The sequence below is a fragment of the Halichoerus grypus genome, chromosome 2, assembly GCF_964656455.1.
Source record: "Halichoerus grypus chromosome 2, mHalGry1.hap1.1, whole genome shotgun sequence".
NCBI classification, from domain to species: Eukaryota; Metazoa; Chordata; class Mammalia; order Carnivora; family Phocidae; genus Halichoerus; species Halichoerus grypus.
This window is the reverse complement of record NC_135713.1, coordinates 184,284,184-184,420,903: the sequence shown is the minus strand read 5'-3', so window position 1 is coordinate 184,420,903 and position 136,720 is coordinate 184,284,184. Positions and strand designations below refer to the sequence as shown.

At 56.7% G+C, this 136,720-nt stretch overlaps 5 protein-coding genes across 10 annotated transcripts; 2 read left to right on the top strand and 3 right to left on the bottom strand.

The window, feature by feature from the left end:
* Positions 1 to 5,945: 5,945 nt before the first annotated feature.
* Positions 5,946 to 11,160, bottom strand: DLX3 (distal-less homeobox 3). The gene is made up of 3 exons (XM_036094798.2): positions 10,637 to 11,160; positions 9,407 to 9,597; positions 5,946 to 7,810 (listed from the first exon to the last, which is right to left on the bottom strand). Exons 1-3 carry the CDS (start codon positions 10,959 to 10,961, stop codon positions 7,463 to 7,465), a joined length of 864 nt encoding a protein of 287 aa, XP_035950691.1. The 5' UTR covers positions 10,962 to 11,160; the 3' UTR covers positions 5,946 to 7,462.
* Positions 11,161 to 41,937: 30,777 nt separating this feature from the next.
* On the top strand, positions 41,938 to 74,741 carry ITGA3 (integrin subunit alpha 3). 2 transcript variants are annotated; one of them, XM_036094678.2, is made up of 31 exons: positions 41,938 to 42,132; positions 42,630 to 42,742; positions 43,174 to 43,241; positions 43,592 to 44,028; positions 44,104 to 44,169; positions 44,343 to 45,725; positions 46,156 to 46,363; positions 54,141 to 54,268; positions 54,584 to 54,663; positions 56,406 to 56,655; positions 57,932 to 58,018; positions 58,417 to 58,624; positions 59,067 to 59,263; positions 60,910 to 60,998; positions 61,126 to 61,262; positions 61,426 to 61,512; positions 62,672 to 62,739; positions 62,812 to 62,948; positions 63,579 to 63,728; positions 63,827 to 63,924; positions 64,293 to 64,440; positions 64,703 to 64,771; positions 65,610 to 65,689; positions 65,800 to 65,877; positions 66,396 to 66,498; positions 66,642 to 66,824; positions 67,024 to 67,143; positions 67,928 to 68,041; positions 68,998 to 69,096; positions 72,041 to 72,166; positions 73,448 to 74,741. In XM_036094678.2, the coding sequence occupies exons 6-31, from the start codon at positions 45,626 to 45,628 to the stop codon at positions 73,601 to 73,603; spliced, it is 3,300 nt and encodes a 1,099-aa protein (XP_035950571.2). In that variant the 5' UTR covers positions 41,938 to 42,132; positions 42,630 to 42,742; positions 43,174 to 43,241; positions 43,592 to 44,028; positions 44,104 to 44,169; positions 44,343 to 45,625; the 3' UTR covers positions 73,604 to 74,741. The 2 variants fall into 2 exon arrangements, with proteins under 2 accessions (XP_035950571.2, XP_035950577.2); XM_036094684.2 differs by adding an exon at positions 72,561 to 72,703 and having other exon boundaries at positions 41,940 to 42,132; positions 43,592 to 45,725; positions 73,448 to 73,586.
* A 4,471-nt stretch (positions 74,742 to 79,212) lies between these two features.
* Positions 79,213 to 95,564, top strand: PDK2 (pyruvate dehydrogenase kinase 2). Of its 4 annotated transcripts, XM_078065550.1 has the most exons (12): positions 79,214 to 79,329; positions 79,366 to 79,483; positions 81,363 to 81,504; positions 88,463 to 88,534; positions 88,930 to 89,114; positions 89,635 to 89,724; positions 89,930 to 90,007; positions 92,645 to 92,724; positions 92,817 to 92,915; positions 93,078 to 93,185; positions 93,782 to 93,895; positions 94,484 to 95,564. In XM_078065550.1, the coding sequence occupies exons 2-12, from the start codon at positions 79,366 to 79,368 to the stop codon at positions 94,622 to 94,624; spliced, it is 1,227 nt and encodes a 408-aa protein (XP_077921676.1). In that variant the 5' UTR covers positions 79,214 to 79,329; the 3' UTR covers positions 94,625 to 95,564. The 4 variants fall into 4 exon arrangements, with proteins under 4 accessions (XP_035950642.1, XP_077921676.1, XP_035950649.1 ...); XM_036094749.2 differs by having other exon boundaries at positions 79,213 to 79,483; XM_036094756.2 differs by having other exon boundaries at positions 79,214 to 79,483; positions 92,648 to 92,724.
* A 251-nt stretch (positions 95,565 to 95,815) lies between these two features.
* Positions 95,816 to 111,315, bottom strand: SAMD14 (sterile alpha motif domain containing 14). Of its 2 annotated transcripts, none has more exons than XM_036094728.2 (10): positions 110,909 to 111,315; positions 107,528 to 107,582; positions 102,057 to 102,223; positions 101,289 to 101,577; positions 100,424 to 100,511; positions 100,250 to 100,324; positions 99,980 to 100,139; positions 98,672 to 98,791; positions 98,432 to 98,587; positions 95,816 to 97,559 (listed from the first exon to the last, which is right to left on the bottom strand). In XM_036094728.2, exons 1-10 carry the CDS (start codon positions 110,915 to 110,917, stop codon positions 97,404 to 97,406), a joined length of 1,275 nt encoding a protein of 424 aa, XP_035950621.1. In that variant the 5' UTR covers positions 110,918 to 111,315; the 3' UTR covers positions 95,816 to 97,403. The 2 variants fall into 2 exon arrangements, with proteins under 2 accessions (XP_035950621.1, XP_035950623.1); XM_036094730.2 differs by lacking the exon at positions 110,909 to 111,315 and adding an exon at positions 108,316 to 108,628.
* Positions 111,316 to 114,731: 3,416 nt separating this feature from the next.
* On the bottom strand, positions 114,732 to 130,824 carry PPP1R9B (protein phosphatase 1 regulatory subunit 9B). Its single transcript, XM_036094712.2, has 10 exons — positions 129,006 to 130,824; positions 124,966 to 125,098; positions 123,627 to 123,747; positions 121,702 to 121,806; positions 120,516 to 120,651; positions 119,774 to 119,926; positions 119,627 to 119,680; positions 116,975 to 117,204; positions 116,536 to 116,632; positions 114,732 to 116,335 (listed from the first exon to the last, which is right to left on the bottom strand). The coding sequence occupies exons 1-10, from the start codon at positions 130,377 to 130,379 to the stop codon at positions 116,282 to 116,284; spliced, it is 2,457 nt and encodes an 818-aa protein (XP_035950605.2). The 5' UTR covers positions 130,380 to 130,824; the 3' UTR covers positions 114,732 to 116,281.
* Between the last annotated feature and the right edge of the window lie 5,896 nt (positions 130,825 to 136,720).

The following is a 136,720-nucleotide window of genomic DNA, read 5'->3' as shown; positions in this document are numbered from 1 at the left end:
GTGCATACATGTGCCTGTTTGGACGTGTGTGTCCTAGTTTACGGAATGACAATCCTGGTGTCTCTAGGGTCACAGGGCAGGTCTGAGAACAAGGGGAAAGGTCAAGCCTGGCCCCCCACACTCCTTCTCTCCATTTCACTCTTGGAGGCCACGGGGTGGTAAGAAGCCCACAGACCAGGGATTCAGAAGGCTGGACTCTGTTTCAAGTTCACTGGGAGACTTTAGGGGAAGCTACTCAACCTCTCTGAGCCTCAATGATCTCACCGTGAAATGGAATAAAAAGTACACTAACTTTTCCATGCAGTTGAGAAGATCAAATGAGACAATGCCCGTGAAAACTCCCGGCAAATGGTTGGTGCACAGGAGATACTCAGCATCTTCCTTGCCCAGATCTTGGGAGGATCTGAGTCTGTGCTTGGAAGCAATTTTCTCTTGCTTTCCTTCCTTACCAGCCAGCCTCCTACTCCCTCTGGCCTCTTGTTTTCCTCAGCTTCCTCCCTACCCTCCCTTAGCCAAGGGTATGTCTCTTTCCCCCCACCTCCCCCATGGGTGATTCTTGAGCTGGGGCAGACCTGCCTGGCCCCAGGGGTGGGTGTGGGACAGTGCCACACGCGTCGCATGACGTGGCCAGGTCTCAGGGCACAGGGAAAGGCACACTGTTGCCTTTTGCCAGGTTCAAGGTGAACTTCCCCAGAGTGGGAGGACACCCCCTCCCCCATACCAGCTAATCTTCCAGGGTGTGGAGTTTCCATGCCCTGCTTACTCAGCAGACATCTCCAATCCTGCTCCAATTTGCCCCAGGAGACAACCAAGAAGTTTGAGCCTCTGGGCTCTGCCCCCCCCCACCCCTGTCAGCCCCCTCCCCAGGTCTGCCTCCTCCTAGGGTGCTTATCCTGGCTGCCTTGCGCCCCTAAGCCCCTCTTCTCTCAGACTGCCAACCTTGGGCAGACCAGCCCCCGGACTCCACACTCTTCCCAAGTGCTTCCAGGGCCTCCGAACTTTTCAGGACTCCAAGGGGCCCAACAGGCCAATTCCATACTCCCCCCCACCCCCACCCCCAGCAGGAGCTTCCAAAATTCACCAGCCAGTGGACTGGACCCATCGCAGCCCCTGGGAGGTGGTTGCTCAGATCATTAGTTCTGACCCACTTGTTGTCCAGAGAACATTCTTGGTTCTGCAGTCTGGAGGCCAGGGTTTCAGAGCCCACTTAGTAGTGCCTGTCCAGCTGTGGCCGGCTTATGGGCAGGGGAGCCCCCACGGGCACTCTGTAGCACTGCCCCGCATTTTGCTGTGTGACCTTGGGCAAGTCACATGGTCTCTCTGGGGCTGCTTCCCAACAATTTGAGGAGATGATGTGCGGGGGGGTGGGGGGGTGTACAATCCCCATCAGCTCCTGCGCTGGCTGGGGAGCAGCAGTTGGGTGTTGGGCTTCCCCCTTATTGAACCCCCAGGAGCTGAAAGACGGGGACAGGTATCATTCCCCCTTAGGCTCACCCTCATCTGCTGGGAGCAGGAACCATAGCCGAGAGGGTTTGTGTGAGGCCCCCCCCAAATGCTCACTGGGCATCCTGCCTGTGCTGGGCATCGGAGGGGGGGTGCGTCCCGTTCCGGGGAACATGCCCAAGTCCCTGCCCTCGCCCCCCCGGGCCCTCCCCCGCTTCAGATCCTCTCCCAGCTCTGCCCCCAGGGACCTTGGTATAAAGACATCCGCTTGTCCTCCAGCCCAGGGTGGACAAAATATTTACGGTGTCCATGCCGGCGAGATGCACAGATGCCTCCACAGAACTGGGAACTGGGGCCTGGGAAGTCACCCTGTCGGTCCTGACAAAGGAGAAAGGCGGGGTGCCAGGGGCCCAGGCTGGGTGTCAGAAAAGGTTAGCCCAAGGAGCTGACTCCAGGGCTTCTGTGGAAGGGGCCTGGGCCTCTACGAAGAGCTGGAGGCTGGCCTTCTGGACCCCCTGGCCTCAGCCTTCTCCACCAGCCCTCACCTGCCCCCTCTGCCCCAAGCCCCCCCACCCCCCACCCAGGGTCCCCCAGTCAGCGCTGCCTCCCCTTCCCTTGGGGCTGTAGGAAACTCATCTCCAAGCACTTTCTGGCTGCTAAGTCTCCCAGTCTCAGGCTGCTGGGTGGCTGGTAAACAGCTTATTAAGGTGATTAACGCTGCAATTAAAGCTGGAAAAACAGAGGCCAGGGTGCTGGCAGCAGGCGCCCCCTTCTCTTCCCCGCTCCGTTCTCCTCCCCTCTCTGTTCTCCCCTCTGCCTCCCCTCCCCTCCTCTTCCATCCCCTCCGAGGCTGCAACTCATTCAGCCTGCCTTTGCCAACCCTCACCTAGGGGCTAGGAGGTTGCACACTAGGGGTCCTATCTCAGCTGTTCAGAACCCCCTTCCGCACTGAGGTCTGGGGGCTCCCCTAGACTGGGGAGCAAGTGGTAGTGATGGTGTGTTGCCGAGGTGAATGGTGTAAGCAGGCTGAACGGGCGTGAGAGCTCTAGGATCCCTGCCCAGGACCCCGTGAAGGGAGGGGCGTCGGGGATAGGGATAGAGAAGGGCCAGGGGTGTCTCCTCTCCGAAGGGGGGGCAAGGAGCTTCCTTTCCCCAAGTTCACGGTGTCAGGGCCGCTACCAGCACATCCGAGGGGCTGGGAACTGCCAGACCCTGCCCTTCTCTGAGCCCAGCATCCGGAGAAGGGCTTAGGGACTTTCTGGATCCCGACCGCCCCTTCCTTCAGCAGCCCTCTCCCCAGCCTGGAGCTCTCCCCTGAGCCTTCTTCCTCTCCACCCTGAGTCCTGGAAGGGGAGTTCTTCCATTCTTCCATAGCTGCTGCTCCAAGGAGTATGTTTCCAGGCCTCAGCTCTGCCTATCAGGCTGTCATCCTTCTTTCAGGGCATAATTCAAATGCTACCTCTTCCATGGAGCCTTGGAAGGACTCCTTCCCACCCACGGCCCTGCCCTTTCCCTGACAGCCCCTCCGGTCCTCCCGGACCATGTCAGGTCTGCCCTGCTGGGGGCCTCTCCACGGCTGGCCCCGCTTCCGGCCCGGAGCACCTGGTACAGGTGTGTGCCTCCCTTCCCCAGACTCCGGGCATCCGTTTACCAGCTCCTGGAACTGGCAATAAATACTGGCTGATTTACTCCTCTGGGGAGCGCACTGACTCCTCTTGAGATGGCTGGATCAAGGGTAGCCAGCGGCTCCGGTCTGAATTGGGGGCAGGAAGCAAGGTGGGGACTCAGCCCCTTCTCCCCACCCCCATCACCATCCTCACCATCCACCCTCGTCAACAGCAACTCCCATTACCTGAGCAGTGCTCCCCATGTGCTGGGTACCTTGTTTGTTAAGCCTTTTACTCACATTATCCTATTTAATCCTCTCAACAACCCTACTAGGCAGGTAGCATTATCCCCACATTACAGATGGGGAAACTGAGGCTTAGGAGGTTAAAGTGACTTGTCCAAGATCACCCAGCCTGTGAAGTGGTGGAGGCAGGATTCAGTTCAGGTCAGCTGACTCCAGCACCACATTCCTGACCACAGCATTAAGCTTTTCCTCGGACCAGCCCCTCCCCCCCTCCACTTCTCCTCCAGGGAAGAGCCTGGGGAGGAGGGCTGGCGGGCTGGGGTGGGTGGAGTGGCGGCGGCGGCGGCGGCAGGCTCCAGCTCCCTGACGCTCTGCCCTGGGGCGCCTTAGTAAACTGAGCGGCAGAAAAGCCCATTAAGAGCACCCAGTCTCCAGACAGACCCGGGTGCAAATCCCAGCATCGCCACATACTAGTTATGTGACCTTGACAGAGACTGAACCTCTCTGAGCCTCAACTTCCCCATCTGAAGAATGGGTACCCTATCACCCACCTCCCCGCCAAATGCCTGGCACAGAGTTGGGAGGGTCCCATGCCAAATGCCTGGCACAGAGTAGGACTGTAGCGATCGTCAGCTGTTCCTGAGGTTTGGAGAACAGTGACCCCAGGGCAGACTGGGGTTCCCTATGCAGCGCCCCCCGCCCCACCGCTTCCCCCAAGCTTGTCACGAGGCAAGCACCTGGCAAAAGATGGGCTCAGCGGCCCCACCCTGGCACCCTGCCAGGTCCCCCACCCAAGCCCTTTCTCTGCGCCCCCTGCCCAGGGCCAGTGAGGAGGGCGAGCTGAGTGGCCCCCTGAGGTGAGGAGAGGAGGAAGGGGAGCTCAGGGGTGGGGCTGACCCCCCGCAGGAGGTCACCGGGGCAGTTAATCCAGCCTGACAGAGCAGGGATGAGCAGGGAGGAATTAGGGAGCTTACAACAGCCTTTCATCCCGCAGCAGCCCGCCCGCCAGCCTGCCTGCCCAGCCTCCTCCTTCCTTCCTCTCTCTTTCTGCCCTTTTTTTTCCCTCTCCCTCCCTTTGCTGGCAGCCCAGCCCTAATAAAATGCAGTGTCTCCAGCAAGTCTGCCCGGCTGCCGCCTCGCTGCTCCTGCCTGCACGCAGCCCTCAAACCAAACTGCTCAGCGCAGCCCCGCCTGGCAGCTACCACTTAACCCTTTGCCAGCCCGGCTGGCGTCCGTGGGCGGAAGGCCCTCCTCCCTTCCGCCTCCCTCAGGCCTGGGGGAGGGAAGGCCGGCCTCCTGAGAGGGGGAGAGGGGTGCAGGGGGGCTGGGCGGGGACTCCCTGCCCTTCTGGAGCCCAGCCCGGGGAACCCCCAGGCCAGGTGCCCGGGACTGCGGTCTACCCAGGTCCTCGGGTGAGCCTGAGAGACCCTTCCTTCTGACTTCTCATTTGTATTGGCCTTGGTGCCTGGCAATAGCCCCAGAGGCCAACAGGGTGGGGCTCGCTGTCCCCATTTGACAGATGAGGAAACTGAGGGCCTCACAGGGAGGTTTCAGGCTGAGCTGGGTCACCTCGGCTGCTGGGTGGTGTTGCTGATTCTCAATCCAAGACTTTTTCCAGTACGGGGAGCTGCCTCGGGCTTGTTGTGTGCGCGGGTGCGTACCTGTGCATAACTCTGGGGTGATGTGACGGATGTGTGTTTGTGCACCTGTGTGTTGGGGGTCTCAGGTGTGTGTGTGTGCGTGTGTGTGTGTCTGGCTCAAGTGGGAGTCCATGTAGGTGTGAAGAGGGAGAGATGTCGCCCTGTGTCTCAGTACGTGTGTATATGGGAGAAAGGTAGCTCACAAGCGTGTGCATGCATTCACACTGTCTCCCAGCTGCACCAACATGTGTCACTCACACCCCTCCCTTCATTCTAGTACCTCCAGCTCCCTGGCTTCAGTCTTGGAGGTGAGCAGCTAGAAGGGGAGAGGTGGCAGCAATGCTGGCCCAGGCGGTGGGCCGCAGGGCGGGCCGGGGGCGGGGGGCAGTAGCAAGAGGGCTCGGAGTCAGGGCTGAGCCTGAGAAGGGAAACACAGAACCCCCTCCGTCTGTTTGCTTCCCTCGTCCCGCTTGTTTCCCCAGCATGGGCTGGGGTCCCTGCCAGCTGGGGGGGCAGTGGTGTTCCCCCTGCCTGAGGCCCCACCCTCACCCCAAGCTGGAAGGGACAGACCAGAGAGTGAGGGACTGGGGAGTGCCTGGGTGTGGAGGCTGGGGGTTTACACGCGTGTGCAAGCATGTCTGCGTGTGAGCCCAAGATCAAAGAGCAGCCCTGAGGTGACCTGGCGGCGGCGGCAGGCAGCTGCCTGGCAGGGAACGCCAAGCCGCCAAGCAGAGTGGAGTCAAGGAGGCCACGGCTGGGAGCCTCCCACCCACCCAGACCTGCCCAAGTCGGGGGCAGCCACAGGGTCAGGAGCACCTGCCACCAGGGGCCAGGCCCAGCCCAGCCCTGGAGCCCAGAGTCCCAGCAGTGGATCCTCAGGGCTCTGAGTCCCCCACGAGCCCCTGGAGGCTCAGAGGCCTCTCTGCGTCCAGCACCTTCCCCAACTCCCAGGCCCTCCCCAAGAGCTGTCTGCCTCCAGCCTCCAGCCTCCAGTTCAAAGAGCTCAGTGGTTATTTTCTTCTTTTTTATTAACGTTATATATAAAGATGGATCCAGTAAGAAAGCAGAAATGAGAAGGCTGGGAGGAGTCGGCTTCGTTCCTGCCCCCCTCGGGTGCGACTCTGAGATCTACCTCGTCTCTCCTTGCTCCCGCACATCCCACCAAACCCAAACCCAGCCGGAGCCCACATCCCTGTTTCTCTCTGCTCACAACGCACAGGCAGGTACATCCAGGAGGAAAGGGCCACATAAATAGGAAACCACAGTAGGGAGGAGGCTGCTTCTCTCTGTTGCTCTTTAAAAAAAAAATACATACTATATATATAGCTAGTCTTCCACCTCCCCTTTTCTTCAATGTTTGACCACATCAGGGTGGAGGAAGGTTAGCTCTGGGGGGAATCTGGGCCAAGGAGGGGCGGCGCTACCAGCCCTCCAGACAGCCACCCCCTCGCCCCTAAAGGCACTAAAGGCAAGGAGCTGTCGCCCTCCCCTCTCCCCGTGCACCTCACTCGCCATTCTCCATCTGCGGGAGCAATCTGTTTCCAAAGTCACCGGAAAGGGGATGTTTTGGGGTTTGTCTTGCCTGGCACGTTTCCTTGGAGATTTGGGGTTTGGCACCCAAACTGCCAACTTACTGGAGGAGAGGAAGAGGTGGGTGGGGGTGGGGCAGAGCAGAGGTGCCCATGCAGGGGAGACTGGTCCTATCTGGTAACAATGCCCTTTGTTTTCCTAGTTTTCAACAGCTTTTAAAACCAAAGTTGTGCAAAGTCCTGTACACGAAAGAAGAAATGGGTCCTTAGGAAAGACACCTGAGACCCACCGGCCCTCTCCCATCAGAGGGGGAGAGAGGAGAGAGATGGCTCCTTGAGTTCTTCCCTCTAAAGCCACAGATATTAAACGATTCCCTCACTTGGCGGGGGGGGGGGGGGGTTCTTTGGTTTAACCCTCAAATCTGAAATGAGGGCTAGAAGTGCGGGCTGGGGGCTGCCTGACGTCCCCACCCTGAGTCCTGGTCACGATGTCCAATGTCTTTTTGGCAGAGGGGATGCTCAGGAAGTGGGGAGCCACAGGTGGCTTAGGAGGGACCAGGCCTGACCTGGCATCCATGGTGGCTGGTGCCCCGGCCCAGGCCTGACTTGCAAATGCTTCGCAGTCTCCCTGGTCCCCAAGGTCTCCAGTCTGCGGAGCGAGCACTAAGTTTTAGAAGCTGGAAGGCGATGGGCCATTGAAAGCCAATCCAGGCTCCTGGAGCAGGAGGGGAACGGCTGTCCCAGCTGGAGTGGAGTGCCCCAACATCTGGAGGGAGACCCCAGTGCCTAGGCAGGGGGAGGGAGGTTCAGGGGACATCCTTGGTCCATGCAAATTTCATCTGGAAGCTCTTGGGTCCCTGGAGGAAGGGGCAAGGGAAGGGGGAAAGAGGTGCCTTGTCCCCCCTGTGCTCCTCGATGATTCCTGAGTGTCGGCTAGGACGGAGACGCCTTCTGCCTGGTCCCGGGTCCTTCGTGGGAGGCTCAGGCCAGGTGGGGGCTCAGTACACAGCCCCAGGGTTGGGCGGGGGCCCGGGAGAGGCGTGATGCAGGGCGGCCGGCTGAGGCGGCTGCTGCTGTAAGTGGGGTCCACTCAGGTTCTGTGCGTGGTACCAGGAGTTGGTGGGGTCGTCCAGATAGCTCGGGGAGGCGCTGTACGGGAGCGGCGGGGGCAGCTGACTTCGGGCAGGGGCCGGAGTGGAGTGGGAGGAGGTGTCCCAGAGGGCGGGGGACGGCGGTGAGTTGCAGGCCATGGAATCACTGTTGTTGGGGCTATGCTCCAGGGGCACCTCCCCGTTCTTGTAGAGCTTCTTGAATTTGGAGCGGCGGTTCTGGAACCAAATCTTCACCTGCGTGGGAGGGCGTGCAGCAAAGGGGGAGTGAGTTAGCCTCTCAGGATGCTTAGTGAAAACCCCAAGGAGACCCAGCCTAGAGAAGACAAGTCCAGCACCCCACGTTACACACAAGACCCAGGCAAAACCCAGGTGTCTGACCCAGGGCCAGCATCTTTCTTCTATCTGGGATAGAACGCAGTGAGGAACATTCCACTGCCTGGGTCCAAAGTCCGCTCTGCCGCTTGCTAAGCGTGTGACCTTGGGCAAGTTACTTAACCTCTCTGGTTCTTGCCTTCCCCATCTGCAAAATGGGGATGCTGACAGCCCCTACTTCATAGGGTCATCATGAGGCTCAAATAAGCTTGGACGGATAAAGAACTTAAGGTCACCTGGTATATAGTAAGCACTCAATAAAAGACAGCCCATGAGGTGGGGGATGGGCAGTTCGTGGCATTTTGTTCACATTAGAAACTCATAAGCAGAGGCGCATAGATCCACAGAGACAAACACACACCCACATAAGCATCTCCATGTGCAGGAATGTGCCCACTCACAGCATCACACTCAGACACCAGATTATGAAGATACACACACGCACAGAGGCACCCAGGTAAATGCCCCATGAACGTGAGCACCCGTGAGCGCTCTGGAGCTGGCTCCTGGGGGTGACCTGGGGACTCAGGAGCAGGTGAGCCATGATTCCCCAAATTTCCCTTGGGGTATCTCCCCCTCCCCCTGCTGCTCCCCACCCCATGACTGGTACAAACAATGAATCAGCTCCTCACTGGGTGACCCAGATTCCCAGCGGACCGGGCCCCACGCAGCAACCCAGGCCCGCCTGTCAACACCTGTAGGGAGCCAGGCGTCCACCAGCCACTCCTCCCCTGAGCAGGGACAGGCTGCTGGGGGCTCTAGGAACTGGCTGGGGGGAGGGGTGGAGCTCACCTTTGAGTTCCTCTCCCCCTTTGTTGGGGAATCTCCCTTCCTGGCCTGGGGCAGAGGAAGGGGTGAAGCATTCGGGCGCTGAGCATGAATGTGGAGTTTTGGTAGAAGTGTACATTTTTGTACACGAGCTCACCAGTGTGCACAGCCACGTACACGTGTCCCTCCATCTATAAACACAATGACCTTTGAAAGGTCACTCTCCTTATGCGACCATTCCCACATGTACACGAACCCATTAGCATGTGTGCAAATATACACGCACACACACGTGTATGTACACACGCGCCTGGCCTAGTGGCGGGGGAGAGCGATGTGGACTCCTGTTAAGTGAGGGACAAGCGCTGCGGAGAAGCGCAGGAGCTAGGGAGTCTGGAGTAAGGGGAGGATACCTCTCCTTGTGGCAGACACACACAGTTGCACAGGTTCACAAATATGCACGCCTGTACACGTTTTAATGCAGAAACTTCCGACAGCAGTTGAGACTTGGCATGGGGGAGGGGTGGCCTTCCCTCTACAGGCAAAGGGTTTCTAGGGCCTGCAGGGGCTTTCGAAGGTGAGCCAGGTTCGGCGGCGCCTGGGGAGCCCCCGGGTCCCGCGCGCCGCCCCCCCCCCCCCCGCCCCGCTCTCGCCCCGAGCCCCAGCGGCCGTCGCCGGCCCCGCACTGACCTGTGTCTGCGTGAGGCCCAGCTGCGCGGCCAGCTCAGCGCGCTCGGGCAGCGCCAGATACTGGGCCTTCTGGAAGCGGCGCTGCAGGGCGGCCAGCTGGTAGCTGGAGTAGATGGTGCGCGGCTTTCGGACCTTCTTGGGCTTCCCGTTCACCATGCGCACCTCGGCTTCCGGCTCCTCCTTCACGGATACTGCGGGCAACGCACCGGGCCGGGGGTGGGGGGGGGGGCGGCTCAGCCTGGGCCTGCGCCCCCTGCGCCCTCCGGGGCCCCGCGGGCCGCCCCAGCCTCCCGGCCGCCCGGCTGCGCGCTCCGCCGCCCGCGACCGAGCCGGACGGGGACCCGGACCCGGCGGCCGCCCACGACGCGTCCCCCCCACCCCCCGCCCCAGCCCGCAGCTCGGCGCCCGGCCCCCAGAGCGCCGTCCCCGGCGCCCGCCACCCGGGCGAGGACCGCCGAGGCTTCGCTCCGACGCCTTCCCGGCTCGCCTCCCAGCCTCGCGGCTCCCCGCCACCCGCCTGCAGGCCGCCCCCTTCTCGCCCCACCTTGCCCTCGGTCACCTCTCTCGCTCTTTCCCTCCGTTCTCCCTTCCTTCTTCTTTTTTTTAAACTTTTTTTATTTTGGAATCGTTTTAGATTCTCAGAAAAGTTGCAAGCATAGTACAGACTCCCCCTTCCTTCCTTCCTTTCTCCTTCCTTCTCTTTTTTTCTTGGCCTTTCCTCTGTTCCTTTCTCTCACTTTGTCTCCCCACATTTCTCTTTTGCTCTTTCTCCACCTTTCTCTTTTTTTCACTTTTCCACTTCTCAGTCTCTGCTTTCCCGGTGTGTGTGCGTGTCTGTCTGTGTATCTGTGTGTCTGTCTTTCTCCATGTCCCCCTTACCATTCCCCCCTCTCCCCGACCCATATCCAAAGGGTTCCTGGAGCTTCCAGTCCCCGCTGCCTAACCCCAAGCCCCTGCCACCTGATGTGCCCGCGAAAGCACCTCGATTCGGAGGTCCCCTCACACCCCTCTTCTCCTTCCTCCCCTAGCTGGCCCCATCTTCACCGAGACCTGGGGCGCACAGCGAAGGGACTGAAAGGTCATCTGTCCCCTCTCGGGCTCAGCTAGCCCACCCTGTCTAACTTTAGACAGCACCTTCTTTTTTTTTTTTTTTTTGCCCTCGACGCTTCCCTAGATTTGGGCTTCAATTCCCCGCCTTTCTCTCCCTAGGGGAACCCTCCAAGCTCTCACCTGGATCCTGGGCGGGCAGCGGCTGCTCCCGGTACGCCCCGTACTGCCGGTAGGAGGCTCCGTAGGTATATTCCGACTTGGGCGAGTAAGCGCCCGTGCCCGCAAGCCCGTTGAGATTGAACTGGTGGTGGTAGGTGTAGGGGTTCACGGTCTGGCCGTAGGGCTGGCCCGAGTAGTAGTCGTGCTGGGGAGCGCTGTAGTAGCCCAGATCGGTGACCGAAGACTCGGGCAGGGTGGGCGAGTCCTTGGAGCCCGCATGGCAGCCCAGCGAGCTGGAGATGTCGGTGAGGATGCTGCTGAGCTTGCGATCGAAGGAGCCACTCATCCTGGCGGGCGCCGCGCGTCCCGGGGCTGGCCTGGGCCGCCGAGCCGAAGCGGGCAGGAGCGCGGAGGAGGCGCAGGAGACGAGGCGGGGGCGTGCGTCCGGAGGCCGAGGGGAGGGCCCGCAGGGTCTCGGGGGAGGGGAGGCCGAGGGGCGCCTAGACCATCGCCGGCCTCTCGTCGCGTCCCAAGCCACAGTCAAATGCCGCCAGCTCCGCCCGGCCAGCCGGTTATAGACTCAATAGTGGAGTCGCGGAGGGAGGCTCCAGCGCTCTGATTGGCTGCAAGTCTTGCCTTCGAGGCAAAACATGCTCTTGCGCTCTTTCGTTCTCTCTCTCTTTCTCTTCTCTCTCCCCCCAATCTTTGTTGTTACCCAAAACACACACACACACACACACACACACACACACACACACCCCTCGTTACTCCTCCTGTGGCTCCCACCACCAGTTCAGATAACCCCCCAGTGTCTCTGAAGGAAGGAGTGGGGGGAGGGTTCTCTGCCCGGCCGCCAGGATTTGTCAGTCAGTCTGTCTCCCTGGCTGCGGCTGGGAGGTGGGCTCAGGTGCGATGGGGAAGCAGGGGAATTTGCCCATTGGGTGTTTGTGAAGGGAGGTGGTCCAAGGTGGTGTGTGTGTGCATACACTATGCAAATGACAGGCAGACAAATGTGCCCAGAGTGGGAAGGACCCAGGGCTTGTGAAAATATTTTAATTTCTTTTACAATCAGAAGAAAAGGGAAAGACATTTGATTGAAGAAAATGTTTGGTTATATGATATTGATATTATTTACTGCAATGCAGTCATAAAATGTAATCTTGAATGTCTTTACAGAGAAAGGGGCCCATCAGGACAAAGTGCCTTGGGACTGTGAAAGTCAGAAGGGGGCCAAGAGGGTCCTGTTGGAGAGGCGGGGGGGTGGGGGGCAGCTGTGTGTGGATTTAGGGGCTTATGGAGATGGTGGAGGAGCATAACCTGTCCCGTGATGCAGGTTCAGAGATTGCCCAGGCTTGCTGGAGGGAGCAGGGGACCTGGGGTCCCCATGAGGCTGGGTGGGACACAGCCTGGCTCTCTGTGTGCCTCAGTAAGTTTGGGGGCAGACTCTGTGCATTGGGGACAACACTGGGGGAATGCGGGCATTTTTAGAGATCAGGTATATGGGGCGGGTGTACTTGGGGTGTGTGGTGTAAGGGTTTCACGTGGTCCACAGTGTACAGAGATGGACAAAAGTGCAGGAGTGTGTGTGTGTGTGTGTGCGCGCGCGGGGGCACGGGCATGGGCGCATAAGCAGTGTGAGTGGAGGGCCATGGGAGGGGGTGTCTGTGTGTGAATGGGTAGTTGTATGCAGATGTGTATAAAACTCTTAGCACCTTCCCAGTCTCCAGGAGCTGGGAACCATGATGCTCCATTGAGTCCTGTCCCTCCGAGAAGGCCCTGAAGAAGCTCCCCTTCCTGCGGACTGGCGCCTTCTAAGTCCTATCTGGCCTGCAAAGTCATCCAAGTTGTTCTGAACGCCTACAGCATTTCTCCATTCCACCCCAGTTCTGCTCTCCGCCTTCCTTTTGGGGGAGGGGGAGCTCCTCTAAATCTCAGTCCCTGGCCACGTAAGACCTTCACACAGGGCAGCCCTGTCAATTCTCCCGTCCCCTTCGGCTGCCTGGCAGGGCTAAGGCGACCCAGGACACGCAGTGCCAGCGCGCCACCTTGTGGCCATTTCTGGGCTCTGCAGCCTCCCCAAGTCTCGCCAAGCCCGGGGGAGGGGTTTCCCGCGTAAGACTCCTCCGCCAGGCAGAGAAGTGTGCAGGGGGTTCTGTGACTCTTTCCCAAGTTAGACTCCGCAGGCAGGCTGCCAGGGGCTCCCAGGGCTTTGGGAGCTGCAGTTGGCGGAGGCAGAGGGTCCCGGTCCCCGGGCCGAGGGGCAGGAGTGGCCGCCAGGTCTGAGCGGCTCCGGGGAGGCCGCAGCGTGGGAAAGGTGGGGGCGGGGGCCGGGCGAGGGGAGCGCTATCTGTCTGTCTATCTCCGCGTCCCCCCAGCGCCTATCGCCCGCCGCTCTGAGCCCGTGGCGGGGCGAGTTGCCACCTGCTCGGGATGCCCTCTGTTCTGTTGCCAAGAGGGCGCCTAGAAAGCCCTAGGCGTTGGGGGCAGCGAGGGCACTGGCCCGGCCGGCTCCCCTCCCAGGATGGGAGCGGGGGAGGCCGGCAGGGCCTGCTTAGGAGCCCCCAGCTCCCCACGGAGAAGGAACAGCATATGGCAAGCCCCCTTCTCCGGGGTTCATTCATTCATTCACCACGGAGGCAAGGAGGGCCAGGTGATTCAGAAATGGCAGGGAGTCAATCTACCTTCCTCATGAGGTCCTCGCAGAAGCCTCACTCCTTTCTCTCCTTGCCCCCGCCCCAACCTGCAGCTCCTGAGTTCAGTGACTGAGCACTGGACTGGGAGTCCGGAATCCTGGAATCCTGAAAAGGTGTGTTGGTGGCGCACTACATTACCATCGTTTCTGTGCTCCATTCTGCTCTGAACGTCTGAAAGAAGTGCACAAAACTGCACACTGAAGACTTAAGTGAGCAATTCAACAATTGTTGGGTAATGTGAGGTTAGCATCTGGTCCTCCATTGCACTCGGTGCTCCAAGACTCCGGGGACTGTATCTTGCACTTCACTACTACCTTCCAGGTACCTTAGAGCAGGTCCCGACACACACAACCTCAGTCTTCAACAGATGCTTGTTGAATGAATAACTGAGACTCTCTAGTCCTGGAGAGGGACTGAATCATCTTGGCTGAGTGTGCTTGCAGAATGACAGAAAGGGGAGGCATGGAGCCGGCACCGCATTAAGCGACCGCCTTCCAGGGTGGAAGCAGCAGTAGCTTCCCGGATGGGGCCGTGTGTGGCCTCAAAGGGGCCCATCAGGCCAGCAGGACTGGAGCCACCCGCTGTGGCATGGGCACTCGGTGGCGAGGTTGCCGGAAGATGGGGGACCAGTGCCACCTCCTGCGCCTCATCTGGGCCAGCAAGATGAGCAGGTGCCAGCCAGGCCAGAGTCCCGCCCCTGGTGGAAGGATGCTGCGGGGAGTCTGTTAGGGGCCTCTGGGAGGCTGGCAGGACAGAGGAGCAGGGCTGGCCAATGCCCAGGTCCAAGTCCATCGTCCACCCTCTCCCTGGGCATGGGAAAAGGTAGACTGTTGAAGCAAGCTGTTTCCTGGAACCCAAGTATCATGCTCTCTGGGCATGGCCACGGCCAACTGGGCTCACAGAGAGCCAGGTGCAAGGGGAGGAACTCAGGAAGAAGGTTGGAGGCAGAGGGTGAGCGGACCAGCCCTCACTCTCTCTCTCTTTTGCCTGGGGAGCTGACGCCATCTAGTGGTCGGTATTAGGAGGCCAGAGTCCCGCTCCACTGGGGAGAGACCGTGGAAGGCAGCTCCAAGCAAAGCCCCCACCATCATACCCAGAAGGAATATTCTCTTCACTGATTTTAGGAGCCCTATCAGCACTAAATATCCACTTTTCATCATCACATTGCCTTACTCGGCAGCTGCCACCTCCCCCCTCCCACCCATCCTCGTCCAGCCAGTGGCTCCTTCTCTTAGGTTTGTCATTTGTAAATTAAAAAGTGGACTATTATGGGGCGCCTGGGTGGCTCAGTTGGTTGAGGGTCCGACTCCTGATTTCAGCTCAGGTCATGATTCTGGGGTCTTGAGATCGAACCCCATGTCCAGCTCCAAACTCACGGGGAGTCGGCTTCCTCTCTCCTTCTCCCTCTGCCCTTCCCCCTGCCCCTGCACTCTCTCTCTCTCTCTCAAATAGATAAATAAATAAATCTTTTTCAAAAAGTGGATGGTTAGATGGCCTCTGAGGTCCCTTCAAACTCTGATTCTAAATTCTCGGACTCTTGTCACTCAAGGGGAAACTCGCCTTTACCTTCTCACCAACTCCCCTGGACATATACCCCAGACCTCCAGCCCTCGGCAAACTGGATGTCTCCTGGAGTCCTTCATCCATCCAATAAATCCCTCCTGAGCCTCTACCATACTTGGTGCTGGGGATGGAGTGATGAACAAGACAGACACAATGCCCTTTCCATGGAGCCCAAGGTCCAGCAGGGGGCGTGGACACAAAAGCAGCCAGCTTCACTGTCATGTGACATGTACCGCGACAGGTGTGGCATACTCTGCTGTGACATGGTGACATGGAGACAGGAGGATATCTGGACTGAGACCTGAAGGATGTGTGAGATTCAGCCAGAAAGAGCAATGATAAGGGGAAGGAGGGAGTTCTGGAAAAAGTCTTTGCAAAGGCTCATGGGACTGCCTGGGACACAGCATTGGGGGATGGATGGCTAAAGGTAAAGCTGGAGTGGAGCCGGAGACCCAGAGTACAGAGCCCTTTGAACCCCAGAGCAGAAGAATGGGCTTTATCTAGCGGCTACAGGGAACCACTGGAAGATTTTAATCAGGGGAGAGACATGATTGGATGTTGGTTCTAGAAGGGTCCTTCTGGCTGCTGTGTGGGGATGAATCAGAGGGGACAAGATTAGAAGCTGGGGGAACAGCCAGGAGGCTACCGAAGGAGTCCAAGCAAGAGGGCAATTGGGTCCAGGGTAAGGAGGAGGTGGTGAGGTGGGGAGAAGCAGATGGGTTTGAGAGACAGCGAGGAGGCGGAGCAGTAGTGTTTGGGAATGGACAGGAGCTGCGTGCCCAGGAGAGGGGACAGTGGGGAATAGCCCCCGTGCTTCTGACTTGGGCAACTAAAGTTGAGACCATTCTCAGAGAGAGAGGGGGGCTGTTTGATGAGCAAGAGGATGCCCTTGTTTTGTTTTGCTTTTTAAAGCTTTTATGCAGAAAAGTGCACCCGTCATAAATAACGAATTTGTGCAAACCAAACACAGCTGCGTAACTGGCAGCCAGGGCAGGAAGCAACAGTGCCAGCACCAGAAGCCCCTCAGGCTCCCTTCCAGTTATGACCCCCAAAGGTAAAGTCCCAGCTCCTGGTACTGCAGGTCAGGTTTGCAAGATTTTTGACTTTCGAAATAAATGGAAGTATACAGCATATACTCTTTTATGTCTGACTTCTTTTGTTGACCATTATGTTTGTGTGAGTTTGATATTATTGTATATATTTGTAGATCATTCATCTTCATTGTTGTATGCAGGCTCCCATCATGTGAATATACCACCATTTATTTATCTGTTCTACTCTTGGTGAGCATTCCTGTTTGGGGTTATCATGAGCAGCGCTCTGAGCATTCTTTTGACACACATATGTACATACTGCAGTTGAGTACCTAAGAGTGGACTTGTGGGCCACAGGATGTATGTTCAGCTTTAGAAGATACTGCTGGGGGGCGCCTGGGTGGCTCAGTTAAGGGTCTGCCTTCAGCTCAGGTCATGATCCTAGGGTCCTGGGATCAAGTCACGCATTGGGCTCCTTGTTGAGCAGGGAGTCTGCCTCTCCCTCTCCTCCCGGCTTGCTATCTCTGTTTCTCTCTCAAATAAATAAATAACATCTTTTTTAAAAAAAATTTAAAAAAAAGAAGAAGATACTGCTGGGGCCCCTGGGTGGCTCAGTCAGTTGGGTGTCCAACTCTTTATTTCAGCTCAGGTCGTGATCTCAGGTTTCAGGGTCGAGCCCCACGTTAGGGTCTGTGCTCAGCGCAGAGTCTGCTTGAGATTCCTTCTCTCCCTCTCTCCTGTCCTTCCCCTGGCTTGCGCTCGTGCCCTCTCTCTTTCTCTGAAATAAATAAATAAAATCTTAAAAACAAAAAAAGAAGATACTGCTAAATCCTTCTCCCAAGTGGTTAGGCGCTTCGCTCAGTTCTGACCACGTGGAGTCTGACAGTGTTGCCGGAGTTGTCCAGCAGACAGTTGGCTCCATGGGTCTGAAAAATCAATAAAGAGTCTGGGGTGGGAGATGCAAATTGGGGGTTTGGGGCATCTTGTGGTAAGTGAGGCCACAGGCATGGATGCGATGGTTCTGGAGGGGAGGGAGAGAAGAGAGCCAAGGAGGGTTTTAGGGCAACACCTGTGCGAGAGTGGCCAGATTGGTGCGAGGCGGTACAGAGGGAAGTGGCCCTGAGTGTGTGTGTGGGTGGTGGTGGTGGTGGTGGTGGTGGTGGTGGTGAGAGTTTCAAGGAGGAGGGAGTGGTCAGCAAGGTCAAATCCGGCTGCGGACGTGCGCTTCAGGCAGGATGAGGACTGAGACGTGCCCTTTGGATGACATTTCAAGGGGGCAGTCAGTGATGCCAGGAAGAGCGGGTTCGTGGAGGGGAAGCGGGAAGGCTGTTTACAATTAGCTGAAGGGCAAGTAGGAGGGCAAGTAGGAAATGGAGAGAACAAGTGCAGGCAACTCTGTCGTGAAGCTTGGCCATGAAAGGCAGGAGGGAGTGGAAAGCGCGGTAGCTGGAGGGTATTTGGCATATTGGGAGGTGTGTGTGTGTGTGTGTGTGTGTGTGTGTGTGTCTGTTTTAAATGGAAGCAAGCTTGTTTAGATGTCATTTACAGCAACCAGTAGAGAGGGGTTAATCAAGAGATCCATTCCTGAATAGGTGGGAGGGGAAGGATCTGGAGCCCCACCCAAGGGGTTAGACTCACAGCAGATTCTCCCTCCCATTGAGTCAAGAGGGAGCAATGATAAAGCGATGATAAAGGCTGGCTTTCAGGAGCACTCACTGTGTGACAGGTACTGTTCAAGCATTCTACACCTGAGTTGATTTACTGCCCCACCACTCTATGAGGTGAGCACTCTCATTTCTACATTTTGACAGAGCGGGAAACTGAGGCACAGAGAGGCTAAGTAAGTGATGCATTCAAGATTTGAACCCAGGCAGTCTGATTTTTAACCCCTATAGGATGCAGGTACGTTTGCAGGTTTTGAGTCAGAAGTAAATGAAAAAAAATGTTTTTAAGTAATCTCTACACCCAATGTGGGACTCAAACAATCCCAAGATCAAGAGTCAGATGCTCTACTGAGCCAGCCAAGCACCCCTCAGAAGATAATTTGATTGCATTGGGTACAGGACACATGGGTGTTTGCTATGTCATTCTCTGTACCTTTCTGGATATTTGAAACATTTCAGAGTAAAAAGAATGGTTCGAGGTATTTGGGGGTTCCTGTATGGGTATGTATGCAAGGTAGGTGTGAAGTTAACAGCTGAGGAGAGGGGAGGTCATGGGACCAGAGGCTTAAAGAAAGTGCAGAAAGGTGAGCAAGTCTGAAGTGTAGCATTTGCCATGGGACCAGGAAAAGGACTGATTAGGGACATAGAAGAACAGCCCTCTCTGTGGTGGGAGACTCTGAGGTTGTAGTGACCCAGGGTGCATGGTGGGAGTCATCCTAGGTGGTGGGCTGCTCTCCAATGGGGCTCCGTGGCTGGCTGTGAAAAGACAGTTGGGTTGACCAGGATGGAGGTTTGTTGGACAGGCAAGGGAGAAGCAGACATTAGAGAAGTGGTTGCCCAAGTGGTTTCTAAGGGAGTCCAAGTTGAGAAAAGAAGGAAGTGAAGAATGGGGTGATTTGTGGAGAAGTGGAAGAAAGGTCCAAGCTGGAAGTCCCCATGTGATCAGAGGGAGGCAGCAAGGGCATGATGGAGGGAGTACTCTTGGGTTCAAAGAGCAGGAGGTTGGAATTTATTCAAACTGCAGAAACAAAAGAAGAAGAGAAAATCTTGAATGAAGCCAAGGGGAAAATACCACCTTATTTATAGAAGAACAAATATATGAATTATAGGGGCACCTGTTGGTGGAGCATGCAACTCTTGATCTCAAGGTCATGAGTTCAGGCCCTATGTTGGGTGTAGAGCTTACTTAAAAAAATAAATGACATTTTAAAAAAGTTAAAAAATATATATACGAATTATATTGGATGTCTCAGAAACCACGCAAGCAAAAAGAGAGTGGAGTGACATCTTTAGTGTTGAAAGAAAAAAAAACTCATAGCATTCTGTATCTAGTGAAAATATCCTTCAAAAGTGAACATAAATAAATATTTTCTCAGTCAAACAACAACTGAGGGAATTTCTTGCCAGCAGACCTGCTTTGGAAGAAATGTTAAAAGAAGTTCTTCAGGGAGAAGGAAAATGGTAAAAGTAAAAACAGCAGTTCTATGTAAAGAAAGGAAGAGCATAAGAAAAGGAATAAATGAAGATAAAATAAAGTATTTTATTTTTCTTATTCTTAGTTTATCTAAGAGAAACATGTATAATAATAGCAATAATGTATTGGGTAATTACAGCTTATGGATAAGTGAAATGAATTACAGCAAAGTTATAAGGGACAGGAGGGAGAAATACAGAATATTCTGTTATAAGGTACCTGTACTGGCCACGAAGCAGGAGAGTATCATTTGAAAATGGACTTGGATCAGGTTAAGTGTATATCACAAACTCTAGGGCAACAACTAAAAAGATTTTTAAAAGAAGTATAATTGGTATTTTAGAGAGGAGAGAAAATGGAATAATACAGAATGCTCAACTAAAGCCAGAGAATGTAGAAAAAGAGGGGACAGATTTCAAGTGCAATAAATAGAAAATAGCCACCAATATGGCAGATATTAATCCAACTATATCAATAATCATTTAAATGTGAATGATATAAATACATCTATTAAAAGACAGAGACTGACAGAGTGAATGAAAAACAAAACAAAACCCAACCATGTGTTGTTTATGAGAAACCCACTTAAAAATAAAGATACAGTTGATTAAACATACAAGAATCAAGAAAGATATACCATGCTAACAATAATCAAAAGAAAGCTGGAGTAGCTATATTAGTTTCAGACTAAGCAAACTTCAGAACAAGGAAAATAATCAGGGGTAAAGAGGGGCATTATATTATGATAAAGGGGTTAATCCTCCAAGAAGACCTAACAATCTTTGATGTATATCACCTAAGAGAAGTGTCAAAATATGCGAGGCAAAAAAATAATTGAATGACAAGAAGAAAAAGACAAGGGCACCTGGGTGGCTCAGTTGTTAATCATCTGCCTTCTGCTCAGGTCATGATCCCAGGGTCCTGGGATTGAGCCCCACATCGGGCTCCCCGCTCAGCGGGAATCCAGCTTCTCCCTCTCCCTGTGTATGTTCTCTCTCTCGCTATGTCTCTCTCTGTCAAATAAATAAATAAAATCTTTAAAAAAAAGAAGAAGAAGAAAAAGACAAATTGCTATTATAGGTAGAGACTTCAACACACCTTCATTAGTGATTGAGTTTGAATTATGAACGGGGTTGAATAACAGCAAAGAGGCCAGTGTGGTTGGAGAGAGAGTGAGCGAGAGTGCCAGAAGATGAAGGCAGAGAGGTGATGTGACAGGGATGGAGGGATTTGGTAGGGTCTCACAAATGTGGTAAGGACTTTGATTTTTACTCTAAGTGAGATGAGGTGCCATTGCAGAATTGTGAGCAGAGGAGTGACATAGTCTGACTTTTTTTTTTTTTAATTGGAATGTGTCTCAGTGTGGATTCAAATTTATCCTACTTGGAATTCTTTGAGATTCTTGGATGTGTGGATTCATGTATTTCATCAAATTTGGGCCATTTTTGGCCATTGTTTGTTCAAATATTCTTTCTGTCCCCCTTCTCCATCTGGGACTTCCATAATGAATATGTTAGTATATTGATGGTGTCCCACAGTTCTCCTAGACTCTGTACTGTTTTCTTATTCTTTTTTCTTTCTGTCCATCAGGCTGGATGATTTCAATTGACTTTCTTTCCATCACCAACTCTTCTCCTTGTTCAAATCTACTGTTGAATCCCTCTAGGGAATTTTTCATTTCAGGTATTGTACTTTTAAGCTCCAGAATTTCTATTTGGTTTCATTTTGTAATTTCTATCTCTTCACCGATATTCTCTATTTTTTCAGACACCATTCTCTTTGTTTCCTTTTGTTATTTGTCCATGCTTTTCTTTAGCTCTTTGGGCATATTTTAAAAACAGTCAAGGTCTTTGTCTAGTAAGGCCCATGTCTTTGTTTGTTTTTGTTTTCAGTAAGCCCAATGCCTGTGCTTCCTTCCTGTTAGTTTTTTTTCCTGTGAATGGACCATATTTCATTTCTTTATAGGTCTTGTAATTTTGTTGTTGGAACTAGGTACTCTGATTTTATAATGTGGTACCTCTGGAAATCAGATTTCTCTTTCTTTCCAGGATTTGTTGTTGTTTTTTGCTGTGGGACGCAGTCATCCATTTGTTTAGGGACTTTTCCAAACTCTTTTTCCAAGGACTATATTCCTTGTCATGTGTGATCAATGAAGTGTCGACTCTGATATTTTGGCAAATGCCATTCAGTGTATAAACTTCTTACCAAAAAATAGGAAAGATCTCACCTGCGATATGTCCTGCACATCCTTTGCACAATGCTGTTAAAAGGGGAAATGATGTACTTACTTGCAATACTGAGGCTTTCATAACATTTTTATTTTTTATTATTTTTTAAAGATTTATTTATTTACTTATTTGACACACACACACACACACACACACACACACACACACACACAGCACAAGCAGGCAGAGTAGCAGGCAGAGGGAGAGGGAGAAGCAGGCTCCCCACTGAGCAGAGAGCCAGACATGGGGCTTGGTCCCAGGACCCTGGGATCATGACCTGAGCCAAAGGCAGACACTTAACCAACTGAGCCACCCAGGCGCCCCCATTCCAAACATTTTTAGTCATGTTTCAGTTTCTTCAAAATGTGCAGAAGCACTTAGTGAGATTACTGACCTTATACACATAGAAGGAGATCGTCCTTAGACACATGCTTACAAGATGATTATCAGTACTGCTGTCCATGGCAGAGATGTTAGAACGTCAGCCTGTAAAGTCATTTTTAAAGGGTGAGAGAAGAGGAATGCCCTTCTCTAATTTGGAAGCATATGAAAGGCAAAAATGAAGAAAGGAGAGGCACCTAGGTGGCTCAGTTGTTTAAGCGTTTGACTTTGGCTCAGGTCATGATCTCAGGGTCCCGGGATCAGATCCGGAGCTGGCTGCACACTCAGCGAGGAGTCTGCTTCTCTCTCTCCCTCTGCCCACATCTTTCTCTCTCTCTCTCTCAAATAAATAAATAAAATCTTTAAAAAAATGAAAGGGATCACAGTAAAATGAAAATGTATATGCTATTTCTCCAAAATTGATGATCTTTGGAGAGGCCATAAGGAGCCTACAGAAGGATGAACTGACTGCATTTGAGTTGTTCAATATCATGTGTACGTTGTGACAAAAACTCATACATGAAAAAAAAGACTCATATTTAGGAAATAAGACTGCTTCAGCAAAACAAAAACAAACAAAAACAACAACAAAAGCCCTAAGACTTTCTTAATTTTTTTAATAAGAACTGTAACTTATTTGAAATCTGCATTAGTCTGGATTCTCCAGAGAACAGAACCAACATGATATCTGTCTGTCTTTCTCTCTCTCTCTCTCTATCATCTATCATCTAACTGTTATAAGGAATTGGCTCAAGTAGTTATGGCAGATGGAGTCTCAAGATCTGCAGTTAGCAAGCTGAAGATCAACGAGAGCTTGAGGGTTCAGCCTGAGTTCTAAGGCCAGAGACCCAGGAGCACGGGATGATGTAGGTTCCAGTGTGAAGGCAGGTAAAGACTGGTGTCCCAACATGAAGATAGTCAGAAGAGAGAGCCTCTTCTCTCTTCCTCAGCCTTTTATTCTATGCAGGACTTCAACAGATTGGATGCAGGGACCCTCCCTCCACTGCCCCCCTCCGCAAGCCACCACACCAGAATAATGTTTAACCAAACACCTGGGCACCCCATGACCCGATTCAGCTGACATAAAATTAACCATCATACAATCCAACTCGGATTTCACAGTTCAGATCACCTCTGTGGGTTTTTTAAAAAGATTTATTTATTTATTTGAGAGAGAGAGAGCACACAAGAGAGAGAGGGAGAGAGAGTGGGGAAGGACAGAGGGAAAGAATCTCAAGCAGACTCCCCACTGATTGTGAGCCCCACGGGGGCTCAATCTCACAATCCTGAGATCATGACGTGAACCCAAATCAAGTCAGACGCTTAACTGACTGACCCACCCAAGTGCCCCCACATCACCTCTGTGTTGTTGTTTTTTTAAAGATTTTATTTATTTGACAGAGACACAGCGAGAGAGGGAACACAAGCAGGGGGAGTGGGAGAGGGAGAAGCAGGTTTCCCGCTGAGCAAGGAGCCCAAGGCGGGGCTCGATCCCAGGACCCTGGGATCATGACCTGAAAGGAAGGCAGACACTTAATGACTGAGCCACCCAGGCACCCCTCACCTCTGTGTTTTAAAACCATTTTCCCTAAGAAAGAAGTCAACCTTCTAAAGACATCTGAGTATTTAAAAATGATGGACGTTTTAGACATGGCTAGTCTGTATGATAAATTCATAGACACAAAGGACCAGTTGTTAAACAGCTGGTCTACCAAAACAAGCCTGTAGATACAAAGTAGATGGAAATTTTTGAGGAGCCATAATGGATCCCACAAGTCTAAAAATCTGCTGTTACAAGTAAGTAAAATCCTAAGTATTCCATGCTCACGTCTTTTTGTTGAGGGCGGACTTAATTGGAAATTATCACACTGGACAGACATAAGGAATCAATATGATGTGGGCTTGATAAGCGCAGGGCTGTGGGTCCAAGTGAATTTTACATTTGACTATGTGAAGTTTCAGCACTACATAAAAGAAAAGGAGGCCCTCCTAAATAAAGGCTGCAGGAAGTTCAGAGAAGTATTATTGGAATAGAAAACTGAGAGTCACATTATTCTACGATGTCATGGGTCAGACAGAAACATGCCATTGTTTTATTATTATTATTATTAAGTATGAGCAAGATCTGCTTAATTTGTCCTATTACATTTATGTTCTCATTTTTAAAGTCTTACACTTATGTATCTTAAGAATATGCAATCAGCGGTGCCTGGCTGGCTCAGTTGGAAGAGCATGCAACTCTTGATCTCAGCGTTGTGAGTTCGAGGCCCACATTGGGCGTAGAGATTACTTAAATAAATGAATAAACCTAAATTTTTAAAAAAAGAATGCATAATCATATAGCCCACAGAATTTAAATGCCCAGCAAAGAGTTCTAAAGAGTTCAAATAATTTTTCTATATCAGGTAAAAAGAGATGTCCTAAAAATATTGTTGTATTTTTCTCACACATATTATTTAATTGGTCCTATTCTCATTTGGCACTAATTGCCTCTTTTAACTAGTCCTATTATCTCATTTAAATAACAGCATTTATGGACCAGGAAAGAAAATAATAAGAGAATAACATAATTTCAAATAAATAACTATTTTCATACTTTTATGTTAAAGTCATAAAACATGCTTAGATCATATATTATCAAGTTTTCATTTTTTTTTTTCTGGTATGGCTGCATCCCTCTAAAAAGATTGGTCCTCTAAAAAGCTAGTCACTATGGCTGAGGGACTTCACTGCCTTCTGGAAGCCTGGAGCTTCACAGAGCTCAAATGAGATCTACTCCTCTCTCCATCTGCTTTCTGTGTGACTCCAGTCCTAGCCAGGAAAGCGCTTCCTCAGACACAGTCCTGGAATTGGGTCTCAGTGGATGCCCTGAGTTCACACGCCTGTCTCTGAACCACTTACCATGTAGTGACAGAGCCTGGGTTATCAGCTCTCCCCAGAGCCGGAGGGAACCTGGAGGGAGCCCGCTCCCTCAAAGACAACTTGAGGGTGGAGAAGAGGCAAAGGGAAAGGGAAACCCGGGACTCTTCCCAGAAGAGGGGATAGATGCTGTGCAGGCAAATGCATACTTAGCCATCCATTACTCTGTCAGTGGCCAGCCAAAGTGCTTTCTGCTAAATCGCTTTGGACCAGCTCCCTGGAGCCAAACAAACATGCATCCATTTTATCACTTATCATATTATATTGAGATGATCTGTCACTGTGTCTTTCTTACTGATTAGACAGCGAGTTTCTCAAGGACAGGGGCCATGTCTGATTCCTGCTCTGTCCCCTGCACCTTGCACTCAGCCAGGCACATCATGGACGCCCTGGGATCCCATTCTTGCCTCTGTTCTCAGCCCTCAGTTCACTTGTTCCTTGCACAATCTCTTCCGCTTCTATGGCTTTCGACGACAGCTCCCGCACAGGTCTTCCCCTTGGGTCCAGAGCTGGGTTTCCTACCGCCTTCTGGACGCTCTAACTTGGACATCCCACGGGCAGCTCAAACTACGTCGGAAATGGAACCTCCCATCTTTATCCCCTAAACATTAACATTCTCCTCCTCCACTGCTGCCTTTCTCAGGGACCATTGGTCACTCAATTTATTTTGCTCTCACCTGCCACCATCAGTTTACCCCCACGTGTTGTTTTTGGTTTTGTTTTTGTTTTAAGAGAATTTATTTATTTATTGACACAGAGAGAGAGAACACAAGCAGGGGGAGGGCAGGCAGAGGGAGAAGCAGGCTCCCCACTGAGCAGGGAGCCCGATGCGGGGCTCGATCCCAGGACCCCGGGATCATGACCTGAGCCAAAGGCAGACGCTTAACCAACTGAGCCACCCAGGACTCTCTCCCCCCACCCCCACCCAACACATGTGTTTTTGATCCTGTCTCCCAGATACCTCTGGATGTCCCCGCTTGCCTCGTCCCACTGCCCGGCCTCAGCACCCCTCCCCCGATGGTACAGTAGGCATCCTGCTCCAGGCCTCCCTCAACCTGTCCCTCAGTGCTTCCTGTCACCTGTCGCCTTCACCTTCCGGCCACAGCAGCAGCACCTGCAGGCTCTGGCCCAGCTGCTCTGCTCATTCTCTGCGGCTCCAGCCCTGCCAAGGGCCTTTCTTGGTGTCTGCCTTCTTCTTCAGGTGGCTGACTCCTTCTTGTCCTGGGAGATGGATCAGCTTATCTCCAAGAAGAAGCCCTCTACGAGGGCTCAACCCCCAGCCGAGAGCCCTGTGCTTTGCTCTTCCCTGCCTTCTATCCCCGCTGTTCATTCAGTCCTTTCAGTGGTGCGTTTGATTGCGTGGCCCCTGTTGGATTTGACAGCAATTTGACTTCCTGTGGTAAAGCCTCTGCTTAGGCAGGTGGTCTCTCTACTTGCCAGTTTCTCCCTGTGGAATGTGAGCGCCAAGGGGGCAGGTGCCGTGTCCCTTATCTCCGCTACTCTAGCCAGAGCTTATCCCGGGGCTGGCGTGTAGCAGGTGCTTATCAGTTGTTCGATGAGAGAATCAGCAGAACAGCTACCACAGAGGTGGGCAAACTTTGGGAAGGGCCAGGTAGAGGGTATTTTAGCCTTTGGAGGCAGCGTGTTCCCCATTACAACAAGAAAGCGGCCACAGACAATATGCAAACAACACTGACCTTGCAGTCTGAGTGAGGGGAGGGGAGCCCTCTGATTCTTTCCCTGCCTTGAAGACAGGAGGGAAAGGAGGAAACCATGAAGGTCAGACCATAAGTAGGATTTTCTCAGGAGCAAAGGTTAGGGAGGAATCCCTTTCCTTGGAGGTTTTATTCATTTTTTTTTTTTAAGGATTTTATTTATTCATTTGAGAGAGAGAGAGGTGGGGGGGAGCAGAGGGAGAGGGAGAAGTAGGCTCCTCGCTGAGCAGGGACGCCGATGTGGGGCTTGATTCCAGGACCCCCAGATCATGACCTGAGCCGACTGAGCCACCCAGGTGGCCGGGAGGTTTTTAAAAATAAGAGAAAACTGCCCAAGTATGCTGAAAAACAAGGTGGTGTGGCCTGGAGGCAGGAGGAGGTGCAGGGAAATTGCTATAATCCAGGGCTCTGCCCTGGGGCCAGGGCGCCGTGCCCTGACCATGGGCTGCAGTTAGCACAATCGCCACCAGGTGGCAGGCCTGCCCATTTCTAAATGCTGAGGACTCTGGCTGCTGGGAACTCAAATTGGTTGATAGGTTTATTTATCCATCATTTATTCATTCAAGATTTGTATTCCCCAAGCACTTTGGACTCCTCATACGTGCCAGCAGGCATTGCGCTAAGTGTGGGGAAGAAGCAAAAGGCCAAGACTAAGTCTGTTTTCTGGGCACCTGCATAGCTCCTCCCTACCTAGCAGCAAGTCAAATGCCCAGACGAGGGTCCATAGTGGTGGCTGGTGTCCGTGGGGCAGGCCTGCTGCTTGGGTCTGTTCCCACCGAAGCCTCGTGGAGTGGTGCCCCTTGTCCTCCGTTCTCATCCAGTGAGAGCCAACGGGCAGCAGGCCCTGAGCAAGGTTTGGATTGTTTCCCATCCCAATCTCAGGTTGCCCACAGCGGGTCTCAGGTGCAGCCGCACACTGGTCCCTGGGGCTGAGGTTTCCTCCATTTCTGTTCTTCTTCCAACGAGGCCCAACCTCAAACCACCAGTTCCTCCTCTCCCCTGTCCCTCCCTTCCCTTTGCTCTGTTCCCAGCAACTTCTCTGGAGTGTCCATGCAGAGAGCAGGAAGTGGGCACCTGGAGCAGGCCCAAGGCCTGGGGGTCTTGGGGTCGCTGTACCCTTTCTGCAAGAGGGAGGCCCCACAGATCCACAGAAAGGCAGGGTGGGCAGGGGTAAGCTTGGAGGCTAAGAGCACACCTGAGAGTAACTGCCCTGAATTGAATTAGAGGCCCCCTGCCCCAGATTCAGTGAGGATCGCAGGAACCTCAGGCTGCTCCTTACGCACTGGGACTCCAGACCCAGCAGGGATGGGGTGGCACCTACCGGGGTCGCTTTTTGGACAGGGCCCCCAGATGGCTTCCTCGGCCATCAGCCATGGAGCCCAATCCTCTGGAAGAGTGCCAGCCACTGTTCCGCCTTATTTCCTTCTCCCCTCTCCTCTTGCCCCGGCTTCCCTGGCAACTGGGTACCCCCTCCCTCAGCCCAGGCCCCGTGCCTTCTGACTCACTGTGCAGCTCAGCTGGAAAGCATCTGGCCATGCCCATGGCCCTGGCATCTGGCCTGTTGGCCCTGAATGAGAGGCACCCCTTCTTCAGACCTTCCACCAAGTGCCTCCATGAAGATTATGTCTATTGAAAACTTCCCCACCCCATCCACAAGAAGAAAACCCCCTCTGATAAGTGGGGGTGTCAAAGCACCCCCACATCCAGTACCCTGTGCCAGGTGGAGCAGCAATCTTATCAGCTCATCGCATTCCGAACATTCCTCGTGGGCGGGGCGGGGGGGGGGGGGCTGGCCAGAAGAGGAGAATGCCGCTTGACTTCAACATCCCAGGTCTCGGGATACTCCAGTTTCTTCCCTCCACCTCCCAGCCCCCACCCAGTGCTCGGGTGCCTCCCAGCCCCTTGCATCTTGGTCTCTGTGTCTAGCTCCTCATCCTCTTCTGGTCTGTTCTGTTCTTCCTTTTCCTCCATTTTCTCTTCCCTCTCTCAGCCCTGTCATCCCAGGAATTTATAGTAGAAAGTGGGGGGACCAGGCTGGGGTTCTCTGCAGGGCCTTTGTCCCTGTTGTAGGCACTCAAGAACTCAGGGTTTGGTCTGGCCCCAGCTCGACATCGCTTCCCAGGACTTGCCCTCTCTGATCATGGGCTCATCCTACCCCTTGAGTGCTGGGGTTCTGGGGTCTGAGTCTTTGATCTCTAAGGTCTGCTCAGAGTGATGGCCCAGGTCTGCCCTGGAGAGAGTTCCTCAAAGCCTCCCTCCAAACTGCACAGGACAGAAGTGAGGGTCAGTTCCTCCATTGTCTCCCACCTCTACCCAGCCCAGGCCCCCTCCCTCTCTTGCTGCCTGCCCACCTACTTTACATAGCATCTGTGGGTATGGTCCAATACTTGGACAAAGTTGTTCTATTCCTAAAACACATGCACATCCTTCTACCTTCTGGCCATCTCCCAACTCCTGACCAGAGTGGTGGTTGAAGGGGGGGCTGGAATCTAACAACCTTGAGTTCTAATTTCTGGGTCTGCCACCAACTTACTGCCTGATCTGAAGCTAGTCACTACCCTACTCTGAGCTGTAGTTACCTGAGAAATAACAGGAGTGGACTGGTCATCTCATGTTCCAGAGCCAAAGGGGAGTACCCAGAGACCTAGACTAGACTGAAGTTTTTTGTTTTTTGTTTTTTAAAGATTTTATTTATTTATTTGACAGAGAGAGACACAGTGAGAGAGGGAACACAAGCAAGGGGAGTGGGAGAAGGAGAAGCAGGCCTCCCGCAGAGCAGGGAGCCCGATGCGGGGCTCGATCCCAGGACCCTGGGATCATGACCTGAGCCGAAGGCAGACGCTTAACGACTGAGCCACCCAGGCGCCCCGTGTTTTTTTTTTTTTTTAAGATTTTATTTATTTATTTGACAGAGAGAGAGAGAGTGAGAGCAGGAACACAAGCAGGGAGAGTGGGAGTGGGAGAAGCAGGCTTCCTGCTGAGCAGGGAACCCAATGTGGGGCTCGATCCCAGGACCCTGGGATCATGACCTGAGCCAAAGGCAGACGCTTAATGACTGAGCCACCCAGGTGCCCCTAAAATATCAAATTCTTATTGAGAAGTAAATCTAACCAGAAAAGTAAAATATCACTCAATACACAGAAAACCATAAAACATCATTGAGAAATACTGTAAAATATCTATATTAACACAGGGGTATACTGTGTTCATGGATTGGAAAACTCAATGTTGTAGAGGTATTAATTCTTCACAAATAAATCTATAGATTTAATGCAATCTCAATCAAAATCCTAGCAGAAATGTTTGTGTGTTTGTATCAACAAGTTGATCCTAAAATTTATATGGAAATACAAAAGACCAAGAATAGCCAAGACACGCTTTTTTTTTAGAGAGGGGAGGGAGAGAGAATCTTAAGCAGCCTCCATGCCCAGTGTGGAGCCCGACACAAGGCTTGATCTCACAACCCTGAGATCATGACCTGAGCTGAAATCAAGAGTTGGGTGCTTAACCAACTGAGCCATCCAGGTGCCCCAAGACACTCTTGAAGAAGAGAAAAGTTGGAGGATTACTAGCACCAGATATTAAGACAATGTGGTATTAGTGTAAGGATAGACCAGTAGAACAAAATAGAGAGCCCTGAAACAGATCCACACAAAAATGGCAACTTGATTTTTGACACAGATATTGTTGCTTCACTATATGGAGAAAAGCATGGTCTTCTCAATAAATGGTGCTGGGTTGATTGGATATTCATATGGAAAAAAAGGTATCTTGAGCCTTACTTCACATCATAACAGAAATAAATTTTAGATAGAATACAGATCTAAATATAAAAAGGTAAAACAACTAGAAGAAAACATTAAAATATCTTCATAAGTTTGGGGCAGGCAAAGTTTTCTTGTAGGACACAAAAATCACTAACCATAATGGAAAAAACTTGATAAGTTATTCTCCATTAAAATGAAGAAATTCTGTTTATCAAAAGTACCATTAAGAAAGTGAAAAGGAAAGCTACAGAGTTGGAGAAGATATTTACAACACATAGGGACTGTATCCAGAATATATAAAGAACTCTTACAGATCAATAAAAGTAAGATGGACAACCCAATGGAAAATGGGTGAAAGACTTGAACAGGCACTTTTCAAATGGCCTGTGAACATAAGGGAAGGTGCTAGATATCTTGTCACTAGGAAAATGCAAAAGCCACAATGAGCTAAAATGAAAAGACCAGTGAAATATATGGCAGGGATATGAAGTATATAACACTTTCATACCTGGCCGAGGGAGCGTAAGTTGGCAGAACCACTTTGGAAAATTTTATGACAGCATCAATTAAAGCTGAACACATTCAGCCCCTATGGTCTAGCATTTCCACCTCTGGGCATGTGTCCAACATGAAAAGCATACACTATGTTCCAAAAGATACACACAGGGATGTTCACCACAGCACTATTGCGAGCAGCCTCGAACTAAAACACCCAGATGTCCACCAGCAGTAGACTAGATCCATAATGGGTGGTCTATTCATATGGTGGCATACTATACAATGTGAAGGAACAAACTAGAACTGGAAGAAACAATGCAGATGAATCTTGGGCAGCATGGGTGGGAGGAGACAGAGACAGACACCGCAGAAGACAAAGAACCAACAAGATCACAGGATGATGGGCAGCCAGGGTGAGATGGAGCATGGCCGTGGGAGGAGAGGCAGCTGGGTGCTTGGACGGGTGTCTGGTAGTCAGTGGTGGGTGGGAACGTACCCCCAACCCCTCAGGAATGACGCCCTCCCTCACTGCCCGGTGAGCAGTATTTAGGGAGGGATTAAAGAGGGAGGGCCTGACTGATGCAGAACCAACAGCCCACGGGAGAGGGGCAGAGAAGACACAGAACATCTGGCGATCGGTGGAAATCAGAGGGAGAGGGAACACACAGGCCCCTCAGGGTGAGGGCTGAAACTTAAAACCCCAGCACGGATTTTCACATGGGAGGCGCAGACTGAGTCTGGAAGTCTAGAGAGCTCTCGAACCTGGGCGACTGACCCTGGAGTTTCATGTGAAGTGAGCAGGGGAGATTGGATGTGGCATAGGGCCATCCGCTCCTCGAACTTCCCCTTAGCCCCTTCCTGCACTGGTGCAGAGCTGCAGAAGGTCAGCCCCTCTCAGTCGGACATGACACAGACATGTGCAGAATGTCAGTGGCCAAAGGCCAAGATGGCAGATGGGTAGGCACAGGGTAGGTGCTTACCAGCACTTTCTGAGTCAGCCTGAGAGGGGTCAGCTCCACCTGGAAGACATCCTGAGGGAGGGAGCCCTGGAGCTTGGGAGAGGCCAGAGCACCTTCCAGATGTTGGGGAGAAAGGGTAGAGAGACAAGGGGACCTGAGTGTTGGGAAGGAGTGCCCACACCTGCTGTGACAGCCACATTTCCCACCAAACACCCCAAGTCTAGGGCGGACCTACTCTTGCTGCCCTGGCTAGGAACCCCCAAGAAGTGTGAAAGTACAGGCCTACTCCCCTGACCAGTCCCAGCCAGGGAAGCCTGGGTCTGGGGAAGGAGAGGCCATGGTGAGGCAGAGGGCCTGTCGTTTACCGGTGCCCTGGACCCCATGGGACCTGAGTCTCTCAGGACCGCAGGCTGACAGTCCCTCCCAGCACTGACCATGAACAGATGGGGGCTCCTCCGGGGGCAGGTGGGCAACTCCTCCCATTGTTTTCAGGGGTGTTTGTGGGGAAAGGGTGGCCTTGCAGGAAAGGGGAGCAGGTGTTTACCTGGTCAGGAGAGACTTGGCTGAAGTTCAGATTTAGCTACTTAAAGCACACCATGAGGGAGAGAGATGCTGTTTGTTCCTGTGCGGCTGCCCCAAACCTCCCAGGCATGGGTGGGGACATGCAGACACAGAGAAGGCCGAGGGTCTGGCCCTCAACACTTCCGAAGAATCCACAACTGCTTTTCCTGGCCTAGCCCCGCTCCTCCCCCCAAGCCCTTTAGGTGGGCGGCACCTGGGTTCCTGTCCCAGCCTGTCTGTGCAGAGATGGAGATGAGAGATGAGGACTGGGGGGACAGAGACACGGAGGGAGCTGGGACAAGAGGGCAGAAGTAGGGTGACAGAGCCGAAGGAGGGGGCGAGGGAGAAGGCTCCAGAAGGGCCCTGGGAGTGGAGCAGCACTCCCCTTCATCCTGGCCCGGAGGTGGGGAGCTGCACAGGTCCAGCCCCTGTCCACTGCCCACAACCTGGGTCTTCACTTTCCTGGCGCCTGCCCCGCCCTTGCAGGTGGTTCTAGGTATGTGTCCAGGGGCCGTTGTGGGTGATGGGACCGTACTCTGGGAGGGGGCTGCCTGTCAGCCCAGGGCTGTGCCCCCCACTCCGGTCAAGCTCCATGATTATCTTTTCCCGTCAGCTCTGCCTCGAGGGACAGCCTCCCACCCGGGATGGAAGGCAGGCAGCCACTTATCTGACCCAGCCTGGCCCTGGGGGAGCCCCCGCTCTTGGGGGCCTGGATAATGTGAACCAGGGAGACCAGAGAGATTGCTCCCACCCCCATCCTGGGAGCCTGGGAGGCCCCCTTCCTGCCCCCAGTTTCCCAGTCTCTCCTCTGAGAGCAGGCCTGAGGCTTCTGGGCGGCAGCCAGATTCCTGCCGGGAGGGTGGGCTGTGGGAGGGATCTGGGGCCAGTAGCTACTGTTCTTCTATGTGTCCCATCCCCCATGTGGGGTGAGCCAGGCTCCTGCCTCCTCCGGCTTCCCCTCCCTGTGTCCAGAGTCTGCTTGCCCGCGTGAGACAAGAGTAATGGATGCAGCCAGGGCCTGACCCATGAGCCTTGGCTCTGGGCCCAGCACTAGGAACACTGTCCGTAAATATTTGGGGAGTGAATGGTGCCCGCCCCTCCGCACACAGCCGACTCTTTCCTGCAGCCACAGAAGGCTCGCGGGAACAGGAGGCCGTGGTGGGCATCCCCCTGCCCCCGAGCTGGGATCAGCATCAAGGATCAGCTGGGCCCTCAACCAGGTCTGGCTACAGACAGGAACACGCTCTTCCTCTCTACCCACAGTGGCATCTCATCAGCCGTCCCCCCGCCTCTAGGCTGGACAGGGTCTGCTCCAGCTGGGAGACCCAAGCCTTCTCTCTCGGGTACAGAATCCTTTGCTGATGGGCGTTCTTTCTGAAATCTAGCTGCTGCCCTTCTGGGAGCCCTCGAGTTGGTATTGGGATGGAAATGAACCGTCTGGTCTTTGGAAAATAAACTATGGTCCTCACTCTGCTCTACTGTGCCCCTTTCTGGAGAGCTATCTGCCTGTTGTCACCCTGGCTGGAAGGGTTGATCCCTGGGCAGATGCCCTGAAACTCCTTGGGGGTCCCCTTCCCTGCCCCACCAGGAGCCTGGAGGGGAACACACAGGGGGATCTTTCCACTTTCCTAGGGTGTCAGATTCAGACAACGAACGAGGATGTCTTTTGGAGGACATCTCTGGACAGCTCCCACACCAGCCAGCTGAGAGTTTACCTGCTGCAGGGGGATGGCTGAAGTAGTCTCAGGGTGCTCCCTGCCTACACTCCTGGGGATCCAGGAGTGGCTGTGGATGCAGGGCTGCACTGGGCTGGGCTGTGGGACGGGAACGCTGGGGTCAGGGCTGGGAAGAAGGCAGCTGCGTGCGCTTTTCCAACGTCGCTCCCTTGTCTAGAGCTCGGTATCTAACCTCATGTCATGAGACTGCCTTGGCCCATTGTCTCATTGTGTAAAATCAGGCAAGTTATTGCAAAGCTTTAGAGCTCAGTTTCCTCATCTGTAAAATGGGGATAATAAGAGTACCTGCTTCATAGGATTGCTTTAAGGAGCAGATGAGGGGCACTTAGCATGGGATAGAGTATACACTAAGTACACAATAAATGTTAACCATTATGACTGAGGTTTTCAAGACTTAAAAGCCAAGTTCCCCAAGTTCTCTCAGCCCTGAGCTCTGGGTGTGCTTCTCATGGCCTGGGGGAGGGGGGCTATGCAGGAATTAAGGTACTCTGGGACCGGACAGGCTCCTGCTCCAACTTGGCTCTGATCAGGTCAACCTGCTTCTACCCGCTATTACCCCCCACCACCCTGGCTCTCTAGGTCTCCAGATCTGGTGCCTTCCCCCAACCTCCTCCAGCCTTGCCAGGCTGGTGCCCATCCCACTTCCAGGAAAAGGGACATAAACACAGTCAGGATGAATGAGAGCTCCCAGCATCCTCTCCGGAAGCACCACGATGGTGGGGAGCTCCTGTCTGGGTCAGGGAGGGTCTGGGAATTCCTAGGGCTTGGGTGGGGGAACCCAGGGAGGAGGGAAGCACCCTTTCCAGGAGCCAAAGAGAGATGAGGCGGGATGGTCCCCCCCCAACACACACACAAACAACAAAGGTCATGTTCAGACCCCTGCCACCTGCCTGCACATTCAGCGGGTGTGAAGTGGGGTTGCACTGTGGTTTTGATTTGCCTTTCCCTGATGACTAATAATGTTGAACATCTTCCTAAGTGTTTATTGGCCATTTGTGTATCTTCTTTGGAGAAAAGTGTATTCAGATGCTTTTAAACCACCTTTCTGTCACCAAGTCGCTAGGCTGTCCTTCCTCCTTCCATTCTTCCCTGTTCTCCCTTGGAGCCCAGCTTTAGCCAGACCCTCCCCCACTGCGTGAACATTCAATGGCTCCCCATTGCTTGTGGTCAAACTTGCCAAACTGTGTTCTGTGAAATGTGTTTTGGAAAAAGCAAAGAGAAGTTCCTCTGAAAATGGTTCCATGGTAAACTATGGTCATCATCTTGGGAAATGCTGCAAACTCAAACACACTCCAAGTTTGCCAACGTGTGTCGGCTCGAAGCATTCCCCAAGCAAAAACCCCCCTCCCGGAGCCAGGACTTCCTAAATGAACATGATGATAGCTTCACACCCTGCCTTGTATTTTCTTTTTTACAGCGCTATTGAGATACAATTCACGTGTCATACAACTCGCTCAAAGCATACAATTCAGTGGTTTTGAGTATATTCGCAGTCATGCAACCCTCACTGCAATCAATTTTGGAACATCTTCATCATCCCAAAAAGAAACCCCATACATGTCCTTTAGCCATCATCCCCAACTTGCTCCCCCATTCCTCCCCCTGGGCCCTAGGCAACTACTAATGTGTTTTGTGTCTCCCTATTTGCCCATTCTGGACATTTCATATAAATGGAATCATACTATATACAGCCTTTCACGACTGGCTTCTTTCACTCAGCAAAATGTCTCCAAGTTTCGACCATACTGTAATGTGTATCAGCACTTCATTCCTCTTTATGGTCAAATAACAGTCCGGTGTGTGGACGTGATACATTTTGCTTGTCCATTCATCAGTTGATGGACATTCGGGTGAGTTTTACTTCGGGGCTATTATGAGCAATGCTGCTATGAACATCCGGGTACAAGCTTTCGTGGAGACGTATGTGTTCGTTTCTCTTGGATGTACACCAGGGAGGGGAATTGCTGGACCAAGAGGTCACTCAATATTTAACTCTTTGAAGAAATGCCAGACTGTGTTTTGAAGCAATTACATCATTTAACATCCCCACCAATTGTGCACAACAGCTCCGAGTTCTTGGCGGACCGACACTTAATCTGATTTTTTGGTTCTAGCCATCCTCGTGAGCGTGAAGTGGTATCTCATTGTGGCTTTCACTTGCATTTCCCTAATGACTAGCATCTTCTTCTAGGCTTGTTGGCTGTCTCTCTGCCTTGTTTGGAGAAATATCTATTCAGATCTTTTGCCCATTTTTCAGCTGAATTACTCGTCTGTTTATTATTGAGTTGTAAGAGTTCCTTATATATTCTAGATACCAATCTCTTATCAGATACGTGATTTAGAACTATTTTATTCCATCTTATGGGTTATCTTTTTGCTTTCATGAAGGTGTCCTTTGAAGCACTTTGAAGTTTTAAAGTGTGAAGCGCAGTGTCTTAGTCCATTCGGAGATGCTGTGGCAAAATACCACAGACTGGAAGATTCTAAACAACAGACATTTGCAGCTCACAATTCTGGAGGCTGGAAGTAGAAGATCAGGGCATGAGCACGGTGGGGTGAGGCCTTCTTGCAGGTGCAGATTTCTCCCTGTATCCTCACATGAGGCTAGGGATCATCTTCAATATTGGCACTAATCCCAATCTTGAAGCTCTGCTCTCTCAACCTTATCACCTCCCAAAGGCTCCACCTCCTAATACCTCCACGTTGGGGATTAGTATCTTAACATATGAATGTCAAGGCGGGGGGGGGGGGGGGGGGGGGGATGGACGCAAACATTCATACCGTGGCATTTGGTTTCCTTCTATTTTCTTTTGTTGCTTGTGCTTTTGGTGTCGCATTTGAGAATCCATTGCCAAATCCAAGATCATAAAGATTTACCCCTGTGTTTTCTCCTAAGAGTTTTATAGGTGTAGCTCTTGCATTTAGATCTTTGATCCATTTTGAGTTAATTTTTGTCTGTGATCTGAAGTAGGGGTCCAGCATTGTTCTTTTGCCTGTGGACATCTAGTCCTCTCCATCATTCCCCCTTGTATATATATATTTTTAAAGATTTTATTTATTTATTTGAGAGAGAGTGGGAGCTAGAGAGAGAGAGCACACACAAAGGGAGAGGGAGAAGCTAACTCCCCGCCGAGCATGGAGCCCCACATGAGGCTCAATCCCAGGACCCTGAGATCATGACCTGAGCTGAAGGTAGACGCTTAACCGACTGAGCCACCCAGGCTCCCCGTTCCCCGCCCCCCCCCCATGTATGTATACATATAAATACTGGATGTATTTATAAAACATCCAATAGCAGCTCATGGAACTCTGGCGGAGCACTAGTTGGGAAATGCCAATCTACAAGATCAGATCCAAGTTTCTTAGCCTAACCAAAGCCCTTCACCCTCTGCGCCCAACTTACTTCTTTCCACCTTGTCTGGACTGGCCTCTTGTGGCTCCTTAGACTCCTACTGGGTTTTCCTACCTCTGTATCTAAGGACACACTGTTCTGATGCTTCCCCCGCCAAACCCCAGCCCTGCACACACACACACACACCACCCATCTTTGCCTGCTGAAATTCACTCATCTCTAAGAAATAATAATAGCTAACATTTATTGGGCACTTGCTACGTATCATTTTCCTAAGCAATTTATTTGCATTATCTCATTTAATTTTTACACTAATCCCGTGAAGTATATACTCCTATTATCTCCCTCTTATAGATGAGGAAGTTGAAGTTCAAGATGAGTAAGGAACTTGCCCGAGGTTACTCAGTCAGCAGGTGATGGAGGGAGAATTTGAATCCAGGCCATCTTGCTCTTAACAAATCACCACCCTCCCACAACCTTTGCTATTATTGCCACTCTGCCCACCACTTCATTAGTACCAAAATATATTTACTGAGCTCTACTATGTATTTCGCTGAAATAACAAATTAGTGAGTGAGTAGAAGAATTAATAGAACTGCATTGTCAGAGCTGGAAGGGACCCAAGCTGTGATGGGCATTCCAGGATAACAACCTGAGCTGATGGATAGGGAGGTTCTGAGACTCGTCCAGGGTCACAAGGTGGGGGGCAGAAACCGTGTCAGGACCAAGTCTCTTCACCTCCAGCCTGGCAGTTTTGACACCACGCTCGCCACCCGCCGTCCCTCCTTTCAACACACATCTATCTAGTGCCTTCTCTGCGCCCCGCCCCAGTCTGAGCTCCATCCAAGGCAAACAGGACAAGACCCCTAGAATCCTGCTCTGTCTCTCCTCCTGGGACAGTGGGGGCTTAGGTCTGGTAGGGCTCCTCCTGGGCTTCAAGACCCTCCTGGCCATCCCTGGGCTCCAGCCCAGCTTTCTCTGTTCTCTTGCAGAGAGCACCGGGAATGGGAGGCGGCAGTTGGCCAGGGGCACAGGGCGGGCCGGGAGGAAGGACCCGGGTCCGGTTGACTTCCTGGCACCCTTGTTTGCCGCGTGCCCCTGGCTTCTGGTGGCTGTTTCCGCCCCGCCCACCACCTCCCTGGATGCGTGGGCAGCTGGCCCAAGCCTGGAATCCTCCCACCATTCTCTGTTTGGGCTGCCTCTCCGCTGGGCCCTCCCCTCAGAGCCCCCAGATCCGGATTAGAATCCTGCTCCCCTCACCAGCGCTGTGACTTTGGGCCTGTCACTTTGCCAGTCTGGGCCTTTGTTTTCTTCTGGAAAGGGGGACAATAGGACTGACCCCACAGGCTTGTCATGAAGAATAAAGGTCGTAATCTACATAAAGGGCTTGGCCCAGTGAGACTCCCAATAGAAACGACTATCCCTTTTCTCAGGCCAGTTCTCCCCATTTTCCTCCTCCAGGAAGTCTTCCAGGATGCCCACTCTCCACTGTCTCCCCACCCCTGTGTTGGAGTCCCACTCTGAGCCCCGGGGAAGGCCAACCAGGCTCCTCTGTGATGGGGGTGTTGGGATGGGTTTCCCCAGGTACTGATAACCCCCGCTAGCTCTTAGGGTTCCACTTCCTGGACGTAGAAATGTCCGTGCCCCACATGAATGGAGTCAAAGGGAACCCACAAGGAGCACGATGAGTTGTTTGATGGACCAGAGAAGAGTCAATGATGCATATCATTGACTTCCACCCCAAGCAGAGCATGTAGTAGTAGCTATTGGCAGGGTGGTGAGAGAGAGAGGGTCTGAGCTTGCTTTTCTTGGGAGTCAGGACTGTTGGGAGATAGACAACTACTGTCACCCCCACCACCATCTCAATAAAAAATAACATTTATTGACCTATGTACTATGTGGCAGGCACTGTGCAATTCTCATTTACTCTCCACACTGACTCTACGGTTAGCATGCTATTCACTCCAGTGTGCAGATAGAGAGACTGAGTCACAGAGAGCTTAAGCAACTTTGCCCAAGCTAATAAGTGACATACGGCCCAACGTGACAAGCGCTCTATCTGAGGGAAAAACAGGGTTATCCTGGAGCAGAAAGCATCTGTGGAGGCCTAGGGAGCTGGAAAGACGGTGGACCTCAATTCTCAATTGGCTTTGACGGAAGGGGAGCTGTCAATGGGCAGGAAGATGTTGGGGTGTTGCTTGCAGGTGGAAGGAACACCCTAGGCACAGCCTTTTCTTGAGAAAGGGGTGAGCAGGATTTGGAGATGAAGATCTCCCCCGCCCCCTCAGGCTGGGGCCATGGGGAAACGATGGGAGCGTGGAGTGTGAGGACCAAAGGAAGGTAAGCAGGCGGTCATGGAGGAACTCAAGCCTCAGGCTGAGCTGAGCAGCTGAGTTTTTTAGGCTTGGTTCTGTAAGTTGTCCAAGGTTGTTTTTTGTTTTTTGGGTTTTTTTTAAGATTTTGTTTATTTATTTGAGAGATAGAGCGCACGAGCATGAGCTAGGTGGGGAGCAGAAGGAGAAGCAGACTCCCCGCTGAGCAGGGAGCCCAACTTGGGGCTTGATCCCAGGACTTGAGCCAAAAGCAGACACTTAACTGACTGAGCCATCCAGGCGCCCCCAAGGTTGGTTTTGAATAGGGTCAGGGTAGGAGGGCCTCTGCAGCCAGATAATGATTGTCTAAGGGAAGAGGGGGAAGGGCACAGTGTGTGGCCCCATGCCAGGTGCTCCCCAGGTATGATCTCAGTCAATCTCCCAGCTGTCCCAGGGTTGGGCATGATCATCACCTCTTTGCAAAGAAATTGAGGCTCAGAGGTGACCAAAAGTGAGTTAGAGGCTGATGTGCGTTAGGGTAGCGGATCCCACGGCCTGGCGAGTGTAGGGATACAGTGTACTGAAGCTTAAGGCTGTCTATGGGAGCAGAGAGTAGGGCAGGCATGGAATGAATGAAGTGGGGGCCTCTGGGGTTGTAACCGAAGTCACCAAGGGAGCGAGAACAATAAGAGAGCTAGATGGAAGAAAGGACAGAGCTGGGGGACCTGGAGTCCCGGGTGCAGGTGGTACGTGGCCTGTGGCCATCGGGGCCCGGGGGACCATCTCAGGGGAGCTTGCTGTGGCCCCAGCCTGACTGCAAGGGGCCAGGCTGCCATGGCCCGGTTGACATCCAGGCTGAGGCTAATGCTTCTGGGGAAAGGCCCCTAAGAACTTCTCTCCGCTGATAGGTTCGGATGCACCAATTTGGGGTCCATCCTGGGCTCTGGCCTCCTTGTCTCTCTCCACCCCTGTCCTGGGGCCTCTGGCAGATGGCCGGGCGGACTTGCACCTCCACTTAGGAGTCCCTAGAGGTCCCGCAGACGCACGAGCCATCCCTGCCACTGACCTCTCCCCGCGTCCATCCCCTGCACGCACCAGCCACCAGCTCACCCAAATCTCTCTCAAGTCCATGTCTATCTCTGCAATAGGGCAGGGCCTCATGCTTTCTCAGGTCCCTCCCTGCATCAGCCCCAGATGGGTCTTTCGAATCCACAAAGGCTCTCAGCTCATGGTCAGGGGGAACCCATCCGTTCCCTTCAGTTCCAAGGCCAGCAAGGTGAAGCCTTTGCTGAGCGTGTCCCTTCCAGCCTCTGTGCTTGTGATCACTGCCCAGCTGCCCGGCCCACAGCACGTCATTAGGCCTGGGCCCTTCTGGGCATCGGCTTGTCCTCCCCCATGCTGTACCGCTGGGTTCCATCTGGCTCTGCAGTCGAGCCTCCCAGCTACCGTTGGGAGGGCTGCCCAGAGCAGTTCTGCCACTGAGGGAGTGGCCTTGTCATCCCTCAAGCGACTCTTCTCTTCAGAGGAGCCCAGGACAAGGTGGCGAAGGGCACCTCCAGAGGGAAAAGGCCAGGACTCTGGGCACTGTTTTGCAGGAAAGTGAAATCCCTCCCTCATTACCCCATCACGCTAACAGTTAACCAGGGAGGGCAGCGCCAGGGGCCTGTCTGGAACCCCTGTCCACCCCTCCCACCCCCATGAAGTCATTCTTTGTCCCAGCTCTGGCTTTTTCCCTCCCTCCCCCTACCTTCATGCTGCCTGAATCATTTATCCCCCGGGGCCCTGGTTTCTGTGGGCGATGCCGTAACATCCTGTCCCGTCCCTGCCAGGGAGCCCACGTGCTACCCCGCCAGGTACAGCTCCCCGCCTTTTAATAGGAACCTTCAGGAGACAAGGCCTTAGGCCACAGAAAGGTTGCCTAATGGTGAGAATTTCTGTGATCCTGGCAGGAAAGGAGAGGGCCCTTAATGAAGAGCGGAATTTCTACTACCTCCCAGATCAAACTCCAGGGTGCCCTACCTCGCACATCAGACTGGGGGGGGGCGGTGCTGAGAGCAGGGCTTGTGCCCTCCCCCTGCCGCACCCCTCCTCCCCACCCCTGCTGCCCTGTAGTCTGCTCCTTAGCTCACTGCAGGCAGATTGCAAATCAGGGGTAGCTGGCTTCACTGTCCCACTGTAGTGGTCCACGCAGGGGTGAGGTCCACAGTCAGGCCCCAGGGCGGTGGGGTGCTGGGAGGAGGAGCAAGGCCAGGGAGGAGGCTCCAACCTGTTACTCAGGGACCAGCTGGGTCCGGAGTGGGTGGGGAGGAGGAAGTGAGTCAGTGGGCACAGCGATTCATGCCTCAGAACTCCGACTTTCCTTTTCAACCCACTGAGCCAAGACATTTGTCCCAACAGGATCTAGGCTTGGGGAGGGGACAGGGGCAAGAGGATATTTATGAGACAGAGTTGGCCTCCCACTCACCTCTCCTGGGTTCTCTGTTTTAGGGCCATGAAGTGTATGTGGCCAATTGAATTCGGCTGGACATGCAGTGGCTGGAGACCTCCTGTGTCTGAGGGACTGTCATGGCCGCTGGAAACTCGGGTGTTGTCAACAGTGAGCACAAGTACCACGTCGTGAGCAACTTCTTGGCCCCAGTTCTGCTATTTTCCCACAAACCTGTGAGTCTGGTCTCTATAATCACACTGCAAGCCCAGACTAGAAGTCATTGGATGGGCTGGAAGATTCGAGAGTGACTGCAGGTCACCCCCACCGCCCCCCCCCATTGCCCCACAAGCACTAGCCCTAAAATGCAATGTGGTGCAGGCTTAGGCTGTTTACATTTGAGAGCTCTCCGAATGTGGGGTCAGGATGAAAGCTCGGCCTCCCGCAAAGATGCCCTGCTTCATCTTTGACACCCCTGAGGGTTCTCAGCTCTGGGCCAGTACATAGTAGGGTGTCAGTGAATGGTGGAAGCTGACAGATTCTGAGCCAGGGACGGGGCGCCTGCCTGAACGTATCTAGGTCACAGGAGAAAGGAAATCTGATAAACCCATTCATGCTTCATTGCTCCTCCCTCCCTCCTCAGTAATTTGCATTTTCAACTCAGATCAGAGATAGAGACCTGAGTCTTAATTCAATAGCCAAGATTTGGTTCACTTAGTTCAACAAATCTTAGGAGCCTTGGAATACACAGGATGCCGGCTGGGAAATAAGAAGACATCTCCTCCAGCCCTTTCATTGCACAGATGGGGAAATCGAGGCTTGGAAGAGTAAAGTAACTTGCCCAAGGTGAGAGGGCTGAAGAGAGCCCGCGCTCAACCCACAAGGCGCCTCAATTCTGCTCCATCTCTCTCTCCTCCAGCTGCCCACGCACAACCTGTCTGCGCTCCGACCTTCCCGTGAGGAGTGAGTTAGCAAGTGGTGTGGTCTGGGGCTCTGAGAGAGGGAGATGGAGGGGAGTCCCCCAGAGGAAGGCTAATGCAAACCTAGCAAGTGCTGAATAAACCAAGGCACCTTTATAGAATTTTGACGTTGTCATTGTGGTGACTGAGAAAACTTCACCCCAAACCAGGCCCCAGTAACTCTTCTGCTTTCTTCTCTCCTGAGGCTCCGTCCTGCTAGTCCTTCCCTTCTCCCTCGTCCATATACTCCTCCTCCAAGAAGCCTCCCTGCCTCCACAGCAGAACGCATAGTTGACTTGTTTTCACCGTCCCTCGCAGAAGCAGACAGACCCCACCCAAGATTTTGCTTGATGTCAAGACTGATGACGCCACACACAGGCCAAGAGGTATTAAAAAGTTTATTATTTACATAATTGAGGTCTCTGGGGAGAGCAGGGCTGGCCTGTTGAGCAAGGTCTGAAATGGCCTGAAAAAGCAAGGAGATGAGATGGCCTTATTGTGGTCAGGGACTGAGATCAAGGTGAGCATTTGTGCGGGAAAGAGGTTTGAATCCCCCATGGTCACCAAAGAAGGGAACATGGCCCCCAGGCTTTGTTATCAGCTTGTCCAGCTGTGGGGCAAAGGGGGAGAGGTGGGGCTTACAAGCTGCCAGCTGTCAAACATCAAAAAAAGGACTCTGATTCCTTTTCACATGTGTTATTCATGTGCCCTTGTTTCTCCCTGTCTGCTTTTCCAGGTGGGGCCCTTCTCCACGGAGAAGAGTTGATATGACAAAGTCAACTGAGGGATGAGATCAGGCTGTGGATGATATGTCACTGGAACCAGGGGACTTCAGACCATCATCATGAACTTGAAGTTTCTCTTTCTGCATCTCTCCAGCTCAGAGACCCTTCCAGTGTCCACATCTCCCTCCATCCCCACGCCGTCTCCCCCAGATCTCTCTGACACTCCCCCACATTCCTTCGCTCGAGCCCTCCCCCGCGCTCAGGCACCCTGCTCCCACTCCCACATTCCCTCAGGATACTCCCCTGGAGTGGAAAAACCATCCCTCATCCCTTTCCTGCTCCCAGCCCTAGGATCGGACATACTGGTCATTCCTGTTTGGGATGGCCAAAGAGATAATGCCTGGCATAGAGCCCATCTGTCATCACAGGATTCTCAAAGCTGTTTCAGGTGGGACTCCTTGCCCACACAGAGCATCCACCCTGGCCCCTGCCCTCCTGGCCCCAGCTGTCTCCTCTTCTCCAGGAATAAGGTGGAGGACCCAGCAGCCAGCCCAAAGGAGAACAGGGTAACTGGTCAACTTCCATACAGGTCAGCTTTCTGTTCCTTGCCCTCAGATGTCTCCTAACACTGCAGGCCATGGGCCACAAGGAAGACCACGGGGAGGAGGCTGGGTGGCTCTGGGAGTCCCAGCTTGGGAAGAAATGCTATCCTAAGGGCAGACAGGGATGAGCACCACAGAGAATGCTGTTGCTTTTGTTCAGATGCATCTGGCTGTCTGACCAACATCTGCCTGGGACTCGTCTCTTACAGACGCAGCTGTGGTGAGTAGCTTCCAGTCCTAGCTCTGCCCCTCTGCAAGCTGTCTGACCTTGGACATCCAGGTTTCCTCCTAAGTCAAATGAGGATGATAATCCTAACCTCACAGGGAGGATAGGAGGATGAAATAAGAGTCTGCACGTGAAATGATTCATTAACTATAACGTCCAAGTCCCCTTCACAACATAGTTGTTTTTTATTATTATAAACTTTCAGAGACAGGGACTCTAAATCAAACTGCAAGAGAGTGAGGGCTGAAGGCTGAATTTCTGGGCCAAAAGAAGAAAGTTCCTTCAGCCTGGAGAAAAGAATGTTCAGGGGAAGTGGGTCTTTGCGCTGCACTATGAGAAATCCGAGTTCGATTCAAGAAAGTACATAGTGACCTCTTGAAGTTCCCTTTCAGTTAGGTTCTTCTGAGGATGGCGGGACCTTTGGGCCCCACCCACCTACCTCCACCTGGCTCCACCCACTACACACCTATGGAGGCTGGCGTCCCCGCCCAGTCTCCAAACACTCAGGCTGAGCCTGGGTAGGAGGAGGAGAAGACCTTTGGGAATCCGTGGGGCTGGGCCCTGAAGGCAGGAGTGTATGAGATACGGGTGCAGTGTGGGCCCAGCTCCCTGGCCACACAGTGCATTCTAAGGAGAAGGGACTCGTTTCCACTCCGAAGGGTTTATAAGGGATACCAGAAGGCGGAGCCCTTCGGGGGAAGCGCTGTCTTGTTGCTTATCACAGTTAGCAATGCTTGGTTAGTACCACTGAATAAATAAATATTTGTCTGGCTTTGCGGAGGGACCATATCCAGCCCGGATCAGGGTGGGTGGGGGTGGGTGGGCAAGAGAAACACATCTCGACAAGGACCGCGAAGGGCCTGGGTGCGAGGAAGAACGCCCAGAGACCGCCAACCGCCTCTCGGGGATTCCCAGCGCTGCCGAGGCGAAGCCGGCTTTCCACCCAGAGGCGCGCGGACGCCGCTTCCCAGATGCGCCAACGCCGGGGCTCTCCAGCGGGCCCGCAGAGGTGGCCGCGCCTGCAACGGCCTTTCCAGCCGCAGTAGCAGCCGGAGCAAAGCAGCCGGACTAATCCCACCCCCGGCCCCGCCCGTCCAATCCATCTTGCTCGGGAGGTGACGCTTCCTGGGAGAAGCAAGGGGCGGAGAGGGGAAATCCAAGCTTTTGGGGGCTCCCGGCAGGTGTTTGGGGGAGAGGGCGGAGCCTGCTTAGGGAGGATGAGGGAGGGGCCGTGCTGCCCCTTTAAGAGGCGGTGGCGGAGCCAGGACCTTTTCTCTTTCCCCGGAAGGAAAGCGGAGCCCCGGCTGGGCGCGCAAGGTAGGGAGGTGCGGACTTGGGCGTGGGGAGGCGGGGCGCGCGCGGAGGGGACCGCTTCCTCCCGTCTTCCTTGCGGTCGACCGGTCTGCGTTCCCAGATCCGCCGCCGAGCCGGGATCGAAGGCTACAGTGCGGCCGAGGGGGCGCGGCCGGGACGAGCTGGGGGCAGGGTGCCCGGGGCGGGGGGCGGTGACCCGCCGGCCGGGCGGGCGGGAGAGTAGACCCGCGAACCTCGGAGAGGAATCTGAGAGCGCAGACCCTGAGCCGACGTGAAACTCACCGGGGCTGGGGGCCAGAAACTTCTCAGCGCTGCCGGGCTCAGCGACGCAGCCCGCCCGAGCGTTCTCCGGTGGCGCGGGGAGCAGGTGAACCGGTCCTCACTCCCGGCTCCACGCCCTCACGCGCTCTCGCCCCGGCCCCCGCCCCCGCAGCCATGGGCCCGGGCCCCCGCCGCGCCGCCTGCGTCCCGCGCCCGATGCTCTGCGCGTTCGCCTTGATGGTGGCCGCCGGCGGCCGCGTCGCCTCCGCCTTCAACCTGGACACCCGATTCCTGGTGGTGAAGGAGGCCAGGAACCCGGGCAGCCTCTTCGGCTACTCGGTCGCCCTCCACCGGCAGACGGAGCGGCAGCAGCGCTACCTGTAAGTGAGGCTGGCGGGGGGTGGGGGGGCGGAGGGGGGCGGGGGGTGGAGAGAGTGTGTGTGCAGGTTGCGGGTCCATCCAGAGCCGAGTCGCAGCCTGGCTTCCAGGCCCGCGGGCCGCGGGGCTGTAGTGAACGGGGATTAAGGGGGCGGGGGGTAGGTGGGCAGCCCTTCCCTGCCCAGGTGTGGCGGGAAGTGGAGGCATTGGGTGTGGGATGGGGTCAGCAATCACTGGCAAGTGCTGACCCGGCCAGAACCTGTCTAAACTCAGCCCCTCAGCCCTTTAAACCTCCCTTGAAAGTAGAAGTGGGATCCCCGTTTCCTGAGCCTCCTCCCACTCTGTTGAGGGAGTAACTAATGTACAAATACTTCTCTCCAGGGCTGGGACCTGGGGAAAGCTGCAAGGTAAACACCCAGTGGATCCCTCTTCCCGATTTCCTGGGAAGAACCTGTGGGCATATGTGTTTAAGCCCGCCCGGGCCTTTGCACCTCGCGTTTAGTCAGCCGGCCCTGCCAGCCACGCCCTCTGCAGAGCCAGACTGGAGGGCCTTCGCCGCTGCTTGGTGCTCGGTGCTTGGCGGTTGCAGGGTGAGGTGATGCATGAGTCTGGCCATTTGGAACTGTCCAGGAGCTCCCTCTGACCCCTTGAGGATGGGGAAGTAGAGGGAGCTGTCCCAACTCCTGCTTGGTCTCCTGCCCCCCACCCCACCCCCAGCAGGGACGCCCTGCCACCAGACATCTTCCCTGCATTCCACAGATTCATGTTGAATCTTCAACCCTGAGTGTGTTTGTTTTGGTTTGAAGAGGGGAATGGTGTTTTTCTCTTCTGTTCCCCTTCCCTGACAGCTGTAAGGAGAAGGAGGGGAAGAGCTACCCATAGGGGAGAGGAGCGAAGGAGATTGCATCCAGCTGTCCATGTTTCCTCCCGCCCCTCCCTCCCCGCTGCCACCGACATACTCCTGCCTAGAGGGGCAAGTCTAGGTTTCAGAAGTTTCTCTGCCCCGGGCTCAGGTGCTCAGGTTGGCAGCTGGGGTGGGGGACGCTATCCCAGGAGGGAAGGAGTTAGGACAGGTCAGGCAGGTCCCACCTACCTCTTTGGGCCAGGGGACCTCCCAGACATCTACCCCTACCTGGTGTCTAACTCCGCTGAGCAAGAGGATGTGGTCTGATACCGATAAAACTCATGAACCGTGGAGAGTGTGTATTAGGGTGTATTGAAACTTTTCCCAGCTCTGCCTGGGGCCTGCAGAAACTTGAGGAATCTTGGAATGTCCAAAGTCCAAACTCTGCCCCAGCCTTGGCCTCTGCCCTGCTGGCCCAGCCCCTGCGCAATCTACCTACCTACTTGGCCTCGGTCTACGTTCTGCAGAGGCTAAAGCCACCACACCCTTCCCAGCGCAGCGCCCACAGCTGCCGCCTGCCCTCGGCCAGCCCTTCATCCTTCGGAGACCCTAAAAGTGACCATCAGCACAAGTTTCTATACTGGTGCTCTTTCTGCCCCAGCCCAGAAAAAGCTTTTTAGAATTTCTTTTTTTTTTTTTTTTAAAGATTTTATTTATTTATTCATGAGAGACAGAGAGAGAGAGAGAGAGACAGAGGCAGAGGGAGAAGCAGGCTCCCCGCGGAGCAGGGAGCCCGATGTGGGACTCGATCCCAGCACCCTGGGATCACGACCTGAGCCGAAGGCAGACGCTTAACCGACTGAGCCACCCAGGCGTCCCTAGAATTTCTTTTTTTTTTTCAAGATTTTATTTACTTATTTGAGAGAGAGAGAGAACCAGTGCACACGAGCAGGGGGAGGGGCAGAGGGAGAAGCAGACTCCCCGCTGAGCAGAGAGCCCGACGTGGGGCTCGATCCCAAGACCCCGGGATCATGACCTGAGCCAAAGGCAGACGCTTAACTGACTGAGCCACCCGGGCGCCCCAGATTTTTTAGACTTTCAATACTGAATCTGCATGACATGAGGGAACGCAGTGTAAAAAGAAGATCAGGAAAGCGAGAGTAAATAACGAAAAGCTGGAATAGATAATGGACTCTGTAAACCCCACCCCCCACCCCCCTACCCGCTATGTGACCTTGAGCAAGATATTTCCCTTCTCTGGGCCACTTTTCTCCAAAGAGGGGTTGGACCTGGATCTATATCCTCCTTCCTGCCTCTGTTGGCCTCTCAGAGGGCAACCTGGCACTGGGGAGGGAGAAGAGGCGCCAGAATCCCCCTGCCAGTTTCCAGTCTTGGATCTGTCACTAATATCTGAGTCTTAATGTCTCCACGGGGCGGGGCGTGGGGACAACATGCCTTCTTCATGAGCTGCCAGTGGGGCTCCAGTGTGTGTAAGCCGCTCTGCACGTGCCTGCGTCTCAGGGGAGCAGGTTAGGGCTCTCGTGCCAAAGCCAGGCCCGTATTACCCACGGGCCTCACCCAGAATGGCTGAGCAGAGGGGCTCTACTTTTCTTCCTGGGCGGCTAGAGATGGCATTACCCCTGCTAAGAGCCCAGAAGGTTCTAAAACTCATGAACCGTGGAGAGGCAGGTAGTTCTAGATAGAGTTCTGGGCCATTCTCTCCGGTATCCTGTCTTTCCCTCGGGGTGGTTCTCTATCTTGGCTCATGTCCTCCTCTCACTGAATTCTGCCCCTTGGCCCTTTGGGAGGGCCAGCTGGGCCAGCTGGGCTAAGCTGCAGCCAGCTGTACGGCCAGATGTGAACAGCTGCCTGAGTGCACAGCTTAGGGGATCCAACAAGTCAGGGCTTATTTTCTGTTAGCCTACAAGCCCTTTTGGAAAAGAGGAGAGGTTTCCCGATCCTGAACAAACTCTTAGCCTGGGGTTCCTAGAAGGTCTGCAGGAGATGCGGGGGGGGGGTCCTGCAAATACGTGAAAATCATGCGTCTGGGAGCACGGGGAGGGGAAGAGCATGGCGTTCGTCCTATTCTCAAAGAAGGCCTTATTCTAGAAATGGTTAAAAACCCAGGTGTGGGCCCTCTTCGTTCCCCATCGTCTTTATCTCTGGACCAGAGTTAGGGAACTCCCACAACATCAGAGTTCACCCCAACCCAGGCCCCGGCTTCCCAGTCGCCAGAAGTGAGGGGTGAGGAGCAGGGCCAAGGACCAAGGTGCTTTGGGCTTCTGGGTGAGATGCATGACAAGCCCCGGGGAAGCAGAGGGATTATTCCTCTGGGAGCTGGTCCCTGCCCCCCAGCCCTCAGCACCTGCCCTGTCGCTCCCTCCTGGGAATCCAGTTGTCCTGGTCTGGCCTGACCTTGTGGGCTATGGAAGATACCTCTGGGGCTCTCTCTCTCCCCTTTGCCCTTGTGTGGAATTGAGGGTGTCTGCAGAGCCTGGGGTGGGGGTGGGGGTGGCTCCTGGCCGATGAGGTCATATCTGAGGTAGGTAGGAATGGGGCTTACCTGATCTGAGGTAGGTAGGAACGGGGCTTACCTGCCGTTCTCTCCTAAAACATGTTTCCCTGGGCAGGGCAGGCACCTGGCAGCCTCTTTCTCGTGCTGGGGAAATGGGCAGAACAGCTGTGGCTGGAGGCAGAAGGCCTGCACGCAGAGCGCCCTGTTCCTCTGGCTCTCTCCAGTGACCAGCCCAGGCCAAGGAGCTTTAAATTGGGCAGGAGGCAGGGGAAGCCTGATCTTGTAGAAAAAGAAGTGGAAGGGGGTTGGCCAGAGCTGAACAAAGGAGGAAGAAGATGTCTGTTGCAGCACGAGGGATGGAGGGTAGATGACACAGAGAACACCCCAAGGGATCAAATATGGAAAAGATACTAAGGAGCCAGCAAGAGGGAGAAGAAATGAGAAAAACAGCCTTGTTTGGGGCCAAGGCCTCTTTCTCCAGTCCTCTCTCATTCTCTTGCTTCCTCCAGCCTGTTGCTCTGGTTCTAGGGCTGAGTCACCAGAGGGGAGAGGGGGCTGGGTGGGCAGCGTCAGGGCGACGTAGGGGGAGGACGGAGAGGCCTGCGAGTCCGCTACCACGGGAGCGGGAGCCTCTGGGGAGATGGCTAATTCGGGCAGCAGGATGGGCACAGAGCTGGGATCCAGCATCTGAGAGCTGCTCCTCCCGCACCCCTGGTCTCAGAGCTGAAGCGGCGCCCGGCGCCACCGGCCTCCCAGCCTGAGGTGGCAGGGGACCCTGAGGAGTGAGGCATGGGGGCCTGTGGTCTGAGTGCTGGCCCCTGTTACCCTCCAGGTTAACTGGAAGCTTCCCAGGCGCCTCCCTGAATCTTACAGGCAGTATCTCTGAGCATCACCCCACCCCATTGCCCCCCAGGGAGCCTCCTTCTCTTTGGGGTGAGCCAACCTGGTGCCTTGAATGCTCCTGGGCCCCATTCCCCAGCCTCCTCTGATTCTGCTGTTTTCGGCTTGGCTGTTACATTAGCTTTGATCACCTCCCCCCCCCCCCCGCCCCGCCCCAGGAAGAGTGATGGAACGGGGGTGAGGAAGTGCTTTTATGGAACCTGGAGTTCAAGGGCTCCCCAGAGGCCAGGAGGGGCTGTCTGGCTGGAGCCAAAGATGAGGCCAAGGAGCTGTTGGAAAGCCCTTGAGAGGTCATTTCATCCATTCCCCTAGCTCCTGGAGGGGCCCAGGCCGGCTCCAGGAGAGGGAAACTCAGATCTCCTTTCTTCTGTGCTCCAAGAACTGGGCAAAGCATCTTGCTAGCCTCCCTTCTGACTGCTGCCTGGAGGTTGGACTCACTGGTGGTCTGGGAGGGGTCAGCTTTTGGACTCACTGACCTGGACCGGCCCCAACAGCAGGCAGCAGAGATGCTCATTTGCATGCTATTTTACATTTCATTTCTGTGCCAGGAAGGCCTCTCCCACACCTGGCTGTGGCTTGAGGGAGCTGGACCTGACCCTCTGCACATGCCTTCCCCCATCCAACTCCCAGTCCTCTGGCTGGAGACCCATTGGATCCCGGGATGGGAGCCAGAGGGCCTTAAAGGGCCTCTGAGCAGGCCAAGTAGGAGCTAAAAATACCCCAGGGGGGGTTGGAGGGGGGCTCCCTGTGGAATCTCTGGGGAGGGAGGGGCCTGGGATGTGGGGCTGGAATTGGGGCACCCGCCCTGCCCCACCGCCCATCAGTGGGCACAAGGCTAGGGCAGGGTGAGGGCTGAGCGGGTATAGATGGTAAAGGGATTGATTGCAATCCCAAATGCCACCCATGCCCGGCTTTGCCTGCTCGGTACCCCAGGAGGCTGAGAGGAGGGGTCCCTTAGCCCACTCCCTCTGAGATGAGCAAAGCTGGGAGGTCATGGCCACCCTGCTCCCCAGCCACCTCATGCCCCCCCAACTTGGTCAGGGCTGCAGCTGGGGGACAGCAACACTTCTACTGCATGTCACACCCTGGAACGCAGCCTGGGCTGCCCAGGGACGCCTTGCCCCCTGAGGCCTGGAGCTACCCCTTCAAGTTCACCGTAGCCAACCCTGAGCCTCTGCCTCCAGCCAAATCTGGGCAACCGCACCAGCATGACTCTGCCGGTGCCCCGCCCCCACCCCAGGGATTCCACCGCCATGGAAGGACTCCCAGGTCCCATCCTCGGCTCCCTCTAAACAACCAGTCTGCTCTTTGCCCTCTGTTCCAGACTCCCTAACCAGGTGGGGCAAAAATTCCCGGGTGCTTGGAGGAACACCTGGGGGTGAGCGAAGGCCAGTCCCTGATGCCGCCAGAAGTCAGACCGAGTGCTCATGTTGGCCATGACTTCATAGTCAGAAAGCCCTTTTGAAGAACGAACCCATTTGTTCCCCCCAACACCCCCCGAGGTTGGTGGGACAGCTGCTGTCCCCATTTCACAGATGAGGCACTCACAGCTCAGAGAGGGAAAAGAAATTGCCCTCACGGGGCAGAACAAACCCGAGAACCAGGCTCTTCTGTTCCTTTCCCATGGGCTTTTGCTTCGCTCCCTCTCCTGGCAGTCGCGTGGGGGGCAGAGGTCCATGGGTGGTCAGGCAGCGGGCTCACCAGGCACCCTCTCCAGGCCAGGCAGAGGGTGACTAACGGGGCCCGGCTGCCACCTTGGCGCCCTGCCCGCCTTGCTAACAGCAGTTCCTAACTGTTCTGCTTGGAGAAGCTGCACCCCTGCCCCCAGGGACGCTTCCCAGCTCGAGGTCGGAGCGAGATGTGAAGCGCAGGCAGAAATCCCGCCCCCTTCCCAGCACCCCCAGGCGGTGCATTCCTGACAGCCAGTGGGAGGAGGCACCCCAGGTCCCGGCATGCCCAGGCCCTGCCCTGCCCTCTCTCCGGGGCCCTCACTCACAGGTCCTGGGCGGGAGCTGCAGGTGGGGCGTTGCTGTGTACCTCCAGACTCTGGCGGGCAGCCCAGGGCCCGGGTTCTGAGCTGGGAGCCTCAGGGTGATAGTGTTGCTGGGGCCAGATGGAGGGGTACCTAGGAGGTACCTGCCACCCAGAAGGCCGAGTCCATCAGGATCCGGGAAGCGGTGCAGGCAGAACGTCCACAGGCCTCAGGGAGAGATGATGCCTGGGGAGCAAAGGGTGGTCGAGCTGTCTTCTCAAACCGAGGTGCACAGTATTTGGGGCACTTGTTAATTAGGCAGGTTCCAGGGGTCCACCCCCAGATTCAATTTAGATGGTCTGTGGCAGGCTGAGGAGTTTGCCGGTTTTTAACAAATAGGCCAGGGATTTCTGACGCTGGTGGGCCGAGGACCATCTCCAGAGATACGGCGCCCAGGCTGACCTGCCTTCCTCCCGTCTAGCCGCCTGTCTGGGATGGGGTGGGTGGCCAGGGCCCTAAGCACCCTTGTAGGGACTTGCAGTCAGCGTCCCCAAAGATGGGTTCTGGGCAGGCTGGGGGCGATCCCCACTCTCGGGCCCACCTGCCAAGAACTCAGCCCTGTGGCCCCATTGTCCAAAGTGTCCGGTGCCCAGCCCCCCCATACCTTGTATGCCTGTCTCAAAGTGGGGGTGGTGTCCTGGCGGGGGGGAAGAGTAGCATCACCCAGGTCACTTAGGGCCCTGCTGACCCCAGCTCACCTGGCTCCGCTTTCGGGGACACTCCCTGCGTCCAGTGTCCCCTCCTGCTCCTATTCTTCAGTGCTAACCGCTAGACCCGAGTCCTCATACAATTTAGAGAGGAAGGACCCAGGCCTCCAGCATCATCTCCCCCAGGCCCCCCGGAAGTTGAAGGCCGGGCCAGGATTCCCCCCGGTCATTCTCTCTTCCAGTCTACCTTCACCTCAGAGGCCAAAGCATCCCTTCCCAAACCCAGATCTGATCACGTTACTCCCTTGCTTAAAACTCCCTTCCCACCCTGCCCTCCTGTGTGTCTCTTCCCCCCACACCCCCCCACTCATGTTCCCAGCTCCCACCATACTTAGGGCCGAGGGGATCCTGAGTCACCCTGCTTGCTCACGCTTCCTGGCCCTCCTGCAGATCATACCTTTGCCTACAGTGCCCTTCCTCCCTTTCTCCTGGTGAGCCCTGGTCATCATCCTCAGACTCAGCCCGGGTTCCCCCTTCTGTGAGGACCCCCTTCTCCCGGACTACTCCCCACGCCGCATCTGGGCAGGTTTGTGCCCTGCTTTCCTCTCCGGAGGCACTTACTGCAGATGTCTGTTTTCTTGCCCGCCCCTCCTGTATTGGCCACTCCCGGAGGACGGGGGCCAGGATCCATTCATCTCCTGACCCCAGAGCCTGGCACACAGCCTGGCACTGGGGACATAGCAGGTGCTCAGCAAACATGTTGAACAGAAAGTTGTTCGAGGCAGGCTTTGGGGAGTCTGAGCCCGGGCCCACCAACCTCATTGCATCCCACCCCCCCCAGGCTCCTGGCTGGTGCCCCCCAGGACCTCGCCATGCCTGATGGCTACACCAACCGGACCGGTGCTGTGTACTTGTGCCCACTCACCGCCCACAAGGATGACTGTGAGCGGATGGACATCTCAGAGAAAAGTGAGGGCAAGGCACTGGGGATCAGCTCTGGGTCAGGAGTCTGGTGGAGGGGGTCGCACAGAGGGTGACCTGGAGCAGTGATCAGGCTTACCTGGGCAATTTCCAGTCCCTTCTTGTCCAGCTGGGAGGAGGGGGCGCTAGAGGAAAGTGGGACCACATGGGATCGGTGGAGCTGAGATTCATGGCAGGCTGGAGAAGGGCATAGGGAGGGTGGCCTGCAGGGGTGGGGGGCCAGGAAGACCAACCCTACCCTCTGGACATTCCAAGCACAGGGAGGACGGGTGCCCCGGCTCATGACCCCTTCCATGCCCACAGGTGACCCTGACCGTCACATTATTGAGGACATGTGGCTCGGGGTGACGGTGGCCAGCCAGGGCCCTGCGGGCAGAGTCCTGGTAAGTGGGCACTCACTGTCAGCTCCCCCCGCACCCCAGCCCTCTCCTTCATTTCCCAGGAGCTGGGGAGGGAAGCAGAGGGCAGGAGAGGGGTCTTCGGTGAGTGAGCTGGGACCTTGCAGATGTCTATTTTGGTGGCCGGAAGTCTCCACGGGCCTGAGTGTCCCCTCGATCCTGCACTTATGATGTGCTTCCAGGGCCTGGCACGGCCTGGGTCCTGTCTGAACCACCCACTTCCTCCCCCCACCCCCGCCACCCCCTCCCGGGGTGCTCACTCTGCGTGGGAACGAGCTGAGGGAACTGTGAGGAGGAAAGGGCAGAGAGAGCCCGGGGCAGTGCGGCCTGGGCCTGCTCCTTCCTGACAGGCTGGCTGGCGGATGAGGCACAGCCCTGCTGACCCCGGCTCACCCCCTGGGGTTTGGGGGCCACTTCCTGCTGTCACTTGTCACTTCCTGGCTGCCTTCTTCAGTGTCGGCCCCTGGGGTCTCAATTTCTGAATCCCAGATAGGCAATTCTTTTTTTTTTTTTTTAAATCGATGTGAAATTTACAGACAGTGAAATGTACAGATTTTAAGTTTTAATGAGGTCTGACCAAGGAAACACCGATGTAACCGATACCCATTAAAGAAATATTTACATCACTCCAGAAAGTGTGCCCCCGTCCAATCAATGGCCACCCCCTAGTCCTCTCTCTTGCAATTTCTGTCACCTTTGAATACCATTTTAAGCTCTGGGTTTGCATCAGTTCCCTGTAACGCCATTTTAGAACCGTGTAATGGAAGGCGTGTGGTCTAGCATTCCATTTAGGGCAGTTCTAGACCCTGGGTACCCGCTCAACAGATGTTCAGTGAGCACCTACTGTGTGCCCCAGCTCTGCTAGCACCAGCAGCTTAGCAGTGAGTCCGGCCCGCTGCTGGTGGCTTTCCCCTTTTCCCGGCTCACAGCTGGGAGGAGACACAGAAAGCAAGCAGACAAGACCCAGGCCCAGTTCTGGATTTTGCCTGGCCACTGGCTGTTTTACAAACACCCTGATCTGATGGACTTGTCCCACAACTGTTTGTCGAGCCCCTCCAGTGTGCAGGGGGAGCTAGGAGAGAGGCAGGAGCTGCCTAGCGCTTGGGAGCTCAGGGTCAGGAGCCTGGCAGCCTTGGTTTGAGGATTTTCTGCATCTCTCTGGATGTGAGATCTTAGAGACTTCGTTCTCTGTGCCTCTGTGCCCCTTGTCTAAAATGGGGGGTGGGGTGGAAATTGTCCCTGCTCCACAGTGGTGTTGGGACGCATACTGGATTTAATATCGTGAGGAGCTTAGACTTCTGTCCGGCGTATAGTAAGCACTCAGTAGGTGTTAGCTGCTATTATTACTGGTGTCATTGCTATTATTATTTTAATAATGGCCTATCCACGAAGAGGGCAGAGCAGAGAAGTAAGTTCCTTCATCTGCTCCTTTTAGACCTGAGAGCCCAGACCCCACATTACCTCATCCTTTCCCCTTTTCCTTTTGCCAAGATCCATAAGCCACTCTCAAACCCAGGACCTCCTGGCCTTCCCAAAAAGTGTTCCCAAACTTCATAGCAGATTTCTGAATCCTGGGAAGCAGACATAGGTCCAGGCGTCACTGTGGGAAGACAGAAAAGCGGGGAGACGTCTTCCAGCTCCTCTCCAGCAAAGCCAGAGGTGCCCAGGGCCAAGGAGACAGCCGGCCTTCGGTCCCTGCCGCGGTCTCAGGCTGTGTGTGTCCCCAGGTCTGCGCCCACCGCTACACCAAGGTGCTGTGGTCAGGGTCGGAGGATCAGCGGCGCATGGTGGGCAAGTGCTACGTGCGGGGCAATGACCTCGAGCTGGACCCCACCGACGACTGGCAGACCTACCACAATGAGATGTGCAACAGCAACACTGACTACCTGGCGACAGGCATGTGCCAGCTGGGCACCAGCGGCGGCTTCACCCACAATACCGTGTACTTCGGCGCTCCCGGGGCGAACAACTGGCGAGGTAGGGGCCGCGGGGGACGGCGGGAGGAGCGGAGAGCGCCCACTCCCAGAGGGCAGAAGAGACCTCTTTGCCCCTATCGCGCCTCAAGCACTCATTATGTTAAACTTAAACTACTCTGATGAGGCAAGCGTCCCTACACCCATTTTACAGAACACTGAGCCTCAGAGAAGTGAAGTCAGTTGCCCAAGTTGCCAACAGTAAGTGATGAAACCTGAACTGGAAAGCAGGTCCATCTGACTCCACTTCAAGCACTGAAAACCTTATTAAGAAAATAAAACATGCTCCTGGTACAACTACTAACTGGGACAGTGGGATTTGGTGAAACAAAGAGTGAAAGTGCCCCTCCCCTCCCACCCCCCACCCCCCCCATCCTGTTTCCCCGTGCAGACTACCGAGTGTCTTGCCCAGCCTCTGACTTATCTTAGACTATATAAATATCTTTATAACACACACACACACACACACACACACACACACACACAGGATCACACTAAACATGCTGTTCTGCTTCTTTCTCTTTCCACCTATCAATAAGCTAGGGGCATTTTTTTCTCATCGATACATAGAGGGCAATCTTTGCGGGGCTCGTGGAGTATTTCTTTGTATCAAGAGCCGAGCTGGTAACGGCATGGCCGCACTGCTGGGGTGTCTGAGGCTCACAGCCCCCTCCATCTCTGCCTCTCTCCGCCACACAGGTTGTAGCCCCAGTGAGCCTCCTCTCCTTACTGCATCCTTGTTAATTGCAGAATCGACAGGCAGAGGGAGCCCCGAATCTCCTCCTCTTGACCAACAGGTAGCCCAGGGCGTAGTCGTAGCTCCAGACTCACCAGAGGCTGAGGCCTCTCCTCGGTCCTCTGGTCCTCCCCCACCCCCTGGTCCTTTAGAACCTCGGCAGGGCGGCAGGGACTCTCCCACAGCAGCCCCAGGGAACAGGGAACAGGTAGGCAGCCCGAGTTTGGGGGCAGGACCAGGAGATAATGGCGTGGAGTCTGGCCTCGGTGTCTAGAGTGAGGGAAATGTCATTTCGTATCCAAGAGCCTGGATGACCAGATTCCAGCCCTGGCTCAACAACTACTTGCTTTTCTCACCTGCAAAATGGGCATCATCATTTACTTCACAGAATTATTAAAATAAAGCGGACGTGATTTTCCAATGGCAAAGTGCTCACAAATAAAAGGGGTTATTATATCCTTATTGGGTGAGGTTAGCAGGGTGACGTGGACGTGGTGGTTGAAGGGAGTGGTGACTTAAACTCCTCCCCTCCCCCTCCCGAAAGGAAACAGCTACATGATTCAGCGGAAGGACTGGGATTTATCCGAATATAGTTATAAGGACCCAGACGACCAAGGGAACCTCTATATTGGTGAGTCCAGCTGTGGTGGCTCATGGGGTGGTGGAGGAAGGAGAGGGCTCAGTTCCTAGCACTCTGGCCTCTCACCTTCGGTGCCTGGTAGAAGAGCGAGGCCACGGTGCAGGTGTGACTAGTGCGATTTAGCCATTTAGCTCGACTAGCACATACTTATTGAGCACCACCTGTATGCCAGGGCTGTTCTGAGCACCCAAAATGCAAAGTCCCTACCTTCATGGAAGTCATAGTCATAGTCATAGTCCTGTGTGCAGGCAGGACTGGAGCCTGGGCGTCCAGGATCCACTTTCTTGCCCAACTTGGAATAGAGGAATAGAAGATATTTGGGAAGTCTGGGGGGCAGAGTGGAAGGGGACAAAGTTTACTTGCTTGACCACCTTCCCCCCCCATCCCAGGATACACAGTGCAGGTGGGCATCGCCATCCTGCACCCCACGGACATCACCATCGTGACAGGTGCCCCACGGCACCGACATATGGGCGCTGTGTTCTTGCTGAGCCAGGAGGCAGGCGGAGACCTGCGCAGGAGGCAGGTGCTGGAGGGCATGCAGGTGGGCGCCTATTTTGGCAGCGCCATTGCCCTGGCAGACCTGAACAATGATGGGTGAGGATCCAGGGACGTTTTCTGGGGCCAGGGAGAACGGCAAGGGGGGGGGCAGTCTTGCCCAAGCCAGGGCAGAGAAATGGAAGGTCCCGATTGCTCATTTGTTTGCATGCTCTTTACAGGGATTTGCATGTTGATTTGCATGTTGATTTGCAATTAGCCTTGATGAGATTCTGGGTATTTACATGTCAATTGCATGACACCTGCATCTCCTTTTGTCCTTGTATGGTTCTCGTGGATGTGGGTTGTTTGGGTGTGATCTGCGCTCCCTGGCTTCCCCGTGATGCGTGTCCTCTGTCAGACGGGTCCTGTTAGCATTTCCATGTCCTTCCCGTGAACTGTGGCCAGAGATGCCATTTGTATAGCCATGCGCCCTGGTGCAGTTGTGCCCACTAAACGAGAGTTAGGTTGTCCCATTTCTCCCTCCTTCTCTCCCGTGCAGGTGGCAGGACCTCCTGGTGGGCGCCCCATACTACTTTGAGCGGAAAGAAGAGGTGGGGGGTGCCCTTTATGTCTTCATGAACCAGGCAGGCACCTCCTTCCCTGCCCACCCCTCCCTCCTTCTCCACGGCCCCAGTCGCTCCGCCTTTGGCTTCTCCGTGGCCAGCATTGGTGACATCAACCAGGACGGATTCCAGGGTATGAGCCGGCAGTCCTGCCCCAGCACACCCACTGAGTGCCAGCTCCATACCAGGCTTGACAGGGCCCGAAGAGAGGACGGGATGGGGCCCAGGCCCAGGGAGTTCCCAGCAGTAACAGGGAGAGGCCGTGCAGAGGAAGCTACCAGTGGCAAGCTTGGTGGGCCTCCCGCAGGGGTGGATGTCCCACTGGGCATCAGACGCTGGGCTGAGTGTGCACAATGGAAGGGAACAGAAGGGGTATCACGTGATTTCTCGATCTACCCAAATTTAGTGGACTGTGGGCTGTTCACATCAGAAATGAATGAAGCTGGAGAAGCAGTGTGGAGATGGGGTGGGTGCTTGGAAAGCCAGGCAGAGGAACTGGGGCTTTACCTTTGGGTAATGGCAGAGGGGTGGGTGTCCAGAGAAGGTCTGGGGGCAGGGATGTGATACGATAACTTGGTACCTTGAAAGATGGTTCTGGAGGGTAATATGGGATGGATGGGGGAGAGCAAGGCTGGGGATGTTAAGACCAAGAATGTATTCTATCAAGTGTGGGATGCGAAGGGCTGGGACAAAGTGGGAGCCCCAGGTGTAGAGGATATCCAGTGCTGTGCAGGACTTGGGGATCAATCAGACCTGGGGTATCAAGCAAAGAGACAGAGTAAGGAAGAGCCTGGTTGCCATGAGAGCACCCGGCTTATCTGGAAACCACTTTTCCTGACAACCTCAGTTTCCCAGAACATACCTGAGAACCAAAAGGAAGGCAGAGGAGTCTCTAAAGAGCCAAAGTAGGTGCTAGAAAGTTCAGGTAGCAAAGCCCAAACATTTACTGATAGAAGAGTCGTCCGCTTTCTACTCAGAACCTACTTACTTTTCCTTTACATACTTTTCTAACAAGCTTGGCTTTCCGGTTACCTAGGCCTTATCAGATCAAAAGCAGTGAACTAGAAAGAGTTGAGTAAAGGTTAAGAAGATAATAAAACATTTGGGGTTTATTTGTGGAAATAATGGTTAGAATTTTAAAAGTCTAAGGAACTTTAATAAGGAAAGTGATAGTGTGATTAAAATTCCAGCCCCTGGTGTTAGACAGGCATGGACTCAATATCCTCTTTCTACTCATGAGCTGTGTGGCTTTGGGTTTTCTGAGTCTGCTTCCTCGTCTATAAAATGGGACGGCAGTACCTACCCCAGCAGTCTCGTCAGGATTAAATGAGAGCAGTGCTTGATAACTAGCTGGCAGAGTCACCAACGGGGAACACTTCCTTTTGTGACCCTGCTGGTAAATGTCATTAGAAGAACCGGGTGTCTGAAGGGGAGGTTGGTGGAGGAGATGCACGGTGCCATAGTTAGGGAAAACAAACACTAGGCCAGTGCTCAGAAATCTGGAGTATAGGCCTGCCTGTGACATTAACTTGCTATGTGACTCTAGGTAAGTCCCTTGTCTCTCCTAGACCTACTTTCCCACAATATAAAAGGAGGCACCTGGGCTCACAGTGGTCCCAGTTTTAATCCTGAGCCGTAGAGCTCCGTTCCCTGATGTTCTGAGTGCTGCCTGGCAGTGTGAGTTCTGTTTCCTGCTGGACCCTGTGGCCTGGAGTGCCAGGTCGGGGAGACATGGGGTCCGCAGGACTCAGGGTGACCTGTCCTGCCTCTCTTCCCCAGACATTGCCGTGGGAGCCCCGTTCGAGGGCTTGGGCAAAGTGTACATCTATCACAGCAGCTCCAGGGGGCTCCTGGGACAGCCGCAGCAGGTATGGGTGGACAGGAACAAAGGGGGCTTTCCCTCCTTCCCCTCACCCACCCTCTCCCTATTCCCCCTGGGCCCCGCTCCCCAGAGCTCACCCTGAGCCTGTCCCTACTGCTTCCCCCTACCCCCAGGTAATCCAGGGGGAGGAGCTGGGACTGCCCGGCTTGGCCACCTTCGGCTACTCACTGAGTGGGCGGATGGATGTGGATGAGAACTCCTACCCAGACCTGCTGGTGGGGAGCCTGTCAGACCGCATCGTGCTGCTTCGGTAAGCCAGGGCGATGGTGGATAGGGGCCTTTCTCCCCTCCAGCCCTGTCTGCGTGGCTCCCCAGCTCCATCCACCTTCGGCACCAGGTCCACGCAAGCCTGAGCCCCAGGTCTGGCCTGGCAGGGGCTGGGCAGGAAGGACTGATGTCTGTTTTCTATGCAGGGCACGGCCTGTCATCAATATCCTCCACAAGACCTTGGTGGCCAGGCCATCTGTGCTGGACCCTGCGCTCTGCACAAGCACCTCCTGGTGAGACTCTCAGCCCCTGCTCTGTCCACGTACTCCTTATGTATGGGCATGCCAGGAAGGACCCTGGCTCCCAAAGCCCTCCCCTTGCAACTCCTGATTTCCCACCCTTAGAGGGTTGATTCCTGGGGTAAGCGTTGCCCCTCCTACCCAACCTCTTTAAAAAGCCAACTTCCTTGCAGGAGGTAATGGGCAAATTGGAGGGGTAGGAGAGCATGGTGGTTAGGAGCGGGAGCTCTGGACGGCCTTGTTCAAATCCCAGCTATGCCCACTGCAGTGGTAAGGGTGGGCTCTGGGGAGGGAGGTCCCGGAGGAGGAGGGAAGAGGGAGACACTTAGGTGGATGGGAGAGAGAGCCACCTTGAACAAATTGTTATCTCTCTTGAGTGTCAGGTTCATTGCCTATAAAACAAAGTTAATAATAGTAACAACGAATTTATGGGATTGTTGTGATAATTAAATGAGATGATGTACACAAAGCCCTTCACATGGCGCCTTGTCCACCTCAAGTGCTCAGAATATGTTAGTTGCTAACGTGGTCACAGTAATGATGGTGATGGCCCCGAGGCCTTTGCATGAATGAGGCCTGGATCAGAAGGCAAAGGGACCCAGAGCAGAAAGCAGGGGTGAGTGGGAGAAGGAGATCTGGACAGTGTACCCTGTATAAGACTGGGCAGAGCACCAACCAACTGAAAGCTTCAGGCAACTCCTTCTGCTCTCAGGGCCTCAGTTTCCCCATTGGTGACCTCTAACCCAGTTTTCTTTAATTTTTTTTTTAAGATTTAATTTATTTATTTTAGAGGGAGGGGAAGCAGAGAGGGAGAGGGAGAGAGAGTCTCAAGCAGACTCCCTAATGAGTGCGGAGCTCAATGAGGGGCTCGATCTCATGACTCTGAGCTCAAGACCAGAGACGAAACCAAGAGTCGGATGCTTAACGAACTGCGCCACTCAGGCACCCCTCTAACCCTGTTTTCTATGGCTTTCATGGGAGTGGGGAGGGAAGAGGCCAAAGACACCCTAACCAGCTCTGTGGATTCCCCAGGTTTGCCCCTGCCTTTCGTCCTAAGGGCCCTGGTTTCCCCTGGCCCAGTACAGGGGTGAAGGCCAGGGCGTGGATAACTGGGTCCCACGGTGACCTCCTCCTGTCTCCCGCCTCCCAACAGCGTGCAGGTGGAGCTGTGCTTTGCTTACAACCAGAGTGCCGGGAACCCCAACTACAGGCGAAACATCAGTGAGTACGGGGGTGTGGGGAAGGGAGGGGTATGCTTGCCTGGCCACTTGATAACACCCCATCCACCTCCAGCCCTGGCCTACACGCTGGAGGCCGACCGGGACCGCAGACCGCCTCGGCTTCGCTTTGCACGCAGCCAGTCAGCCGTCTTCCACGGCTTCTTCTCCATGCCCGACATGCGCTGCCAGAAGCTGGAACTGCTCCTGATGGTGAGGGAGGGGCCCGGGGCGGGACGCCGGCTCCAAGATCTCTGGAGGAGGTTAGCCAGAGTCCCCCCAGGTCAGGGGCGAGGGACTGGAGTCCCCCCAGAGACAGAGGTGGGGGAGGTGGGAGACCTGGGAGGCCATAGGTCTGCAGCGGGTACAGTGCACAGAATGTGGTAGAAAGAGACAGAGAGCCTCGGAATGGGGATGGGCGCCAAAGGGCTTATCACCTCTGAGAAAAGTGAGGTGTGTGAGACTCTTGGCTTAGTTGGTGTCTGGGGGGAAGGGGGCCAGTGAGTGCGGGACCAGCTCAGGCCCTCTCTAGGATATCACGGTTGGAAGAGCTCATCCTGGGGACCCCAGGGATGAAGGGAGGCTCAACAAACCCCCGACCCCCGATACACCCCCCCACTCCCATCTCTGGGGAGAAGGAGTCCCATCATCTTGCTTGTAGGTCAGAGTTGTAGGAAGGGAGTCAATTTGATGATAGGAACAGAGGGGGTTCAGCCTTACTGGGGTTTTTCAAAGTAGGTGGGGGCTCAGCTCCTCCTTGAGGGTTCAGGCTGGTGTGAAAAGTCAACTTGGGGAGGGGGGAGGGGAGCGCAGCGCTGGGCTCAGCTCCCCCTCCTTCCCCAGGATAACGTCCGCGACAAACTCCGTCCCATCATCATCTCGATGAACTACTCTTTACCTTTGAGGATGCCCGAGCGTCCCCGGCTGGGGCTGCGGTCCCTAGACCCGTATCCGGTGCTGAACCAGGCGCAGGCTCTGGAGAACCACACCGAAGTGGGTGGGGCCCCGGCCGGAAGGGCGGGGGCCGGGGAGGCCTGTGGGGCGAGAGGGCGCTGTGGAGGATGGGCCCTCACGCCTCCGGCCACCCCCAGGTCCACTTCCAGAAAGAGTGCGGCCAGGACAACAAATGCGACAGCAACTTGCAGATGCAGGTGGCCTTCGTGTCGGAGCTGGGGCAGCCGCTGAGCAGGTGCGCTCTGGGCCGCGCTGATTGGCCAAGGGTGGGGCGGGGAGGGGCTTCATTGGCTAACGGGAGGTGAGGGGCGGGGCCCTGCGGGTCTGGGCGATTCCCGGGGACCCTGGAGGATCTGAGGGGAGGGGCCTCAGGGAGAGGCGAGTTGAGAGCAGGGACGTTAATTGGCCGGGTGGAGGCTTAGGCTGGCCTTCGCGGACAAAGAAAAGGGCTTTCTTCTCCAGGGGAGGCCAGAGGGCCGGGCTTGGCTGTCCCGAGAGGGGACTTTCTTCACTCAGTAGACCTGAGGGGCGGGGCCTAGTTGATCCGGGGCGGGCCTGGGGCGGGGTTCTGGGCTCAGTCCCGGGGTCCTTCCCTCCGCTCAGGCTGCAGTACAGCAGAGATGGCCGGAAACTGCTCCTGAGCATCAACGTGACCAACACCCCGAGCAGGGAGCGCGCTGGGGAAGATGCCCACGAGGCGCTGCTCACCCTGGCGGTGCCTCCCGCCCTGCTGCTGTCCTCAGTGCGCCCCGTGAGTGCCCCCCGCAGGGCTCAGAGCCCAAACAGGGTCCGCGAGCATTTACATCCTTATATACATGTCATTTACATGTGTCCTCATTTGTCCTGTGTCCACCCCGCTTCCTCTCGGCTGGGCTTCTTCAGGTGTCTGCCGCGTCTCTAATGCTAAGAGCACCCGGTACTCAAGCCTCTAGGCATCAGACCCAGTGCCACAGGGAGGGGGCTGGAGATGCCCTACTCTGACCACCCAGACCTGATTTGTCTCCTTTCCTCAGGCTGGGATGTGCCAGGCCAATGAGACCATTGTCTGTGAGCTGGGGAACCCCTTCAAACGGAACCAGAGGGTGAGTGCTGGCCACACCTTCCCAGGCCTGTGGGTCCCAGCCTGCTACTCTGATGAGCTCCTTAACCTTGCTTCTGCCTGCCTGCTTCCCAGGCTTCCTTGAAGCAAAGAGCCAGGATAGGGACAGGGAAATACAGGAGGGCATGGGGAGAGGCCCAGAGACTAAGAAAAATGGGGCCACTAGCGATGCACAAAACTCGAGCAGGTGGAGGTGAGGAACTGGATTTTGCTGAACACCTACTATGTGCCAGGCCCTGAGTCCAACACTTCACACTTTTTTTTATGCTGCAATTCTCACAACCTTTTGAGGAGGTAGATGCTGTTTTACAGAAAGAAAATATAGGCTTGGAGAGTTACAGTAACTCGGGCACCTGGGTAGCTCAGTTGGTTAAGTGCCTGACTCTTGATTTTGGCTCAGGTCATGATCTCAGGGTCATGAGATCAAGCTCCCCTTGGGACTCTGCACTCAGCGTGGAGTCTGCTTGAGATTCTCTGCCTCTCCCTCCCCCTCTGCCCCTCTCCCTGCGCGCGCCCTCTCTTTCTCTCAAATAAATAAATCAATCCTTTTTTAAAAAAGAAAGTTACAGTGACTTGTTCAAGGTCATATAGTTGAAAGTAGCAGAGATGTCATGGACAGAGAAGAAGGGGAAGGGGAAACAGGATGAGGCTAACAAGGTGAAAGAGTGGACCCAGGTGGCCAGGCAGAGACTCCTTGCCCAGAAGGTGGGGGGGCAGAGAACCAACTCCATCGCATAGCGTTCAGCCCCTCTCTCCCGTATGGCATCACCCCTGCCCGGCCCCAAACGCCTCTCTCTCTGCCTCCCTGGTCCTCATGGCAGATGGAGCTGCTCATCGCCTTCGAAGTCACCGGGGTGACCCTGCACACAAGGGAACTCCATGCACAGCTGCAGCTCTCCACGTGAGTGACCTCAAGAAGCCAGTCTGCGGCAGGGGTGAGGCGCCCTGGGACCTCCTCCAGCCCGGGCCTCAGCTGACACCTCTTGCCTACCCCCTGCATTTCTTCCCCAGGTCAAGTCACCAGGACAACCTGTGGCCCATGACCCTGACTCTGCTGGTGGACTACACACTCCAGGCCTCCCTCAGCATGTGGGTACCACCCCTCCCCCAGCCTGCTGTGCCCGTGCGTGGGCCTGCCTGTCCCCAGCGTGGCTCCTGAGCTCCTCGGACGCACCTGTCTAGGCCTGCGCTTCCCCTGGGTCACCCCTTCCCTTGACAGCAATCACTATCATTACCGTTGCTGTTATTACTCCCCTTGTAAGGCAGGTGGCAGTGGAGGAATCAGCCACCCTGGGGCCAAGGTGTTGGTGTGGCCCTGGCATTTCATGAGGGCTCATTGTGCTAGGATTTTTATATACAGCAGCTCATTGACTTCCCACAACAGCCCCATGATATAGCAACCATTTTACAGATGGGGAAACCAAGGCTCTGGGAGGATACATAACTTGCTTGAGCAATAACTAGCACACAGCGAGTGCATGCAAAGCAGGGATCTATCTCAGGTCTGCCTGATGTCAGAGGAGCTGGAGTTCGCCTACCTCGGTGCCCGTCCCTTCTGCTAGGGCCCCTCCCACCCCCTCAGACTCCAGCGTCTTTCTTACCCTTAGAGTGAATTACCGGCTACAAAGCTTCTTCGGAGGGACAGTGATGGGCGAGTCTGGCATGAAAACTGTGGAGGATGTGGGAAGCCCCCTCAAGTATGAGTTCCAGGTAGGGGGGCCACGGGGACCCTGGGCAGGGACTCCTGGGAAGGCGGGGGCGGGCCTGGGGTCTGCGGGTGTGTGGGTTGGGGATGGGTGAGATGGAGGTGGTTTGCCAGGAGGCAGTGGCCGTGACACCCGTTGTGCCCACAGGTGGGCCCCATGGGGGAAGGGCTGGCAGCCCTGGGGACCCTGGCCCTAGGGCTGGAGTGGCCCTACGAAGTCATCAATGGCAAGTGGCTGTTGTACCCCACAGACATCACCATCCACGGCAATGGGTCCTGGCCCTGCCGGCCACCTGGAGACCTCATCAACCCTCTGAATCTCACTCTCTCTGTAAGGACACCACTGGGGGCCTTTCATTTACATCTCATTTGCATCGTATCTCATTTGCATGCCGCAGGGCAGAAAGGCCAGTGTCTTGCCCTCCCCCTTCTTGCGCACCTTTAGGAGCCTGCCACCCCCTGCCCTTTCTGCCTCTCCCCCGACTCTGCTCCCGCTCCTTCCTCCCAGCCAACATCTTCTTCCCTCTCAGGTCCCTGGCGATGGGCCATCTCCACAGCGCAGGCGGAGACAGCTGGACCCAGGGGGAGGCCCGGCCCCCCCGCCAGTCACTCTGGCTGCTACCAAGAAAGCCAAGTCCGAGACAAAGCTGGTGAGTGGCCAGGACAAGGTTGGAAGGGATCGTCCCCACCATCATAGGGCGTGTGGGCACCAGGGGGCACCGAAGCAAGGGGGATTGGGCGCCAGTCACCAGGAGACCCTGTGATGAGGTGATGTTACCCCTGTGCCGTGAGGCGCCCCTAGTCGGAGGGAGGAAGACTCCTCTCCTCCCTCAGTGGGCATCCCACTGCTCTTGCCCTTGGTGGGCAGCCAATTCAGTGGGCCAAAGGAAGAGACACTGGCTTTATTCCCCAGAGCCCCATCCTGTTGGGGGTGATACAGCCACTCAAAGTCTTAGACACTGGAGCTGGGGAATGGGAGAGGCAGGATGGAGGGGAGGCAGGGAGATATGGGTGGTGCAGGGCGCCCTCTGTTGGAAGGGAGAGAGGAACAGGCCTGGGAAGCAAGTTGAGGCCTAGCTGGGTGGAGAGGGAGGAGGTGGTGTCCCAGGTGGCCGGAGCTGGCTTGAACAAAGGCTCAGTGAGGGACGTGGGTGGAAAGGGGGTGTCGGGTGCTGGGCCCCATTTATATACAAAGGGACCAGATTTCATGTTATCTACGGCCCTGGCATCTATATGTGCTTGGCCTAAAGAATAGGACCTCGATGTGTAAGTGTGGGGGTGGGGTGGTCTGCATGAGGGAAGAGGTGAGGTAGGGCCCCTTGGGGTCACCCGTGGGTGGGATTAAGCCAGGGGAAGAGCCAAAGGGAAGGGGTGAAGCAGGAAGAATGTGGAGCCCCAGACTGTCTCACGTCCTGTTTTCCCGGCCCACCCCAGAAGTGTGGCAGTGACCAGGCCCGTTGTGTGTGGCTGGAGTGCCCCATTCCTGATACCCCTGTCATCACCAATGTGACAGTGCGAGCACGAGTATGGAATAGCACCTTCATTGAGGTCAGTGCCTGGGTCTGCAGGTTTCTACTGCCTCCTGCCAGGGTGGGGAGAGCAACAGGGAGAGGGTGAGGCCGGGGTCACAGCCAGGGTTGCGTGTGCCTGTGTGTGCGTGCGTGGGTCAGTGACAGCGTCGGACTTTACCCAGGAGCCATTGTACTCCTGTCACTGTATGCCTGTCAGCGTTAGATCGTGTGTCTGCGTGTGGGCATGATGTCATGTCCGTCTCCAGCCAGAACGACCTTCTCCCGGGTGTCCATTGTTCCATCCTGCGCCTGTTTCTTTCCCACGCCCACGTCTTTGCGGTGCCACTCCCCGCCCCCCCGGAAGGCCAGCTCCCCTTCTGTTATCTCTGCCTGTAAATTCCTCTTCAGCCTTCAGGCTCTCCCCAGCCGCTTCACCACCAGTGAGGTCTTTTCTGAGGTTCCCAGCTGCAGACGACCTCTCCACACACCCACAGAACTTTCTCAGAAGCCGCGCATGCCACCGATCACGCTCTGCTCTGGGTTGCACTTACATGCCAGCCACCTAGACCCAGTTTTTCTGCAAATGAGGAGATTATCAATCTTTTCAGCTTTTGTGGGGCGTGCAGTTTCTGCTGCAAGTCTTCAGTTCTGCCATTGGGCACGAGCTGCCATGAACAATGTAGAAATGAACGGGCGTGGCTGTGTGCCAAAAACATTTTATTTACAAAAACATGTGACGGGCCAGATTTAGCCCAGAGACCTGACCCTAGACTGTGACCTTCCTTGTCTCTGCTGTCCCCCGCATCCGGCATAGGACCCGCCGCATGAATGATGTGCATTTGTGTGTGCAGATGCCTGGGTCTCGGATCCCTTGGGGTGCTGCTTAAAGATGCTATGTGGTGGGAGGGTGCCCTGGGGAGGATGCTCAGGGTCAAGAGGGAGGCTCAGAGGGGCTTCAGCTACTTCTTTGGACCACCCCTTGCCCCCATCCAGGATTACAGAGACTTTGACAGAGTCAGTGTATCCGGCTGGGCTACCCTGTTCCTCCGAACGAGCATCCCTACCATCAACATGGAGAACAAGACCGTGTGGGTGAGTGAGCACGTTGAGGAGCCACAGTGCCTGGCCAGGGCATGGGAGCGCAGGGCAGGTTTTCAGAGCACTCGCTCACACCTTAGCTACGGGGTTCTCAATCTTGGCAGCACATGGGACTCCTCTGGAGGATTTCTGGTGTCTGGACTATACCCCTAAGCAATGAAATGAGTCCGTGGAGGTGGGACCCCAGGTAGGAGACGTTTACAAGTCCCCCGGTGACTCTAAGGTACAACCGGGGCTGAGAACCTCTGCTAGAGCTTATTTGATCTGCACAACTTCCCTGTGAAGATGTTCCATCTCCGTGGAAACTTGAAAACAAAGTTCTCAAACTTGATTCTGAGTTACATCGGAGAGGGAAAAAAAATGACAAAATTGTCAATTTTTTCATGAAAAGGCTATAGTGGAGATATGGAGGGGGCATAATACAGGAGACGAAGGGAGGATTGCTTAAATGCATTGTTGTGTATCTCCCAAAATAAATTAAGGTAGTGGAGGAAGGGCCAGAAAGACCAATGGAACAGAATAGAAATTTATGTTGTTATACAGATGGCATTTTTAACCAATAGAGAAAGTTAGATTATGAAGTGGTGTTGGGAGAACGCATTTGGAAAGTAAAGACAGACCCTTACCTCACATGATAACCAAAACTACAGTGGAGTTAGATTAAATATTTAAATAGAGGAAATAAGACTTAATATACCAGAAGAAAATTCAGAAAATAATTTAATAATAATCTTTAATTATGGGGAGAGGGATTTATTTTACTAAACCCAAAAGTTGCAAAGGAAACATTTGACCAATTAGATTGTATGACATTTTAAACCTGTATACAGCAAAAGAGATGATAAAAAGAAACTAGAAGGGCAAACAATAGATTGCTTTTTTTTTATTTTTTTATTTTTAAAGGTTTTTATTTATTTGACAGAGAGATAGAGAGCACAAGTAGGCAGAGTGGCAGTCAGAGGGAGAGAGAGAAGCAGGCTTCCTGCTGAGCGGGGAGCCCGACGTGGGGCTCGATCCCAGGACCCTGGGATCATGACCTGAGCTGAAGGCAGCTGCTCAACCAACTGAGCCACCCAGGCGCCCCAATAGATTGCTTTTAAAAAAGTTTCTAGCATATATGATGAAGAATTGATATATATTTTTAGTATGTCAAGGTGAAGGGCAGCGTAAAGATAAACAGGCAGTATACACAGGGTGAACTAGAAATGGTCACCTTGGTAGTGAGGAGATAAAAATAACAGCCACAGGATTTTTTTCCCTATCAGATTGGAAAAGATTAAAGACACTAAGGCTGTCTGGTGCTGATGAGGTAGAAGGAGATGCTATTGGTTCGAGTATAAGTGAATGGATTCTTTTTGGAAATGAATTTGTCAATATCTGTTAGAGTTTAAAATGCACACTTCCTTTGATCCAGCCCATGATAATATATCTTAAGGAGCTAATAGGACAGATATGCGAATATAAATATATGGGGATATTTGAAAGCGTGGTTTATAATGGCATGAAATTGAAAACACTCTACATGTCTTTCGGTAGGAGATCGGTTCAATAAATTGCGGTACATTTTCTAGAGTGACTATGCAGTCATCAGAGATTAGGTTGATCTTTCTTAACTGACATCAAGAGATGATGATTATAGCTGAAGGAGGAGTCAGGTCAGGCCGCAGGAGGGTATGTCAGCACACAGAGACCCCATCCGTGTGGAAGAAGAAAGGATATGTGTTTAACATGGGCATTAAAAACTATGGAAAGAGAGTCACCAAAATGTTGAAGAGTTATTTCCAGGGAGTGAAATTACTGGGAACCTTTAGTTTTCTTGATATCATCTGTATTTAAACAAAAATAATAATCAAAATAATTTTTAAAGAAATAATCATGTATAGTGAGAGAAAAATTTTCTCTCAGTATATATAAAATACATTATATGTAATATAATTTTGTTATAATACATATTACATATTATATAACACTTACATGCTATGTATGTTATAGATCATAATATTACAATATTATATAATATACAATATTGCATAATATATGTTAAAAATAATATATATTATATGTAACATAATGTAAGATAAATTGTATAATATAGTATACATTATAATATATATTTTACAATGTATATATTATAATGTATAATTATGTATGTTATAATATATGTAATATAATTTTATGTTATAATAATTATATATATATCTATATTTATCTATCTATCTATCTATCTATCTATCTATCTATCTATCTATATATCTCCACTGTAGGGGAAGAAAAATAATGGTACTATATGCTCTGCATTCTTTGGTTTTTTGTAAATATTTAGGAATGCTGGTTAGGTACCAGGTATTGCTCAAAGCAGTTTACTGATAGTAAACACATTTAATCCTCACCAGTGACCTATGAAGTAGGTATCATTCTCATAATCCCCAGTTTACAGATGAACAACAGAGAGGTTAAGTGATTTGCCCAAGGTCACACAGCTAGTGAACAGCACAGCTGGCGCTTGAGCCCAGTAGTCTGGCTCCAGAACCCATGCTCTTGACCACTTTGCTATACCACGAGGTAGGCGTTGTGATCTCCTTTATCAGAGACCATGAAATGGAGATTCAGAGAGGTGAACTTACTTGTCCAAGGCCACACAGCTCCTCAAGGATGGAGCTGGTACTCAAGCCCGGGTGTGTGGGCTACAAACCCAGACTCCAGGCTGCATGCCAGATCTGAAGCTGGTCCTTGGGAACCAGGTCTGCTCCCGGGGAAAACCAGAGGATGGAGGGATCTGCGGCCCGCAGTGGGCAGGCAGGGGCTTTTTCTGGTTCCTGAGTGCCCCCTGCTGGTAGTAGATCAAACAGCACAGTCCTGGGCCCCGCTCGGAAGGGATGGCTGAGCATGGGGTCTAAGGGGGTGGACACAGGGCTGAGCCCCTTCTCACTGCCGCCAGTTCTCAGTGGACATTGACTCTGATCTGGTGGAGGAGCTACCAGCGGAGATCGAGCTGTGGCTGGTGCTCGTGGCTGTGGGTGCGGGACTGCTGCTCCTGGGGCTGATCATCCTCCTGCTGTGGAAGGTTAGGACCCCCAGACCACCACTGGGACCCCCGCTCTGGGACCTCCTGCCAGCAGACCCTCACCAGCTCTCCCTTCATCCCATTCCTGCTTCCTTCCCACCCCCCACCCTTCTCCCACGTTGTCCCCACCTTCTCCCCAGCTTCCGGTCTCATCCCGTCTCCCCACCTCCCATCCTCACCTCACCCACCAGGACATTCCTGCCTGGTTAATGGCGGGGGGATCTGCAAGCTGGAAAGGGGAAGCCAGGAACTCTGGCTTCTGGCCACACCACCAAGTAGGGGCTGGGACCCAGGCATCCAGGCTCCCCAGCCCTAAGCCCCAGCCCATGAGTGCTGCCGGCCAGGCCCCCCCAGCGCCCCCTGATGGCCCATCCCCACCTCCTCCCCTCCGCAGTGCGGCTTCTTCAAGCGAGCCCGCACTCGCGCCCTGTATGAAGCTAAGAGGCAGAAGGCGGAGATGAAGAGCCAGCCGTCAGAGACAGAGAGGCTGACCGACGACTACTGAGGGGGGCAGCCCCCTGCCCCCGGCCCACCCGGGTAACGCGGCCTCCGGGCCCTCTTCCCTGAGCCCTACAGCTGGCCGGGGCCTCTGACTCTGTCCTATCTGCTCTTCTTCCTCACGGGCCCTCGCTGCTCTTCACTCTGCCCCTGGCATCACCCCAAAGAGCAGCCCATGGTCTCCCTCCACGCCCTAGGAGAGCTCAAGATGTCTTCTTACCACCTCCCCTGAAGATTTGGGGCCCCAAGAGGGAGCCATAAAATGCTCCCCATGCCCCCTTTGCTTTCTGGGGATCGGAAAAGGACCCAGGCCAAGGCTAGGCCCCATCTCTAGGCCACACAGCAAATACCTAGAGTGATTCTGCACCTCCATTTCCACCTCCAGAGAAGGAGGGGACAAGGAGAGTCCTTCTGGAACTAGTACCTTTCCTCCTCAGAGCCCCTCTGGGGTGACACACTGGCCCCCCACCCCCACAGTGCGATCAGGGCAGACCACGACGCTTCCTAGCCATCCTGTCAGCAACCTCGGTGACTGCCCCTCTGTCTCCAGCTGCCTCCCCCTCTCCTCTCTGCCTTCCTCCGTTCCTCCTTCCTCTGGGGCCGAGGGTGGGCAACCTCGCCCTCTCTGTCACAGTGCAGGGAGATGGCATGTGTTTGGGTCAGGGGTCCTGGCTTTGAGAGCCTCTGGGTGGGTGGGGGGGGAAGGAGCTAGGCACATCTTCCCGCAACCTTGAGGGCTGGATGCTGATGCCCTTCCTCTTCTCCCCCCCACCCCCCCGCCAGTGTGACTTCTTTAAGCCGACCCGCTATTACCAGATCATGCCCAAGTACCACGCGGTGCGGATCCGGGAGGAGGAGCGCTACCCACCTCCAGGGAGCACCATGCCTACCAAGAAGCACTGGGTGACCAGCTGGCAGACTCGGGACCGATACTACTGACATCCTCCCTGATCCCACCCCTGCTCCCCCAGTGCCCCTCCTATTTATCATACGTTATGCCCCTGACAAGCCACAGGGGCCACTGCCTTTGGCCGGCGCCAGCAGGTTCGGGCACACGCAGCCCTGCTAGCGCAGGCACGTGCGTCCGGCCGCGGGCTTCTCCCCGCAGGAGCGCGGGGCCGTGGGCCCGGACACGTGGGGGGCCCACCGCCTGTGGACTGTGCCGGGCACCGGCCCTGCCCGTGCCAAAGCCAAGCCAAAGGCCCCCACCGCGGTAATACCCCACCCCCGCCCTTCACACTGGACCCATCTTGAGCCATAGTCACTGGATTGACCCTGCTGTTGAGACTACAACCACTACTACAGGGAACAGCGCCCCAGGCCCCCCCAGCCGCGGCTCCTGGCACCCGCCTCAGGTTGCCCACGGTGGTGGCATTTGCAGGACCTGGCATGCGCAGACCCAAGAGCAGAGTGGACTAGAAGGAAGGTCCCCAGGATTCCTTTCCTTCACAGATCTCTGTGAAGCCTTTCTCCTCAGGGGAGATTCCCTTCCGACAAGCAACGCAGTCTGAAGGAACAAAGACGGACAAGCCACTGGACAGCCCGGCAGACTGCCTGCGATGGGACTGCCCCCAGAGCACGGAGGAATGCTCAGCAGAGGAGGGGACCAGTCCTGGGCCAAGGAGCTGTTGGAAGGAGAGAGGAGATCCCACTTCTCACTGACCACTACTATCCAGGGCTTTGAAGGCCCGGAGAGACCCCACACCCCCCAAGATCACGGAGGGAGCGACACTTGAATGTAGAACGGGGAGGGAGCCCTGTCCCTGCCCCATCGGCTGGAACCTCCTCTGCCCTCACTGACCATGGGTAAGGGGGCCTAGAAGTGGGGTTCTTGGCAGTCCTTGGCTTTCAGAGCCAACTTAGCTCTGCCTCCTCACCCCACGGGCTAAGTCCTGAGGCCCATTCTAGAAGTCGAGGCTGGTTCCAGGAAACCTCTCCTGACCCCTGCCTTTTGGCAGTCCCCTTTTCCAGTCCCTACCCACTTCCACGGTACTGTAGCAGGGGAGCTCCCTCCCCCTCCTTGTGCCTTCTTTGTATAGGCTTCTCACAGCAACCAATAAACAGCTCCCAGTTTGTACGCTCTGCATCGGTCTCCATTCACCACCCCACCCCCCACCCCCATCCCAACCCCAGTTCAGTCTGTTGGATAGTGATGTCATCTAGCTGACCCCTAGGTGGACAAAGCCAGGGGCAGGGGTCATAGAGGTTGGGAGGGTGAAAATGTATGCAGGACATACCAGTCCCTGCTCTCAGGGATGTCCTGATCTAAGGTCATCCAGAACGTAAAGTCTGGGAAGAGACCTGAGTAGACTGGATAGAATCCAAAATGGCTTCTTGGTGGACAGTGTGCTGGCCCTGGGGAGGGAGGAGGGAGGTAGAGGTGGCGGTGTGCGGGGTCCAGAAGAGGCAGAAAGCTACTTGGCTGTAGAAGCAGGTAGTCCTGGATAGTAGTGGAGGGAGGCTGGGTGCAAGGGTGGAGAGCCAAGAGCCCTCATCCAGTGGCTGGATTCAGATAAGAGCCTGCTTTTCTACCTCAATTCCACCCCCACGCCCACCCCTAGACACCATGATGAGTAGATCAGGGGGTGAACCAGTGACCCGAGACTGGAAAGATTGAAAGGTCCTGGTATCCCCCAATGTCTGGGCACAAGTACCTGGAGTCCTAGTCTTCTGGCCATTCCTCCAAGGGTGCTTCAGTCCTGAGCCCCCATAGCCCACAGCATTGGATCAAGCCCTCTGCTTCCCAAGGTCGCCGTTCCACACAGGCCTGGGAGGATGGAGCAGGGCTGTATTCCCCATGACTTCTTTGTCCTAAATTGTGGCATAGATCCTTCTGTTAGTTGTCCTCAAAGCTATGACCTTTGGAAGACATCACTGAAGGCTGAAAATTACTACTCAGAGAAGCCTAGTATAAGATCCTTGATTCAGCTGCTCTGAGAGTCCACAGACCCAGGCTGTTCTCCCAGGAGCCCCTCCTGATGTCTGCCTCGGTGTCCCCCAACCTGCCTCCCTGGCAGCGTCTGCCCTCTGCTACCCCTACCAGAGCCCACACCTCCCCGCCCCTCACTTTCTGTGCTGGGCCTGCCCTTTCCAGGGTGGATTATTAACAGTGGAAGGTCCAGTTCCTCCAGGAAAACCCCAGCCCCTACCCGGAGCTCTCAGAACCAGTAATCAGAACCCCCAGGTCCTTTTCCAAAACCTGGGTTATTCACTCAGTCAGGAGTAATACCACATGTGGGTTGGCAAAGCCCAGCTCAGGTTGAGCAGAGCTCAGGCCAGCTCAGTCCTGTCCTTTGCAGACACTTCCTGCTTAAGAAAAAGGTAGGATCTAGGGATCTACACATCCCTCTGGCCAGCTCCACAGGCTCAGCCCCCAGTCTTGGTGTGTGTGTGTGTGTGTGTGTGTGTGTGAGTGACAGACTGTTTATGCTTGGATGAGAACACAGTCTCTCTCTCTCACATACACACACATATGCACACACAGCCTGAAGTATAAGTCGTCATTGTCAGGACTGGTGCTATACTTTTATGAAAGAAACATAATGGCAGGGGCGTCTTGGTGGCTCAATCGGTTAAGCGGCTGCCTTTGGCTCAGGTTACGATCACGGGGTCCTGGGATCCAGTCTCGCAAGGGGCTCTCTGCTGAGTGGGGAGTCTGCTTCTCCCTCTCCCTCTGCTCCTTCCCTTGCTCCTGCTCTCTCCTGCTCTCTGTCAAATAAATAAATTTTAAAAAATCTTGAAAGATTTTATTAAAAAAAAAAGAAATATAATGGCAGAGATGCAGCAATGCCCACTTTATATAAAAAGGTCCTCAATAATGTCAAGCTTCTGGAGCTCCTTGGAACTGGAGCACCTCCAGACCGTTCCCAAAGAGGGTCTTCGCTTTTGAGTCACTAAAAGGACCCATAAGGTGATTCTCCCCCTCTGGACACAAGGCTGGATTGCACTTCCTGGGCCCTCCTGGTTGTATGAGGTCATGTGACTAATTCTGGCCAATCAGTTGTGAGCAGGAGGGACGTGGCTCAATTCTGGGCTGAGACCATTAAATGTTGGGTGAGAGTCCCCACAGTTCTGCTTTCCCGATTCAGCTGCTGTAGAAGCCTGCCTTGAGATAAAATGTCTGTCAGTCTGAGTCCCTGAGAGTCCCCCTCCCACCACCAACCTGCCTTGTACATGTAGTGGGAAATCTGGGCATGGTGGGGTGGGGAGGAGTTTAACCTCAGCATCTCTAACTTAGCTTGACCACACCATGCCACTCCCATTATCACCCTGCAGCAATCTCTGCAGAAGGAATTTTGATCCAAGCACAGAGGCCACAATATAGAAGTCCAGCAGTATGGAGAGGATCACGGGAAATCTCTACTACACCTAGCCTCAGAGTTTACAGTCTTTTCCTCATTACTTAAAAATTTTTAAAGACTTATTTAATTAATTGAGAGAGAGAGAGAGCAGGGAGGGGGCAGAGGGAGAGGGAGAGAATCTTCAAGCAGATTCCCCACTGAGCCCAGCATGGGGCTCGATCTCACGACCCTGAGAGTCCGATGCTCAACTGATGAGCCACCTGACCTCTTACTTAAATTTTGACAATAGTAATAGCTGCTATTGATTGATTATTTACTATGTGCCAGGCATAGGGCCGGGCGTTTTACATAAGTATCCTGTATGCTCTTCTGGGCAACTTGAAGACTGCACTCACCAACATCATCAATGATTTAATTGCTAGCTGGAAGGATGTTTGGTGGTCCTCCCTGATGACTCTGTGCCATGTCTCCCTGGTGGTCCCAAATCTTTTTTCACACTCTTTTCCCTTCTATGGGCCAGGTGCTGTGCCTGGTCCTGGAGATAGAGCAGTGAACTATACGGACACAGACAGCCCTGCCTTCCTGGAGCTTCAAGTTTAGTGGAGGAGCCAGATGAGTCGGCAGATGATTTCCACTCAGTGTGATAGGAGCCAAGTGGTGCTAAGACTGGGGAGGTCTAAGGAGCCCTTAGAGGGAGCCCACAACCCGGCCTGATAGGGTCAGAGACTTGAAGAATGGATAGGTGGTGAGAAGAAAGAATGATCCTGACAGAAGAGACAGCATTTGTAATGGCTTGGAGACTGGAGGCTGGTTCAAGGCAGTAGATAAGTACGGCTGGGAGTTGAGCTGGGGAATGTGGAGAGAGGAGGCTGGAGAGTTAAGCCAAAGCAGATTGTGCAAGAGCTGGAAGGGTGCCAGTAAGAAGCAGCGAGCCACTGAAAGTCTGTGAGCAAGGGAAGTAACAAGTTCAGATTTGCTTTTGAGAATGATCCCTGAGCCTGTTTCCTCATCTATATAATGGGGATAATAATAGCACCAGAGAGCCGTCTGGAGAATTAAAGGAGATAATGCATGCAAACAGTGCCTGGCACATAGGTTATTATTCATCCAGCCAAGAGTCCCTTCCATTGCGAAGCCTTGCGCATAGCTCCGTGTTGACTGTAATCACATTCTGTTACACAGTAACTACTTATTTACTTGGGCAGCTACCTCCCAAACTAAGAAATGAAAAGACTACGTTCATATCCTTTCTGTGTTTCCTGTTCCCAGCACAATTCAGCACATATTGAGCACTCGGTCAGTAGGGCCCAGGATCTGAACAGTGAAAGAGCGAAAACATCAAAGGGACAAGACTGGGGGGAGGGGGAGAGGTGTGGGGGGGTCAGGACGTACCGCATTCCACCACAAGAGCGCGCCCTCTGTTCCTATGAGAGCGCAGGGCGGCTGGGGAGGGGCGGGCTCCCCGGCCCCCAGCGCAGATCACCTGGCAGGACCTTTCTCTAAGGCAGCCCGGTACGAAGAGGGTCGCTTTCTCAGGTCAAATGAGTAGAGAATAATTAAAGTGTTTTGAGAACTGCGCGCATAGCGCTGATGTTAAGGGCTGCCTCCGCCGCCGCCAGTCGTTAGTTAGGGTTTTGACTCTGGGTGCGGTCTTTTCCTGAGCCGCTTGGATCTTTGTGGAAGTGGGTGGGGGGCACGTCTGTATGAGGGGTTAACATGGGCTTGCATCCTGATCCCGAAGTTTGCAAACTTTCCCAGTCCGAGTCACTGTCATCCGGACTGGGAACCCACCAGATCGTCCCCCTCAGGGAGCGCAAGTGGGGATCAGGCCGGGTGAAACAGGTCCCTTTGAGAGGGAACGGATTCGTTGAGAGCTACCCGAACAGTTTCAGGGAAGGCGAGCGAAGGAGATTTGGGAGGGCGCGGGAGAGGAAGAAATGAAAAGGGAGGAGGAATGACGGACCTCTGGGGAGGCAGGGGTTAAGAAGGGCTTGGCCCCGGAGGAGGAAAGGGCGGAGCGAACGCTCGGGAGGCGGGCTCACGGCGCGGCCTCCCGAAAACAACAGGCCGCCCCGGGCCAGGACGGGGTTAAGGGGGTGGGCCCGGGGGGGGGGGAGCCACGTGCCGGGGCGAGAGGCGATTGGCTCTGCCGGCGTTGTTTGTGAGCGGCCATTGGCGACGTTGGGGCGCCGCGACGAGCCGATTGGCCGGGGCTTGGAGGACTGCCAGGGCCGGGGCGGGGAGGAGGCGGCCCGTCCCGGTCGCTGGGCCGGGCTGGGCCGGGCTGGGCCGGGTTGGGCCGAGCTGAGCGCCAGCGCTGCCCGCTGGGGGACCGGAGCCCGAGCCCGAGCTGCGGCCGCCGCCGCCACCGCCACCGCCACCGCCACCGCCACCGCCGCCATGCGCTGGGTCCGCGCGCTGCTGAAGAATGCGTCCCTGGCAGGGGCGCCCAAGTACATCGAACACTTCAGCAAGTTCTCCCCGTCCCCGCTGTCCATAAAGCAGTTTCTGGACTTTGGTACGGAGTGGGGGGTGGGGGGTGGCAGGCCGTGGGGGCCCGCGGGGCGCGGGGGGCAGTGAGTGAGGGAGCCCTGGCCACGAAGGATTAACGCGGAGGAGAGGAGAGGCCCTGCGTGACAGGGAGGGGTTGCTGGGGTACAGGCAGGAATGGGTTAAGGCGGGGGAGGGAGGGGCAGGGACTGGTCCTGAGTGGGTTAAGGTATCCTGGGGAAGAGCTGTATACTGGGCTGTCAATGGGAAGTGGGGGCACTGAGAAGAAGGGGTCTAAATACTTCGCTGGGCTTTGTGAGAGGTCTTACAGAGTAAGGGAGAGCGAGGAGGTGATGTTAGGGCAGGAGGGGAGTGGGGTATATCCAGACAGAAAGGATTAATGGTGGTTGTCCTAGTGACTCAATGAGTAGGAGATGGAGAGGAAATGGGGCGGGGATGCTGGTGGGAGTAACAGGGTGGAGGTGCAAACATCTGGAAAGAGACCTGGGCTGGGCTGGGCACCCAGGGGTCAGGTGGGGACTGGGCTCTTTCAGAAAAATGTCAACAGGAGGGAGGTCCCTGGTCAGTATACCTCCACCCACTGAAGAAGCTGGCCCCCAGCCGGCCCAGTAGGCAAGGACACTTGAAGAGCAAATCTGTTTGGGCCTGGCTCCCTGTCCCCTCCCAGGCTGAGGCTTGGAGCACCATGAGGTGGAGTCAGGAGGCTTGCAGCCTTGGCTGCCCCTAGGTTCCTGGGCCAGGATCACCCACCAGCAACGCCCTGGGGGCGCGTTGGGAGCAGAAGCAAGACTGTGCCGCTGTGGCCACTGAAACAGGCATTGTGTGGGCCCTGTGTGTCTACGCGGTATTTCCATGGTGCCAGCTAGGGATTAGGAGGGGGTGCCCAGGTCTCTCAGGAGTTGAAGAGACAGTGCCTGGCTCAAGTTACAGCTGCGTCACTGATGGGAGGGGGTGGGGAGGTGGCCATCTAGGACACAGGGCCCCTGTTACCCAGGACTTGTCTGCCTGTCCCCCTGCCCTTTTTGAGCTGTCCTATGTAAGAAAGTCCCCTGGGCCCATTCCCAGCCACCAGTAGCTGTCTGGTCCAGACTGGACCCCAGTTATAGAAATGGACTGGGTCGGGCTCACAGTCAAGTTTGGTCCACTTGTAGTGCAGTGGGGAAAACAGATCTTCAGAAGGGTAGTCACATGCCCTAGGTGGCAGACTTGGAAGCAGAACTTAGACTAGCATCTGGCTCTTCTGACTCTAGGCCATGGCCTCAGTCTACCACTCTGTCTTCATCTTGAAGCCAGACCAAGGACCAAGATATTTGGGCTCCCATCCTTGGGCCCTGTGTGCCTCCCACGTGGGCATTAACGCAGGGTCAACTCTACAGTTGTCATCAAGACCAGCCTGGGTGAAGACAGACTGGGCCAGAAATGACGCTGGGACCCCGCAGCTGCCATGGTCCAGGCATAGCGCCCCTCAGCCAGGCCCAGACCCGGGAAGGGGTGGTTTTCCCAGGCTCCTCTGCCCACCCGATCCACCCCACCCTACCCCTTCCACCCCTCAAAGCGAGTGTCTGCTAGGAGGGACAGAAAGTGAAGAAGTTAGGTAACCGAGGCCAGAGGCAGCTCCAAGTGGGCCTGGGAGTGGCCCTGTCCCCTATGGTTGAAGGCAAGCAGGCTGGGGGCGAGGGGACGCAAGCTTGGAGAGGGTTAGGCAGGGTGGCATGGAGGTGGGAGCCCTGCAGGGGATTAGGAGAGGTGCTTTGCTCTGTGCCCCTGGTCACTTCTCTGAACCTTCAGGAAATGAAGGATTTAATCGACCTGACTCCTGAGATGACCTCTGGCTCCAGGGGTTTGCAGCTCTGTGGGCTCACCTCTGTCTCTCTCCCTCCCTCCAGGGTCCAGCAATGCCTGTGAGAAAACCTCATTCACCTTCCTCAGGCAGGAGCTGCCCGTGCGCCTGGCCAACATCATGAAAGAGATCAACCTGCTTCCAGACCGAGTGCTGAGCACACCCTCGGTGCAGCTGGTCCAGAGCTGGTGAGACCCCCAGCCAGGCCCCTGCACCTCCCACTCCCTCGCTGCCAGATGCCCCTGGGCTCCCAGAGTCTCTGTGCTCCCAGTAGCCTTGAGGGAGGTGGGGACAGAGAGGAAGCACAGGGGCTCCAAGAGGCTGGAGAGTTGCCCAAGGTCAAGTGGAATGCTAGGCCAGAACAGGGACTGAGATAAAGTTCCTAGCCTCCGTGCCTGTGGGCCAGCCCTATTCTTACCACTCTTCTTTCTCCAGAAACCCAGGATCCACCTGGGGAATTGTTTTCACAGCCAAAACCCAAACCATGCTAATACTGGCATTCACCACCAGCTCTGGTTCTGGAAACCCAGCACCTACCGGGTAATATTTACCTGGGGGCAACATTGTAGGGAAACAGAAACAGGAAGAAATGAATTTTCAAATGTTTTAATCCAAGCTACAAGTCGGACTGTTTTGGATGTTGGAAAACACTCAGACGCAGGGATGGCACAGTACCGACCCCCAAGAACTTTGGAGGAGCAAAGACCAAAAGTTGCAGCAGTAGCAGGGGGAAGTCCTCAGGAAAGGTCCCTCTAGAACTCTGTCCCAGGTTAAGTAACTGGATGACATGAACCAATGGCTGGTCACATGAAGAACAAACAAGAGTTTGCTGTGTGACTGGCGTGCAGCTGGTTAATCCTGGTTGGTCTTTGGTGGCACCTGTGCTGGAAGACTTTGCCAGTTTGGCTATGGTGTGGCGTGGCTGTGGTTCGCTGTTCGGTTCAGGAGCAGGGCTCCACGCCTGCTGTGAGCCCAGCGCCATGCCGGGAGCCCGGGAGCTCGCCGGGAGCAGGAGAGTGGGTAAACTGAGAGCTATGTAGATCGTGGTGGGAGCAGCGAGCTGCCGAAGAGTTACTAAAGAACCAAAATGTTATTTAAAAAGTAACGTGGATTGGGGTTCTTTTCCTCCTCATCCTGGAAGTATTATCTGGAAGACACAGAAAAATAGATAGAAGAGAATGCCATCCACTACCCTCCACGCCATAACCGAACACTGGTAGGGTTTCAGAAGGTCTTAGTGGTGCCCTTCTAGCATCGTTTATATGCGTGGATATCTGCATAGGCAGGCCTTACTCTGATGTAATGAGATACGGTAAGGCAAGTGTTTTGTGCACAAGGCCAGGCTCCCAGTAGGCACACGCTGGATGTCAGTTGAAGCAGAGAGTTGTGGGGAAGTTGAGATGGACACATAGAGGAGGTGACATGTCACTGGGCCTTCCAGGGGGCCGGGAGTGAGCTTAGACCTAGAAAGGAGGGAAGGGCATTCCAGGCCTTGGGACTGCTTGTGCCAGGGCGTGGAGGCAGGCAAGGGCCCAGCCAGGGCCTCCGTGACCTCACTCTGCACCTACAGTGCTCTCGGTGCAAGCTGCGAAGGGGGCCAGGGGGAGAGGGCAGGGTCTGGCATTCCTGCAGCCCAACCAGGTCACCCCTCGCTGGGCCCTGGCCCTTGGAGGTCCAAGACCTCTGAGCCAACCAGCATTTCCCACCGCGGGGTGGTGGGGAAGTGGTGGGGAGGAGGCAGAAGGTGCCATCTGTTTGCCTGCTTCTCCTCCAGTTCTGTCCGGCTGGCTGGCCCAGCTACCTCTCCAGCAGGCCCCTGACGCCAGGACAGGCCCTCGCAGGCCCCTCCCTGGACGCTGTGTTCCTAGGAGGCCCGGGGGATGTGTGTCGGAGTGTGGGGGAGCAGGGAGCTGCTGGACTGCCCGTGAGGCCCCCAGGCCCCAGCGGAGGCCGTTTCTGAAAATCAATTACGCATGTGTGGGCTTGGCCTGGTCTTTCTTCCCTCCAAGCTTGGAAGTCATGTCCAGCAACAGCAGGACAGAGCGAAGTTAGACAAGAGAGAGCACTTCCCAGTGGTTGGTTCAGCTTAGAGGAGAACAGGTCATGGGATTTCTGGAATGTCCTGATGCACTGACTGGAGCCTGCTGAGGTTGTTCCTAGGGAATGGGCATCATCGGCCGCAGCAAGAGAGACTGAGGTCTGAGGGGAGGAGGGATTTTCTGATGGGGACGAGGTGGCCGCCTGTGAGAGAGTGCAGACTCCCTCCAGGAGAACCCACTGGATGTAGAGGTGGTGGAGGTGGGCAGGGTTTGCACGAGCGGAGGGGGACAGCGTACCACGGAGCCTGGCAAGAGGGCCTCTACCCTCAGAGTCTGACGAGTAAGGAGCAAACGCTCCCCTTTGGAAAATGGAAAAGTCCGGTACGAATGCTGTTCGCAGTGGTGGTGATATGACGTGGTGAAGGCGAGTGGAGTTGTTACTCAGCCGCAGAGAGGTTCTAGGCCAGAGTCACTGTGGACATGTTGAGCATTCCTGGTTTTAAATAAACCTGGTAAATTGTCTCAACCAGACAGACCTGGTGTGGAGGGAGCCTGTTTTGGAAGACAGTAGAAAGCCTTGGCCTTTGGTGTCTGTGTTAGCATGCTTGACTCTGAGGCTTGGCTTCGCTGCTTGCTGGACACTTCCTTAGCAAACCCTCCAGGCTCCCTGAGCCTCGGCTTCCTCACCTGTAAAATGGGGATTCGTTCTGTTTCTAAGGACAAACGCCACTGTTCGGTGCCAAAGTGTGCGGAACTCTGTCAACATAAGCCGTGTCCCTGAGCTGCACCTTCAGGCCACAGATATGAGTTTGGCCAGGGTTCTCTTAGACAGTGTGGTCCTCATAGTGATGGTGATGATGAAAGCAAACAGACCTGGAGGGCCTGCCGTGTGTCAGGAACTATTCTAGGCATGTCCACATCTTCACTCACTTAGCCTTCCCGACAGCCCTCTGCCGTAGGCCTTGTCATTACTCCCATTTCATACATGAGCAGACTGAGGTTCGGAGAGGTTAGGGCTCGTGTGTGAGATCACTCAGGCAGCAGGTGGGAGAGCTAGGACTCCAGCCTAAGCTGTGTGACCCGGTGGCTACATTCATGAGGGGGCAGGCAGAGTGCTCTGTTCTGGGGCAGTGACCTGGATCAGAGATCGCCAAACTCCCTGAGCAAGTCCTCGAGACTACAGTAGGGCCCACCTTACCGGAACGCACTTGGCTAGAGATGCTGGAGCACGGAGCCGGAGAGAAAGCCAGCCGGAGGAGGGCGTGGAGCTGGTAGGAGGGTGCTTCCAGAAAGTGGGGGGGGGGGGTTGAGTGAGAGTTGCAGAGTAGAATCATGACAGTGAGTCACTCCTGTCACTAAGGGTCTTGCAGAGGTTGTAGGGAAAGGGGCAGGGGGCAGTGGGGCCAGCACCTTCTGTCGAACCTCCCCTGCCTGCAAGGGACCCGCACCCCCACCCCGCGGGAACCACAGCCCTTGAGAAGAACCAGCACCGTGGCAGTGGCTCCCGTAGCCCACGCCGGACCAGGCATGGAGCCGGGGCTCGAGTCCCATCCTCCCCGAACCCCTCACCCTCTCCTTCCATAACCGGGCTTGAGACTGAGGATGTCAGAGTGGTACTGCCTTGAACCCCATTTTCAAGCCGGGGACAGGAGCAGCTCAGTGGCCTCTGTAGGGCCCAGCCGGCCACAGGGCCTGAGTCTGCTCGGCTCAGGGCCTGCACTCGGCTCCCCTCCAGAGAGCAGCTTCCAGATGCGGGACAGGTCTGCCAGCTCCCCCTCCTCAAACGGCCACTGCCTTGTTCACACTCCTCATCCGCAGTGGCTGTGGACACTAGTGCCTGGTGCACACGCACACACACGCACACACACACACACACGCTGCCATGCACACGCCCCCTCCACCTCCCTCCACATTCCACCCCCTGCCTCCCGAATCCAGGGCTCTGGGCAAGCTAGAAAGCCCCAGAAGGCAGGAGTCCTGGGTGCCTGATTTGCTGCTGAGGTCGGCAGGCCCAGGCCTTCCCTAGGGCAGCTATATTGGGCCCCCACGGCCTGCTGGGATGGGGGGAGTCAGTGCCACATCGGCCAGTGCACCGCTGCTTCGGGCCTCCTAGGTCCGAGCCCAGTCCTTTCTCTGGCGGTCAGTGCGGGGGCAGCCCAGGAGCCAGGGTCACTCCTTTCTCAGTGTCTCTCCCTGTAGGACCAGATTTTGCCTGAGGGTGACATCTGGGTTATCAGGCCTCGGTGGGCTTCAGCCAGGCCCAGGGTCCTCTGGGAAGATCCTTCCCATCTTGTCCTCTCCCTCCCGAGAGCCCACGCGGACCCACTCCCCGGCAGGAGTGGCCCTGCGAGGGAGGCGGGCAGGGGGCCTCAGGCTGGCGGCCCTCTGCATGCCCGTGCTGGGGGGGGACTGCCCATTGTCCGTCCATCCTGGCACCCTTTACTTCACTGGCCATGTGACCAGGCCCCACTTCTGTTCTCTAGGGTGCGGCAGGCAGCCTCGGAGGGATGGGGCCAGTAGCTAGGGCGCTGGGCCTACACCTGCGCTGGGACACTGTCCCTGCCCCTTCACCTCCTGGCCCAGCGGGCAGGGCCTCCTAGCTCCCACCCCCTCCCTCCCTGCCTGCCCCCCCACCCCATCTTAGGAAGGGGTTCTGGGCCCCACTCTCCAGCTGGTTTCCTCCCCTTCCTTTCTCTACCTACCCCAGCCTTGCACACTTGCAGGTTTTCTCCCCAAATCCCCTCCCAGAGTCATGAGCATGAAGCTTTATCCTGGGCATGGGGGAGGGGGGCAAGGATTTTGGGGCACATAGCCTGCGAGAGAGAAGCCCAGCTCTGCACGGTGACCGCCTCATCTGTAGAATGGGGGAGCGGGAGCACCCACCTTACAGGGTATCACGGAGGCGAAAGTAGGGGGGCAGGCAAGCACAGAGCCGAGCCCTGTCTGAGGCTGGCGGCAGCCATCATATCACTGCTGGGACCAGTGTGGATGGTGAGCAGTTGGCCACATGGTGTGGACTGGGAGTCAGACAGACATGGGTTCGAATCCCAGCGCGGCCCCTGACCGTGGGGCCTGGGCCGTATCACCTGCTTTCCCTGGGCTGGTTTCTACAGCAAGGGGAAGTACTGCATGCTCCTCAAGGCTGCTGGGGGACAGGAGACCCCGGGTAGACTCGGCAGCAGGCAGGCTCTGGCCCCCGTCACAACGTCACTCTGTAGCAGAGTCAGCCCGCCTGTTACTACTCTCCAGCGAGCTTGAGGCCCGGCCTTTGGAGTGCCTCTCTGATTGTCTGCTGGGGCTGCAGGCATGGGGGGGACGGGGGAGGCTGGTCTCTTCTGCTGGGTGGGGAGGACAGGCGGGGAGCACCAGGGCTGGAAAGTCCCCATTCCTGCCAGCCCTAGCATGGCGGCTGTCCAGAGCATGATTAAAACGGGACTCAGAGCCTACGCCCAGTACGACCAGCAGGAGGGTGTCGGTGCCGCGTGGGGCTCAGAGGATGCACTCCGCTGTGGCTGCTGTGTAAACCACGTTCGGAGCAAGGGCGCACATCTGGAGAGTGCTCACTGCGTGCTGGGCACGGAGCTAAGTATGACCTTTGACCCTCACTGAAAGGCAGTGATAGCGGTAGGAAACCCTCCACTTTCCTGATGAGGAAACTCAGGCCCAGGGAGGCTCCACGACTTACCCAGGCCGCACAGCCCTGAGTGGAAAAGCCAGGATGGGGGACTCAGCAGAGCCAGCGCCCCCACCCTCTCCTCTAGTCTCTGAAGTGAGAGAGGGAAGAGCGGTGGGGGGGAGGTGAAGGGGGAAGGGTATTCTGGGCAGAGAGCCGTCAGGGACGCGGAGGTGGGCATTCTGAGCAGACCCGGCGCTGCCGGGTGGCAAGAGTGCGGAGGACTGAGTCTTCACCACCCTGCCTCCCGGCCTGATGACTGCTTCGGGCCTCAGTTGAGGAGCCTGTGAAATGGGGCTAATGCCTGCCCGTCTTAGCTGTCAAGGTCAAAGCACTGTGTCCATAGGAATGCATCTCCCGTGGAGGCGCCTTTTCTAGCGAGACCGTTAGGCCGCAGAGCCCTCTGTCCCAGGGCTCTTGGCAGCCCCTCCTTCCTGCTCGCTACGAGTGTTTCTACCAGAGAGAGGCTCGGCTCTGTGGCCTTCCCCAGGAGAACAACCCGTGGGCTGGACATGGTAGCAGGAAGCAGCGGGGGTCGTGGCTTGCAGGGCAGGGGGACAGTGGCTCCAGGTGGGCACGCTCTGCTGCCATAGGTGAGCCTGACTCCCTCGCACAGGCTGGCCCCCTGCGGCCCCGAGTTCGGGGCTTCCCAGCACTCCCCTGGCTCCCAGCTCTCCGAGGCCCTGGGGAAATCGGCCTCCCAACCGGGCCTGCAGGTGGGGGGCAGCAGGGGGCCACGCATTCCTGCTGGGCCTTCGGGGTGGAGTGAGCTGTCCTGGCTCTCCGCGGGCTCCGGCCCCACGCGCGGTCACAGCTGGCTTGCCTGCCCCACTCCTGTGTCCTGCCCACCCACCATTTAAAATCCACTTCCCTGGGCAGAGCGCACGGCCCCTGGGCAGGGGTGCAGAGTGTTCGACTATAATCCCCGCTGAGCCCCTGCTCTGTGACGTGCCCTGGGCCAGTCACCCTGCCGGCCGCGCCCCGTGGGTGGCAGCACTAACCCTGGTGGCAGCACAGACATTAGGACCGGTTTCCGTGAAGGCGCTCGGGGAGGTTAAGCGACTGGCCCCAGCCTTCTCTCTTGGTGAAGACCCCAGGGATGGCACGATCCCCAGTGCCCTCCAAAGACTGCTATTCTTAGATTCCACAGCCAGGGTGCTATGAGGGGGACCAGCGAATGAGAGATGTTCTTGCATAACTTACTGTGTTGTCAGGGAGACTCGCATACAGATGAAAGGAATTGAGAAAAAGTGTGGTGTAGCCTGTCAAGCAGGGCAGCTCTGTGTGGGTAGGGGTGAGGCCGGTGTGGGGGCAGCTCTGTGTGCCACTGCCCACGGTAGGGGCGGGGCAGGTGCGGGGGCAGCTGAGTCCGTTGGGAAGGGGGCCAGGCCTGGCCTGGAGCTGAGGTGATGTCCCCCCCTCCACTGCACACAGGTACGTCCAGAGTCTCCTGGACATCATGGAGTTCCTGGACAAGGACCCCGAGGACCATCGTACCCTAAGCCAGTGAGTGAGGGCCCCAGTGGGGGGCAGGAGGGCAGGTGCAGGTGAGGGGCACTGGGTCACAGCCCCGAGGCAGAAATGGCCAGGAGGATGGAAGAAATGATCCCTGTCCTCAAGGATATCTAGTCTGAGGGGGAATTGGCCCCTGGCCTCCGTGTCCTTGAGTCTGATTGGGGGGATCCAAGCTCCTGCCCCTGAGGAGTGCCCCCGGCTGTCGGGCAGGCGGTGGAAGATGCAGGGTGGGCTTGGGAAGCGGTGGGGAGGGCACTGTGGGACTGTCAGGCTGGGAAGGGTCCTGTGAGTGAAGACGTGTGGAGAAGAGGTCAGAAGCGGGCGAGAGTCTGAGGGTGCCCCAGGGTTGGGACCGGGTGAGGGCCAACAGCCGCCGTGCCCTGCAGGTTCACTGATGCCCTGGTCACCATCCGGAACCGCCACAACGACGTGGTGCCCACCATGGCCCAGGGCGTGCTTGAGTACAAGGACACCTACGGCGACGACCCGGTCTCCAACCAGAACATCCAGTACTTTCTGGACCGCTTCTACCTCAGCCGCATCTCCATCCGCATGCTCATCAACCAGCACAGTGAGCGGGGCTGGGGGGCTGAGGACCGGGGGCGCCTCCCTGGCTCCACGGTGGGGGCGGAAGGCAGCAGCTGCAAGCGCCGTGTGAACGCTGACAGGAGGCACAATGGCGTCGCCTCTTGCAAAAGCGTTCAACGTGGTATCCGCCACAGCTCTGTTATATTCAGAAATTGCTTGTCGTTTCAAGTTCCTTAGTCCCGGAGTATTCACTGTGATTGTTGAGAAATTATAACCAATTGAAAATTAAATGAGTTCCTCATGCTCAGATAAGTTCGGATGCAGGACAGTAGAATGATTTCTAAATGCTGTAGCGAAAGGAAGAAATGGCATGTGGGCTGTGTGGTGGACTAGGCCCGCCGAGAGGAGTACTTCCGGTCTGCAAACAGTCCAGACATGGCCCGAGCCGGGGACGGAGGGGCCCAGGGAATGGGAGGAGGGGTGTTGGATGTAGGGGTGGAGTTGGAGAGTCCTGGGAGCAGGAGGGGGGCCCCGCCAACAGCTCCCTGCCTTCTCGCCCGCAGCCCTGATTTTTGACGGCAGCACCAACCCAGCCCACCCCAAACACATCGGCAGCATTGACCCCAATTGCAACGTCTCCGACGTGGTGAAGGGTAAGCCGTCCCCAGCACAGAGGAGCCCCAGAGACCCCCTCCCAGCTGCCTGGCCTGAGGATGTGTCGTGCCCCGCCCCCCCCCGTGGGTGGGGGCCTCGTCTGCTTGGGTTTAATGTTGGCGATGCCCCGTGCTGGTGCCAAGCAAGAGGAGTGCCTGCTGGGTGGGCCGCCCCATTCCCTGAGCTGCCCCTCTCTTCTCTCAGATGCCTACGATATGGCCAAGCTCCTGTGTGACAAGTATTACATGGCCTCGCCTGACTTGGAGATCCAGGAGATCAATAGTGAGTGAGCAAGTGTGTGTGTGTGTGTGTGTGCGCGCGCGCGCACGCGTGTGCGTGTCTGTCTGTCTAAGGGCTCTGGAGAGGAAGGTGAGATCGGGAGTCAGGAAAGGAACCGGAAAAAAAAGAAAAAGGAAAAGAAATGGATGGGACAGAAACAGAGCTATTATTGACTTATTATTAGCAGTATTATTACTAATTTATTTGCTAAGTATTTATTAAGCAGTGAACATGCCAAGGAAGGTCCCTGTTCTCATGGAGGTTATATTCTTCATGCTGGGGAGGCTGGGGAAGGGGGCCGGTAGCCAGTGAACAAATAATCAATAAGCTAATTTCATTTTTTTAAAAATATTTATTTATTTGACAGAGACAGCAAGAGAGGGAACACAAGCAGGGGGAGTGGGAGAGGGAGAAGCAGGCTTCCTGTGGAGCAGGGAGCCCGATGCGGGGCTCGATCCCAGGACCCTGGGATCATGACCTGAGCCGAAGGCAGATGCTTAACGATAGCCACCCAGGCGCCCCAACAAGCTAATTTCAGATGGTGACAAGTGACAGGGAGGAAACAAGATGAGGTCACGTGGCAGTGATGGGGAGGAGCAGTGTATTTACTAGGGTATCAGCTTGGCTGCCTTTTCAGAATCCAGATAACACTGGCTTATTTAAAAGAGAGGTTTCCCTCTTTCTAGCCCCTGGGGTGGAACAGCAAAGCCGGCTCCCCACCCTCATGTCTCAGTTCCAGCTGGAGAAGGGGAAGAGGATGGAGAAGGCAGGACCCAGGGGTTGGACAGTCACTCCCCTAAGTCACCTGCCAGGCCTAGCTGCCAGGGAGGCCGGGAATTCAGTCTATATAGCTGGGCAGCCAGCAGCCTGTTAGAACTTTGGGGGAGGGGTATCTGTGACAAGAGGAGGGGAAGAATGGACACAAGAGGATGGCTGTGGGGGTCCTACTTTGGGTGGGGCGGGTGGTCAGGCACCAGCAGGACCAGTGAGGGGGCTGGGAGATGGGCAGGGAGGGGGTGGAGACAGAGGCCAAGGCATGCAGGGCCCGTGGACCACAGACAGGAGCTGGGATGTTGTGTGCAGCAGGGGAGCCCCCTGAAGGGTTCGAAGCAACAGTGATGCCAGGTTCTGACGTTCATTCTAAAGATATTTAGAGGTTGGAGGGGGCAGGTGAGACCTCAGGAAGGCCAGTTAGGAGGTCACTGCAGGAATCCAGGGGAGGGGAAGGCAGCAGAGATGGAAAGAGGGGGTAGATTTGATAAATACCTTGGAGGTAGAGAGGTCAGGACCTGCTGATGAACCAGGGGCATAGGGGAAAGGAGGATCAGGGATCTGGAAGTTTCTCTACCTTTCCCCTCCCCCACCTGCTCCTCAGCCACCCCCTGCCTGTGCGCCAGAAACCTGACGCCTTTCATGCCCGGAAGTCACGCTGCCCACATCTGAAAGGCCCAGTTCAAGTCCAAGTCCTCCGAAAAGCCTTCCTGGACTTCCCAGAAAAAATGGTTAAGCACCCAGCTTCCTGGGGCATACCTCTGTAATGACTGAATAACTTAGAGGTGTGGGGCACCCGGGTGGCTCAGTTGGTTGGGTGCCTGTCTTCGGCTTGGGTCATGGTCCCAGGGTCCTGGGATCGAGCCCCGCATCAGGCTCCCTGCTCAGCGGGGGATCTGCTTCTCCCTGTCCCCCTGCTTGTGCTCTCTCTCTCTCTCTGTGTCAAATAAATAAAATCTTTAATAAATAAATAATTAATTAGTTAATTAATTTCTTGGAGGCAGAGATGGAAGGACAGAGACAGGCCACGTTACTTCAGTATCCCTAGGGTCAAGTGCAGGGCCTGGCACGTAGCTCTGGGTGCAGCCCTCAATGTAAAAGTCAGTTGTGCCTTTGTCTAGACTTGAATTTCCAAGAGGGTAGGGCCGAATTTTGTTCATCTTTATGCCCCACTGCCCAGTACAGGGCCTGAGATTCCTTCATTCACGAATCCATTGCACATTTATCGAGCTCCCACTGCAGACAAAGCTGTGTGCCAGGCACCAGGAGAAGACAGGCAGTCCCTCAAACCAAGCTCTCCAGGCTAGAGCGATTCTTGAGAGGCAGAGTGCTGGTGTCAGAATCATGCGCAGCACCCCTTCCCTCTCCCCACTGGATTAAAAAGCTCTCCAGGGGTTCTGGGGTCCAGGCGAATGCTAGTAGGCTGAATATAGGCCAGATAGATACTTTTTGAATGGTGAAGGGGCTAGACAAACAGTGGATAAATGGAAGGTGGATCTGGACTCTATGAATGAATGGGTAGATGGGAAGAAGGATGGATGTTTGAACAGATGCGCAGTTGAGGGACAGTCGGATGGTTGGATGCTGGATGGGTAGATAGAGGAATTAGTGGATGTTGATATAGTGGTTGGATGGACGGGTGAACGGGTGGATGGATGGACATTTGTATAGTGATGGATACTGTATGGACACATGGTTGAATGGACACCGAATGAATGGATAGCTGGATGAATAAATGCCAGATGAATGGCCCGGCAGATGGTTGGAGGATAAATGGGTGGTTGAGTGCTGGGTGCTAGGTGCTGAGTCAATGAATGCTGAATGGTGACCTCTTGACAATTTCCTGATCCTTGGTCTTGACTTCCCCAGCAGCATCCAACTCCAAACAGCCAATTCACATGGTCTATGTCCCCTCCCACCTCTACCACATGCTTTTTGAACTCTTCAAGGTAAGGAGGTGGGGGGTGATGGTCCTCTGCGGCATTGGGGGTGGTTAGGGCTAGGCCGCTCTTACTCATCTCTTCCGCCTTTCCCTCCACAGAATGCCATGCGTGCAACCGTGGAAAGCCACGAGTCCAGCCTTGTCCTCCCACCTATCAAGGTCATGGTGGCCTTGGGTGAGGAAGATCTGTCCATCAAAGTATGTGACGCTTGATTTGGGGGCCAGAGAGCAGTGGGGCGGGGACTTCCCTCCTGCCAGGAGATGGGCTCAGAGAAGACCCTGGGGATGGGGACAACCAAGAGCTCAGGGGTGTCAGGGGGCAGGGGGCATGAGCCCTGAAGCCATGTCTGTCTCCCCCAGATGAGTGACCGAGGTGGGGGAGTTCCCCTGAGGAAGATCGAGCGACTCTTTAGCTACATGTACTCCACAGCGCCCACTCCCCAGCCCGGCACTGGAGGGACCCCGCTGGTGAGATGGTCTCCCTCCTGTGCCCCCCACCTCCTAAAGGATGCCTTTTTCACCTCTTCTCATCAAACTGCCCCTCTCCCCATCTTTCACCTCACCTCCCATGGTCTTCGTTCTTGTGTGGCTGTGTGCGGTGTCAGTCACCTCTCCAGTCCCGGCCCCCCTGCTCCTCACACCCCCCCCCCGAGCCTGCAGCCGCTGCCCTCCCACCTGAGCTGCGGGTGTCTCTCTGTCACCTTTCCTCAATTCTCCCTCTCCCTCTCGCGCCCCACGAAGTTCGCTCATCAGCACCTCTCTGTCATGCCCAGCAGAGCAGGGGGGCTGGGTTTGGGAACTTGAGACCCAGGAGCCCCGTGACCTGTCCACACCCGCTTGTCCAGACCCGCCGGCTCCTAGGGCTGAGCTCTTCTGCCAGCCCCGCTGACTACCACCCACAGCTGGGACTGCTCCGCCTTTCTGGCCCCACCAGACTGACTGCCCTCACCCCCGGGGGATTCTGGGAAGCTCCTGGCCCGACCCCAACTCAGTGCATTGGTCCCTTTGCTCCAGGAGGCCCAGCACCAGCCTCCTGGTCACACTCCCTTCCTGCCCCCTTGTAGGCTGGCTTCGGGTACGGGCTCCCCATCTCCCGCCTCTATGCCAAGTACTTCCAGGGAGACCTGCAGCTCTTCTCCATGGAGGGCTTTGGGACCGACGCTGTCATCTATCTCAAGGTGAGGGTCCTGGCGCAGGGCCCAGCTTGCGGGGTGTGCGGGCCGGTCAGCCTGCTGGTAGGTTTCGTCTCCACCCCTCCACCCCTTTCCTCATTCCAGACTGGGAATCAGAGCAAAGCTACAGTTCCGCAACCTGCACACATTCCCAGCTCGGCAGGCAATTTAAGGAAGTCCCTGGTCCGTGATTAAGACCCCTGTTCTGGGGACCTTTGACTTCTTACACATAGAAGGAAGGGGGGTACCACAGAGAACTTGTCATTCAGCTCAGGGCCAGACTGAGGCCCAGAATTGGTGACCTTCTTCAAGGTCACAGCCCACCTTCCCTCTACCTCCCTGACCCTTTGAGTGAGTAGCCTTCTGGAATGGGCAGGAGCAAGGCACAGAAGGGACAGGTCCTTTCATGGGTCTCTCTGGGCCGGGGTTCGTTGTCTCGGCCAGTGTCTGCCACCTAGCTGGGCCGACTGACACAGGGTGGGACGTGGGGGCCGTGGCCTGACACCACCACAACCCACCCTGGGAAAAGGGTGCCTGACCGAGAAGTGGGGGAGGCACGGGGAAGCGGGACAGGCTGACCCCGGTGCTCTCCAGGCCCTGTCCACGGACTCGGTGGAGCGCCTGCCCGTCTACAACAAGTCAGCCTGGCGCCACTACCAGACCATCCACGAGGCTGGCGACTGGTGTGTGCCCAGCACGGAGCCGAAGAACACGTCCACGTACCGTGTCAGCTAAGGGCCGCCGGACTCCCCTGCACCGGAGAGGAGAGACTGCTGTCTCCGGGACTGGCCACCACGGTGCCCCTCCTCGTCCCCGCCAGGTGGGGCGTGGCTCTCCCCTGACAACCAGCTTCTGTCTCCATGGAAATCACCACGGTGACCAGTCTGTGGTCTAAGTGCCAATCTCCGTCTCCGCGGAGACCCCTCGGTGGTCTCCCTGCTGTTCGGTCTCTGTGGGCGATGCCTAAGGATGGGGGGACGTCTCTATCCTGATGGGGGGGAGTCCCCAGAGCCATGTTTCCATGGCAGTCCTCCTTCTGAGACCAGAGCTGCCACTTTTCTGCCAGGGGTCCAGGGTCCCCCTCACTGCCCTCCACAGCCCTGGCCTTCCAAGTGGACACCCTGCTTGCCTTATCCCCCGGCCCGTGCAGGCACCCCGGCCCTGGCCCCGGGTCAGCATTAGCAAGGGGCTGGGTGTCCCTGCGTAGAGAAGGGGGTTGCACCCTCGGGCCCCTGGTTGGGGACCTGGTCCTGCAGCCTCTCCCTCCACCCTAAGCTGGAAGGTCAAGGTTAGGAGGGGGCAGTTCTCACCCAGGGCTCACCCTTAATGTGAAGGAACCTGGGAGGACCCGGAGATCAGCTGCCCAGCCAAGCTGCTCAGAGCCCCTCAGGCGCCTCCCAAGCCCTTCGCCAGCATGTCCTCACATGCACACGGCCACCTGCCCGCCCCACCCCCACACGGTCCCGCCTGAGCTCCAGACCCCCACTCCCTCCGTGCCTGGACACGCACGTGCTTGGGGTGGCTTTCTCCCTAGAAGGCTCTATGTACATAGCTAGTTTTATAGCCCCGAAAGCCCCCACCCTTCCCCTCAGCACACAGGGGTTAAAGTTGTGTGCTCCCCCCAGTGGCTGGGACAATGGCCGTGACATCCACAATAAAGAGGAGACTGAATGAGCCCGTGGCCTGGCTGCTTTCCCGGGGGGGGGGGGGCGGGGGAATGTGCACGGACAGACCACGCAGAGTGCAGGCCTTGTGACTACCGTATGACGCGCTCGGGACACCCAGCCCGGGGCATGACTCAGGGTGTTCCACGAGCACACCACCAGGCAGAGCCATCCCTTCCTGAACACCTGATAGGGCGGCTGCTGGGGACAGACGTGCCCCCCCACACTCAGGGCCCAGCCTCCCAGTGGGGGCACACAGAGGTCACTGGCACATCATAAGTGTTTATTGAAATAAATTGAGTACCACCCCCCTTCACATGCAGGTGGGCGCCCCTACAGCTCCTGATAGTGTCAAAGGCCTGGGTGCCTTCCACCCTCCCCACCAGCCCCTCCAACAGGCCCCGATGGTGCCGGGGCCCCCACGTCTCAGTTTCCGCGGCAGCTCCTCTCCCCGCACGGACAGCAGAGAGGGATGAAGGGCTGAGTCCCAGGGACGGGACCGTGGCCAGAGCAGGGGTGGCCTTGAAGCCACAGCCCCCGAGCAGGAACGAGGGGAGTTGGCATGCATTGGGTCCTGTCCGCCACTCCAGGCAGCTGGAGGTGGAGAGGGACTTCTAATCAGAGGGCCCCCAGCCCGCATTGGTCACTGGCCAATCCTCCAGAAGCTGCCGGCCCGCGCTGCACCTGAACGCTCCCTCCTTACAAGGATAGATGTCATCCCTGGGCTACTGGGATAGATCCCACCCCCACCCAGGGGCCTGGCCCACCCTTCCTTGGGGCCCAGCGAACCAGAGCCTGCACGGTCTGCCGGTTCTGGAACCCGCTGAGGCCCCGACAGGGACCAGAGCAGATGGGGGAAGGCTGATGAACCCTTCCAGTAGATTCCAGGGGAACTGCCAGATTTTGCCTCTCTACCTGGCTGGGGTGAGGATTCACCTGTTCAGTGCCACCTAGGCATTGGTGGGGGGGTGTCCTCTGTCACCCCCCCACCCCAGCTCCCAAGTTTGCTCTGTCCCCAGAGAGGGCTCAGCTGTCCTCCGAGGGAGCAACAGAAGCGGGCCCTGTGTTAGAGAGCAGGTCAAAGACCAGGCCTTGAGTGGGCCCCAGGAGGGGCAGACCTGTATGGATGTCATCTCACCATTGGGACCCAGGGCAGGGAAGGGGAAGGCGGACGTTTTCACCGTTCCTTCCTGCTCCGAAAGTCCTGGCAAAGATCGCCTGGGATAACCATGCGGCTCTCTCTGCTCTCCCGTTGAGTGCAGACTGGGAGTCTACCCTGAGTGCAGGTTGCTGCAGCGCCAACCAGTCTCCCTTGGGAGCGGAAGCCAGCTCTCCCAGCACACAGCCCCCTTGGGGAGCTGGAGAGCAGCAACTCTGTCCACCCGCTCCTGCCGAGATGCTTCCTACCTCTCTAAGCCCTAGGCCCCGGGCCCCATCTCAGAGCCTCTAGAAGGCAGGCAGCCCAGCAGGTGTCCTAGCTCACTGCCGGCCAGCACCGCCGTGGCCTGAGGGCAGAGGGTCAGACTGACCCAGGTGCCTCAGGGTTCCCAGACTTGCTTCAGCCCTGGCCTCTCTGTCCTCTGCCCATAACCTGCCAGCTCCCCTAGGAATCCTGTGCCAAACAAGTCCTTAAAACTGGATTTATTCCTGGGCCCTCTCCTGGGGTCTCCCTTTCTGGGGGATCTGGGTCCAGACAGTGACAGGGTGAGAGAGGGCATGTACCCCCCGAGAGTGTGGGGCCAGGCCAGCCCAAGCTTGGCGCCCAGGCCCCGCCTGCCCGCTGAGGCCTGTGCCCACCGAGCCCGGCGGCCACCAGCCCCGGGAGCCAGTGCCTGCCCCCCCGCCACCCCCTAGCTCTTCTTGGCCTCCTGCTCCCTGCGCCGGAGCTTCTCACGCTGCCGTGCAGCCTTCTCCTGGGCCTTGCGCTCCTTCTCAGCGGCCGCTGCCAGCTCCTTTACCTTCCGCTTCACTAGCGTCCGGTCATGCGAGTTGCTGAGCCCCAGGCTCTGGGGAGGAATTCAAGGGTGAGGGAAAGAGCCCCAGAAGCACTCGGGCCCTGGCCAACCCCAGCCCCCGGTTCTCTGTGCCCCAGGTGCACCCTGCCTGGAGCTCGGCCAGTCCTCCCAGAAATGTGGCCTCCACCTCCCAGACTGGCCCGGGGATCAGAACGCTCAGGGCCAGAATTCTGAATGGGAGCGTTTGGGAAAGATGCTGATGGAGGGTACGAGACCTTTTGCCCCCTGCCCCCACCCCCGGCAATCCTCGGCTCCCATTCCTCCACTCAGGAGTTCAGCCTTGGCACGATCCTGCCCAGCCCCCTGAGGCCCACAGATAGGGAGTGACTTGCCCAAGGTTACACTGCTAGACAGGGGCCGAGGCCTCTCCCCACTCCACAGACTTCCTGGGAGCCTCTCCTCAGCACCTCTTGCCTAAACAATGTAGTGCAGGGTGGGGAACAGGCCAGAAACCTCCCAGCACAGAGATCCGAGCACCCCCGCACCACCCCCCCCTCCGACCTCCCCTGACTACCAGCAGCCTCTAAGACTGAGAATCAGGCAAGGTGATTAAGGAGAGGCCTGGTTTCCTATGACAGCAGGAGACTCAGAATCAAGAGCCAGGTGATGTGATGGTCCTAGTTCAATGTTAACCTGGAGACTTGGGCTGGGGCTTGAAGGTCAAACTGAAGGATGCGGCTCGAGTTTCGAGTCCGACGGGGGACCCATGCTAGAGTGCAAAGATCAGGCTGGGGACCTTGCCCAGAGCTCAGAGGTCAGGGCGGTGGTCTTAGAGGCAATGAAAGATCAGGGTGGGGGGCATCCCAATCCTGGAAGGTTGCCTTGGGCTCCGGCTGGGTCACGGCTCTCGTCCTCTGACCCACCTTCAGTTTGCTTCCATCCAGCTGCAGGAGCCGGCGCCCATCCACCTGCCGCGCGGCGAACTCGGCGGCATACTGCTCCAGGCTCAGGCTGTGTAGCCATTGGCCCACCTGCTGGCTGGTCCAGTGGTGGACAGTGGGGAGAGGCTCATCCAGGAACTGGGGTGGAGACCAAGGACGGTGAGGGGGAAGACGTGGCCCGTGGCCTGCACCCCCGACACTCAGAGGGCAGGGCTTGCTTACCTCATCCGAAGACTGGGACAGTGTGTGGTAGGGGTAGGAGCATTTGGTCTCCTGCCGGGGCCCACTTGGGATCTTGGGGCTGCTGCTAGGGGGTGTGGAGTCATCACTCAGGGTGGATTCCTAGAGAGGAGGGGTGCGAGCCGCTGAGGAGAGAGCTCACCCCCAAGCCCAAGGGAGCCTCCCCAACCCACTGCTCCCATTTGAATGGAGCTGAAGTTGGGAACTGAGCACCAGGAGTTGCTCAGTGCCTCCTGTGCGTGAACCAGGAGCTGGGCAGGCACATAGGACGTGGTGACTCATGGGAGGCATCAGGATGGAAGGCTTCTAGGAGGTCGTGGGGCTAGAAGCGAGGCAGAATGTTAGCAGGGATGGCAGAGGTCTCAGATTAGGTGTCCCTTCCTGCAGGCAGATGACCAGGATTCCCCGAGGCTAGGTCAGGGGTCCTCCCTTTGTGCCTCCCATCATAGCCTCTAGCAGCCTGGCTTCTAAGTGCCTGGGCAGAGATCATAAGCTCTAAGAGGCTGTCTGTTCCCCATGCTATCCCAGGGCCCAGCAGAGGGAAGGAAGAGATGGAGGGAGTCTGTGCAGGGAGAGAGGAAATCAGGAAGTCCCAAGTCAGATGGAACTCCTTCTCCCCTGGATTCCCAGCTTTCCGATCTCCTCTGCCCCAGTAGCACATAAGGAACAACCACAGAGCCGGCATGGAGCCTGGCAGCAAACCCATGTGGCAAGTCCCTTCTCTCTGGGCCTTCATTCGTTCATCTGGACAACTGGGCTAACCGTGCCCGCGCTTTGTGAGAGGAAAGCACAAGTAGAACCTGGAGACTTGTATAGGATGCGGCGTGAGCAGGGGCAGACACTCACGGCCGCTGCTCTCCCCCACTTCTCCCCACTTCCTGAGCACTAGCTAGTTTGTGCCCCCTTCATCCCAGTTCCCTCCAAGCCTCACCCCACCACACAGGTAGTCCAGCGGCTGATTCAGGACATGGGGAGCCAGGCAGAAGAGTTAGGGTGCACGGAGGAGGCCTCAGGCTGGGTGGATAACGGTGGGGGGCAGGGGGGACGAGCGTTCAGTGTGTTGAATGTAGTGAATGACTCAATGGAGGAACTACTCAGAATATGAATGAGTGAACAAGCGAATGAATGAACTCAGAGAATGGATGAACTAATGAATCACTGAATGGCTCCATGGATAGACAAATGGACTCCAGAAGTGCCTGGATCCCAGAGCCAGCCAGGGGGAAGTGCCACCCCCTCATGTCACCTGAGTCTGGGGCCAGTACGGGGGCAGGGAGGCCATGGGCTCACCTGAGAAGCTGACTTCTTAGGGCTGAAGCCCTCGTGTTTAGGGGAGCAGGCGGGCGAGGTGGTGCTGCCAGACGACGCCGAGCCCTTGCCGCTGTCTGTGAACCAGGAAAAGGGCAGGAACGGGGAGCCCCCTGACCTGCCGGACCCCTCCACTGACTCCCTGTGGAGAGAGCAGCCAGCATGGGCGTGGGCACCACCGGGAGGGCCGGGCCCCCAGGGGAACTCCGGGCAGAAGCCGTGGGTGGCTGAGGCACAGTGCGGACGGCTTACCTGCTGCCCATGGACAAGCGGTTGCTGCCCTTGTCCTTCCGGCTCTTGCTAGTGGATGCTCGGCGTAAGGTGACCCTGTGAGGGAGGGCAGGGGGGAGTGGGGCAGTGCTGCCCACTGTGCTACCCTGCACCCCAAAGCTCCAAGCCTTTGCTTCTGGCCCCTTCTCCACTCACCCCAGGTCCAGGAACTTTCGGCGAGTCTTCTTATCCAGGCCGATGGTGGGGCTGGCAGGCTCAGGCGGGCTGGCATCCCGGCTGTCATCTTTTGGGGAAGAGAGGGAAGGAAATAGCCCGTGTGGTGGCTTGCCTGCCTCCTTCCGCTGCCTCTTTCGACTTAGAAGCAGGCCAGTTGGCTCAGGTGCCCTTCACTAGCTGTGTGACTTTGGACAAATCACTCTACCTCTCTGAGCTTCCTTCATCTCAAATATGGGGATAACACCTGACCCACACGAACACCTGCCTATTTCATGGAATATTTATGAAAGCTTTATGCAAAGCATGAAAAAGTAGGGACCGCTACTACTCACTGTTCATTTTATCCTGACTTCTAACCAGCCTTCCAATCTTGGCTCACGTGTCACTTCCTCAGAGAAGCCTTACTGGAGGCTCCCCACCAGGTCTTTACCCCCCACTATGTATCCCCCCACCCCCGACTCAACCGTGCACGTCTCTCACATAGCACTTATTACGACTTGTAACTATACATTTAATTAAGGGATGGTTTGATCACTTCTCCCTTAAACTGTGAGGAATTATTAGATTGTTTCTCCCCAAAACTGCAAGCCTCGTGAAGGCAGACTGCCTGTTTCCTTACTGGTGAGTCCCAGTGCCCAACAGTGTCTGGTACATAGTAGGCACTCAGTAAGCGACGGCGGGAGCCGCAGTGTGTGTCCCCCCCGCCCCCGTCCCCTCGCCCCCTCGCCCCCAGCGGCCCTGCCCCACTTGGTCCAGCCCTCCCCTTCGGGGGCTGGCTGACCGGCAGGGGCCGCTGCAGTCCCGGCGCTCGCCGGCAGGGGGCGCCGCGCCGACGGCCGCTCACCTTCGCTGTGGGGCTCAGCGCGCGGGTGGCGGCGCACGAAGCTGGGCGAGCTGTCCGAGGAGGGCGCGGAGCGCGGCGGCGAGCAGGACGCGGCGGCCAGGCCCTCGTGCGAGGCGGCGTTGTGCAGGGGCCGGTAGCGTGTGAGCGGCGAGGGCGGGGGCTCGTCTTCGTCCAGGCTGCGCCGCAACCCCGGAGGCTCCAGGCAGAAAGAGCCCCCCGCCGGGGACCCGGGGCCCGAGTGCAGAGGCGAGCGCAGCCGGTGCAGGGGGCTCCCGCAGCCGTCGGTCACCTGGGGGAGGGGCCGGCCGCTCACTGCCAACCCTCTTCCCCGCTTCCCCGAGCAGCTGGGAGTTGCTTTCACCCTGCAAACTGCGAGGGAGTCCCCGGAGCGAGGAGCCCGGACTCGGGTCCTTGGGGGACCTGGAAGGAAGGGTTGTCCTCGGGCCCCTGGGGGTGGCTGGGCAGTGACAGGTGGGAGTTGGGGGGCCTTCAGCCACGTAGGCTGGGGTTGAATCCCACTTCCCTCACTTCCTAACTGGGCGACCTTGTTACTGAACCTCTCGGAGCCTCAGTTTCCCCACGTGTAAGATGGGAATAATAATGCCTCCCTTAAAAGTTTCACCCAAGCCAGAGTGAATGCAGGTAATCCTTGTTGGCATGACTATGGCAGAAGTCTGGGAGTGTGGTTTCCCAGGAAAAGGGTTTGGGGGGATTGTCCCGGGCGGAGAGGGTGGGTAGGGTATGCGTGATTGGGTGGGTTGCCCCAACCTTGCCTCCGGGCCCGTCGGAGCCTTCACCATCCTCTGCAGAGCTGGCGCTGTCCCGAAGCCTGGAGCGGGAGGGCCGGTGTCTCCGGCCCTTGGCCAGTAGTTGGGCTCGGGCCTTGTGTAAACTGCTGTCCAGTCTGACGGTCTCTGGCACGGCCAAGTCCAGGTCTGTGAACCAGGTGAAGGGGGCAGAGACCAGACACGTGAGGACAGCAGGCCTGTGAGCACCTCGGGCCTCCCGCACTCACACCCCAGACATTCGGCAAACGTTTCTGAGTGCCCCGCGCTGGGGGTACAGATGAGATGGAGAACGGGGTCCCTCACAGTCTCGGAGGCAGGAAACACAGCAGTGTGGTGGGGTCTCTGACAGGCACGCAGGAGCACAGGACTGTCCTGTTTGGATGGGTCAGGGGAGGAAGCACCACAGCTGGTCTGAGGTCTGGGTGGGAGTTTACAAGAGAGGAGGTTGGTGAGCTGCTATATGCAATGCCGGGAAGTAGGGAAGCGCAGGGGGGTGGTGCGGGGGGGGGGGGCCCTTCCAGGCACCTGGAGGGTAGGTCTGTGGAGAGGAGGGCTGGGGATGAGACCAGACCGATCATGGTAATAAGAGCTACCATTTAAGAAGCGCCTACTACGTGCCAGAATGTTCATACAGCACCTCATCTACTCAAAACACCCCAGGGAGCTGGGGACAGCTATTATGCACATTTTACGCATTTTATAGCTGCGCCAGCTAAGGCTCAGAGAGGTTCAGTCTCTTGCCTGCAGCCACCAGCTAGCGGCGGTCCGGGCTGGCTCTGAGCCGGACTAGTGTGGCTCCAGAGACTGGCCGCGCTGGGACCCTGGCTTGCTGTGCCACGGCCAGGGCTGCCCTCAGACCCAGCCCTGCTGACGGGAACACAGCAGCGGCATCAAGAAAACCCCAGTCCCCACGCGGCCTGCCTCTCCCATCCTGGGGTCAGTGGTGTGGGGCTGGGTTGAAGTGGGATGAAGACATGGAAGAAGAGTAGGCAAACCCAATGGATCGTGCACAAACCCTGCTGCTCCTAGTTTCTCTTCTTACTTGCTCCCCCCGGGGAATGAAGTCCCCCAAGCTTGGGGTCTCCATACAGAAGAGGCTCTTCCCAGATCTCAGAATGGGTTAAGACCTCTGTTCCCCACTCCCCCCGCCCCGTGATCTTGGGATTCTGCCATCTCGCCCCTCATGCCGGCCCTGCCTTGCCTGTTCCTCTTATTCTTGTGGGCAGATACCCCTTAAGCCACCCACCCCAGTTGCTGGCCTGGCTTCACTATCACCTATTGGTTCAGCCCTGAGCCCTCCCTGAATTCCAAGCCCGGGCACCTCAGCACCCACCAGGGAACTTGCCATCTCAAAGGCACCCGGGTCCCCAAAATATCTATCGGGATGAACCCACCACCTTGCTTCAGGCCGGCTTCCCCTTTGCTCCTCGGCTCCATGAAAGGCCCCATTGTCCACCCGATGCAGACAGCCCCGAGCTGTGGTTCGCCCCCAGCCCCAGCCCCAGCCCCAGCCCCAGCCAGCGGTTCAAGAGTCTGGCCGCCTCCCGGCCCCCTCTCCTTGGATGTGCCACGGGCAGCTTCGGCGTCCGTGTCCAGCTGTGACTGGCCGCTCCATGTCACCCGCGGCTCAGGCCAAGCGCTGGAGTCGCCCTTGACTCTCTTTCCCTCCCACCCTCTACACTCATCTAGCCACAATTCCTGTTAGCTCTACCTTCGAAATGTATGTAGACATACTGAGATATTGATGGTGAAGTGGTACGATGTCTTGGATTAGGTTCAAAATAATCCTGGGGAACAGGAGTGGGGAGAGATGGACGGCTGGCCACGACCCAATGACCACAGAGTGACAGTAGCAGAACGCACGGTGGGATGCATTAGGCCCGTCCCTGTACTCCTCCTTCCCGCAATAAAATTGCTGTTTCTCTGTGTGTGTGTGTGCACGCGCACCCAGGCGTGCCTACACATGGAGAGGGAGAGGAGAGAGAGCAGAGGAGCAAGGGAGAAGAGGAGAGGAAGGGAGGGGAGGGGAGAGGAGGGGAAGGCAGAGGAGGAGAGAGGAGAGGGGGACACACAGCCTCCCTGGTCTAGATCACTATCACCTCCTGCCTCAATTATTACAAAAGCCTCCCGGCTGGTCTTCCCTTTTCCTCCCTTTCCCACTTACAGTCTATTTTCAACACCACAGCAGCCAGAGTGATCCTGATGAAACATGTCAGCCCTTGTCACTGCTCTGCTCAGAACCCTCCGGGGACTTCCATCTCAAACAGAGTAAGTGCCAAGTTCTCCCAGGGGCCTTCCAGATGCAGTCTGTGCTCCCCTTACCTCTCTGAGCTTCTACTTCTCTCCCTCTTGCTCCCTCCTCTGGGGCCGTCCTAGCCTCCTGGCTCTTCGTCACACAAGCCTCACTGTACCTCAGGGCCTTTGCACTTCCTCTTCCCTTTTCCTGCAAGGCTCTTGCCACAGATCTCTGCAGGGTTCTGTCCTTTGCCTCCTTCAGGCCTTTGCTTAAATGCTTTCTATCCCTGAGGACCTTACTGACCAGTCAATGTACAGTTTCCCCCCAGAACCCCGACCTGGTTTTTCCCTACGTCATGTGTCATTCTCTGGCATGCTGTATATTTTACTTACTTAGTTTATTGTCTCTCCACTCATTAGAATGTCAGCTCCGTGAGGGCAGACATTCCTCTATTTTGTTCACTGCTCTAACCCAGGGTGGTGTCTGGCACATAGTGTGCTTAGTAAATATGATTTTAATGACCCAAAAAAACCCCACACACAGTTCTGTTGATCTGCCTTCCTCCCAGCCCTGGAATGTGGCCTCTCCTCTCCCTCGGACTGAGCTGCCTCACTCAGGTCTTCACCAGGCCCTCCCCCAAGCCAGGGCACAGCCAGGCAGAGATGGCCTCAAGGCACAGGGCGGTGCTGATGCCCACACTCCGTCACATCCATACCGCGCGCCCCTCTGAGGAGCACTCCTCCCCAGGACACGTTCCTTATCATGGGTCCTATGTGCCCCAGGGTCGGTCCCCTGCTTGCCCCCGCCCTGGCACTCAGGCCCCACGAGGGCAGGGACTGTCTCCCTGGGGCCTCACACAGAGCCTGGCACACGGAAAGGGCTCCGTGGTATTTGTGGAGGGGAAGAAAGAGACAGGCAGGGGCTGGGGGCTCTATTTTAGATGAGGCAGCCAGGCTGAGGAGAGAGCCGAGGTTGTAGGAAGAACAAGAAGGAGCTTTCTAAGGAGAAGGGATGGTGTGGGCCAGTGGAGCCTGCAAGGGGAGGGGACTGGCGTGGCCCCCGGGGGCAGGGGAGGGTGGACCGCCACAGAGCCTGTGCAGGTGTCCTGGGGCAGCGGTGGGGCCTTGGCGAGGGGAGAGGTCCTGTCAGAGGACCGCTATTTGGGACCCCAGCCTTGACACCGCTCCTCTAGCTCCTTCACTGCCCCTGCTTTGCTTCTGATGTTTCCAGGCCCTGCGGCTGAGCTGAGGGAGGGAGCCCTCCTCCGTCCCCGGCTCCCCAACGACACAACACAGCATCTCCAAGCATTATCTGCAAGCAGCAAGGATTGAGGACCGAACCACAGAATAATAATTGCTAATACTTACTGAGCTCTCACTGTGCTAGGCACCCGTTCTAAGTGCTTCACAATTACTAGCTCATTTAAACTCCCCACAACCCTAGGAGGAAGAGACTCCAGGAATCCCCAGGGCAGCCTTAATCCGCCCCAGGGCATCTGGCCACCGAAGAGAGGGGCCAGGGTTACAGGCAGTCTGGCTCCCGAGGCTCAGTGTGTAACCATCAAGCCTGCCACACCTCCTCTGAGGCAGAGATGGGGGTGACTCGTGAGTCCAACCCCGCATTTTACAGGTGGGGAAACTGAGGCTCAGAGAGGAAAGGTTTGGCCAGGGGTGGAGAGGGAGTTAAGGACAGCATCCAGGCCTCCTGGCTCCCAGACTAGTGTTCTCGCTGTTCTGGGCGGTGGGGCCGGGAGCTGTGGAACACCCTCTCCACCTCCAGCCCTCGGCGGGTGCCCAGCCCCCCGGGGCCCGGGAGAAGGGCCCTTCTCCTGACTCTGGGCCACATCAGGACTTCGGGGCGGCTTACCTTGGAGGGTCTAGGCAGCAGAGGAACTCCTAGGGGGCTGAGGTATTTTCGAGGCAAGGTGGGGCCTGCCTCCCCTCTGGTCCCTGCTCTACTTGGCTCCCTGGCCTCCCTCCATCTCTGTGAGGGTCTGTCTCTCTGTCTTTCTCTCCCGAGCCCTGGGCAGTGGGGAGTCATGAATATTTCATTGCCTTTCCCATCAGGAAGCAGGCAAGGCGGCCAGCTACCTCAGCAGGTCCGGGAGAAGGAACACAGGAAGAATTGGGGTTGGGAGTGGGAATGGAGGCCCAGAAGCCTAGGAGAGGGGGAGCTCACTTCTGTGAGGCCAGGCCTGGGTGCAGATGGTGAGACCCTAGAGTCTGAGGCCCAGAGAGGCAGTGGAGGCTGGAGGAGTCCCGGAGGCAAACCCTCCATTCCATGGGCCCCAGGGAGGCTGGGAAAACAGCGTTCCGAACCGGGAGGCAGCACTTCCTGGCTTTGCCAGGGCATATGGCCACACAGGGGAGAAGGGGGTGAGCTGGGGAGAGGTAGGAGGGGAGGGGAGGGAAGGGAGAGACAAGGAGAAGCCGGGAGCCCCTTGAGGCTGCGCACACCAACGTGAGAGTCCCAAGGGCTGCGCACATGGCACAGGCTTCGGGCGACGGCTGCTGTCTCCACCTCTCCCTCCATGGTCCTCAGGAGCCTCCCCGTCCCTTGCTTCCTGACTCCTCCACCAAATCCAGCTGGGAACCAGCCTTTCCACCCCGGTGCATGCTGGGCACTCTGCCCCGTCCGGGTGGGCTTTCCCCACACCGCCCAACAGAAAGACCGCGGGGGGTACATGATGGTGCAGGCAGGCATGTGCATGCACCCCGGGGTGTACGGAGCTGGGGCGGGCCTGGGGGCACTGAGGCTCTGTGTTCTGGGCATTTGATTTCCACGCACACCCTGCAGGCTGAGGGCCGTTACCATGCGATGTGGAGGCAATGGCTGTCACCTGGGCTGGGATTCAGGTGTACGGCCGCCCAGTCCGGACTTCTAGTCCCAGCTCTGCCACTGACCTGCCACGTGATCTTTAAAGCAAGTCACTCCGGCCCTCTGTGCCCTGGGCTCCTTGTCTGTACAATGCGCACACCTCGTGGCCTTATTGTGGGGCGTAAGCGACATTGTGGGATGGGGGTGTCAGCCTGGTGAGACAGCGCTTCCTAAATGGAGACCCTGATCGTTGTGGTTGTCATTGGCATAGAGTGTCACGACAGAGACTCAGGCTGCCAGGCCACAATACACACACACCCACACAAAGACACACACTGGAGTCCCAGGGGGAACCCCCCAGTGCCGGTGGCTTTAGAGTTCGAGCAAATAGAACTTACCAAAAACCTCATCCGCAGGTTCTCGTAGCTTTGAAGAAGCCATGACGCAAGAGAGCTGAGAACGGAGGAGGGCAGAGAGAGAGAGAGAGAGACTATGGATAAGAGGTTCAGGTTGGTGGAGGGGAACAAGGGAGCTACCCCTGACTGCCTGCCCCTGGCCTTCTGGCCCCTCACCTTCCCTTAGAACTCTTCCTCCAGCCCCTTGGAAAAGAAATTGTCTGAACCATACCCCAGACGGTGGGAGTTGGGGCAGGAGGCAGAAGTAAAAGAGTAGGGGCAGAAGCAAATCCAGGGTGTAGACAGAGGCTGAGTCCTGGGATTTTGGTCCAAGCTGATTTGCTGTGTGCATTCACATGGCTCACTGAACTCCCCCCCGCCACACACACACTTCAATGTTGGGGCCTTTCCATCATCAGCATTCCCTCAAAATGATCATCATTAACTGTCCAACAGCAACCCTGGGAGAAATCTTGAGAGATTATTAAATCCAATCCTCTCATTTTCCAAATAAAGGAACAGAGGGGAGAATGACTGGCTTAAGGTCACATAACAAGCCAATGGCAAAATCAGGAGCAGAATCCAGGTCCTTGCATCCATCCATCCATCCATCCATCCATCCATCCATCCATCCACCTACCCACCTATTTAGCCATCCACCCACTTGCCCATCCATCCATCCATCCATCCTCCCATCTCTGCATCCATCAGTTCATACTATCCACCCACCCGTGTTCCCGTCCATCACCCAGTCCTGCCTGCCCTCCACCCCCCATCACTGGTGTGCTCACCACCTGCCTTCCCGAACATGAGCTGTTCAGGAAGCTGGCACCATCAGCGAGGCCCCTGTTCTTGACAAACTCGCAGTTCTCACAGTTCCAGACAGACTCACAGATGCAGAAGGGTATGAGGAGTACCCACAGCACAACAGTGGACAGCCAAATCTCTGTGATGCAAGTACGTTCCGGCAGGAAGTGTGATGGGTAGGGGTTTGGTTTTGCTTTTTGGTGGGAAGCAAGAAGGGAGGCAGGTGGGGAAGCGGGACGTACGCAGCTGAAACAGTTCGGGCAGGCTTCCTAGCAGGTGCAGGATCGCAGTGGCCCTAAGCCAAAGCCTGGGGGTTAGAGGGGAAGGGGAATACTGGCCCAGGGGACGGGGGGAAGCTCAGCAGCAGGGGCACACCACACGGCTGGGACATGATCTCCGATGACTGCTAACACTCAGGTGCCCATGAGCAGGGCAGGGCGCTGGCCTAGACATGCATTTGACAGGCATGGGAAGGCTAGGCCTCATGCTTGCTGGAGTCTTTTCCAACATTCCTCTCCTGATATTACACACACATCACCTCACGGTTGAGCCGCATGGGCTTGAGATTCTTAGTATCGCCACTTTACAGATGGGAAAACTGAGGTGCAGGAGATAAGAGGCGGAATTCAGCCCCCACCTGTCTCCTGCCCTCCAGTGCTATCCTGGGGGATGATCTGCAGTTTTGGAGGGTACGCATGAGGAGAGGATCCTGTGGGGAGAAGGGAGAAAAGTAGAGGAAGGGGGGCTGGCCCTACTGTCTAGGATTGGGAGAAGCTTCTAAACCATCTCCACCCCAAGTTCCATGGATGCTTGGGGCTGAAAGCAGGAAATGAGGTATGAGAAGGGGCCAGGGGACGTGGGCCCTCCAAGAACTCTCTTGCCATTCTTGAACTCTGGGTGCTAGTAGCAAAGAAATTCTAGAACCTCTCTTCCTGCCTGAAGGGCCATCTTGGAAGGGAGGCTGCCCCTACGAATGAGCAAAATTCCCTCATTCAATTGCAAAGCCTCATCTGACCAAGACCAAGCTGCCCCCTCCTCCAGAATTTTGTCCTAGACAGCCCTTCTTCCTCCCATTTGTCCACACAATTTCTAAATTCACCCTTCCCCAACCACTGGGAAATAGGGGTTTTTCATACTTCACTGATTCCCTAAATGGGTCATATCTCCCCTGCATCAGATGGGAGCTCCCTGAGGAAAAGAAAGGGTATTCCTCATCAGATTAGGGGCTCCCTGAAGATAAGAAGGGCCTCTCCCAATAGAATGGAGGCTCTCTGAGGTCAGAAGTGGTGCCTCCTCTCTTAGATTAGCTGAGAACAGAGATCCCATGTGTTCTTTATTCAAAGTCCCAGTCCAGGGTGAAGACCCTCTTGTGGATAGAGTCCTCCTCCAGGTATCCTCTGAGGTAGGCTGGGCCTTCCAGCTCACACCTGTGCCTAATCCATCCTGATTCAGCACAAATGGCTTCTTTCCCTCCCTCAACCGCTAACTCCCTGGGGTGTGTATGGGTGGCCCATCCTACACTGTTCCATGGGGAACTCTGGGAAGCAGGCCATCCAAGAGGTCACCAGGCCCCTCTCACCAAAACTGAGCTTTGGAAACCCCCCCCCCCCACACACACACTCATGGGCACACATTTAACCAGGAACTGCCACAAGGTGGAAATGAACCTGTCCTGGACCCAGTCTGGGCACGGGTGCTACCAGGCCACTCCTTCCTCCCAAAGCTTCCAGTTCCCAGAGGAGTAGCACCTATGACCTTTGACTCTTCTCTGGGAGTAAGGGAGGCTTCCTGAGAGCCAGGGAAGGAGAAAGAGAAAGGGTGCACAAGCCCCAGAGGGGAGTGGGAAGAAGGAACAGGGACAGACAGGTTGGAGGAGACTGTCCACAGAGCTGCAGGGAGAGGGAAGAAAGAGCAGGAAAGAGCTGAGTGGGGCGGGGGAAGCGGTGGTGGAGGCCGAGCTCCCTCGGGCCCGGCCGGCCCGCCCGGAGTGAGGCCCCAGGGAGGGCTGCGAGGAGAGAGCCAAGGGGCGGCTGTAGGGAGAGGGGCGGGCCCGGCGGGGCAGGCAAGAGGAAAGGGGCCGGGGAAGAGGAGAAAGAGACCAAGACAGAAGTGCAACTGGGAAAGACCGGGAAGGAAAGGCCAGGAGGGGAGGCTGGGGGCAGGGGGGCAGTAGGGAGCTGGAGAAAGCCGGGCCCCCTCCCCTCGGCCCGGGATGCGGCGACGGGCGAGTGGGACCGCGCTCCCAGCGCCGCGGAGGCCGGGGCACCTACCGCACTCCCAGTCCGGGCCGGGCGGCTAGTTTCTCTCCGGTCCAGCCGTCCAACTCCGCGCCGGGCAGGAAGGAGTTAAGCCCTCTCCCCCTCCCCCCACACCAGTTTTTTAAAATTAATTTCTCCGGGAGGGAGAGGATTAGGGACACAAATCCTATCTCCGCCCCCTCCCCCGGCAGCCCAGCACCCCAGCTCCGCGCGCCCCCCCAGGAATGGGGAAGAAAGGCCCTATCCGACCCCACTCAGGGTCCCGCCGCGAGCCCCGGTGACCCCGGCTCTGCTTCCCCGTCCACGTCGGGGTCCTCACCTCCAGCATCAATCATCTTCAGCGTCCGGCGCCGCGGGAGCCCCTCAGGCCCATGGTGCTCGGGCGCGGGCCAGGCGGGGAGGGGCGGGGGGCCGTCACCCCGGCCGCGGGGGGCTGCGGGCGGGCTCGAGCCGCTCCATCCCGGGAGAGGGGCGGGCGCGGGCGCCGAGGGTCCGGGAGACGGAGGGGATGTGGGGGGGAGCGGGAGAGAAGGAGAGGGTTTGCGGGGAGCGGGAGGCGCGGGCGGGGCTGGACCAGAGCCCTGACGGGAGGATGCTCCGTGCGCGCGCGCGTGTACGCGTGTGTGCGCGCGTGTGTGTGCGCGTGTTTGTGTGTGTGCGTGTGAGCGACGGAGGAGGGAGGGAGAGAAGGAGGGAACCACCTCCCCGCCCGCCCCGCCGCCCGCCGGGCCCCGCCGGACGCAGGCCCCCCGCCGGGCAGGCCGACACGCGTCGCGTCGCGTCCGCGGGGGTCTCCCGGGAAGGGGCAGTGCGGGGGGCGCGTGGCGGGGAGGCCGGCGCCGGGAGACAAAGAGCGGGAGGGAGGGAGGGAGAGGGGGCGGAGGCGGCAGGAGGGGAGGGAGGAGGCGGCCCGGCGCTGCGGCCGGGCGAGGGGATTCCGAGTTGCCGCTACTACTCTGGCCGCGGAAGTCCGGGGGATGGGAGCGGCCCCGCCTCTGGACCCACCGGGCTTCCGCCTCCTCTACGAGGTCTGTGCGGGCTCCCGAGTCATCCAGTCTTTGGACTTCCATCGAGCAATCGTGTGCGCCAAGGCCTGAGGGCACCGCGGGGAACGGAACCGCCCGGGCCGACGCGTCGGGGGCTCGCGGCGTTGTCGGGGGCGGGGGTGGGGAACGGGGCAGTGGGGAGGCCCTCACAAGCCCGGGTGCCCTGAGCCCCGGTTCACAGAGGACACTAAGGCGGCGCCGAGACAGCGCACCGGAGGACGCCGGAGCGGCCTGGGGGTGGGTGAGGGTGGAGGTGACTCGGGAGCCTTCCAGGTGGAGGTGCTCTGTTGGCTACCCCCGCAGGCCAGGGCTGGGTAGAAGTGTTAGTGGGGCTGGGGGGTGGAGGGCGAGAGAGGAAGAGGAGTGAGGCTGCGAAGGTGCAGGGGTGGAGGGAGGGCTTGCAGTTTGTCCTGGGAGCCCTAGGGGAAAGTAACAGAGGAGTGAGGGGCTCAGAGTTGCTTTTTAGGGAGAACTCTTTGGCTCCTCTGTGGAGAGTGGATTGGCGAGGGCAGCCCGAGGCAGGGGTGAGGCTGATGAGTGATGAGGGCAGTGGGCATGAAGATCACAGATCAAGCGGAGCACTATTCAGGATACAGAATGGAAGAAATTGACCAGATTTGGGGACTGCTGGCCACTGAGGGAGAAGGAGGCCTTGGCTTGAGGCTGGCGTCCTGGAGGGGGGGGGGGGAGGGGTGCAGGGATGAGATCACACTTGGAGTGATGAGCTGGAGGTTGAGGCAGGCCAGCCCCGGGAGATTGTACTAATCAACGACGCGCTACCATACAGTGACGGCGCAGGGTCCAGGCATTGTACTAAGTAAGCACTTTCCCCTAATTGTCAATGTCACTCTCACAATAAACCTAGTTGTTTCTATTACCCCCATTTTAAGAGGGGAAAACAAGAGACTTCAAAGAATGAAAGTGGTTTGTTCAAGAGCAAACGGTGAGGTTGGATGGAGGGGTCCAGAGCTCAGTGGGGAGGTGTGCAGCCTGTGGGGAAAGAGTTCCCCAAGGGCTGGCTGGAGTCTCTGTTGTCACAGAGGCTGTGAGAGGTGGCATGTTGAGCCAGGATGGTCTTGGGGCTGTGGGTGAAGACTGAATTAATAAGCTTTGAGGGCTGAAGGTATCCTAAGAAATCTGTGGGAGTTTGGGGGTCTCTGCGTGTCTTCAGAATCTGCTGGCAGCCATGTGCTGGCCAGATTATGGTGATCTGGGGAGGTGGTGGGGACTCTGGGTGACATCCTACAGGGCTAAGTCTGGGGTCTTGAAAGAGGACATGGTTTTCATGCATCTGGTGAGACCTGATGGGGAGGGTTGGTTATATAGGCCCTGTAGGGAATAGGGAGATCATGGGTATGTAACATCAGGGCTGGGGGGCAGGGACAGGTTCTGTGGGAGGGTGTCTTCTAGGCTATAGGACCTGGGAGGACCCCCTGTTCTTAGTGATGCCTGATCTCCGGGAGTTGAGAAAATGCCCTTCATTTGGTTTCCCTCTCCTATGGCAAGTGCTGGGGTTCTGGTAAACCTGCTCAAGCTCCTAAGAACGGAGCCCTTGACAGGGCAGGGCTGAGGTGACAAGCCTCACATGGGCCTACCCCTGGCCACTTGACATAGCCCCAAACGTGGACATAGCTCATGGTCATGTCACATCTTAGGCCTGAGAAATTCAAAGGAAAGCCACACATAACACCCCCACCCCCCCCGCCGTACAACATACTCAGGCTTAGACACTGGGAACCACCTGGCGGACCTTTTGGAATATACGATGTGCAGGCCCCTCACATAATACACAGGACAGATGGGGAGGGGGGTGCAGCAGGACCTCACCCTAGAAACAGCTCCAGTCAAACCACCCAGGTTGGTCGGGCCACTTCACTTGTTGGAATTTCTTGGCTAGGTTTCCCAAGCAGGGCCTCAGTGACTTCTGTCTCTGGAGCCATGACCTGCGGCCTTGTGGTTTGGTGGTCTCTGATCTTGGGATTCAGCCACTTGGATCTTTCTTCCCAGAAGCGTCCCAAGGTTGATCCACCCAGGGAAGATGCCTTGAGAAGCATGGTCACTATCCCCAGGTTTCCAGGTGCCCCACAAGTGGACGGCAGGCTGGATGGGTGCTCTATGGCCCTGCGGTGTAGAACTAAGATTTTTGAGAGGAAGGGGTGGGAAGCCTGAATTTGGCTTGACATGAGACTTGTGTGACAAAACCATCCTCAAGGGAGTGGCTGTCTCAGGTGCTGACTGCCACCTGGAGTTCTGGTAGAGGCCAGTCATCTCAGGTGCTGTCAGCGACCCATCAGAGTGACCACAAAGAGCCTGATGTTGGGACTTCATTCCTTCGGGCAAAGGGGAATGTGACAATCCCCTTGGGGGCCAGGCCACTCTCCTGCACGAGTGCCTTGTGCTTCTGTTCTCTCACACATGCACACACCAGCACCCAGTGCAAGGCAAGGCTGGTGTCGGGGACTGCCTGAGCCTTGGTCCTACTGCCCCCTGCTCTCTCCGCTCTCTGGGACTTCACCAAATCTTGTCTTTAGAACCCTGGCATCTGGACTGCCAGACCCATTCTATCAGAGCTGGTGAGTTAGCACCCAACCATCCTGGCACAGAGCAAGGGGCTAGGGCTATTAAAATTTTCTAGGACGGATTCTCTAGGACCCCAGGCACAAAGCTGCTCCGACGTGTCACCTCCCACCCCCAGGAGACCTTTGATCCTTCAGGTACCTCAGGTAGGGTGCCTTGTGAGAGTACAGGCTGAGTATCCCCATGAGGTTAGACTTCTCAGGGAAGGGACCTGCGGTTCGCCTTATCCTCACTTATCTAACCCATCCTCTGAACTCTGTCAGAGGCCTCCTAAAAAGGAAATGCGATGGGGCTAAGGAACTCTCTAGAAACCCGAGCCCTGCCCAAGAGGAATGGATAAAAAAGCATGGGTGCTGATGGGGGAAATGGTGGCAAAGAGGGAGTTTGCTGGAAGCTGGAATATAGGATCCCCATGAGAAGGATCCTCACAGTGAAGGCAGCACCGGTAGGAGGGGACCTCGGGGCACCGGCCGACAACCCTGTCCCTCCCCCACGAATCAAGAAACCAGGCAGCGAGGCTCTGGGGGCTGCTTTTATGGGGACGACCTGACAGAGGGCATGGTCCGTACAAAACCGGGAACAATACATACATATATATATTATATACAGAGACGCAGTCCTGCGGGGGGGCGGGGCAGGGGCGGTGCCGGCCCGAGAAACCGGAAGCGCCCCGCGGCCCCGCCCACCTGGCCCCGCCCCCTCCATCTGCGGCGGCGAAGGAGGCGAAGCGCGTGGGCCCGGGCACTGAGACAGCCAGCTTTTTCAGGGGGTAGGGGCACGTCTGGGGGCGGGGGGGGCGGGGCAAGAAATACTGATCGATGGCGTGGTCTATTTACAGGGGACGAGAAGCCCAAACGATGTGATGGGGGCTGTCTGTTTTTAAAAAATGAACAAAAATCCAGTCTGGGGCAGGGACAGGAGGAAGAGGCAAAATGAGAGATGGATCCTGAAAGGGGAGGGGACCTGGGGGGGGCGGGCCTCACCTCCCTTGGTCCAAGCCCCAATTTGGGGTTAAAGTGGGGAAACGGAGCGGATTTCACTTAGAAAGCAGGCTGCCAGCAGGGCAGCCCTGGTCTCCAAAAAGATGAGTAGTAGTAAAATTTTGCCCTCCAGTCAAAACCTTGGAAAATTGTGGGTGTGGGCGGAGTGAGGCTGAATTTGCCATGTTAGTACAAGGCTTCCAGGTGTGGCCCTGGCCAGGGCAGGGCCTGGCTCTCCAGTGGGAAATGTTCCCCTTGCCTAAGACCAGGGGCTCTGTAGCCAGGCCCCCTAAGCTGACCTCTCTTCCCTGGCATTCCCAGGCTTGGCCAGGAAACCTGGAGCCCAGAGAGGCCACAGAACAGTTCCAGGAGGAGGTTATGGCTATTTGGCACCTGGGGGTGGGGAGGCACAAGGAAAAATTGAGGGCTGCTGCCCCAGGAAAGGGGGAGCTGGGGACCAGGTGTCCTGGACTCTCCCCTTTTCCTGAAGGATGCATGAGAAATCAGTGCAGGGCCAGGCCCAGCCTCCAGGCTCAGGGGTAGACTCTGTCCCTCCTGGGTGGGGGGACCAGGATGGGAGGAGGTGTGGAGGCAGCCCCTCCCAGCAGGAGGGTCAGAATGCAACAGAGACAGCACAATGATGGGGGACAGGGAAAGGGCCAAGAAGGTAGAATCTCAAGTCAAGAGGCCCAGGGGTCGCCTAGGAGCCCCGTGGGCAGGGAGCAGCCTCCAGGTGGTGAGATGCTGGGAGAGCCCCCAGCCCCATTCCAGTCCAGAGACAAAGGCTGGAGGTTGTAAAGTCTGGCAGTATGGTCCTCAGGTCCTTGTGTCCATCCACCACCCAGGCCAACCATCGGCATCCCTTGGCCTCTGTGCCTCAGCCCCATAGGGCAAGAAGGAGGCCGTCCTTCCAGCCACCTCTGTCTGCCCAGGCCCTCTGGTCCCTGAAGCTGGGGGAGGCGGGGCGGAGGGTGGGGAAGTCGGGGCACCTGTCCCCAGGCTGGTAGGGGGCGGGGTGAATTATTGAGGACAGGGGAGGGAGGACAATGGGAGGGGATTAATTATTGTCCGGTCAAGGAATGATTCCTGTTAAGTAGAATTGGAATTCCTCAGTGTTTGCAGGTTTCCTTCCAGTTCTGAGATCTGGCAAACAAAAGGGAGAGGGGGTCAGGCCTGGATACCAGGCGTGGGCCCTGCCCCTTCTGACCCCCTAATAGGGACATGACCCTGAGCCAGCAGTATGACTCCCTCTCTCCCTCCAGGATCCACAGAGGAGGTACTGAAGGGGAGCTTATCTGCTGCCCCCTCTATAGGCACCGGCCCCCAGGGCACCTCGGGCCTACCTTGTCCAGGAGCTTATCCATCTCCTCCTTCCTAGCCAGCTCTGACTCTTCCAGAACCCGGCGCTGTGCGGTCTCCTTTTTCAGGAACTCGATCTCCCTAGGGATCAGCAGGGGACAGACCGTGGGTAAGGGTGTGTAGTCTGACTTCCATCCAAGGAGTCTCAGGATCCTCAGCCCTGTCCTTAGGCCCACCTGGGCAGCTCTGTCCCTCTCCCTTAAGTCAGGAGGCCCCAGCTCTTCCCAAAACCTCTGGGGCCTGACTGCTGGCTCCAGTGCCCAGTCATTCTGAGCCCAGGTACCCCCACCATGGGGCCCTCCACCTTCTGTGCTCCTTGCCTCCCTACTCAGCTTGGGGAGGGGGAGGGGAAGAGCTGCCGCTAACAGCCTCTCAGCCCTCCCCGGGCCAGGAAGCCCCACTCCCAGCCCCCTGACCACGTACTTCTGCTGGTAGTCCTTGATGAGGCGTTTGGCCTTGCTGTACTTGCGCTCCAGGGCCTGGTACTGGGCCTGGGTCTCCCGCAGGTGCTCGTCCACAGCCTGGCACAAGCTCTGGGCCTCGCCCCAGTAGCCCTCCAGTTTCTCCATGCGCTCCTTGTTCTCCTCCACGCTCTGCTCCAGCTGGGCCTTCTCCACCCGCCACCGCCCCTTCTCCTGCTCTAGGCTCTGCAGCTGAGGGAGGAAGGAGCAGCCATGGACTGGTGGGGGCCACAGGGAGCCGAGGAGCGCCCCAATCCTGGCACCAGGGCCAGCCTCTGGATGACTCCTGCAGATTCGGAGCCCACTGCCCCCCCCCCCCCCCAGCTGCTAACTCCTGTTGGCTGAGCCTGAGAACTGAAAGCTGGAGAGGGAAAAGGTGGGGGCTCAGCCACGGAGCCTCCAGCCAGGGCCCCCACACCGTACCACGCTCCTAGCAGGCAAGAGGCCCAGGTTAGTCAGTGACTCACTCTGTGACCTGGGGCGAGGCAAATTCCGCCTTAAGCCTCAGTCCTCCCATCTGTGAAACGAGACTGATCCCTGCCTTGCCAAGCTCACGGGGCTCCAGTAAGATGGTAGATGTGAAAGAGCAGGCCAGGGGAGCGTCACCATCGCCCTCTGTCCCCTCTGCAGCTCTGGTCCTGCAGCCCAGTCCCTGTATCTGTGGCGTCAGCAATCCTGGCTCCTCGCCCGCCTTGTCTCCCCGCTCCTCACAGGCACCGGGCCCCAGACCTGACCCCACCCGCACAAACCTATTCCTCCTTTCCAGGATCTCGCTGCCGCACCAGCGCTCAGCCTCAAGCCCCTGCCTGCCCCTCCAACCTCGGTGGCTGCAGATGCCACTTGCTGTCTGTGCCCCAGCCACAAGGGCCTTCCTGCAGACCCTCAGACTTGCCCCGTTCCCTCTGCTTAGAGCGTCCCCACCTCCTCCCCCGTTGGCACATTATTTCCCACAAGCTCACCCCCCCCCCCCCCCCGCTCTCTGCTCAGTGTATCGCGTCCCCAGAGAAGTCTCCTGGGATTCCCTCCAGCAGCAGCCGCTCCCGCACCCCCCTGCTCCAGGAGCTCAGCGAGCCCGCACTCTCCTGCAGAGCCCCGTGTCCGCTGATGACGGGACAGACACCAGCGTGCACACTAAGCCGCGCGAGGGCAGGGAGCAAATCCGCCTCTGCGCACTGCAGGGACTGGAACCGTGCGGGGCGCTTGGAAGGCACTCTACCGGCGTCTACAAATTGAAAGCCTGAACAGACCTTTGACTTGTGCCCCCCCCCCGCCCCCCCGGCCCCCGGCCCCTTCCTGCTCTGCATCCACCCGGGAGCGTGGCCTGTCATCTCGACCTCAGAAATGAGCTCCAACCCGCCCTTCCTCTCCTACCCTCTGCCTGCACTCAGGGCAACCCGGGCCACCATCTCCCCCCCTCCCAGGACACCACCAGCACGGCTGCTTTGCCAGCCTCCGAGTCCTACCCACCCGCATGTCCTTCCACCGCGTAGGCAGTGACCTTTTCCCCCTTCTAGTCCCCCTGTGGCCGCGGGACCAAGGCCAGAGTCCTTCGTGGGGAGTCGGGACCCTGCCAGCCGCAGCCGCCACCCCCACCCCCGCAGGCCCGCTCAGCCTCCCACCCCCGTGCCCACGGAAATGGACCCACAGTCAGCGGGCCTCCTCCAGGCTCGACCCTCTCGCCCCCGGGGGGCGCCCTTCCTCGGCCTCAGTCACTAAACCCTGCCTGCCCCCCAAGGCTCAGCTGTGACCTCCTCTCTCTCCATGTGAGGTGGGTGTCCCGTGGCCGCGCGGCCCCCACGAGCCGCCTCTCCCCGCCACACCGGAAGCCCCGTGGCAGTTGGGACACCGACTGTCCAGGCCCAGCAGGGGCCCGGTGCAGACCCGTAAGGTGAACGGGCCTCGAGGGGTGTCGGTGGAGAGTATGTGTGCGTCTGTGTATGTCGCAAGTGTCACCGTCGGGGAGCGCGAGAATGCACATGTCCTGTGACACTTCCGGGGAGAGAGCTGTGCCTGTGTGTCTCCCGGCAGACGAACGTAGCGGGAGGCTACATAGCCGGCTGCTGCCCTGGGTATCGTGTCACGTGAAGCCTGGCCCACTGTCTCCGTGTCACCACGGAGCGGGTGACTCCAGACAGCCCGGTGAGGAGGCCTGGGTCCAGTGTCAGTGCGTATATCCCTGGGTAGCTTACAATGATTGCTGAGCCTGTTTGTAGAGGACAGGTGGGGGACAGGAGCAATGTGACGACATCTAGAGTGACCTGGTGTCACTCGGTCTAGTAGCTAATAGCTCGACTTTTTGTTCAGCACCTTTTACGAGCCAGGTGCTGTGCTAAGGATTTTATATGCCTTGTCTCATTTAATCCTCACGACGGAACGTACAGTGTGGGCACTATTATCATCCCATTCTACAGGGGAGGGGACTGAGGCACAGGGCAGCAAGTGGACGGTGGCACACAGGGGTCCCGAGCTCAAGCTTTTAACACTACGCTCCCCTGCCTCAGAGCAGCTTGTTCTGATTCTGCCTGCGGGTGACAAGTGTCAGTGTCTGCAGGTGAGAGGTGGGGGGGTCATCCCCCCAGCCCTCATTCCCCCCCTCCCCGTGCCACATTCTTACCTTCCTTTTCAGCTGCTGGATCTCTGCCTCAGTCACAGCATGCTTGATCTGGAGCTGTGGGGGCAGAGAGGCGGGTGCTCAGCTCTGGCTGGAGGCAGTCATGGCCTGCCTCTGCCCTCCGCCACCCCAGGGACCCCCTCTTCCCACCTCCTTGAACTTGTGCACCAGCTTCTCGGGCTCCATGTCCACAGGGGACAAGGCATCCTCGTTTTCCGCCAGCTCGAACACCTCGATGGCCATCTCGCCACCCGGGAACGTGGGGCTCAGCTCCTCATCCTCGTCGGTGGCATATTCTCCTGTCTGCGAAGGGAGCAGGGAGGCTGTGCACCCTGCCCACCTCAGCCCCCCTGAGCCCCGAAGAGCAGGGCTTAGACTGGCAACAGCCTGTCAGTGTCAGACCGGGAGCTACCCAGGGCTGTGGGTCACGCCTCAGGGGGCTGGGGCCACCCCGGTGGCATGGTCTAGGTCTTCCCCCAACAGCCTGGTAGTTCCCCCATGAGACTGGGACCCCTGAAGAAACCGCCTGTGCTTTTCCCCTCGCACTGCGGATCCCCTGAGGTCTGGAGCCACCTCCTTCCTCAGATTAGGTCCCCTGAGGGTAGAGGCCATGCCTTCCTCTCAGAGCAGGGACTCGGGAGGGAACTGCATTTTCCTTGTAGGAGCAGGAAGGCTCTCTGAAGACAGAGTGTGACTCCTCCATCAGACTAAGGGTTCTTTGAAGGAAGGGTCTGCATCTCCTCCCTCAGTCTGGGGACGCCCCCAGGATAGGGAAAGGTGCCCTGGCCTCCTTCACGAGGCCTGGGAAAGGCGCCGAGGCAGAGGATGGGTGTGATGCTCCATCCAGCCACCAGGGGGCGATGCTGCTGCCGGCCAGGCCGGGAGTCCCTACCTCCTCGTCATCCTCCCCGTACTGGGCGTATCTCTGCTCCATCATCTCTCGCTGCCATCGCTCCTGTTCTAGGGTCTGCTGAATTAGCTGGGCCACCTCGCTCTGCTCGCCTGGCCGCTCCCGGCCAATCATAAACCTGCAGGGGCACGAGCGTCATCCCCCTGCCTCTGTCTTCACCTGGGTGATACCATTATCCTCCCGGCTGGTGCTCCCCTCTCCACACTCCGACCCTCCCAAGGGAGGTGAAATGAGAGGGCTGAGTCCAGAGGCTGTGGAGTGTTAATAATGAATGGGGGGAGCTGGGGGCCCTTCTTGGGTTTCCTTCCCTGGACAGCCAGAAGGCCCACTAACCCTCGCAGCCAGTTTTGGGGGAGGGGTGATGTCAGCCAAACCCCCAGCTGGGCTGCAGGGGACAGGAGCTCAGGGGCTGCCAGGGCAGGGGGCTCTTCCTCCGCCACAGGGGAGAAAACGAGGCAGGGGAATGGTGAAGCTGACCCGTCCCAGCAGCCTGCTTCCCCACTGCCCTGCCATGGGCCTGTGGAGGGGTGTCTCCGGTGAGCTCCAAGCCCCCAGGCTTCAGGAAGGGGCGGGATGATGGTGAGTGGAGATTAGGATGGAGAGGAAATAGTGGAACTTCCAGGCACTAGCCCCTCCTCTCCGTGGCCACCCACATCCTGTTTCTCTCCACCACCCTTTCCTGGGGGCAGTGCCCCTTTTAGAGAGGGCAGGGAGTGGTCCCTGAATGTTATGCCAGAGAGGGACAGAAGGAGCCTCTAACCCAATTCCCTCTATTGACAGGGCCGGGGAGGGGAGTCCTCCCGGGATTACACAGCTGGTGAGGAGGGAAAGATGAAGTGCCTGGTGGGGGGACCCCAATTTAGATGGCATTCTCCATGCACGTTTTGGTTCTTCAGTGACTGAGTCACGGACAGGCAGGGGAAGGAGGCCAGGTTGGAGGCGCAGCAGGCCATGGGCCTTGGAGCCCGAGCGCCGGCGGCCGGCAGCGCGTGGGGCAGGCCTATGGGTACAGCCATTCCTTCCGTCAGGGAGGCCGTGGAGGCTCCTCTATAAGGTGAGCCACCCAGAGCCTTATCTGGGTGTGGGCAGGCGGGCAGAGAGGCGGGATGAGGGCCAGGCCTCCCGTCTATTCCCACTCCCCACCCAGCCGGGCCCTGCCGGCCCTTACCGCACGCGACCCTTGGTGTTCCGGAGCACGGAGGCCGCAAAGCTCTGGGTGACTCCAACCAGACTCGTGCCATCCACCTCCACCAGGAGATCATTCACTTGGATCCTGGGAGAGGCCACACTGGTTAGGGCACCGTCACAGGGGAACTGGAGCGGAGGTAGCGGTGGTCTCCCTCCATCAGAACCTGAGGCTCAGTCCCCACTGGGTCCTGGTACTTTGTCTACTTGCATGAAATGCATGGGGCCAGAGGGTCAGGGATCAGCTGGACCCACCACTGGGCAGTGAGACCTGGGCAAGCAAATCCGACACAGACAGGCCGGACCAAGCACACTTCGTGTGATAATCACACCCTCGTCCCCTCCTCCATCACACCCGACAGAGTAGTGTGACACCCACAGAGTTCGTGGCCACCACACACACCCAAAGCACAGGTGACACACGGTCCTCTTACGGGTCTGAAGATTTTCTCCCAAATGCCTGAGACCCCCATGGCATACTCTTGTGCTCGCTGCACCCCGAGACGGGCGCAGCCCCCACCATGTTCTGGGTGTGGCAGCAGAAGCCCTGGTTCCCCACCGCAGAAGGACAGAGATGGGGGTGGGCCAGCCTGGCCCGCCGAGGGGGATGGCAGGCCCCCTGGCCACCTCCTTCCTCCACTGCCACCCCCCTGCATGCTCCAGGCCTTCTGTCAGGGCTCCTCTGCGGAAGTGGAGGAAATGGCCTATTGTGAGCGGCTCACCCCCTGGTGCATGTGGGCACTCTCTCCCACGTGCACACACTCCCCACACTGCCAACAGCCAACAGGGGACCACAGGAACGGCTCTGGAAGTCCAAACTGGGGGGGGGAGGGTAAGTGAAAGAGCTCGGGTTGTCACCGGCCTTTTGTCCACCCCCCACGCCACCTGGGCCACAGCAGGCAGAAGCTCTAGCAACATGACCCTAAAGCCACCCAGCCCCTACAGGGACACCCACTCATCTCTGTCATATGGAGGGGGTCTGGGTTTGGAGGTGCCACCACAAGCCTCCCCTGATATCAACTGCCAACTTACAACAACGCTGGGGATGCCCCAAAGCCCTTCCCACGTCCCCCCTGTGATACATACACAGTGGAGTGGCCCACGGAGGGGTCGCTGGGTGCCCAGGGCTCCAGGAGGCCCTCCTGAACCTTCTGGCCCCTCCAGCCTCAGAGGCCAAACACAGGTACACACGCTCACACGTGCGCTCACACAAGGAGCAGTCTCCTCCCAGGTACACCACACGCCCGCATCCCCCTTGTTCTCTAGGCTCCAGCCATACCTGCGGGCTTTCAGTCCCCTTCCTGGAACCTTTTGCACATTCTACTCCCTCAGCCTAACTAAGTCCGGCTCATCCTCAGGCCTTAGCTCCAACATTACTTCCTCCAGGAAGCCTTCCCTGCTATCCAGAGAGAGCAAGTCCTGCTTTTTATGCCTTCATGCCACCCTGTGCTTTTCCCACATTTGCTGCGTGTCCACTTGGATGTCTGTCTGCCTCAGCACACCACGTGCTTCCCGAGGGCAAGGGAAGCCGTCACTGACTCCCCAGGGCCTGACTCCAGCCCTGCCACAGAGCCAGCGATATTTGCTAAGTGGAAAAAAAAAAAAAAAAAAGCTCAGATGTATCCACCAGGAACACAGACTCCACGGCTGTGCTCTCCCTCCCACAGCCCACACACGCCCAAAACCAGGACATACAATGCCTCCGTGCAGCCCCCTCCCCACCCCCCAAAGAATGTAAGCGCCATGAGGGCAGGGTTCCCAGTGGGTTTGTTGACTGCTGTACCCGCTGGACCAGCACCTGGCACAGTAAGGCTCCACGAACACCTGAACCCCACACAGACAGGGGCCCATCCTGGCTCGGTGGCCTGGCCTGCAGCTGACAGCTGATGGGGGAGGGGGAGGGGGTACCTGCCGTCCCGGTGGGCCGCACCACCCTCGGTCACCGTCTTCACGAAGATGCCCAGCTTCTCCAGGCCCATGTCCGCCCCGGCCCCCATGCCGATGATGCTGATGCCCAGGCCCTCGGAGTCTGTGGAGCAGAAAATCAGGACAGGCTGGTGTTGGGAGGTGGGGGTGAGGTGAGGCGTCCCAGCCAGGGCTTGCAGGGGACAGAGTGAGAGACACCCCACCCCCAACCTCACCCCAGGGCACGGCCCGACCTCAGGCAGCAGTCCCCATGCTTAGGGGAGGTCCACAACTGGGGAAGGGGCACTGTTCTGTCTACCCCCTCTTTGCCAAGCCAACTGGGAAGCTCCTGGGTCACCCCCTGCCCTTTGCCCCTCACAAGAACCGATGAGCAGCAGGGCATGCTGAGGGGGGTCCAGGCGTCTTGGGGGGGCCAGAGTCTACTGTACACACAGATAAGGGATCCAGAGGGATGGAAAGGCATGGGGGGGGTGGTCTTCTTTTCTACACAGACTCATCCATACTTAGAGTCTCCATGACCCAAGACCTCCTGCTCTTCTCTCCACAGCTGTCCCCTCCTGTCTCATGGGTCTCTGACATCCAAACTCTTATCTTCCCCCACAAACAGGCTCTTCCCGTCTGCTACTCCCTCATGGGGCCTGGGAGTCGCCTGGACTCCTCCCTCCCCCTCACCGTCTCAGCCAGAACCAAATAACCACCAGATCCTGCAGATTCTACCCCCCAAGGATCTCTCAAGTACATGCACTTCCCACATGGCCATCATCTTGTCCACACTGTGGTCTCTCTCCATCCACTTATGACCCTTCTCCCCCTAGCACAGCCTCACGTGGTCCTTCTAGAATACCTTTCCCACGCCTTGCCATGGTTTCCTATCCATCTTAGAGAACAGTGTCCTCCACATGGTCTATTAGGCCCTGCATACCCTTCTTGCCCTCGTGATCAAAATGTAGCCAAGCCTCTCCTCTCTTTCCCACATGCTCCCCTGAATTCCCATCTTCAGAGCTCAACGCCAGCATAACTTCCTTGGGGACCCCACTGACCTGAGTCCACGTGCTGTCCTAGCGGCCCCTCCCGTTCCCTGCCCTGCACCTATTGCAGCATGTAAGTGAGCTGGGACGGCTCCTTCAGCGCGTGGCCCTGGGGACCTGGCACCCGAAGGAGCACAGGGTACGGCAGGCCCAGGGGAGGGGGGGCGGGGGCTGCTGCAGTCGCTTGGCTGGGGGCACTGACGGGGGACCAGGGCAGAGCTGGCGCCAGAGAGGCGACCACCACCACCGCCCCCGCCGCCCCTGCGGCCTGGCCCCGGCCCCCGGCTTCTCACCCTTCTCCAGCTCCACAGGGAACAGCTCTAGCCTCTCCACACGCTTCTCCAGCTCATACTCAGCCGAGGCGGCCATGGGGTCCACGTCCTCATTGCGCCGGTCGTAGTCCTCGTTGGAGTAGGTACTGAACACCTGCGGGGGGGCCGCTCATCAGAGGCAGGGGCAGGGCTGATGCCCGGTGCCCGCCGGCGTTCCTCTCCTGCTCCGGGCCTCCCCCAGCCCCAGCATGACCCCAGCTCTGGCGGCAGGCCCTTCTGCTGCTCGAGCCCGCAGGGCCCCGGAGAAAGGGACACAGTTGCCCCATCCACACCATTATTCTCCCCCACAGCCCCAACTGGCGTGCGCATGGCTGCTGTAGAAAGAAAGGAAGGGCAATCCTCGAGAAACCAGCCAACTCAGGAAGCCAGACCTCCAGGTCAGAGACAGACCAACAACAGACTGGGGCAGAAAGAAACACAGGGAGCCAGAGAGCCAGACAGACGGCGGGAGAGTGGAAAGAACAGGCTGAGCAGGAGTAGAGGGGCAGAGGAGGAGGGGAGTAAGAATGGAGAAGATCCTGGAGGATGCCAGATGGGGAGAGAGGGGGGAGCGGGTGTGAGACGCAGGGACAGGGGAGGGAGGAGGAGAGAGAGAGGAACAGAAGAAGACGGGGGCACCCAGGACCCAGCTGACCTGAACCTGAAGTTGAAGCCAGGGTGGGGGAGGGAAGCAGAAAAGATCACCTCCACCCTCCCATGGAGAAAGGGCAGCCCTCCACTTGAGGTGTCCCTCAGGTGGCAGGAGGTGGATGGGGGAGAATGAATCCCACGTGGCCTTGCCTGCATGACCAGGCCTCAGTTTCCCTCCCGAGAAGCAGCTCTGAGGTGTGCCCCTTATCCCCAGTGCACTAGAAGGCCCAGGCCAGAGGCCCAGGACCCTGGTGAAAGCAAGGAGCTCAGGGAGGTGGCAGCCTCTCTGACTTTGTCCCCAGTGAACCCAGTCTGCATGGGGGCCCTAAGGCCAGCCCTACCTTGTTGTCCCCTCTACCCCTCTGCTGTCCCCTTCCTGTGTCTCTCAGTGAGAAGGGGAATTCCAAACCTCCTCCAGAGAACAGAGAGGCTAGGGCAGGGGCTCTGTGGGAGTGCCTAATTCTGGGTCCAGGCGGGGGTACCCCCAGTGGGAGGTTAATGAGCACCATTTGGGGTACCATGATGCGTTCATGCTTCATGGCCTGCAGCGACAGGTTGGCACCACTTGGAGCCAAGCGGGGGCGAGAAAGGGTGGGAGCAGCTCTATCAGACGGTTGGGCCTGAGGCCTGAGCAGCTGGAATGGAGCTCCGTGTCCCCCGAGGCCCCTGCCAGGGCCCCCTCTCCTCCAGGGGCAGGCCCATGGGCACCCTGGCAGGCAGCAGACTTGTGTCCCAGCCTTTGTCTGGGCTCACTCAGTGTCATCCTCCACTCCCCCCCACCAGAGCCTCGCTCCCACGGTGGGGTTTCACAGGATTAGAAGTGCAGCTGGGAGGGGCCTATGTGGTCACTTCACTCACTGCCCTCGATTTCACTACATCAGAGAAACCAAGCTCGGGCCCTTAGAGCTCGTCGTCAGTCGGGCAGTGGTCGGACTGCCCTCCTGACATCTGGCCATTGGCCTCCGAGCCCCTGGAGGGATGCGCCATCCAGTTTGCACACAGCATAAGGTGCCAGGTCTGCTGCCAAGGTCACCTGGGTCAGCCAGTGGCAGGGCAGGATGAGACTGCACCCAGCTGGGCCTTGGTGGGTGGGTCACCTGTGACTCTGTCCCCCCCTTGCACTCATGCCCTGGGCTTGGCAAATCGGCTTTGGCCCACTTTTGCATCTGAGTCCCCTGCCCCTCACCTTCTGCTCCAAGGGACAGCGTCCCTTCATCCCTCAGTCTTTGTGGTGCCCTCCCCGATGCGTGTGTGTGAGGCAGTGAACACACTGTGACCTCCAAAACACCCTCCCAGCCTGCCCCGGGCTTTGCCCTCCCCGCTCTTCTCAGCTGATCAAATCCTGCCCCCTGCAGGAAACCCAGGCCTCGGGCTCAGAGGCCCCAGACCGCCCCTCACATTGCCCACCATGACGTGCCCAGCCGATCAGTGGCTTGGGCCCTGTCCCCTGCCCCAAGTGACAACATGGAATTGGGCTCTCTGTCCTCAGCAGAAGCCTCCACAAAGGCAACAACTGGGTCATTCGCAGGGCACCAGACCCGGGAATCAGTGTCAATGCAGGGTGGGGGCAGGGAGGGGGAAAAACTGGAACCCACTGTCCAGGGTGGGGAGGAGGAAATCCCCAGCGAGGTCAAAAGTCAGACACGCCAAGGCGGCACCACGGACCACTGGCTCCCGCACTCGTGTGAGCAAGAGTCACCAGGGACCAGGGAGCACTGCTCCAAATCATGCGCTATTTTTTACCCAAAAATCAGGGTAAGGTGTCAAATATAGACAGTCAGAGGCCCAGGACTGAAAGACCAACAAACTCCATCTCTGGATCAGGCCGCTCAGAGAACTGGTGATTTGGAGGGGGGGGAGGGGGGGGTCCTGCCTCTTCAGGTCCCAAGAAACTCCCTCATCCTCCATTCCGTCCAGGATCCCGTCCAGGATCCCGTAGCCCTCAGGACAGGGAGGGAGGAGGAAGGACTTATAAGGTCGCAGCCCCAGAAGGGGGAGGGCTGGCCTGGCGGAGTAGCATCTTTCAGGCCTTGGCTGGGGTGGGGGCGGGGGAGAGGGGCAGCCGCTGATACTCCAGGAGGGCCGGGAGGAATCGTGGGCGGCCTCAGTGTCCAGGAGCAGTTACGGAAACTTTGAGCAGACAGACGAGGGCTTGGCTGGGGAGAGGTAAAGGCAGGGTCCAGGCCTAGGAGAGTCTGGGGCCTGGACACCCTCCTGCAGCGGACCCGGTGCTGGGCACAGCTGAGCCTGGGGCACTGAGAAAGGGCCATCTAGGCTGGATGCGCCAGCCAAGATTGGAGGGTGGCAGGAAGCAGGGGTGACCTAGGGCTCCTAATTCTCCCCGGGAATGTCCCCACCACCCACACTGGCACTGTTCTGAGGATCTCAGGGCGTTGGCACAAGCCACGGACCAGTCGCCAAGAGTGGTGGTGCGGATGGCGGAAGAGACCCCCAAGGCGGCAGCTCCCATCCGTCTTTCAGGGCACCCAGAGAATGTGGCAAGAGCGCTTGGAGCTTGCCAAGGCCATGGGAGTGTGCCCTACTGAGCAGCCAAGAGCAAAGGCATGTGGTAGCTGCCGAGCATCCTGGGGGCTTTCCCGGCCCCACCCCTCTGTTCTGTGCCCTGCCCAAGGCCCAGCCCCCTCATGGGCCAGGCCAGGCGCCCGCTGCCTGCGGAACCCAACACCTCCACCTCCCCAGCTGGCCCAGCACAGACCCCAGGGAACAGGGCCCCAGCACCAGGCCTCTCCCCCACCGCCAGTCACATGGCCCCAGCTCCGCTCACCCTCAAAGACCTGCTTCCCTCTTTCACTTCTGCAAACTTGGGGTGGGGGCTACAGACAGGATGGAGGAGGGTTGCGGTCCCCTACACCTTCGTTTTAGGAAGTTCTTGGCTCCTCCCTCCTCTATAGGGGGAACGCAGGGGGTGTTTCTAAGCTCCCCCACTCCCGCCCCCCCCCCCGGAGTGGAGTAAGGACCAACGTGGGGAGGGTCTCCTGAGGACACACACACAGACACACACCTTCCCACCACCCAAGCCCCAGCCTCAAGCAGCCTCTGGAGGAAGAGAGCCTGGGAGAGAGGAAGGGGAAGCAGGTGTCCGGGATGCGGGTGCGGCGGAGCCAGGGCGAGGCAGCAGGCAGAGGAACCTGAGGGCAGGTCGGGGCAGGCCGCCCTCGTCTCGGGCCTGAAAATCGTCCCCCTCTGACAAACAGCTGGAACTCCCCCACGCCCCCCTCAGGGTGGTAACTTCTGGGAAGGGGGCTGGGTGGCAGGGGCTGACTCAGCCTGCCAAACCCGGCTGGCAAGGCGGGGGCGACGGCGTGCACGTGGCAGGGGCGGCGCGGGGGCGGGGAGGGGGGCTCACTTACTTGGATGGGCGCCGTGCTGAAATGGATCTTCCGGCTCGGGGCCGGGTCCTCTTCCTCCGAGAGCCCCGGGATCTCCACGCACCCCGACTCGGGCTCGTAGGGGGGCTCCCCATCCTCCTCGTCTTCTTCGTCGTCCTCCTCCAGGGCACTTCCCCCAGAGTCCTCCCCCAGCCCACTGTAGGCGCTCACGTCCACCAAGTCTGCCTCCGAAAAGTCCTCCTTCTTGGACTCATCCGCCTCCTCCGGGGCCACGTCCGGGGCCCGGCCATTGCCTACCCCTCTTTCAGGCGCCGCCACGGTCGCCGTGGCCTCCTCGGGGGCCGCCTGGGCCTTCTGCTCCTCCGGCGCGGGGCTGGCAGTGGTTGCCAAGGTGCTGCCATTCTCCAGGGCCGCGTGGACCGTCACCTCCGCCTGAATCACCTCCCCGGGCGCCGCCTCGGCCTCAGACTCCCCGCTCTCCTCCACCTCCACCGGCTTGATCTTGCGCACCTCCCGGGGCTTGGGGGGCGGCCGGGCAGGGGCCACTCGGTGCTGCGGAGGCTGCTGCCCTCCAGGGCCGCGTTCCTTCTCGGCCGGCGCATCCCCCGACGGGGCGGGCGGCGGCGGCGGCGGCTGGAACACCCGGGACCGCTTACTGACCAGCTTCGAGTTGACCTGGGGAGCCCCGGCGGCCGCGGCCCTGGGGAGCCCCGGCCCACGGTGGAGGCCGGTCCTCGAGTCGGCCTTCTCGAAGACGGCGCTGAGCTGGCTGACCGTCGGCGACACGGCGTCGGCGTCCAGCTTGTCCAGCGCCTCGGTGCTGCCGTTGAAGCGCACCACGACGTCCAGCTTCCGGTCCTGCAGGCCGGCGCGCTCCTGCCTCAGCAGCCGCCGCGCCACGGCCTCCTTGTCGCCGCCCGCGGCCGCCGGGACGCTCCGTTCGAACAGCTTCCGCGTCTCCTGCAGCCGGGACGGCGGGTGCGGCGGCGGCGCGGGCTGCGCCGAGGGCGCGGGCTTGGAGTCGAAGCGGCTCACGCGCTCCGACACGCTGGTGCCCAGCTTGAGCAGGGCGCTGTGGTCCACGTTCTCGTTCAGGCTGCTGGCCCGCGGCAGCGACAGGCGCACGCCGCGCTCGGGCGCCCGCGGGGCCTCGGTGGGGCCCGCGCCGCCGCCCGCCTCGCCCGGCGGCCCCGCCGTCGTGCCCATCTGCAGGAACATACTTTTGATGCGGTGGACGTTGGAGCCATATTTCTTGTGGTGGGCCGCCTTGGGCGCCTCGTCGGGCCCGGGCGCGTCGGGCGGCTTCAGCGCCTGGATGCCCGCCTCGTAGGCGCTGCGGTGCGGGGAGGCGCTCCGGAGGGGACCCCCGGGCCCCCGCGGCTCCGTCTTCATCATGGTGGGGGGAGACGGGGGCGCATCCCCTCGCTTCCCGCTCCCCCCCTCCAACAGGCGGCTGGCCAAGTCGGGACCACCGCCCCCTCCCCCCGAGAAAAGAAACCCCGGAAGGCCTTTTTTAGGCTCCCCCCAAACCAAGCTGCCAAAAACAGTTAACCCCGCTTAAAAAAAAGGGGGGGGAATCTCCGAGCGCCCTGTGTGGGTCGCCTCCCCCAATCCAGCTGCCACAGACAGCCAGCCCCTCTTTCAGAGCCCGAGCGGCCTGCTACGGTCGCCCCCACCCAAATTAGAAAAGCGGCGGCGGCCGGGGCCGGTGGGACCGCGCGCCCTGCCCGCGAAGCAGCGGCGGAGGCGCCGGCTCACATCGTCCGAGGCGGTGTCAGCAGGGCTGGCAGCCCGGGCGTCCCCCACCCCGGCCGGGGGCCTCGGCTCTCGGGGGGCCCGGCACCCCGGCGCCCATGGCTGCTCCGCCGGCCCGGGCCGCTCCACCGCCGCGCCACCCTCCCTCCCTCCCTCCCCCCCGCGCCCCGAGCCTCGGTCTTTCTCTGGCTCTGCCCGAGCGGCGGCTGCCCGAGACCGAGCGGCTGCCCTTCTCGCCGCCGCCGCTGGGGGACTGGCACCTCTGGGTCCTAAAGGGATCGGATTTCCGGGGCCGGAGTCTGTGAGCCCTCCCCTTCCCCTCCTCCCGAATGTATCCCCTCCCCTGCCCGTCCCTCCCGACTGCCTGACGCTGACCCCTCCGGTCCTGGCCTGTCGTCTTCAGCCCTTCCATCCCAACCTCTGACTGCGGCTTATCACAACCCACAAAAGCACAGCCCCACCAAATACTGGGGGAGGCAATCCAGCCCCAGTGGTCTCAGTGTGGGCCCCTCTCCTCCCCAAATGGGAAGGGAGATTAGTGGGGCGGGGCAAAGGATCGTTGCCTTCAAGGCCCTTGGAGTTCCCTATTGTGGTTCAAGACCATCAGCCTCAAAATCGCTGGGCACTTTAAAATTTTTTAAATTCAGATTTCTGGGCCCTCCTCCAAACTTTGGGAAGCAGAATCTCAGAGGCCGGCCCAGGAATCTGCATTTTAACAATTTCTCATGGAGAACCTTTTGCAATCTTCTAAGGTGTGAAAGTTTAGCCCAGGGTTTCTGGCCTTGTGGTGGAGGAGGAAGGAGAACAGAGAACGGAAATGATCCTCATCCCCCAGGCGGCAGCCCAAAGCTGGCCTTTGCCCCTTGGCAGTTTGAAAGGGGGTGTCCTGTCGCCAGCCTGCCCTGCACCCGGGGAGGGGGTGGAATCCCTGTCTTCAAGCCCCTACCTGGGCACTCTTGCCTCTTAAACAGGAAGAAGGAGTTTGGGAGGAGGAATTCTGGAGGCCTGGGGCCAAAGTTTCACCAGTGAGAGCTCTAGCTTGGGTCTCTGATCTAAAGGTTCCTGGCCACTGTTGTGCAAGTGTGTGTTAGGGAGGCAGGGGGAAAGACGGTAGTGACCTACACATCCCCTGTCCTGGCAACCCAGAAAGCTGTTGTGATGCTCTCCCCAACCCCCATATAATACACAGCAGGGAACCTGGGGCTGCCCCCTACCCGTCCCCAGCTGCCAGGGCTGGGAGTTAAGGTCCACCCCCTAGACCGTGACAGGTCCAGATGCGCTGCTTCACTCCACAGATCCCAGGAAATGATGAACAGTGCGGAACCTAGGACCCAGAGAACAACTCAGGCACAAAGCCTCCCCCCACTCCCAGCTGCTTCCTGCATCTCGGCCTTCCTGCGGTCTCTGCCTCCTCCCCCGCCCTCTTCTCTTCCATCCTCTTCCTCTTCATCCCAATCTCCCACTCTCTCCCCAGCTTGCCTAGAATTGCTGTTGTAGGGAATCCTCCCACTACTCCACTGTAGGGGTGTCTGTGGGTTTTGCGGGATATAAGCCGGTTAGCACGTGCAAAAGAGTGTGGGGGATGGGGTGTGGGAAGCTGCCTGGGAATCCTGAATATTGGGACGGGGAGGGGCCTGGAACCACAGGATTGGATCCCGAGGCTAAGAGAGAGGGAAGATTTGGGCTCTGAGCAGAGACCGGAAATGAACCCAGACCTCAGGCTTTCCCGGGCCACCTGCCTCTTTGCCCAGCTGCACAGGACACTTCCCCCTCCCTGATTTCATACTTTGGGATGGGACAGACTGAAGAAGCCATCCTCAACCTCCCCTCCCTCCTAACCCTTTTTAGAAGATCTTTCAGGAACAAGCTTTGGGACTTGGGTTTCCAAGTTCAAAGTCTGGGGCTGGAAACCTGCCTCCCCCGCAGGCCCCCCAACCCCACTGTGGAATTTGGGGGAGACAGAAACCTCACTAAGTTGAGGGATGGGAGTTTGGGCATTGTCCCCAGAAGTTCTTGTGTGGACTGGAGGAGGGCGCAGGCCCCTGGGTGTTCTGCCCAGAATCTCCCACACCCTTTAGTGAGTCATCTTAACTGGTCGCAGCCCAAGGGTCTGGGCCCACGCTTCTGGCCAGGTGGGAAAGCCAGCTCCTAAGGGTGGGGGAGGAGCTGAGAACCAACAGTCAGGCCCAGTGACCCTGGGACCCCGGACACCTCCAGCAGCAGCTCGGGGTGAACAGGAATTGCTGGGATGCTTGGATCTCCCTTGTCCTGAGACTTCCAAAGGAGAAACCCTTTTAAGTGCTTTGGGATGCGGGAGGGTGGAGTCGCCTGAGCTTGGATGGGCTGAGGCTAATGAGTGGGATTATTATTTCATGGGCTCCTGGTTAGCTCAGCGACACCCCAGCCAGAATGCCCGAAGAAGCTTTTATGGATCCATAAGTGCTTTACCATCGCTCCTTCCCTGGGGTCAGGCACCAAGCTGGCTGGCCTGCAAGACTAGGGTGGGGAATGGGGTATTATCTCCTTCATCCCCTCCCTGCCTGCCTAGAGCAGAAATCCCACCTGCCAGGAGGGTGAGGAGAGCAGGTTGGGAGGGTCATCATCCAACTGGAAAGGTTTAAACCTAATTTTCATTCCTCTGGCTGTGATCCTCACCTCTCCTTCTGTTCAGCAACCCACAGTGACTTAACCATCCTTTCTGTTGCCCTTTGTGGAGAAGGCTTTGATGGCCAAGTTGCCTGGTGGTCTTTAAATGGTGGTCCTTGGACGCCTGGGTGGCTCAGTCGGTTAAGCGTCTGTCTTTGGCTTAGGTCATGATCCCAGCATCCTGGGATCGAGTCCCACATCGGGCTCCTTGCTCAGCGGGGAGCCTGCTTCTCCCTCTGCCTGCTCTGCCTACCTCTTCCCCCGCTTGTGCTCTCTCTCTCTCTCTCTGACAAATAAATAAATAAAATCTTTTTAAAAAGTTAAAAAAAATAATAAATGGTGGTCCTTCCTCACCTGGCCCTGGAAGAGAAGGGAGGTTCCCAAAGTTGACCCAGGAGATAGGTTGCCAGAGTTCAAATCGTGGCTCTACCACTTGCTAGCTGTGTGACCTTGGAAAAGTCACTTGGTGTCTCTGCCCCGGGAGGATAAACTGGGGAAAGTGGCTGGAACACAGAAGGTAGGGGGTGTGGGGAAGGAGATGCCTTTCCCAGTCCTTGCTAAAAAGGCTGGAGGCCCTCGACCCTTCTCCTGATAGAGCCCCTCCCTGTTTTCCCACCTACCCCCCAGATCTGATGAGGGCCCTCTGACACTGTTCCTTGAGGCCTGCCAGTTTTAAACACCAGGTGTAATGGGTGATGAAGGAAGGGAGATCTGTGATAAGTCCCAAGCCCACAGTGCCCTGGGCTCAGGCCTGGGCTGGGCGCCAGGCTGGCTTCTCTTCCCAGCCCTGGGGCCTTGAGACTTGGCCTCTGAACATTGTGTTTCTGTGGCCATAGTCATCTCAGCAGAGCTGGCCTGGACCCTGCCCTTCGACCACTTTGTGGGGAGCCAGTGGTCCCTGCCCCAATCACTCCCCTTCATCTGTCCTCCTCGGCCAGGGACTTGGGCAGATAAGAAGATGTTGGAAAGGCTTATGTGTTGTTACATGACTGCATAGAGGAAAACTTAAGTCCAGGATGTCAGTGCTGGAGGGGCCTTCCATGGCCCTTAGCTGACCCGTTCCCAGGGGGAATGAGGAGGGCTGAGACGTGCAGAGGGAAGTGACTTATCCAGTTTTAGAGGAAAGACCAGGCTATGGTTCACAAGGTCTGAACTGAATCATAGTTTCACCCAGTTGCCAGGTGACCTGGGGCTGGTCATTTCCCCTCCCCAAGCCTAATTTCCTCAAAAAGCTCAATTTGAATGTCTGAGTGTGTCTTCTGAGTGCAGAGACCCTGGGTCTCGTCTGCTCTGTGTGGGGCAGAGCACAATAGGGCTCTGAAGCCAGACTTTGTTCCCAACCTACCACTCCCCAGTTAAGGGACTGCAACAAATTTCTTCACCTGTAAAATGGAGACAACAGAGCAGCCTCATAGTGCTGTTGATTAAATGAGTTCTGTGAGGGCCTTATACATTTAGAACAGCTCCTGGCACAAAGCAGGAGCTTGGTGAGCCGGCTGCTACCGATTGCGTGTGTATCTGAACACGCATGGAGGTGTGTGCCCATGTGTGAGCAGGCGTGGCCAAAATGGGCGTCAGTGTTTGCATCTCTGTGTGGGTCTTCATGAGACTTCCAGCCTCTTGGTTCCTTGTAAGGTCAATTATATGGAAATCGGAGACAGAAACATCCCCTGCCTGCAGTTCCTCCAAATCTTTGGGGGTCATCCCCGGAGTGAAGGTAACCTCTCTTCTCTACTTGCCAAAGGTTTTTCATTCCTGCCTCTTGGTGCCTCAACTCTCCCGCTCCCTGTGCAGGGACAGGGGTCCCTGGAGACCCACCCACAGAAGGTGTGTGTGTGTGTGTGTGTGTGTGTGTGTGTTGGGATGTGGGGAAGGGGTGGGACACAGGAAAGATTTCTCCAAGTCATCAGTTGCCTTAAAAGAAAGCCTATATTTAGCCAGGCTTACAGGGCCTGTAAATATGTATTTTGCAACGCAGACAGCCATAGCTGTGGGAGCTCTGGAGATATGCAGGGAGGTCAGAGACAAAACTACCCGGAAAGATTGGGCAATGTAGTTTGTCATCAGCAGATTCGAAGGACTCTTTCTACTGCCGGTTCCAACTGCTAATAATATACATTCCTGTGTTTCGATGGTGGTTTCTATTTTTCATCTGCTCTCTGGATCTTGTGCAGTGGGTGCCTGAGGAGGAGACTGGCTCTGAGTTACCTTCCTCCCCCAGCCTTTTGTCTCACCTGCTCTGGGGCAGGGGAAAGAGCATCTTGCCCAGGCCAGCTCCTTTCCCGACTGGCTCTGCCGGGCTCAGCCTAGCATGTACCTGCACAGGAACAACCCCCAGAGGCCAGCTCTCCTGGCTCCTACACTCAACCCCTTGCACTTGAGGTGACCTTGAGGGGACAAATCCGGCCGCTTCAGAGCAGCTCTCTTTGAGAAAACTCTTCTTGCTTTAAAAAAAAAAAGCATATATATATATATATATATATATATATATAAAGTATATATATATGTTATATATGTCATTTTAGTTTGAAAAGTTTCTTCAAAAATAAGAAAAGTTCAGCAAATCACATAACAAACAGAATTTATAAATGCTGGGGTGCCTGGGTGGCTCAGTGGGTCCAGCATCTGCCTTTGGCTCAGGTCATGATCCTGGAGTCCTGGAATCGAGTCCCGCATCGGGCTCCCTGCTCTTCAGGGAGTCTGCTTCTCCCTCTGCCCCTCCCCCTGCTCGTGCTCTCTCTCTCTCTCTCTCTCCCAAATAAATAAATAAAATCTTAAAAAAAAGAATTTATAAATGCTAGCATTGTGTCATTTTTGCTTCAAGTTCTTTCATAGGAAAGGACATGAAAGTTGGTTCTTTCTCTTTCTCTCTGTCCCATTGCCCACTATACCCACTGTCACAAATTTGGGATGCACCCTTTATAGTCCATAATTTATTATTATTATTTAAAGATTATATTTATTATTTATGAGAAAGAGTGCGTGCGCACGAGTGGGGGAGGGGCAGAGGGACAAGCAGACTCCCCACTGAACAGGAAGCCCCACAAAATGAGGGCCTCCATCCCAGAACCCTGAGATCACGACTTGAGCTGAAGTCAGATACTTAACCGACCAAGCCATCTGGGTGCCCCTATTATAATTATTTTTAATTGTAAAATACATAAAATTTGCTATTTTAACCATTTTAAGTGTTCAGTTCAGTAGCACGAAGTACATTCACATTGTTGTGCAACCATCACCACCATCCATCTCCAGAACTTTCTCATCTTCCCAGCTGAAACTCCATCCCCGTTAACCACTAACTCCCCACGTCCTCCTCCCCCCCAGCCCCTGGC

What these genes read in the sequence shown, in the direction of transcription:
- PPP1R9B (XM_036094712.2), bottom strand. Translation starts at nt 130,379, where the DNA reads ATGATGAAGACGGAGCCGCGGGGGCCCGGGGGTCCCCTCCGGAGCGCC. An exon ending in CCCTGTGGAGCTGGAGAAGG is followed by an intron (nt 123,748 to 124,965) that starts GTGAGAAGCCGG and finishes TCTGCTCCACAG; the next exon opens with ACTCCGAGGGCCTGGGCATC. An exon ending in ACGGGGAGGATGACGAGGAG is followed by an intron (nt 119,927 to 120,515) that starts GTAGGGACTCCC and finishes CTCCCTTCGCAG; the next exon opens with ACAGGAGAATATGCCACCGA.
- ITGA3 (XM_036094678.2), top strand. Translation starts at nt 45,626, where the DNA reads ATGAGGGAGGGGCCGTGCTGCCCCTTTAAGAGGCGGTGGCGGAGCCAG. An exon ending in GAGCGGCAGCAGCGCTACCT is followed by an intron (nt 46,364 to 54,140) that starts GTAAGTGAGGCT and finishes CACCCCCCCCAG; the next exon opens with GCTCCTGGCTGGTGCCCCCC. An exon ending in CTCTGGAGAACCACACCGAA is followed by an intron (nt 63,729 to 63,826) that starts GTGGGTGGGGCC and finishes GGCCACCCCCAG; the next exon opens with GTCCACTTCCAGAAAGAGTG.
- SAMD14 (XM_036094728.2), bottom strand. An exon ending in CGAAAGTTCCTGGACCTGGG is followed by an intron (nt 100,325 to 100,423) that starts GTGAGTGGAGAA and finishes CCTCCCTCACAG; the next exon opens with GGTCACCTTACGCCGAGCAT. An exon ending in TGTCCCAGTCTTCGGATGAG is followed by an intron (nt 98,588 to 98,671) that starts GTAAGCAAGCCC and finishes TCTCCACCCCAG; the next exon opens with TTCCTGGATGAGCCTCTCCC.
- PDK2 (XM_036094749.2), top strand. Translation starts at nt 79,366, where the DNA reads ATGCGCTGGGTCCGCGCGCTGCTGAAGAATGCGTCCCTGGCAGGGGCG. An exon ending in GACCATCGTACCCTAAGCCA is followed by an intron (nt 88,535 to 88,929) that starts GTGAGTGAGGGC and finishes CGTGCCCTGCAG; the next exon opens with GTTCACTGATGCCCTGGTCA. An exon ending in TGCTTTTTGAACTCTTCAAG is followed by an intron (nt 92,725 to 92,816) that starts GTAAGGAGGTGG and finishes TTCCCTCCACAG; the next exon opens with AATGCCATGCGTGCAACCGT.
- DLX3 (XM_036094798.2), bottom strand. Translation starts at nt 10,961, where the DNA reads ATGAGTGGCTCCTTCGATCGCAAGCTCAGCAGCATCCTCACCGACATC. An exon ending in GCTGCCCGCCCAGGATCCAG is followed by an intron (nt 9,598 to 10,636) that starts GTGAGAGCTTGG and finishes CGTTGCCCGCAG; the next exon opens with TATCCGTGAAGGAGGAGCCG. An exon ending in TGGGCCTCACGCAGACACAG is followed by an intron (nt 7,811 to 9,406) that starts GTCAGTGCGGGG and finishes CCTCCCACGCAG; the next exon opens with GTGAAGATTTGGTTCCAGAA.